At 37.9% G+C, this 127,869-nt stretch overlaps 2 protein-coding genes and 1 long non-coding RNA gene across 4 annotated transcripts; 1 reads left to right on the plus strand and 2 right to left on the minus strand.

Moving 5' to 3' along the window:
• Positions 1–28,477: 28,477 nt before the first annotated feature.
• Positions 28,478–32,302, plus strand: LOC127499519 (uncharacterized). The gene is made up of 3 exons (XR_007926142.1): positions 28,478–28,643; positions 30,065–30,180; positions 30,302–32,302. It is a non-coding gene; the product is annotated as an uncharacterized LOC127499519 (long non-coding RNA).
• Positions 32,303–35,000: 2,698 nt separating this feature from the next.
• On the minus strand, positions 35,001–85,357 carry atosa (atos homolog A). The gene is made up of 12 exons (XM_051869883.1): positions 84,538–85,357; positions 47,374–47,558; positions 46,840–47,042; positions 46,618–46,743; positions 44,583–46,170; positions 44,249–44,371; positions 42,091–42,179; positions 41,808–41,904; positions 41,111–41,269; positions 40,793–40,861; positions 39,972–40,171; positions 35,001–35,815 (listed from the first exon to the last, which is right to left on the minus strand). The coding sequence occupies exons 1-12, from the start codon at positions 84,647–84,649 to the stop codon at positions 35,662–35,664; spliced, it is 3,105 nt and encodes a 1,034-aa protein (XP_051725843.1). The 5' UTR covers positions 84,650–85,357; the 3' UTR covers positions 35,001–35,661.
• A 10,967-nt stretch (positions 85,358–96,324) lies between these two features.
• onecut1 (one cut homeobox 1) lies at positions 96,325–106,887 on the minus strand. Of its 2 annotated transcripts, none has more exons than XM_051871183.1 (2): positions 105,352–106,887; positions 96,325–101,759 (listed from the first exon to the last, which is right to left on the minus strand). In XM_051871183.1, exons 1-2 carry the CDS (start codon positions 106,445–106,447, stop codon positions 101,467–101,469), a joined length of 1,389 nt encoding a protein of 462 aa, XP_051727143.1. In that variant the 5' UTR covers positions 106,448–106,887; the 3' UTR covers positions 96,325–101,466. The 2 variants fall into 2 exon arrangements, with proteins under 2 accessions (XP_051727143.1, XP_051727144.1); XM_051871184.1 differs by having other exon boundaries at positions 105,367–106,886.
• Positions 106,888–127,869: the final 20,982 nt, after the last annotated feature.

Raw genomic sequence — 127,869 nt, forward strand, 5'->3', positions numbered from 1 at the left:
CACTTTCTTTAACACCGTAAATCCTTAGATCCCATCTTCTTTTGTAGTTCTGCACTCCCATACACATCTCCTTTAGCTGCTTATTTTCTTGCTGCAACGCGGCAACATTTTTTTCCAGATTCAAAATCTTCTCCTTGTGGGACGTGCTCTCAATTAATAACTTGCTAACGGTGGTAGAAAGAGCGGTGACTGAAGAGACCGTTTTTTCCATGATCTTTTCCATGGATTCAACTCTTTGAAATGTGCTATTACATTTCGATGTAAGTTCCGCAACAGCCTCAAGAAGTGAATCATTTTTTTCGTCAATGTTGGCTTTTAATTTACCCTTTTTCCCGGTGGGCTTTTGCACGGAGTGCATGGAAGAGGTGTCCCTTGTGAAAAAGAAGTGCACTTAATTGTATTGAAAGTGTACTTTTTGTGTACTTCAATCTTAAAAGTATACTTTTTAAAAAGTGCACTTGCATATAATATAATTAAAATTAAAGGCCACTTAATTGTACTTAAAAAGAATACACTTTAATGACAATATTTATTAACACACTTAAGTGCACTTTTTAAAAATGCACTTTGTAATAATGTCTAATTAAGTTGTACTTAAAGAAAGTACACTTTAATGACAATATTTATTAACACGCTTAAGTGCACTTTTTAAAAATGCACTTTGTAATAATGTCTAATTAAGCTTTACTTACAGAAAGTACACTTTAATGACAATATTTATTAACACGCTTAAGTGCACTTTTTAAAAATGCACTTTGTAATAATGTCTAATTAAGCTTTACTTACAGGAAGTACACTTTAATGACAATATTTCTAAACATGCTTAAGTGCACTTTTTAAAAATGCAGTTTTTTAATAATCTCTAATTAAGTTTTACTTAAAGTAAGTATACTTTCATGACAATATTTCTAAACATGCTTAAGAGCACTTTTTTAAAATGCACTTAATTTTTACTTAATTATGACTTTGTAGTGTTTTAAATAAGTACACTTATTTTGATGTATTGACTAATATACTAAAGCACATGAAAAATAATTTATTTTAATTTCAACTTAAGTGTGCTGTCCAAAATTACATTTGTTAATGTATTTTAAATGTGCTTAGTCTTTAACATATACTGTGTGCATTAATACAGCTGAAATGTATTTTTCTTTTGAATTTCAGTATACTTGCTTATACAGTATAATCCAGTACAACTTATTGTTGAAATTTTTATCACCAGCTCCTGCTCTAAACTCAATTAGTATCAGTTTTCTACATAATATTTGACACAAAAAGTCATTTATGGAGTGCTGTATTACTAATGCAATAGTGCTGTACTTTACATATGTGTATAATACTTTTAATATCATTATGTTGTTCTAAGTCGATTAAACATATTTAATTGCATTAATTGCAAGCAAAAGTTTAACAAATCTAAACAAAATTAATTTGAATTCATATTCAGTTAAAATTTTAATCAGACTAAACTGTAAAAATTATTGACTTAGTTAGGTGAATGAGTCAAGCTCTGTAAACTTACAGTCTAACTACAACAATGAATTAGAAAAACTTCAACTTGAACAGAAATTAAATCATGCACGTATTATAGATAGTATTATATTATAAACGTTTTGTTTAATGCGCATGCGCCAAAATTCTACGTCATGACGGCGCACTACTTCACCAGAGTTTGAAAAATGCACTTTCAGCCATCTTTCTGTAATCGCGATGCGTGAGGCAACTTTGCTGATCAAAGAAGAAGAAAACAAAGGAGCGCACGTTTGGATGATTACAGATGAGACGTTATGTACTACAAATAAAGAGGCAAGTAAGTATCTTTATATATGCTCTCTTTATTTTTATTTTTTCACCGTAACATAGCAGGTCTTGTTGCCATTATGAATGTAACTTAATTAGTTTAATCGCAATATGGAGGTGAATTAATCATGTTTCCTATAATTTATTTATGATTGCATTATAATAATTTATTATATATGAATGTGATCGCGTGTGTGGGCGTGTTCAAATAATTTGGCTGCTGAAAATATAATATTTTAATTGAACTCTGACTTTTTAAATCATTTTAAATGACTTAAAGTTAAATTTGCGGAACTAAATTCAAAGATCTGATCTTGTAACATTCAAAGACATTTAATCCATCTAATCGCTATTATTACCACCGTAATGTTCAATATATAACCCCCTCTAGAAATACTGCTTATAATCTATTTTCCTTATTGCATTTGAAAAGTGAGGTGTTCAATTACTGTTTGTGTTTGTAATATGTAATATTTTTGTGCTTATCTGGAGTTATATATTCATTTTGTAGGAATAGTAAAGATTTGTTATTGGAGATACAGTGCAAGCTGTGTGGAATCAAAGACCCGTATTGATGAGGTGATGTTACAAGTTTCGCCATTAATTCAGCCAGCACACCCTGATCACACACTGCAAGCTAAAACTCTGCCATCAACTATCCTTATAGCTTTTAAATGCTTTGAATCTTTTCTATTTGCAAGTAATAAATTCTCACCTGTGCACTTACAAATCCCCATCTAATCATTATATATTTATATATAATGATATGATATCATTATTTTCAAAGCAAAAATGCATTCTGTGTGAACGACCCCTCAATTTGCTTTGGTCTTGTGTTATTTATCTATATTTGTGTAATTGATAAAGTTATGTTTAATTCCCTGTAAAGTAGGAATAAAAACATTTATAAAAATGTTCTCGATGTTTAAAGGCCAGTGTCAGTGAAGATGGTGTGGTCACTGGAATCCTGGTGTTTGTGGGAAATGTGAAGGAACCTCTCCCAGGATTCTACTACAGTGTTGTCCTGATGACTGAGGTAATTCATCTTAGGTGATGCAGTTGCGGTCAAAAGTTTACTTACACCTTGCAGAATGAACTGCTTCATCAGGGAAGTACTAAATAAAAAGACAACATGCAAATTTTTATGATCCCTCTTATTGTTAAAATTATTAACACTTTGCAGATACTGCAAGGTGTTAGGGTGATTTGCCTACATTGGTTCAGGCTGCAGGATGGCCAAGTGACAAAAGAAACGTTATCAGACAAGAAACTTATAGTTTTCTACCATCTTGCTATTACCACCTACTGCCACTTATACCAACGACGGAAATAAGTGCAGTTACAATAGCAAAATATGTGGGAGAGCATTATGATAGTGAAACAATATTATATTGCAATACATCGCACATCAAAGTTAATACAGAATCAAAACTAGTTAGCACATAATTTATAATTGAAATAGTTTAATAATATTTGGTTTAGGGCTGCACGATATTGGAAAACAATGACACTGTGATATTTTTTTCTGCAATATATTGTGATATGAAAAAAATTCACAAGATGACTGTAATGATGGGTCAACAGTGTGTGGATCCATAAGCAGCTTTATTAAACACAGCAGTAGTACAGACAAGGGCAGAGCAGTACCGTAAACAGGGACAGGCAAGGATCGAGGCAGGCAGCAGAGAATCAGAGTCAGGTCACAGGCAAAGTTCGGGGCAGGCGGCAAGGGTTTACGAGAGATAAACAGTCCAGGTAACAACAAGATAACAGTCCACAGAATAACGCTCAGAAATGATCACCGTAGCAAATCAAGACTTCGCGAAGATGTGGTGTGTATGCGTGGCTTAAATAGTGTGCGTGTGATGCAGTTCAGGTGTGTGTGCAATCAGTCCCAGGAATGAGGGCCTATGGGAAATGTAGTCCGAATGGTGGGGAATCAGTATTCCGGTGATGGCTCCCTCCGGCGGTCCGGAGGATGAACCGTGGGAGCCATATTCATGACAGAGCCCCCACCCTGCGAGCGGCTCCTGACGCGAGGAGGCGGACGCCGGGGTCTACCACGTGGTCACGGGGGCCGGTCTCTCTGGGTGCGTCCGGTGGAATTCCTCCACGAGTGCAGGGTCCAGGATATCATCCGCATCGACCCAGGATCGCTCCTCCGGCCCGTACCCCTCCCAGTCGACCAGATATTGTAGTCTTCGACCCCGACGCCTGGAATCGAGCAGCTCTCGGACTTGGTAAGCCTCCTCGCCCTCAATCGTCAGTGGTGGGGGATGACGGCCCTCGGCTCCCTCCGGTTCCCCCCCTCGGACCCCCGGAGTGTTTCAGCAACGAAACATGGAATGTGGGAGAAACACGATAATTAGCAGGCAAATTTAAACGAAATGAGACAGGGGTGATTTGTTTGACAATTTGAAAAGGCCCTACAAACCTGGGACTGAGTTTCTTGCATGGAAGTCTTAGGTGAAGATCCCTGGTAGAGAGCCAGACCCACTGCCCAACGGTGTACTGGGGATTCGGTCGGCGGTGTCTGTTGGCTTGTATCTCTTGTCTTCTGATGGCGCGTTGTAGATGGTGATGAGCCATATCCCAAGTTTCCCCGCTTCTGCGCATCCAATCATTGACTGAAGGTAGCTCGGAAGATTCACCTGACCACGGGAACAGTGGAGGTTGATAGCCTAGGACGCACTGGAAGGAAGGGTGTGATTCCGGTGGCTGGTTTTCTTAGAGAGTTCTGGGCGTATTCAGCCCACATCAAATAGCGACTCCATTCCGACTGATCCTTCTGACAGTAGGTGCGGAGAAAGCGTGTGAGTTCCTGGTTCATTCGTTCTGTCTGACCATTGGATTCTGGGTGGTAGCCGGATGTGAGGCTGATGTTAACGTTTAAGTTCTTGAAGAAAGCAGACCAGACCCGTGAGGTAAACTGTGGACCTCTATCAGACACAATGTCCTCAGGTAACCCATAGAATCTGAAGACGAAGTTACAAAGCAGTTCAGCGGTCTCGAATGCAGTGGGTAGTTTGGGCAACGGAATGAGACGGCAAGCTTTAGAGAAACGATCGATCACAGTGAGAATTGTGGGGTTGCCATGGGATACGGGTAGGTCGGTTACAAAGTCGATGGCTATGTGCGACCAGGGGCGTTGTGGGATGGGTAACGGTTGGAGCAGACCAGCAGGAGCTTGATGAGGAGTTTTAGATGTTTGACAGGCTGCGCAGTTGTGGATAAATTGAGTCACGTCATGAAGCATGGAATCCCACCAGAATCGGTTTTGTAGGAAGTGATGAGTGGCGGTGATACCTGGGTGACCTGAGCTGGGAAGATCGTGGACGTGGTGCAAAAGTTTATCTCTCAGGGGAGCTGGCACGAAGGTACGGTCAGGCGGGCATGCAGCTGGTGGAGCGGACTGTTCGTTGGCCTGAGTAATTTCAGACATCACGTCCCACTGGACTGGTGCTAGGAGGAGGGTGTTAGGGATATTGTGCTCTTCTGTATTAGATCGCTCTACCCGTTCCGTTTGTCGAGATAATGCATCAGCCTTGGTATTCTTGGAACCCGGTCGGTAAGTCACTTTGAATTGGAAGCGGGTAAAGAACATAGCCCATCGAGCCTGACGAGGGTTTAGTCGTTTGGCAGAGCGGAGGTATTCTAGGTTCTTATGAATGGTGAGTAGAGTGAATGGATGTTGCGCTCCCTCCAACCAATGGCGCCATTCCTCTAGCGCCGCTTTCATTGCCAGTAGTTCTCGATCTCCCACGTCGTAATTTCGTTCTGCCGCCGATAGCTTTCTGGAATAGAAGGCGCAAGGAAACATTTTCTCAGGGGTGCCCTGGCGCTGAGACAGAATAGCTCCGATGCCTGTGCTGGAGGCGTCCACCTCCACGATGAAAGGCCGTTCAGGGTGACGGAGAATGGGTGCAGTCGTGAATCATTGCTTTAACCCCTCTAATGCCTCGACAGCCTCGGGGAACCAGTGTAAGTACGACGTCTGACGTTTGGTCATGGAGGTTAGGGGTGCTGCAATGCTGCTGAAATTGCGAGTGAACCGCCTGTAGAAGTTAGCAAAGCCCAGAAACCTCTAATTCTTTGAGTGTGCGTGGTTTAGGCCAATTGAGTACGGCTTGCACCTTGCTGTCATCCATGACGACCCCTTCTCTACTGATAACATACCCCAGGAAGGATGTGGAGGTCCGGTGAAACTCGCACTTCTCTGCTTTTGCATATAGCTGGTGCTGAATGAGTCTCTGTAGGACGGCTCGAACGTGCTGGATGTGCTCCTCCAAGGACCTGGAGTATATAAGAATGTCATCTATATATACAATTACCCAGCGGTTCAACATGTCCCTGAACACGTCGTTAATGTAGGACTGGAATACCGACGGACTATTGGACAGCCCGAACGGCATGACGAGGGTCTCGTAGTGGCCGGTGGTTGTAGAGAAGGCAGTCTTCCACTCATCCCCTTCTCTAATACGGATGAGATTATATGCACAGCGGAGATCAAGCTTGGTGAAATATTCGGCCTGTCGTAACTGTTCCAGAGCGGCCGGCACTAAGGGCAAGGATTATGGGGTTGTTTGGTGAGTGAATGACGTAGAAACAGAAGCGTTCGCGGTGCAGAATTCCGATTTGTAACGTGAGTTCGTTGGTGATGTAAGCCACCTTTCCTCCTCCGATGGGCTTTCCATCTAACGCCTCCACTGTCAACGGAGAATGGCAGTCGGTTAATGATATATTGTATTCTTTGATGAAAGTGTCAGACATGAAATTACCGGCAGCGCCAGAGTCCAGTAGAGCCTGGGTGACAATACTTTGATTGTTGACGGTGACTTGAACGGGAATTTTGAGGCAGTTGGTTGAGTAATCGGATTGCATGAGGGAACTCACCGCTTTTGAACTGACGGGCGTGGGTCGAACCGGGCAGTTGACTTTGAAATGACCAGCCTGGCCACAGTACAGACAGAGGTGCATTAGCCGTCTTCTTTCTCTCTCCTCCAGCTGGAGTGGGGTGTAACCCAGTTGCATGGGCTCAGGGTTTTGATGCGTTGAGCTGGAAACTCGTGTGAAGCGTCGTGAGCGAAGCAGGTTGTCAATGTGAATGGAGAGATCAGTAAATGAATTTAGCGAGCTACTCTAGTCCTGGCAGGCGAGTTCTGCTTGTAACTCCATGGATAAACCTCGACGGAACAGCAGCTTCAACGTGTCCTCCACCCAGTTGGTTTGGGCCGCCAGAGTGCGAAATTGCAGAACATATTCAGCTGCCGTTGTTTTGCCCTGTGTGAGTGAGAGCAGCTGATCACCCGGACTTTGACCCCCCGCGGGATGTTCAAATACCTCTCTGAATCGCTGCAGGAACCCAGAGAATGTGGGAAATACGGAATTATCATCTCTCCAGACAGCCGTGGCCCAGTCCAGCGCTTTGTCAGTTAGCAGAGAACACACAAAGGATATTCGGCTTGATTCAGTGGGATACAGAGAGGGCTGCTGATTGACATATAGCTAGCACTGTAGAAGAAACCCCTTACATTTCGCTGGAGAACCATCGAACTTCTCAGGTAAGGCCAGACGGGGGTTCATGGCTGGAGGATTTGGGAAAACTGGCGTGGCAGGTGCCGCGGGCGGCGGCGTGGCGGCCTCGGTGGGATTGAGGCGTAGGCCCTGTAGTGTCTTTACCAGCTCCTCCGTGAGCGAAGTTAAGCGATTCAGTTGGTGGTGGTGCATCGCTAACTGATTGGCCTGAGCTGATAGCTCGGTGGAGATCTGTAGCAAAGCTGCTGGATCGCTGGAAGGCGAAGTCTTCTGTAATGATGGGTCAACAGTGTGTGGATCCATAAGCAGCTTTATTAAACACAGCAGTAGTACAGACAAGGGCAGAGCAGTACCGTAAACAGGGACAGGCAAGGATCGAGGCAGGCAGCAGAGAATCAGAGTCAGGTCACAGGCAAGGATCGAGGCAGGCGGCAAACAAACACAGTCCAGGGTACAGGCAAAGTTCGGGGCAGGCGGCAAGGGTTCACGAGAGATAAACAGTCCAGGTAACAACAAGATAACAGTCCACAGAATAACGCTCAGAAATGATCACCGTAGCAAATCAAGACTTCGCGAAGATGTGGTGTGTATGCGTGGCTTAAATAGTGTGCGTGTGATGCAGTTCAGGTGTGTGTGCAATCAGTCCCAGGAATGAGGGCCTATGGGAAATGTAGTCCGAATGGTGGGGAATCAGTATTCCAGTGATGGCTCCCTCCGGCGGTCCGGAGGATGAACCGTGGGAGCCATATTCATGACAATGACTTAAATAGCTCTATTTGGAAAGAATTAATCATTCTAGGAGGTTTGGGTTGATTTTGTAGGTGAGTGAATGCACAATAATGAACAAATTATAAGCATCTAAACATAGAACAAAGATACAAATTAAATAAATAGTGTTTTATATTTTTCAGCTAACTCTAACAGTGTTCAGTAGGGCTGGGTATTGACACAATTTTCACGATTCGATTCGATTCGAAGCTGTTTTATTGACATCTTTCCGCGGTTGAAACACTGATTGAGCGATTAAATGTGACATGTTATGGATCAGTTGTACTGTACCTTGTAACATACCTTCAGATGTTCATTCATATTTATTTCACACTGTACACAGTACACATCTTGGCCGCAGGCTTCGATCACTATCAGCAACTCTTTGCCTTTAGGAATACCAAATGGGTCTAGGAGGGTGGTGGAAAAGGACGGCAAATGTCTTTGTTCATTTTTGATTATTTTCAAACCTACAAAGGTGTATATAAACTTTGGCGTGCAACTATATATCTATATCTATTGCTTTCATTCAATGGAGCCAAAAATAATAATGGACTGACTCTGTTTACAAACAATTGTTTTCCTTCTGTTTTTTTTTTCTCAAGGTATTTTTTTTTTACTTTCCTGCCTCCATGTCCATTTACACATACTGTGTAGAGATGGTGCGCAGCTTCATGGACATTTGAGGTTTTCTGCCGATGGAGATCTTCTGGGACATTGACATAAACAGCACTTTTTCCTACAACTTCAAAAAAAGTTGGTGACAGACAATTTTGGTTTTCTTGTTTTTGTTTTGCTTTGTTTTTTCTTTTCAAAATTACATTCACTGTAATGCTGGAGTAAGATTTTAAAATAAACCTTTTGGTCCTGTTTAATGTTTGTGCTAGTAAAGGTTTCAGAGTTTATAAGTAACAAGGTTCGGTAACACTTTACAATAAGGTCTCATTTGTTAACATCAATTAATATATTAGACAACATAATCTAACTATGTGCATTAACTTTTTTACAGTATTTATTAATCTTTGTTAACATTAGGTAATAAAAAATATATTTTTTTCAAGTTAGTTAATAAAATGTATAGTCATTGTTCATGTTAGTTTACAGTGCATTATCTATTAACATATGCAACTTTTGATTTACTAATGCATAAGTAAATGTTAAAATTAATATTAACTAGGATTTATAAATGCTTTAAAGTATTTTTCATTCATACTTCATGTTAACTAAAGTAGTTAACTAATAAAAAGTTATTGTAAAGTGTTACCCAAAGTTTTGAATCTTTTCTTTACATTTTGTTTGTATTAAGTCATGGGTGTTATCTTATTTATCATCTTATAGATCATACAGAATGATTTTTTTCTGAAAATGTAAAAATGCAGAAAGTATTGTGATGGGTAGGTTTAGGTTTAGGTACCTTTGTATGTGAGGGAGAAAATGATAAGCCTCACTGTCCTCCAGACTCTTTCTAAATGAGAGTTAAAGTGTTGTAATTGTTTGTGATTGTGTATAGTGTTTCTTGGGTTTTCTTGTGCATCAACAAAAAGGTTTTTATGTATTTGTTTTAGAGATTGTTTTGTCAATAAATGTAGAGGGTTTCAATTTGCATTTGTGTTGATTGTAATATTTTGAAATATACTAAATTGTAACTTCATTATTATATGTAATTACAAATAATGTAATAACAAATATATTAAATTAAATAATGTAATTACAAATGTATTAAATTATATAATAGTGTACATGTAAATGACATTAAAGTATATTTTAGTTCACATTAATTGCTTGTCAGTACATTCGGAAGTACACTTTTACCATATTTCAAAGTACATAAAAAAAAATTGTATTAAAGTCCCACTTAAGTGGTTCAAAAAAATCACTCAAAAGTTCAACTTATTGCATTTAATATGAACTTAATCTGTGATACATTTGAAACTAATTACAAATAGAATGCACTTAAGCGATGAAAACATTACATTTAATCCACACTTAAGTGTATTGATAACTGATATTAAAATATATTTTAGTTCACATTAATTGCTTGTCAGTACATTAAGAAGTTCACTTCAACTATATTTTAAAGATACTAGAAGCAATTACGAAGGTTATCATAAAGTTGTATTAAAGTCCCACTTAAGTGGTTCAAAAATATCACTCAAAAGTTCAACTTATTGCATTTAATATGAACTTAATCTGTGATACATTTGAAATTAATTACAAATAGAATGCACTTAAGAGATGAAAACATTACATTTAATTCACACTTAAGTGTGTTCTTTTAAAGTATATTATTTGTGCAATAAGTACACTTTATAAAAGTATACTAAAGTGCACTTTTTTTTCACAAGGGGTAGCAAGGCCAACTATTTCTGGGTAGATAGAAACTTTGTCAACTTCCTTGCCTTCATCAGTTGTCATGTCGTTTTCTTTAACTTGAGCCTTTTCTCTTTTTCTTTTCTTACCCATATGGGCATGCAAGCTTCACAACAGAAGAGGAACACATTAATCATCAAGAAAATTTTCGGGGTTTTCATGCATCGTTACATGTAAATCTCTGAATTGCCTGACGACACCAATCAAAATGTGTCTACACGGATGAACGCCCCCCCACGGATGAACGCCCCCCCACTCCCTAACCCTCCGGACTCATTCACGCTGCTGCAGTGACGTCATGTGCAAACAACCTTTTGCATTCAAAAGCTGAAAAAAATTGGTGTTTTAGGCCTTCATCCTACAAATGTAAATAATGTAGAAATATAAATAGGCTAACTTTGATACTGTTTTACCTTCACTGCAGTAATGTAAACATGTAAATATGCAGCGGTGAGTATTGAGCATGGACTGTAAAAAAAATACAGCGGTGGGTCTTGAGTGGCCTAATTTTGTAATGTTTGTCTAAAGTTGTTACTGCATCGTAAGGGAAACAGGTAAATTTTGTCCAGAGGGGAATAATAATTAGTTTATAGGGATTTTTGACAATCACTGTTTCATAATTTGTCAAATTAATTGACCAGTGATCAATTGAACTGGCCAAAACTAACAACTCTGAAGGGATATTGCTTTTGTTTTGTTACTTTGCATGTTTTTTTTTTTTTTTTTTTTTTTTTTTAGCAACTTAAGAAGTTAAATGTCAAGTGTAAATTTCAAGACATTTCTCATTAAAAACAGACAAGACTTTATTTAACTAATACACAGAAACTAATCTAATACATTGAGGAAAGCTAAGAAAAGAAAAGAAAAGAAAAGAAAAAGAAAATAAATTACATTACCTTTTGGTTCACTCAACCCTGCGTCAGTAGCTGCTGCTATGGGAACTCCCTCTAGGTGTGACGATTATCTAAAGCCTATTTAGAATCACATCGAAAAACTTCATCTAATTTTCTCCTCCAACTTCAAAACTGTCTGTTATCATTGATTTACCTTTTTTATGTAAAGGGCATTTGGCTTAATCTTTGCACGTTTGCTTTGTAGACACTGGATCGGTTCTTCCACCTACGTCATGCATGACCTTTGTAGCATGATTACGTCATGCGTGCAGATACGTGCATTTTAAGAAAATGACCGATCATTTCGCTAGATAGGGCCCTTATTCCTCGTCTGGGATCGTGTAGAGCCCTTTGAAGCAGCACTGAAACTGCAATTTGGACCTTCAACTCGGTGAACCCCACTGAAGTCCACTATATGGAGAAAAATCCTGGAATGTTTTCCTCAAAAACCTTAATTTCTTTTCTCCCGAAGAAAGAAAGACATGAACATCTTCGATGACATGGGGGTAAGTAAGTTATCAGGAAATTTTCATTCGGAAGTGAACTAATCCTTTAATATGAATCAAATAACAAAAGAAAAACAAAACATAACTCACTGCTTTTGACTGAATAACTTTAGTAGCTTTAATAAGAATATATTTATTGAATGCTGCTGTTAAATGCTCTAGCTAAGAGATAAGCATGGTGGACTGTGTACAGCCCACCCCAGGGAGGAGCTAAGCTAATAGGGCAGATTCCGTCATCACTCATGGGCAGGGCATGTCCCAATGTGATGTTACATTGGAGTACATTCAAAGGCACTTGAAAACAAGCCTGCAACCTTAGCCATAACGCCTGCTAACGTTGCAGTAGGGCTGCACGATTAATCGAAAAAAAAAAAAATCAAGATCTCGATTCATACATAAATGCGATCTTCTTTCTAGTGGCGATGGTGAAAGTGATAATGTAACAATATTAGTACCTAAAAAAAGGAGCACATTGCACCGTGTAGAACTTTTTCGGGTTTAAATCTGACGACGCAGCACCACAAGGTAACACCACCAACCTATACAACCATCTCAAACGTCACCACAAAATACAGTATGAGTTAGCCATAAAGGATAAGGGCACAACACCTAAAAATACCATCCGCCAGACCACACAAACTTCCATAACTCAGACGTTACACGGTGCATCGCCACACCCTCAAATTTCCCAGTGGCACAAACACATAACAAATGCCATCGCTTATCACTTAGCTAAAGACATGGCTCCAGTCAATACCGTTGAAAACGAGGGGTTTAAGGCAATGATAAAGACTATAGACAAGCGCTACTCTCTGCCCTCGTGCAAATATTTTTCATCCGTAGCACTGCCAGGCCTGTACACCCAGTGTCGAAGAACAGTCAAGAATGAACTGCAAAATGTGTAGAACTTCACGGCAACCGCAGGCCTATGGTCAAGCCAAACTATGGAGCCATTTTTAAGCCTAACAGTGCATTTCACAACAAGTGACTTCAGCATGAAAAGCCGCTGTCTACAGACGGCGTTTTCCCCCGCTGATCACACTGGCGAGGAACTGGCACAAGGACTAAAGGAGAGTCTCAACTCCTGGAGTTTGGAAGAGGAAAAAATGGTATGCATTACCACAGACAATGGATCAAACATCGTAAAAGCAGCCTCCTTGAACAACTGGACAAGGCTTCTGGCTATAGGTGAGCCATATATTACAATACACACAGTAAAATTTTCATATATTCACTAAAATCTGAATGAATTGTGTCATTATGTTTTTTTTTTTTTTTGGTAACACTTTACAATAAGGTTCAATAGTCAACATTAGTTAACTACATTAGTCAACATGAACTAATAATGAACTGCACTTAGGCAGCATTTATTAATCTTTTTTAATGTTAATTTCAGTATTTACTAATACATTATTAAAATCTTGTTAACATTAGTGTGAACTAACATGAACAATGAACAACTGTATTTTCATTAACTATTTAGATTAGTAAGATTAGTAAATACAGTAACAAATGTATTGCTTAGTTCATGTTAGTTAATACATTAATAACACATATGGTACTATACAAACGCATTAACCAGACATAAGCAGGATTAAAAAAAAAAAGCATAAATGGGTCCATTTTAACACTCAAGACTTAAATAAACATTAAGGAGTCTACTGTATGTTTTTACATTTTAATGTGCCTTTTAAACTAATTATTTTTAAATTTAGATAAAAAATTAAAACTTTTTTAAAAGTATGAGCACACACAATTAGGTTTATTCTGCTTTATGTTTGTCCTATTATATTAATTGACATTTTAATATTTTTAATGCAAGAAAATGTATGGAATGTTAAATTAATTTACTGCAGAGCTGATAACAAAGAATATTTTTATTTGTAGAGAATGCAATGAAGGATTCACGAATTGCAAAAAGCTTGTGGCCTACTTCAGTCATAGTTGGAGGCGGAGGAGGGAGCTTGCTATTGCCCAAAAGGAGCTCAAACTACCTGAACACCAACTTAGAACTGGGTGCACAACAAGATGGGGATCCCGACAAGCTATGGTCCAGAGGATCCTTGAACAGCAAACTGCTATTGGACATGTTCTCTCCTCTGACCGGAAGGCTAGACACCTGACACCTACCCAGCAGGACATTGAAGCCCTTGAAGTGATCAACAAGATACTCACCCCACTGGCAGACTTTACAGATGCTCTCTCAGGAGAGCAGTATGTTAGCATCTCCTCAGTCAATCCAGTCCTCCACCTCTTTGAGACAATGATGGCAGTGCAGGAAGATAATACAGATCTTACACGATCGATTAAGACAAAAATCCTGCATTACCTTAAAGAAAAGTATAGTGATCCAAACACTCAGAAGCTGCTCGACATAGCCACAGCTTTAGGTCCACGGTTTAAACTGGACAACATGTTCTCCAACCAATACGCCTATATAGGTCGTTTGTCACTTCCCTAAAATACAACTCATAAGAGCATTTACTAAAGTGGCGCCCCTATGGACAACAATTGACAGAGCATTGCAATATATAACAATATGCAATCATGTGATCATGCAATCGTGGGTTTGATCCCAGGGAATGCATGTGCTCATAAAGTGTATATGCACTATAAATCACTAAGGGTAGGTTTAGGGGTGGGGTGGATGTAGTCGTTAATAAAAAAATTAGTTTTGCTAAATGGAAATAGGACAAATGGTGTAAAAAGTCCACACATTGCATTTAAATGAACACACATTTTGATTGGTAACGACAGTCATACGTCATTTCATGACAGCAGACCAAGCGGCAACCTCCCCCAGTTCCCTTTCGAAAGGGAACTTCTACTCTGCGTTTGCAAACGCTATGGGTAACGTCACGTGACTCGGTGTCTGAAAGCGAACTGTCCAATAACTCCAATGCCTATTGGCTGGCGACAGCCTATGACGTCATACGGCACGACCCGGAAGTATAAAAGGCGCGCTTGGGGAAGCAGTCGTTATCTCATCGTCTTTCGGGACTGTCTGTGTCTTGCCACTGTCGTGTATAACTCTGCTATACTTGTGAGTACATCTCTGATTATGTCTGAGGACAAAGAGAAACATTTTAGGAAGTGTGCGGATCCATGCCCAAGATTTTTGACTCCGGAGGATCCGCACACCCTATGCGTACACTGTCTGGGAGAAGAACAAGCACGGACAGTGCTTAAGGGCGCTGTCTGTGAGAGTTGTGAGCGTTTTCCCATGAGAACGCTCCGTTCCCGCCTGGCCCTCTTCTCAAGGGAAGAGGCGTCAACATCTGCGCCTGGTGGGTCCGGCCCTGCTCGTGCTGAGGCAGAGCGGCGGCTGCACTCATGGGGCTCGCAGGTGGAGCTCGCCGCCAAGTTTGAGAGAGCTGTCACAGTCTCTCAACCTTTGGCGGCGGCTGGCGGGGATGAGCTCCTGGATGACGATGATGTCTTATCCCTGACATCATCGGATCCAGGAGCGAGTGTTCTTCTGGCTGCTAGCCCCCGTGAGCAGGAGATGGCAATGGAGGAGGAAGAAGTTGCAACTTCTTTCTCCAAGCCTCCTTGCCCAGCATATGCCGAGTTACTGGAGGTTGTGTAGCGCGCCGCCGGCAGGCTGCAGCTGCTGTGGGAACGCGTGAGGAAAGAGCCCTTTCGCGGCAGGTTAGACGAACGGTTTCTTTCTGACCACAACCCCGTAATGCCAGTGAGCCTTCCATTCCTTCCAGATCTTCACGTAGAGATCAAGAAGGCATGGAAGAACCCATACTCGGCCAGAATTCATCCACATCAGCGGGGGAATTTCGCTGATGTGGAGGGATTAGGCCAGCATGGGTATGTGTCGCTGCCGCCCATTGACGAGACGTTTGCCAACTATCTCGTCACGGGCAGGGCACCGACACTAAAAGCTCCGGTTCTGCCGTCCAGACCCCTTAAGCTGACATCTCATCTGAACGGCAGAGCATATGCTGCTGCAGGTCAGGCTGGCACGGCTTTGCACACTATGGCGGTGTTGCAAGCCTACCAGGCTGACCTGCTGAAGGACCTGGATCAGGGGCAGGGTTTGTCCCCTGATGTGGTGGCTGAGCTGCGCCGCACCACAGATCTCGCTCTCCGGGCCACCAAGCAGACGGCCGCCTCGATTGGGAGATCGATGGCGGTCATGGTGGCCACGGAGAGGCATCTGTGGCTGAACATGGCGGACATCGGGGAGAAAGAGAAGGGCTCTCTCCTCGATGCCCCGGTTTTGCCAACTGAACTTTTCGGCGGCTCCGTTGAAACGGTTGACGGAAAGTTCAGGGAGGCGAAGGCGCGCTCAGCAGCATACAAAAATTGCATACCGCTCAGGTCCGATCCTGGGCCCAGACAGCCGGGAGGCCCTGGCCCGTCTCGAGTCGAGGCTCAGAGGCAGGGCCAGAAGTCTAGTGTCGCCACTCGAGTGCCTCCTCCACCTCGGAGCAAGTCGCAGAAGCGGCGGGATATGAGGAAGAGGAAGATGGACTTAAGGGAGGTGACTGATCACCGGCGCCAGCAACGCTGCTGATCGATCCCCTCTCTTGGCAAAGGTAATTCTACATCTGCCTTCGCCCCTCTTCCTCGGCCTCCCGGGCATTTTTAATCACTGTGCATGTTCAGAACGACACCTTTGAACAGTCAGGCTGACGGCCGGGCCCATGATGAAATTTTTCTGAAGGCCCGCCTTCTGGCTTGATAGTGAAAAGGTTTTTTTGGGCTTCTAGAACCATAGATTTCATCCTTCCCATTTCAAATGAGTGAAGGAGGAGTCTTTGGTCTTCGAGCCACAGGAAGGTAAGACAAGGTCTGATTTAATTATTTAAATGTTTGACCTTGTGTTGTTCCTGTATAAATTTCCTGAACATGTAACAGTAAAATGTAAACTATTTAGGGTTTTTTTGGGGCAAAACTGGAGTGTTGAGACTGACTGAGCAGGCCACAAAATGGCTGCCACTTAGTTTTTTCTATATATATGAGTAGCCTCTCGGCTATTTTTCAGTATAGTTTGAGTTGGCACTCATTACTTCAGTTTATATGTCTACGGCGGCCCTAACCGGCTGCCTGACATTTTTGCTTTGAGCTTCACTTTATTTCTCTCATCATGAGATTTGGAAGTGAAGATCAGGCTTTGTTATGGGCCTGTTGTAGTATATAGGCCTATAGCTTAGCGGCCAGGCTAGAGCTAGGTGATGTGTGGTATATGAAGTAACCCTATATGTATTTACTATCCTTTCAGGATGTGTAGTTCCTAGTTCTGGCTTTCTCCCGAGGGAGTTGTTTAGGCCGTATGCCCAATTATCCCCTTGCTTGTGTAGGTGCAATTGTGAGTTTAACAGCTAGGTTGTAGACTGTTTTTGACTCCCTGATGCTGTTTCTCAGGTGGTAGGCCCTTATCTTCGCGTAGATACGTTATGCAGGTGTGTGCTAGGCCCCACTTTCTAGAACTTTCATGCTAAAGGAAATTATTTTCTTCTGAGCCACTTGATGTTTTGTATTTATCAATTTTGAGTTGACATTGCTAGTTTTTAGCTCCTGTCCTCTAGGGCTTAGATCAGATTTGAGAATCTGTACAGAGAGTGTTTTTCCTTTCAAAGACAGCATGTATATCAAAGTTTGTGTTACTTTGAGTTCTAGACTTTTGCCCTACATTTGTATGTGAGCTTATTTATGCTGCCACAGGTTAGCACCTGCTCTCATAATAGCAGGCCTTTTTGATGTAAAGTGGCCTCTATTTGAGTATACGGTGACTTATATTCCCCAGTTAAGAGGTTTATTTGTGTCACTGAGTGCATCACCTATTGGATTGCATACTCAGGGTAGTTAGAGCCACTTTTTTGAGGAAAGTTGGTATCTATTAGCTCCCTTTTTGGTGATCTTGTTAACAGCTATATTGCATATAACTCGGATTGTAGGCCTTATGATACTCGGCCTCCTTCTAGTTAGCAGTTGTTTTTACAATGCTGTTTAACTGATCATAATATGCTCACATATTCTCACAGATTTACGCTGTCACGGGCCTGCCACGTGTCTGTTTGAGGTAGTAGGCTTGTATTAGCCTCCCTTAGACCATGTTGACTTTGTTTGGTTCCCTTTAGTCACAAATATTTAGAGTACATTGCCTGTTGGAATGCCTAGCGCAGGTCGCAGTTAGCTTCCCATGGCTATTTGGGTTAGAGCTGGTTCCCTGTAGCTTGGTTCCCTTAAATTCACGAGCTGAAGCCACGTGTTATTGAATTGGCAGGCCCCTTCAGGCCTTCTTTTTAGTTTACATGATGGCACAGTTTGTGTTTTTTAATCTGTGAGCAGGCTGATCGCCACTTGATGCTGGAATGGAGGCCCCTTAAGGCCTCCTTTTCTAGTCGACTTGTTGGCAGGATACCTGGGAAACCATGCCACCATCGGCCACGCCCCATCGCTGATGGATAGGCCCTATCAGGCCTGTTCACGATGTTCGGCAGCGTTTTTCATGTATTAATCATCTTGGAAACTTCTAATACATGGCCTTTGGGTGGTATGGTTATGGTAGCCACTTGCTAATGCCACGTGTTTACTAAGGCAGGCCTACTTCGGCCTCCGGTGTAATATGTGGAGTTAAGTCATGTACTCCTCTCGCTGTTAGAGTAACAAGGTGCTTTTTACAGAGTATTCCGAGTGGCTAGCCCCCCAGGTTGATTATAGTAGCGAAACCTTACGAAAGGTTGGTATAACCTACATCTGCCTCCCTGAGTCTGATTCTAATCTAGTTGAGCTAAGAGCCACCTAGCGCCTAGGGTGGATCTTTTGTGCTCCTAGAAACGGCCACGAGACTTACGCCGTGTGTATTAGAGGTTGCTAGGCCTATGGGCCGCCTTTTTTGAACACACTGGAGTATGTTTGGGTGTATTTCTCTTTGAGAATTATCTGTATACACTTTCGTTGGCCAGAGGCCTAAGTGATCAATCCAACCTCCTTTTTGTCTGGTTGTTTATCGTCCTTGGCGCCTAAACACTGCCACGAGCTGATGCCACGTGTCTGTTGAGGTTATAGGCCCCTCCAGGCCTTCCTTAATACATGTTGGCGTACGCTGTACTTCTCTTGCTTTAAAGAGTAAAAGGTGCTTTTTACTGAGTACACTGCTCGTTGGATTGTGTTAGGTGGATTGTCATGCGGGCACTTTGCAGCCTCTTATGCTGCCATTAAAGTCGTCTGTGTACCCCAGAAAAACAAGACAGGTGTTCAGGGTGGCCCTTAAAACCAGGCCACTTTCTGTATAAGACTTCTGTTGTCACATAACTACTATCATGCTGTAGGCCCCTCCTTGGCCTCCATGAGTATGTGCCCATTGCATGGTCTACCTGTTAGGTGAGCTTTGTACTTCCCTTTTAGGGTTACGTTTGTAATAGTGCTTAGCTCCCTAAGCTGATCATAGTGGTAGGCTTTAATCAGGCCTCCTTCTAAGATTCAGCCTCAGGCTGGTTTGTGCTCCCCTGGATCAGGGTTCTCTAGCGCACAGCCTCCTCAGTGCATTAATTAAGCACTGAGTAGATCCTAGGATGAGTGGATTGTACTCCTCGCGTTGTCGCTGGCCAATAGGCATTGGAGTTATTGGATAGTTGGCTTTCAGACACAGAGTCACGTGACGTTCCCCATAGCGTTTGCAAATGCAGAGTCTCGTTCCCTGTTCTCAGGGAACCACGGTTACATACGTAACCTGAGACGTTTCTCTTGAAGCCAATATGGAAAGTGACTTAAACTGCGATTCCTCGACTGGACAAAAATTAAAATGGCCAACTTTACAGCAGAAAAAAACATGTTTACAGCCTGGATCAAATTGTGGTTTTGGTCTATAAAGCTAATTTTGCCCTTCATGACAACTCTGAGGGGGGTGAATTTTTTTATAACTCATCCGTTTAAATTATATTAAACCTTAAAGTTCTGCATAATTAAGGGCGTGGTCACATGAGTGACAGGTGGATTGCGCTGCTGTCTGTGAGCCGTCATGTTACCTCAGCTGCTGAATTTGGCATCTCTGCCGTGTTTGTGCTTTTTTCGGGATTATTTTATACAATTATAAAATAATAATATATACAATTATAAAATAATATGGCTTGCTGCGTTAATGGTCGAGACTCGAGACAGATGTGCATTGTGGATCGTGGCATTGGCTAAAAGTTTTGTTCCTGAGTCTGAGATTTACTACAGTGACAATGGCGGGAGGATATAAAACTCCAACAAAACAGCTTGGATATTTAACTGCTGCATTTTGAAAAATTATACTTTGGAAGCGGACTCATTTGTTTGTGAGATATATATGATCATATACAGTTTTACAACATAAACGCTGCTCAGGTTGCATAATTTCTTGAAGAACGATGATAGAGAGCAGATCATTCAGAAGAAATGTGATGCAAACAATGGATAATATATCAATATTTCATGGATTTACAAAAAAGTACTGTGGACAAAAAGTACTGTTTTTTGTTTTTCAATGGACACTCATGGACATTTTAAACAAGTGCAACGGATTGGATTCATCAAGCGATCTCTATTTCATTATAAAGGTATGAAGTCCCGTTTGATTTTTCATGTTGTTATTTGCACACCCAACACAAATTACAATTACTGGTGCTGGAGCATCTAAATAGTAAAAAAGACACTGTATATTCACAGTAAACATTTAGAACTTTCAAATGATATAACTTATCTTTATTAATATTTTAGATAGTATCTAAGATAGATAGATAGCTTTTTATCCTGATAACATGATCACGTCGAGCTAGGCGGGCGTGGTTTCAGTAACCAGGCACCTCAGTTCCAACCACGTCCCGCCTCTTTGCCATTTTCAGTTATCCGGGAGTGACGCGCTGCTAAGATGGCAGCGGCCTCATTTTCGCTTCAAAAATGCTCTTCAGAAATCTACGGGTGACGTCACGGACACTACGTCCATATTTTTTTACAGTCTATGCGGCAGACGTAACACGACACTGTCATTATTTTTACTCCAGCTAGAGGGCGCATGACTTTAAAACGTAAATATAGGTCGTAATAAGGTGCTTGAAAAACGACCTATAGGGTCGTTTTTTTTGGAGGACAGTCTCCAACTGGACTATGTCAGCAAGGACAGCAAAGTCAGTGTCAAGGCCAGACTGAAGAATGAGATGATTAGCATTGCTATGGTAAGTATATTTTAAATTGGATTAAGCTAAACCCACCTTAGTTTTTAACTGCTAAGATATTCATTTTGTTAGCAAGTGTAGAGTATTAAGATTTTTAAGTGATCTTTCCTCTTTTTCAGCAAAGTCCCCCCACAACTGCCCCAAGCGCCCAGCCTGCAGTGCCCCCCGGAGGAAAGAAGAGAAAGAACTTAGGCAGTTTTTTTAAAGCAGCAAAGGGCAATGAGGCAGAAGCACCATCTGCAATGATGCTGACATGGAGCTAGGCTCATATCTAGTCACAAGAAACATTGACAGCGAAGATGACCCCTTAGTCTGGTGGAAGGAACACAAGCGACAATATCCAAAACTGTCTGTGCTGGCAAGGAAATACCTCTGTATCACTGCCTCAAGTTCCCCATTAGAAAGGGTTTCCAGCACAGGGGGGAACATTGTAACATGCCTGTGTTCCTCCCTGAAGCCTCAAAATGTTGATAGGTTAGTGTTCTTGGCCAAGAACCTTTAAGGTTCAAAATGCACAGGTGCTATTTGTTAATTATTTTTATTTGTTGTTGTTAAGATTCTATTGTTTATGTTCAACAGTTTTTAAGTTATTCACTTTTTAGGGGTCTAAAATAAGAAGAAAGAGACTATTTTTTTTTTTTTAAAAACACTATTTAAGTTCAGCACTTTATTATAACTGAAAGTCCTGTGTAGACAGTGTTTTTTGTTTTTTACTTGAGTGCAATAAATGTTTTGGTTGAAAAAATGAGAATCGTGTGAGAGAATCGTGATCTCAATTCCCATGGAGAAAAATCATGATTCACATTTTAGCAAGAATTGTGCAGCCCTATGTTGCAGTATGCAGGGAAGGAGACAAGAGGCTGTTTTTTTTATTGGATGTCAATGGAGGAGGTGTTTCACTATGCTGAATAAACCGCTTTTGTGAGGAAATAGCTTATAATTTAATGAATCAACAGCCCGTCAGCTAATCTTCAACATGTTTGAATTAATTTTAACCAATAAGAACGTGGGACAATGATGACGATGCATAACAACAGAGCGTAGGTGCCAAAGTTGTTGTGGATGTAAGTGGCAGATTTAAAGAAAAAAGTCTCCTCCTCTGTGAGCAAAGGCAGTTGGCGGAATATTGGCGGAATGGTGGGTGCTCTGGCAAGGCGACTCCCTCTCACCGTCCGTGAGCCAGAGGAGAGGCCCGTCATACCCGGGTTAGTCTTGCATAGCCAGATCTTTAGTCTGATGGCAGAAGGTCTGTGTTAGCAAGGTTCAGACAGACAGATGATGAAGATCAAGGTAAGTTCCAATGCACCGTTTAATGACAATCCAAAAGGCAAGAATACAAACAAGTGCTAACGTAAGCGAGACCGGACAAACACTGAGTGATGGTGAGGAACTAATATACACATGGTGATTAACTAAAAGACGAACAGCTGTGATGACGACTAGTGTCCATGGAAACTTATGAGTGGCAGGAAACTCAAACAAAGGAACACAGTGACTGATGAAAACAAACTGAAAGTCTATGAAAATGAAACTAAGGATAAAAACAACTGTGTGGGTGTGCCAGTCTGGACTCTATTGCAGTTTTCATTGGCCAAGGACCGCCCAAGAGGACGTTTGACTGACATGTAGCGGAACCACATAACAGTTTGTTTTGTTCAACATCATGTTTAGGGGCGTGAAAATGTAAAGTTGGTGTTCCTATAATAACAGACCGGCGTGCATCTAATAAATTATTCATTCAAGAATGTTGTGCAAGTTTACTGCAACAATGAAAGTGTGAACTTCACATATTTTTGAAAGTCCAGCATTTAGTTAATTCTGGTAAGTGCTCATTGTCAGAGTTGTAAACACAATGCCGTTCTTCTTCCACCAGGGGGTTTGGCGTCATGGCATTTGTTTCCAGGCATTCCACTAAATATTTTCAATGAGATTTCAATCTGAAGACTGTACAGGCCACTCAAGAACATTCTATGACTGGTCCCTGAACCAAGATTAAGTATAGATTTGGATGTATACTTTGGGACGGCTGTCCTGCAGGAAAGTCCATTGATCATCAAGCTTCAGTCTCTGCACCGAACGCATCACCATCTTTGCCAAAATGGCTTGACACTTCAAAGAATTAATGATGTCCTTCATACAGTCAAGACTTCTACTTCCTGCAACAGCAAAGAACCCCATAACAAGACTGAACTACCTACAGTTGTGTTCAAAATTATTCATACCCTTTGTAAATATGACCAAAGAAGGCTGTAAAAAAAAATAAATCTGCATTGTTAATCCTTTTGATCCTTTATTCTCCAACCTTTCATTGGAGAATAAAAATTTTAAATGGGGAGGAAATCTCATTATGAAATAAATGTTTTTCTCTAATACACATTGCTGACAATTAATCATACCCTTTTATTTAATATTTTTTGCAACCTCCTTTTGCCAAGATAACAGCTCTGAGTTTTCTCCTATAATGCCTGGTGGGATTGGAGAACATGTGAGAAGAGATCAGAGATCATTCTTTCATACAGAATCTCTCCAGATCCTTCAGATTCCTTGCTCCATGTTGGTGCTTCTCGTCTTCAGTTCACTCCACTCATTTTCTATAGGGTTCAGGTCATGGAACTGGGATGGCCATTGCAGAAGCTTGGTTTTGTGCTCAGTGACCTATTTTTGTTTTGATTTTGATGTTTGTTTTTGTATTATTGCCCTGAAGGAAGATCCAACCATAGCCCATTATGAGTTCTAGCAGGGACAGTCAGGTTTTGATTTTTATCTGTTGATAGAATCCATGATGTCATGTATCTGAACAAAGATGTCCAAGACCTCCAGCAGAAAAGACAGGCCCACAGCATTAAAGATCCAGCAGCATATTTCATTGTACACATGGAGTACTTTTTATTCCTGTGTGCACCAAATCCATCTTGAGTGTTTGCTGCCAAAAAGCTCATTTTTTGTTGTTGTTTCATCTGACCATAGAATGTTTAAAAAGTAACACTACTGGAACTTCAAACAGCATGGGTTCTATGGTCAGATGAAAAAAAAAAAAGAACTTTTTAGCAGCAAACACATAAGATGGGTTTGGTGCACACAGGAGTGGAGTGAACTGAAGAGAAGCAGCACGAACATGGAACTGGGAATTTTGAAGGATCTGGAGAGATTGTGTATGAAGGAATGATCTCGGATCTCTTCTCAGGTGTTCTCCAAACTCATCTGGCATTATAGGAGAAAACTCAGAGCTGTTGTCTTGGCAAAAGGAGGTTGAAAAGGTATTGAATAAAAGGGTATGATTAATTGTGAGCAATGTGTATTAGAGAAAAAAAAAAATCATAATGAGATTTCCCATTTAAAATTCTTATTCTCCAATGAACAGTTGGATTTTTGTAAATTTTTTAAATAAAAGACCAAAAGGATTAACAATGCAGATTTATTTTCACAGGCTTCTTTGGTCATATTTACAAAGGGTATGAATAATTTTGAGCACAACTGTACATGTTTGACCATGTATAGTGCTGGCAATATCCCTATAGAGTTATGTTGAAGGGCTTCATTTTTGACAATGGGAGAGTCCATTTTTAATCTTTAAGATTGACCTCATACAGTAGGTCTTTTGTAAATTATGAGTATAGCAAAAACTATGGAGTTTATATAAAGCACTACTTTGATAAACTTACAGATTGTAGTTGTCCAATTCAACAGTCAAAATTTTATGAATGAGTCAAAGAAATGCTGTATTATTGATTGCTTATTGCTGACTGTTTTTGTTTGTTTGTTTGTTTGTTTCCCTTAAAATGGTTTTTGGACCTAGTAAAAAGTCTGGGCACCTCTGATTTATACCTGCCTGTATAGTTGATTATTATGAAAGTGAGGAAAATTAGCATACAAAAAAAGAAAAGAAAAAAAAGGTAATTATATATATATATATATATTTTCCACCTTGCTGCAGTTTCCTGTCATGTGATTTACTGAAAAGCATCAGCCTTCAGATCACATTTACTACAATTGGCTGGATTTAGAATTGTTGTAGAACTTTGTAATTTGGGTACATGTATTTAAGACCACAGCACAGTGTGCAGTGTTCTTTTATCGGTCAGGTTATTCAAGGATCCAAGAAACATTTGTTGTATGATATTTAATGCAGAATACAATACAATTAGAGATGCACCGATACTAAATTTCTCTGCTGATACCGATTATTCAGAATGATATCGACCAATCCCGATATCTCTCCCAAATAATGTTGCATACTATACAGGGAACCTTCTCATTTGGTACGCTACAATATTAGAGGTTACAGAGGGATAACATTCAGCTGCTGTTTATTTTCAGATATAATAATTACACTCAAATAAAAACTGAAATGTTTGTATAAAACTTAGTATCACATAAGGTAGTTTTCATAAGCACTAGTTGTCTTAATGGCAAATTTACACAAACATATAATTAACAGTAAATAAGCTCCTCTCTAGTGTTTTATATATATATATATATATATATATATATATATATATATGTAGATAGCTAAGAAACTGTGAACATTGGAAAACATTCCTGAGGTAAAAGTGACATGATGTGACATATTGTTCACATTCACAAACTGTTTTATTGACGTCTTTCCGTGGTGTAAATACAAATAATGTGATTACATGAGACATGATACATTCTGGTAAGTACATTAAACCATTTACTTCACTCCTGAATGAATCAACCGTTTGAATGATTCAAATGTACTAAGTGTACTATATCTTTCAACGTACCTTTGATGTTCATGCATGTTTTTCGAGATATAACTTGTATTGAAGAGGAAGAAAAGACTCACGCTCCGCGCTGCCGCCTGAACTGAGGCGTTACAGCGATTTGACACGTCAAAACGCCATTTATTGCTTGAATTTCATGATAAAATGGACATAATTTGATAACTGAAACTTTTATTCTTATCAGAAGTAACACAGCACAAAGCTTTTTGAGATTATTGGATAGGGCAGGAGGCGCTACAAATAATATTTGATGTAGGGGGAAAAAACGACGCAGACTTGGCATCCCTGGCTTGAACTATGGGTGGTTCATAGGGTCAAAAAGAGCCTGCTTTAATGTCCCTATTTGGTAACACTTTAGAATAACTCATGCTTCATGCTATGAAGCATTAGTTAAGCATTAGTAAATAGTTAGTTCATCATTTATAAAGCATTAATAGACATTAGTAAGCAGTTTATAAAAATATACCTATAAATGCTTTGTTCTTGATTTATAAACATATCTATAATGTGTTTAATAAATGTATTTTCATACTTTATTAATGATCAATTTATCATTTCTAAATTAAGTATTACATTATTTACAAACCAGTTCTTTAGTTGTCATCAGTGGTTCATAAGATCATTTATAAAGTGTAAGTACATTTTTAATAAACAATTTAAATGTACATTTATGCATCTTATTGTTTAGACATATAGTAATAGTTACTCCATGTGTTAATAAATGCTTTATTAACACATATTTCTACTGCAATTCATGATTAATTCAGGTAGTTATAAAACATTTAGTAGTTGTCAGTTAACTATTTTTGTGAGCTCATCTAAAGTGAGGACTATTCATGCCTCGTAAAGCTTTTATAAAGGAGATTTAAGAGATACAGAACATAATATTTTTTCAAGGAAAAAAATGAAACTTTACGATAGGTAACTTGATTAAAAGTAAACCTCTGCAATTTCAAAGAAAATAAAAATCCCTGTACTCCTCCAGAAAACATAACTGTGCAGTAAAATGAAACTAAGCTTTTGCAATCTGATATAAAAATACATTTCTGTAAAGTGTAAACATTGCTGAATAAAAAATTACCAGTGCCAACACTGGATTACAGGAGTGCCAAAATACAACAAATAATGTTTTTTATAAAACAATAATAATGTAATAAAATATTTCATAGTGTCAAAACTACCTCAGTACTAACTTTAAAACATTAGAGAACAGCAGTGCAGAAGATCACTGAGCCTTTAAATCTTCTTTGTAAAGCTTTACGAGGCATGAATAGTGCTCACTTTAGATGAGCTCACAACAATAGTTAACTGACCACTTCTAAATGTTTTATAACGACCCAAATTAATCATAAATTACAGTAGGAATATGTATTAATAAAGCATTTATTAACACAGTAACACATTAACATATTTAGTAACTATTACTATATGTCTAAATAATAAGATGTATAAATGAATGTTTAAATAGTTTATTAATCATTTACTTACATTTCCTAAATGATCTTATGAACCACTGACAACTCCTAAATAACTGGTTTGTAAATAATGTAATACTTAATTTAGAAATAATAAATTGATCATTAATAAAGTATGAAAATACAATTATTAAACACATTATAGATATGCTTATGAATCAAGAACAAAGCATTTATAGGTGTATTTATAAACTGCTTATTAATGTCTATTAATGCTTTATAAATGATGAATTGACTGTTTACTAATGCTTAACTAATGCTTCATAGTGTGCAGTTATTATAAAGTGTTACCCACTATTTTTAAACTGTTAATGCATTAAAATTCAACACAAGAGTGATTTTCTTCACACACAATATGTATGAGTTGCAGTCTGAACACGTTTTTCCGCACCCTTTTGATTGATCAGCGCTGATAATCAGCGCTGATCATCGGCAGTTTTTAAACAATCGGCTGATGGCTGATAGTGATAATAGCTTTTATCGGCCGATACCAATTGTTGGCCGATACATCGGTGCATCTCTAAATACAATTTATTGTTAGTTCATGTTAGGTCATTTTGCATTAACTAACTAATAACATTTACCATGTTAATTTAAATAATGTTTTAGTATTTGTTGAAATTAACATTCATCAGCCTTAATAAATGCTGTAATTTTAGTGTTTGTTAATGTTAACTGATGTACTGGGGGTTACTGAGATATTGCTGCACATTATTTTAAGATACTTATTTTTAAATATTTGTTTAAATGATTGTTTAAACGATCAGTCCTTGGTGCCCCCTTCAAACAGGGCCCAGGGAATTGTGCTGCTTATATTGCTTATAATATGAAACTTGAGCCATCAATATGCAGTTATTGGAGGGAGAGAATGCTACTGATTAGATGTGTGTGAATTAGGCTATTGAATTTATGTGCTTCTTAGCGGTGTTCTGGAAAAATAAACACACGTGGCAACATTTACAGTACTTTCAGCCCACAGCACTCAATTAGTCAAGTTTGGTTTTTGGCCCTAGTAAAAAGTTTGGGCACCTCTGATTTATACTTGCCTGTATAGTTAATTATTAGGAAAGTGAAAAAAAAAAAAAAAAAAAAAAAAATGCAATTCTCAATTTTTTTATTTTATTTTAAAATGAACTGTATTCACTTCAAGGCACTGTCAGTTTCACATGACAGGTTTTCACCTTGCTGCAGTTTCCTGTCATGTGATTTACTGAAAAGCATCAGCCTTCAGGTCACATTTAGATTGGCTGAATTGTAGAGCTTTGTAATCTGGGTAAATGTATTTAAGACCATAGCATAGTGTGCAGCATTCTTTTATCGGTCAGGTTAATCAAGGATCAAAAACACATTTGTTGTTCATTCATTTGCTGTTTGGAATTCTGATTCATTTCAGGTTTGTAAGATTTGATTTTATGAGAGGGGAGAGTGGAGAGTGTTGAAATGAATTAAGATCTCATGGGGGCTCCAGCTAAATAAGCACATGGAACCTTAAAATGCTAAAATCATGTTTCTTAATAGTTTTTGTTATCAGTTATCTACATTAGTGTTTTATGTTACATCTTCTGTTGTTTAATGAATGTTTGCATTATTTAAAAGTTGTGTTACCATGATGGTGTTTTGTGTTTGCGTGAATGACTCTGTGTACCTTCTGTGTATTAGTATATACTTCAGCTTGTGGAAAAGCTACTTGTGATGAACTTAGATTCTTCATGTGGCTTCCTCTCTTACCACCTGCATTATTTTGGCATTGTCATATACAAAACAGATTTTATTAACAGTGTGCTTTGTTAAATTTACTGGTTTACATTCAAATTTTCTTGTTTGCAAATTACAGTTTTATACTGTCAAATGTACAGTTTGTTCTGTAAATGTGTTTACAGTTTTCTGTATTCTTACAAAATGGTTCTGGCAACCACAGTTGCCAAATTATTTTGTAAAAACTGTGGGTTTTTTTTACAGTTTGTTTTTATGTTACCCAGAGATACAAAGTAATTATACAATGTATAGTGCACACTGTAAAAAAAATAGCTAGGAATTCACAGGATTAAAGAGTATTATTTTACAATAAATTTACTGTGAAATTAATGCATGCTACATCATTTTCTTACGAATTACTGTTAATCAACAGCAAAATTATCCTTACACCACAGTAATTTACTTTGAATTTACATTATAAAGTTGTCTTTAACCATGGCACTGTAAGAACTTATATTGTTTACCACTTTAATTGTTTTGACCACCATAATGTCACCATAATAGTAATCAGTGTTCCATTTGCTTAGGATCGTGGACCTAGTATATTCATATTCAAATTTCTGATCTAGCCAAGTCGGAAGTGTGACAAATGAAAACATTTGTTAACAAGCTAATTTTAAGTTAGTCAAACTATTCATAATTAGTCACACTATTTATAGCATAAATATATATATGTAATATGAGAATGATTATTGTTTAGATCTGTAATAGATTAATAATGCATTTTTTTTTTTTTTTTTTTTTTTTTTTTTTTTTTAATCCAGAAAAGATTTAAGGGTACAGCCCTTTACCCATATACTAACCACCCCTACATGGTGGTGTGCAAATCTTACCTTCTTATCCAAGCAGTTTGGTCAAAATAATTTCAAATTGGTTGGGTAAAATAAAACAAAATCTCATAAATATTCAGAAGAGAAAGAAACACTGAGAGAAATGTGTGTGGTAAAGATAAACAGATGTAAACGAGAAAGTTTTTCATAAATATTCTATTAATTATGCAGTGATTTCAGGAGCCTGAAAGTTTTAGATGGCATATTTTGTAACTTTGTCTCTTTAAAGGAGGATAATTGGCTTGAAAGAAGAAAGAAGAACCTTGAAAGAAGGGAGACAAATCTGAAAACCTGATCATTTTAGAAGACCTGAGTCATATCCTTGCAATTTAAAATTGAACATGGGTAAGAATTTAATTTTTCAATACAATAACATCAATATCCAATATATGCAAATATATTTCATTTTTATAATATGACATTTGATGATGAAAATGTTTTTGATTTTTTTTTTTTTTTATTGTAGCATTGGCAGGAAAAGCAGCAGCAGGGGAAGAACCGAGGGGAACTGTACTATCACCACTAACATTAACATTGACAGTTGTAACAGTTGTAGTAGTAGTAGTAGGTTATGCATTTATGTTAACAGTAGCTGAAGTAGTAGTAGGAGCAGCAGCAGGAGCAGCAGCTGGAGTATGCATTTTACAATTACTGTGGGAAGAAGAAGAAAGAAAAGGACCAGCAGCAGTAGTAGTAACAGCAGTAGCAGGAGGTGTAGCAGGAGCAGCAGCAGCAAAGTTGCGATCAATGGTAGGAGCATACTCGCTAACCGGATCAGCAATAGTTGGAGCGATAGCAGGAGCTGCAATAGTAGCAATAGCAAGAAAACTGTTACAATGTGTTATAAATAAAATACAGTGGTTAAAAGATAACTTGAAGCCATTGGTAGTACGCCTAAGAACCCAAGTGGAAAAATATATAAAAAAGTTGGTAACAGATATAATAAAGCGGGTACTAGCCAATGAAGTCGCCAAAATAATACTGAACAAATTAGCATCAATGGGAGGATCAGGATTAATAGCAGCAGCAACAGCATTAGGATTAGCAGCATCAGTAGCAGGATTAGGGTTATTTGGAGGATTACTGGGACTCGCGTTAGTACTTGCAGTAGGAACAGCAATTTTTAGATCACAAGGACAATCACAAGGACAATCACAATCAACAGATGTGGTGTTTCCAATTGCTCTTTTTTTGCTTTTTGTTTTAATTTGTTTTCTTGTTTCCTCAGTGGGTGTGTTGCGATTTTGCTGTTTGTTGTTTCTCTCTCTTTTCCTATGGTTTCTGCTGCGCTACTGCTCTGACAGGAACTGATCATATTCACCAAGAAGGCCAGCATAAAATCCAGCTGATGCCTCAGAAAAAAAAGAAAAAGAAAAAGATGACAGGGATGCTTTTCTCCATGTAATCTCAGTCTTTATGATACTTTACAGTCTTTAGCCACTGCCTACAATTCTCTGGATCCTTCTCTGTAAACCGAAAATAACTCAGTCCCACTATACTTTTACTCTTTGAATTCTTCTACCCGGGAACAATACAAGTTGACGCCATTGTGAATAAAAGTTTACTAAGAAGTATTTCCTTTCTTATTCTTCTTTTAAGGAATATTGGTGGTTGGCAGTGAACTGGTGCATTACCACCACCTTCTGGTATGAAGTGTGGACCAGAATGTCTGTAATCTACAATATATAAAACAACATCAACAAAAATTATGTCCTAACCCTAAATGAGACATTATTATCTTTTTGACTCCTTTCACAGAAGATCTGTTAAATCAAAGTGTACTTTTAGTTCTCCCAAGTTTTGGGTCAAATGTCTTTTTTCTCTTTCATATTTCCGACAATATAGCATAACATGTTCTATACCATGTCTTCCTGCCTACAGAAATCGCATTTCCCTGTGGTATGTTTACCTATTTTAAACAGTGATCCATTTAGTCCAGTGTGTCCAAACCTAAGTCTCAATATTACTATCTTGTCCTAACTATTCCTTCCTCATACCTCATTTCTTCCACTTTCCTTTGGATCCTGTGAAACCATTGCCCCTTTTTCGCTTCTTCCCTTTCCCACCTTTCCTTCGATCTCTTTTTGATAATGCTCTTGACTTCTGCCCTGCTGATGCTAACTATCAAATCATTGTTACTACTTTTAGTGACTTCCTTTGCTACCTTATCTGACATTTCATTTCCTTTGACCCCAATGTGTACTGGTACCCACAAAAATAATACTGTAAGCCCCATCATTTGTATTCTGTATGTTTCTTGCATCTCTATCAAAATGTTTGGTGTGTTTCTGAATGCACTGTAAACTGATTAATGAAGAGCTTGAGCCTGAACAATGATTGCTTTTAGTGGTCTTAGATCCTATAATATAATAGCAATATTGCAAACATTTCTCCTGTGAAAACTGTTCATCCCTCAGTGATTTCTGAAATATGAAATTCTGCAACAATAAACGCTGAATCACCTGAATTCTTTGATGCATCTCGAGTTACCAGTTCGGGTTATCAGATCCCTACAATTTAGTGTGCCTCCACTATTTTAAAACCCACCAGCCGCCCCTGCATCTCTGTACCAATAAAATGTGTAACACTTTACATTTTACTACCAAATTATGTGTAATAGCTAATGAATTTAAATTACACTGGAATGTTTTCCTCGATCTCGCAATTTCAGGGCTCGAGAGTTCCAGAACATGATGAATGAAGGGATACACTTAGCCTCAAATACTCAAAACTGTTTTGAAGCTATATTAGTGTTGGTATTGGGACAGGCAATGTGTTTTGTTATAGGGAAGTTAGAGGTCCAAAAATTAAATAAGCCAACTTCAATAAACCAATTTCAATTTATCACTATTAAAAAAGCGTTCTCCTAGTGCTGGGGCATGAGATGAGAAGTTGTCTAGTTTGTTACAAATTGTTATTTTGAAAAGTTTCTAAATTTTAAATGAATTTTGCTACCAAGTATTGTTCTTGCCGTGCTTGAGCATGTATTTCGCCTGCTGGGATGATAGCGTTACATATTAATGATATCATTACGTGATGTAAAATATATATATATATATATATATATATACACTAAATTGCCAAAAGTTTCGGGACACCTGCCTTTACGTGCACATGATCTTTAATGACATCCCATTCTTAATCCGTAGGGTTTAATATGGAGTTGGCCCACCCTTTGCAGCTATAACAGCCTCAACTCTTCTGGGAAGGCTTTCCACAAGGTTTAGGAGTGTGTTTATGGGAATTTTTGACAATTCTTCTAGAAGCGCATTTGTGAGGTCAGGCAGTGATGTTGGCGAGAAGGCCTGGCTTGCAGTCTCCGCTCTAATTCATCCCAAAGGTGTTCTATCGGGTTGAGGTCAGGACTCAACCAGTCAAGGCCAGTCAAGTTCCTCCACACCAAACTCGCTCATCCATGCCTTTATGGACCTTGCTTTGTGCACTGGTGTGCAGTCATGTTGGAACAGGAAGGAGCCATCCCCAAAGTTTTCCCCCAAAGTCGGGAGCATGAAATTGTCCAAAATGTCTTGGTATGCTGAAGCATTAGGTGTTCCTTTCACTGGAACTAAGGGGCCAAGCCCACACCCTGAAAAACAACCCCACACCATAATCCCCCCTCCACCAAACTTTACACTTGGCACAATGCAATCAGGCAAGTACCATTCTCCTGGCAACCGCCAAACTTAGACTTGTCCATCGGATTGCCAGACAGAGAAGCGTGATCCAGGACTTCCCTTGCTGTAGAGCATAGAAGCTTGGACATCTTTCCTAGTATATTGGCTTGTGGCGTAGCGCCACTATACGAGTCACATGGGATGGACCCATGGGGTTCTGACTCTGGATAGATAATCTGTAGAGTCAAGTTATGCTATGCCCACTCCGTTTGTGCATATTCACAGTCTAGTGAGGCAGGCATTCCCTCAGCATGGCATAGTGGGAATTGGTTCCCCATAGCGTCAATACCAAAATATAGTGTCGAAGTTCCACTTTGAAAGGGAATGTCTCAGGTTACGACTGTAACCCTGGTTCCCTGAGAAGGAGAATGAGACACTGGCCTACCGCTGGCCTCCCTGTGTGCCTGTCGTGGCCTAATATTTAGAGAGTCAGACTGGTAACCTGAAGTTTGTGGGTTTGATTCTCAATACCGCACTATCAGGGGAAAAAAAGGTACAGTGCTGTCAGGTAGTACTCTAAGGTACAAAAGTGAAAGAAACAAAAGTGAAAATCTTTCTACCTTACTTACCCCTAAATTGTATATATTAATACTATGAAGTGCATATTAGTACCTTAAAGGTACATATTAGTACTTTAAAAGTACATATTAATCACTTTTGTACCTTAGGGTACTGCCCCAGTGACAAGCGCTATACCTTTTTTTTTTCTGACAGTGCTACAGGAAATGACTAAGGTGCCCTTGAGTAAGGCACCTAACATCAATCGCTCCCCGGGTGCCATGGCAAAATGGCTGTTCACTGCTCAGGGTGTGTGTGTGTTCACTACTCACTGCTCCTAATGTGTGTGCACTAACTTGGATGGGTTAAATCCAGAGGACAAATTCTGAGTATGGGTTACCATACTTGGCCTTCACATGTCACTTTCGCTTTTATACTTATGGGTGCTCTGCATGTGACTGCCATCTGCCAATGATTAATCATGGCCTGCCATCTGCCAATGATTACTGGCTTTTACGCGTGCCTCAGAGACCAGTCACACTGATGACGTTTCCTATAGCGTAAATACCAAGACACAGTGTCTCATTCCCCTTCTCAGGGAACCGGGGTTACAGATACGTTTTAAGAGTTTTTGACAGGTTTAGCTCACTTCTGGGAACAGATTTGCACCCAAAATATGCTTAAGTCAGTACACACAAATGTTGGGTTTTCATGTTCGATGGGAACATTCCATAGACAATGATTTTTATACTGTACAAACGATATTTTCTATCCCCTAAACCTACCCATCACAGAAAACTTTCTGCATTTTTACATTTTCAAAAACACCATTCTGTATGATTTATAAGCTTGTTTCCTCATGAGGACCTCAACTTAGGTCCCTACTGGGATAGAAAACCATACACACACACACACACGCACGCACACACACACACACACACACACTCTTGTGTTTGTATTTTTAAGTAGTCTAAAACAGAGCACAAACATATGCATGCTTAAAGGTAATTTTATAGATACAATATATAATTCTTTTATTTAAGATCTGAATTTGAAAGACAAAAATACATGGTATGATTGAAACATATCTTGCACTACATCATAATGTTTTGCACAACAGGCATCACATGTGCAGTAAATGAAAGTTCAATTTAAATATTAAATAACTGATGACAAAAAAGTAAATATGTAAACACTATGCTAGTAAGATATTTGTTTTTCTATTGCAACACTTCCGATTAAAGTGGTTGGTAACAGTACAAAGAAAAAAGTAATTGAACAAAACTCATTTTCTTCCAGTTGTGGTGAAAAAACACAGTGCTCTTCAAACATCCTTGCAGTTATTCAGTTACTTGACTTTTGTTTAAAAAAAAAAAAAAAAAAAAAAATGGTCCATGGATTTAGTTTTTCTGCACCATGTCTGCTCACCCCATGCCAAACATCTGGTAATAAACCTAAATGAACTCCCACTGATCTGTTGTTTTAAACCAAAGCACTAATGATTCATTGGTGTGTATTTTTAGGAAAGGGGCATTAGTGTGCGTTAGTGGGCTTCTCTATTTTTAATTCCCATATTAGAAGATGACAGATTTTGATTTAGTATAGTAAGGCCCCTATGCTGGATTAAGATCAGAATAGACTAGACTAGATTAAATTAGCATCTGGGAGAGAAAGGGGGGTCGGCAGGTGACTCTGTGAATGACTTGAGCTCATAGGCAGCACCACTGTCCACTTCCATGGATTTACGGGAGAAAAGGAGCCGGATATCCCGATGGAGGTAGATCTTTCCAGATTTGGAGCTCTGGAACCTGAGAGACAGATGGATGATAGAAAGAAAGAAAGAGCAAACAGTTAATAAGACTAGTGTCATGCATACAACAACTGATCAGACATATTTTGTTTAAACCACTAGGTGGCAAATACAGCAAGCTACCAGTTTCTTTGTCTTCCTCAAGGGGGCGTTTGATGGCTCAGAATGTTGAATCCTTGGTGGAGTCTTATTTCAAAAGGGCCACTTTTTTTTTAATGGGAGACATTATTGATACTATACAAAACATTAAACTGAAAAAGTATCATTATTTGAATGTGTTTTTTAAAAAGGTTGGTGCCTGACATAAAATTAAAAATCTTGCACTAAGTGCAAATAGTGTTAAATGCCAAGTGCAAATAGCGATAGATGCTATTTACACTAAGTGAAAATAGCTGTATTTTTTAAGTATAAATATTTGTTAGATACCATTTGCACTTGTGTATTATAGTACATTATACAACAGTATGCAATAATAACAACATATTGAGTGTAAATGATTATATTTATTAAAATCATTAAATGGATGCGGCCTTATTAGGACAATAAAGCCATCCCCACACCTACTCCTGACCCTACACAATAAAACTTTATTCCTACTATTAAATATCTGTTAGGTACTTTCTTTCCACTTTTCGTGCATTTTCTTCATTTTTATTTAAAATTAAATCTTTTTGATCTGATATGCAATATAGACAGAGCGCATTTAGGCCACGCCCACACCGGGGGGGAAAACAATCCAACCGTCTCCATTGACTTTGTATTGCGTGAGGCTGCCTCCTCATCATTTCTGACTTATAACAAAAAACAGAACAATGCCTTAAAGCTGCTGTGTTACAAGGTGTACAGCAAACAAGCTAAAAAACACCCAGAACTAAGTTTTTATAAGCTACCGAACCGTAAAAGCCAGCCTTTAAGGAGACAAAAGTCGATACAGGCAATAAGACGTGAAGCATCAGCAGGAGGAATGGGTACATTTTGGGATCCTGACACTCAGTAAGCCTACGTGTGCAGTAAACATTTTGTCACTGTTAAGTCAAATATCCAAATGTCAGTTTTATATATTGTATTTCCTGTCGCTGATTACGTTACCCTGCAGTGGGCGTAGTTCTCATAGTAATATGACATGTCGTGCTCTGTCTCAATCGCCTGTATCCACTTTTTAGTCCTTAAACGCTCGTTTTTTGGGTCGACAGCTTATAAAAACTTCTGGGTTTTTGGATCTGGGTTTTTTTTAGCTTGTTTTCTGTACACCTTGTCACATAGCAGCTTTTAGACGTTGTTCTGTTTTTTGTTATAAGTCATAAATGACAAGGAGGCAGCCTCACGCAATACAAAGTCAATGGAGACGGTTGGATTGTTTTCCCCCCCGGTGGGCGTGGTTTTCAGATTATGACGCATGTAGCTCTGTCTCTATGGGAAAAGGGAGAAACGGCTCGACTGCATCAAAAGTTACCACCACCCGCCTTACTCTCCATGCCACTGAATCTGTTATTTGGCAGGTTTCTTTTATAATTTTGTCTGGCCTAACCAGACAGTGGTAGGCGGAGTTAGTGTAAATAGCCTCTGCAAACAATTTACACTTAGGCCGGTTTTACACCGCATGCGTCAGCAGAGCGTAAGCAGCGTGTATTTTTTTCAGCGCCCATATTAACAGATGAGAGCATTCACACCGCACGCAGAGGCTGCACGGCAGCGCGTAGCAGGAGCAGAGCAGAAGCAGCAGAGCCGCGATTGTTCCGGCGCTGGGTCTATTTTTGCTGCGCTGCTAATGCTCAATTAAAGTGAAAGAACACCTTTGATGGACAAAATAAATATGATTTCACACAAAAAGTGCTCAAGATGCACAGAATAAGCATATCTAGTGTGTTTTAACAAGAATTGGAGTATGTCAGGAAAGAAAATTAATATTAAAAAATATTTATATAGAAGATTTACTCATTTAAACTTGTTTTTAATTATTCAGTTTAGGTTAAAGTATGGTGTTTTTATAAAAAAACTAAAGTAAACTGGCCAGAAAATATGATACATAAACATTATTTTAGTTATTACACAGACAGCTGTAGGCTCTAGCATACCCGAATCAAACCCGAGTTTGCAGGCTTTTTTTTTTTCCCGCCGAGTTTGCTGTGTTGTAAACGTGCACGTGGCAGATGATGTAAAACACAAAGTTGTAAAAACTAATTTATAGCTGTCTTTGTAAAGAAATGCTCACTTTATATGCAGCTTGGAGCCGCTGCTGTGACGCTGTACAAACGCTTCCAGTGTGAATACTCGCGCGTCTCTGCAGCTGCAGTTCACGCTCACGCGCCGCTGATGCTTGTGGTGTGAAACCGGCCTTAGTGTGAATAGACACTCCGTTAAAAAATCTTTAAAAGATTCTTATCCAGTAAATTGAAAAGGACTGATAAGCACTGAAAAAAAGCATTTCATGCTATTTATGCAGCAGTGGTCTAAATAATAATTGAATTATTAATAATTAAAATTATTTTTAATTATACATTAAATTATAAAAAATAAATCAATGCCTAGGCTGCTCTTTCCAGGGACCTTTTCCTCACTAATTTCATGCTAATTCTACTCACTTATTCTATTTATATGGGTTGAACACATGAGAAATATCTACATGAGTGATGCACCGAAAATTCATGGGCCACTGGGCCTAAATCTGAAACCCAAAATGCTAATTTTTAATATGGAACAACTATGAATTACATTCATATATAGTTACATTATCGTTATTACTATATAAATATCAATCTAAGTTATATATTTTTTCCAAAAGTGATTGCACTTATTACCTTTAAAGGGTTAGTTCACCAAAAAATGAAAATTCTGTCATTAACTACTCACCCTCATGTCGTTCCACACCCGTAAGAACACAAATGAAGATATTTTTGATGAAATCCGAGAGGTATATGACTCATCTATAGACAGCAATTTAACCACCATTTTCAAGGCCCAGAAAAGTACTAAAGACATCGTTACGCTGTTTACGTTCAGCGCTTCCAGGTTCTACGTCAGAACGCAGGCTCAGTATCAGCAGAGGCTGTTCACGTGAGCAGCATGATGCATTCGTGTGATGTTGACGCAGGAGCCGGCCAATAATGACGGCGTTCTGACGTAGAACCTGGAAATGCTGGACGTAAATAGTGTATGAGAATGATGCAGAAGAGAATATATTTGTTGAATAAAGTCGTTTTTTTTTTTTGTTTGTTTGTTTTTGCGCACAAAAAGTATTCTCATCACGTCATAAAATTAAGGTTGAACCAGTGCAGTCACGTCGACTGTTTTAACTGTCTTTAGTACCTTTCTAGGCCTTGAAAGTGGTGGTTAAATTGCTGCCTATAGACGAGTCATATTCCTGTCGGATTTCATCAAAAATATCTTAATTTGTGTTCCGAAGATGAACGAAGGACTTACGGGTGTGGAACGACATGAAGGTGAGTACTAAATGACAGAATTTTCATTTTTGGTTGAACTAACCCTTTAAATGGTGTGTATGCAGGCTCCAATAATATTTTTATATTGTTTAAATTAAATGTATCTGTATGAATTTATTACTAGGAAAACCGGTATCACCTTCTAAAAACTAAAACTCAAAACCTTTCACATTTCACATGTACTGTAAATTCAAGCTCTTTTTGGCTAGATATCACCATCAGTCAACATTTACATTAAATATAATTATACCCATTTCACTTGTATGCTGTTTTTATACATGTAAAAGGTTTTTGGGTTTTGTACGTTGCAGTTTGTGTTCAGTTTTCAGTGGCCGAAAAATCAGTGCGTCGATTTTTTTTTTGTGAAAGGTAATCCTGACAAACAGCTTTGGAGATTTGAATCCTCATTCAAGATAAAAGCTGTACTTTCATGACTAGAAAATAGCTGCCTGGAGGTGTTTCCAAAATGGCTGCCAAATGAACAGACTTGCTCTAATAAGGACTGCATTTACACACACCTTATAATACAACTTCTGGGGGCTCCTAGTTAAAATAAGTATACATCATGAATAGGAATGTCGAGGCCACAAGGTACCTTTTGTGAAAGTGTGTTCTAGACCAAAAACTCTATGACGATTTGACAGTAAACACTGAGCATTTAAGCCCTGTATGCATGATTGAAAATAAGTGAGGACTTCACGCCATGATACTGACCTCAGATGGACGAGGTAGCGGAGGGTTCGTCCTTGCCCCAGTGGGGACGGCTTTTTGTTGTTATGTCCATTGAACTCGCGTTTGACTGGGACTGAGAAGGTTCTCTGCCGCAGGAATGTCTGATGGCTGGCGGGCATTTCTCTCAGATCATACATCACCACAAACATCTTCACCACTGTCTTATTGGGATTAAATAAGGTCTGACATACAGAGACAAGATAAAACATCCGCTGAGCATCAAAGCTACAGAATCCAAAGCAGAAAACATGCATGCAGATCCAGAAACATTTACAGTAACAGTCAGTGAGCATTTTATCATTAACACATGGGTAGGGAAACAATCAAAACCTCTAATAAAATAACTTTTATTTCACAATCCTCCAAAATCATTAATTAAAAACAGTGAATCGGAGTAATTTGTTCATGACTAATGAAAATCAAAGAATTTAAAGGAATCTTCCAAGCACAAGTATCGAAAACATTTGTGTCATAATGTCAGTTACCGTGGAAAAGTCTGTTCCTTTTATTATTGTTTTAAGATTTACACCAGATATGAAAGGTTAGTAAGTGATTCATTTTTTTTTTTTTTCTATTGCTCTGTTTACATGTAAATGTAATTCCTACACATTCACCAGTAGAGGGCGCATCTGTAAACAATTTTAATGGTTGACATTATCCTTTGTTCTCACAGGACTGTCTGATGATTATTACACACACTTGTGAGTGGTTATTACTCATTTGCAAAAGTGTGTCATTACCATGACACATAGTGTGTAAGCAGATAGTTAAGTATGTATTTAAAATAATCTGATGAATCTTACCACTTGAATGGTTCCTGAAGGAGGTACTCGATATCCCCTCTTACCAAGGGACTCCAAGTTTATGACACCCTGGAGAGAAGCCAGAGAATTCAATCAAGATATAGTATGAGCCTTTTAAATCATTAAAAAAATTATTATTGCCTCCTTAACAGATGTTTGTATTACATTTCTGTCTTTGCACAACTATACCAACCTCAAAAAAAAAAAAAAAAAGTGGGGTATTTTGGGCAGTATTCAAAATACTGCCTAAGAAATTTTACCTTAACATATTCAAAACAAGTACACAAAATATGTAAGAAACTCAGCTTGGGTCACTACCATGTAGGGGGAAGGTGCGTTATCATCAGAGACGCTGTAGAATGACACGTCCACAGGTAAGGTCATGTGACTGGGGCAGAAGGTTCCGCTGGCGCCCACCTCTGCTGTGAAACCCTCAACAGTGCCCAACGGCTCCAAGCGGTAATTCAGAACACACTCCTACACAAAAACACACAGATATACATATCAACACACACAAAGAAACATCTGTCATCTGGGTATGTGCTCATTTGGGAAAAAATGTATAAAAATAAACCAAATAATTTAATTAAATTATAAAAATGCTGGAAGTTTTCTGTTAGGGTTATAGTGTGGGTTAGGTAACAGTATTTTTTAACTAGCTGTATATAAAAATGACAGTAGTCCATGCAATGTCCCCATTTAGATAAGTAAGTATGTTTGTGTGTGTGTGTGTGTTCTGGCATATGTGGTTTTTGAGGACACAAATGAGTATAATGACATGGGTGTTACAACATATGAGGACACTTCCTGTGTCCTTGTAAACCAAATGGCTTTAACTGTGTTTTTTTGAAATTCAAAAAATGCATAAAGTTTTCTGTGATGGGTAGTTTTAGGAGTAGAGTTAGTGTAGGGGGATAGAATATACAGTTTGTACAGTAAAACCATTACGCCTATGCCACATATAACAACATGTGTGTGTGTGTGTGTCTGTGTGTGAAATAATTTGTTCATCTACCTCAAAGTTCCCCAAAAGGCTGAGGCTGGCGGGTGGAGCGCTGGCACTGAGGATCTGCTGCTGAGACTCATCACAGTCTTGTGATCTTTTCAAAACCCTGCAAACACACACACAAAATTCAGTCAGCCATTTTGGGTAGTCTGTAGCTTTAGGGATAACTCTAGTGTATGTGTGCACAGCAGATGGCAGTGTATGTAGAAAAGTCTCAGTAAAGGAAATGTCAGTGAAATTTGGAACAATGGCACTATAGCAGGAAATAAAGTGAGGAAAAAAAAAGTCATACCTCTTATTGGTTGCCCATGGCACACCTCTGCAATGAATCAGCGATGTGTCTAAATCAAAATATCCTGTCTGGCTTTTTCTTTGAGGAACCTGAGGGGAAAAAAGGAGGAAGCAGATGAACACATTTACATCTTTGTTTTGCAAGGTTGTGACCACTTGCTAAATGTACATTACATAAATATCTATTTGAACCCTTACAAAACAATGTACCCAATTTACACTTGTACATATGTTTATTTACTGTCTAGATTTTTATTTTTGTAATTTATTTTTTATATTTAATATACACAAGAGCTTGAAGCTTTTGTAAATCAGAAAATATTGTGTGTGCTACGATATAGTATCAGATGATAATACCGTGGTATATCATCAACAAGAACAACATTTATTTATAAAGCACGTTTAAACACAATATAAACTGATCCAATATAATTTACGAGTAGATTTAAAAATGCCAAATGAAGAAGCAAACCTCACATGAAATGGGGAGACTATTCCAAAGTTTGGAACCAGACAATGCCTTATATACAAACAAGAGAATTTTAAAAATTAATCCTGAATTTAACGGAAAGCCAGTGGAGGGACACTAGTATAGGGGAAATATGGTCCCATCAGCGAAGGTCCAATTATTGTATCTCACTATCCAATCTTTACTCTGTTTGGTTATTGCCATGTGTTAAAGTGTTAGTTCACCCAAACATGAAAATTATGCTCAACACCCGTAAGACTTCGTTCATCTTCGGAACACAAATTAAGATATTTTTGATAAAATCTGATGGCTCAGTGAGGCCTCCATTGCCAGCAAGATAATTTACACTTTCAGTGCCCAGAAAGGTACTAAAAACATCTTTAAAACAGTTCATGTGACTACAGTGGTTCTACCTTAATATTATAAAGCGACGAGAATACTTTTTGTGTGCCAAAAAATAACGATTTCTCAACAGTATCTAGTGATGGGCGATTTCAAAACACTTCTTTGAATCTTTTGATTCGAATCAGTGGTACGGAGCGCCAAAGTCACGTGATTTCAGCAGTCTGGCAGTTTGACACGCGATCCGAACCACTGATTCGAAACAAAAGCTTCAAAGCAGTGTTTTGAAATTGCCCATCACTAGATATTGCTGAAAAGTCATTATTTTTTTTTTTTTTGGCACACAAAAAGTATTCTCGTCGCTTTATAATATTAAGGTAGAACCACTTGAGTCACATGAACTGTTTTAAATATGTTTTTGGTACCTTTCTGGGCATTAAAAGTGTAAATTAACTTGCTGGCAATAGAGGCCTATCGGATTTCATCAAAAATATCTTAATCTGTGTTCCGAAGATGAACGAAGGTCTTACATGTGTAGAGTGTCATGAGGTTGAGTAATAAATAACATTATTTTCATTTTTGGGTGAACTAACCCTTACATTTTTGCCTATTCTTATCCCTAACCCTCAACATCAACTACCCATGAAATCCATGGGAAATTATTGGTAGATGAAAAGGTTGTTCATGCATCGATCCCAGATCAAACCTAACCTAATCTGACTGGTTGATAGGAATGTTGTTTCAGGACCAAAAAGGATGACAAAATCATAGTCATCATGGTATGTCAAAAAAGAGGAAAACATAGTTCTTTTTTCTGATCTTTTTTTAGTCTGTTTATGTCTTTGAGAAAATGCTGAACAAAACAGTTCAGTTGTTTGTAACATTTAATGAAAACCAATAGAAAGTATGAGAATTACATCTGAGTGGATCTCATCTGAGAGAACGAGAGCACCACTCATCTGGAGTAACAGCACCAAACTCCCACACACAGTGAAAGTGCTTGAGTCATATGGCACAAATCAGAACTCAGTCCACAGAGCAAAACTGATATCGGTATGATTTGAAAACACTCGTGGCTTAATTTACTAAGAGTATTAATGGGAAGTATTATTAAAAACTTGAGTTACAGGGAGGAAGTTATTATTATAAGTCTATTCTGGCCCATGTGACTTCATTAGCGTGTCATTTAGGAAGCACAGAAACTCTGTGGACAGCACTGAGACAAACAAGAAGTGCTTCAGATGTGAGGCTAGATGAGTCACAGGCACAAAGGGTTTGGGTCCCTTTCAATAAGATGCTGTGCTATACTCTATGTGTTGGAGGGAAACAGAGGGATCTGCGCTCTTACAGGGCTGGAGAGGAGAGGTAGGCCTGTGCAGGGGTGGAAGGCTTTTGTTGCAGTTCCGTCTATGGAGTGGCGATTCTGTATCTTCCAGTTACTGCATGGCTTCAGAGGGGAGGGAGGGTGTCTCTGTTATTAAAAAGACAAGGAGGAGAAATTCAGCAGAGGACATTAGGCAATGTAAGTGCTCTGATAGACTGGGTTTCAAAGGAATGGATTCAAAACTCTCCACATGAACTAAAAGCATATTAACATTGGTATGACATGACACGAAAAGGTTTTAAAACAAAACACTCTTGAACTTAAAAAATCGTAAGGTAGGAAAGACATATCAACTCACTGTATAATTGTTCTGGGCAGGGGAATGGGCAGGACTAGAGATGTTGAAGGTAAGGTTGGCTGGTGTGCTAGAGGGGGATGCCCAGGGCTCCTGGTTCTCATCCTTCTCAGGACAAGTAGACCCATCCCGGACATGCTTTTCTGCACCTTTCTCATGGATTGTCTCTTGGGTCTTGGAGGGCTGGAGGTATCCAGTCTGGGTCAGTCCATTCTCCTGAGGAGAGCTTGCATGGCTAGAGTTGTTTTTCAAGGAGGTCCAGGACTCTCTACTGGCATACTGTTGGTGATTACTTGCCGTTAAAGGCTGTGATTTTGTGACGCTGTGGTCTTCAAGTTTTGAGCTGGCCACGGCTAGTGGTCTAGGGGAACAGTCTCGCTTACTGCGACTAGATTCAGGAGATCTGCAACATTTTGTTGCTTGAGACATCCGAGGATCTGTGCTTGCCACACCATTGGGTGCACTTGAAAATTTCTTATGGCTTGGTGGTGATACAAAGCCATTTGTCTGGGCTCCGTGGTTTGCGCCAACCTGTTCGTTGTGAGAGGTCTTCACTTTATAGGTGCCATTCAGGAGACTGTAGGAATGTTGCAGGCGCTCCTGAATCAACCTCGAAATGTCCTGAACAGCATCTGCAATCAGCGAACCCTCTGCGGACTGGTCACTGAGTACCAGGCGCCTACATGTAGAGAGTTTTGGGGAAGTTTTTGATTCGCGGTCGACTCCATCCAGCCGTGTTCTACTTCTAGGGCTCAAGGGGGTGTCAAAGAGAGAAGACCGGCTCCTCTCAGGGATTTCTGGACTGGTTCCATGGTGGTTTTGAGGTTGGGGGACTGGGAAGAGGGGTTCTTTGGATTTCTTCAAGCGCTCCTTATCCTGTGATGAGTTCCAGGTTGTTTTGTGTCCTGGAGGTTCTTGAGAAGTAAAGAGAGCATCAGGGAGATGGGGAGCTGTAGGGTCGCAGAAATTCAGTCGCTGAGCAATGCGAGCAATGACTTCCTGTCTCTCCTGAAGCAGGGAGCCAATGAGGGGGTTGGTTTCACCTGAGATGGACCTGGGGCTCGGACTGCGGGTAACTAAAGGGTCGGTGATGGACAGGGATTTAAAACCACGAATTGGTGACTCCATGCTTGAGGTCTTTGGGCTCTCTGCCCCATTAGTACACAAGTTATACGCCTCCGTAGGGGGGGCGTCCACACCGCCATTCAGCCGAGAATACAGCCACTTGACTGCTTTGCCTGGTGGGAGAGGGGACTCAGGGCGAGAGGGGCATTTACGGGTGTTAAGAGGGCTGTGAGGAGGTGGAGAAGGGCGTAGTGGTCTGGAGAAGAGTGGAGATCCTGGCAGACGGAGGGAACCGTGGTTCTCTCCAGCATGGTTGCCACCCTCACTCCGCTCCAGGCCTCTCTTGCCCAAAAAAGCTAGACCTGAGTGGATGCTACATTTGAGTACAGGGTATTTGGGCTGGCGGGGCAAAGACTGAACCCGCACTTTGAGAGCGACACTATGGGACACGTTTGGGACAGGGAAGGCATGTTCAGAGGGTGTTTGTGAGAAGTTCCATATCAGTTCTTCATCAGCTGCACTTATTCTGCAAAATATAGCAAATAGAATTGTCAAAAAACAATGTAAGGTCTTTCTTCCTTTCTCTGTTGACTGTCCTGACTTCCTGTCTCTTTTGGATGGTTTTATGAACCATTTACACAGTATTATTTTTCTGCTTATGTTTCATGAACAAGCCCCATGGAATCACCAACATACACATAGGCCGTGCTCCAAAACCTACTGAGAATCCTAGAGAAATGCTAATTTTAAATATATATTTATATTTTATTCAATACCAATAATATTCATAAAGTCCTTCTGAAGCGAAGCGATGTGTTTGTGTAAGAAAAATATCCATATTTTAACAAGTTATAAAGTAAAATATCTAGCTTCCACCAGACCGCCTTCCGTCTTCAACTTAGGAAGAAAGCGTAACTGACAACTTGTAAGTTGAATACGGACGAAGAAATTGTTTATGTGTTGAGTATGTTACCTGTAAAGGATGTTTCTAGGTACAAGCCCGTGAGAGGCACTGAGCCACGCGCTGAGCTGCGAGAAAAACACGTAGGAACGCACGGCCAACAGCAAGGTTTTCTCCTCAATAAATCGATCTCCACTCCTGCAACAAATACCAAAACCATTTCATTAAATCTCTCTAGACCTGTGTGAAAGAATGTATATTAGAAGTACTGTAAGTGACGAGTATATGTCTTACTGTCTGGGCACTGGCTGTAAAGTCCATCTCTCTAGTAAGAGCGCATCTTGCTTTATTGCTGGGTCATTTAGGTCCGTGCAGTCTGTGGTCGGGCCTTCATCGCTATAGCAACAGTCAGGAAGCAGCATCACCTCGATCATGATGGGGATGTGATTGCGCCATAGTAACATGACCTCTGACCTTGTTCTCCTTGCCTGACGACACTGTATTGGGAAAAAAAGTTTTTTTTCTTTACTACATTACACAAGATGCGAAATAACCGAAACAGTATGCACAACAACCTAAAGGTGATGTGCAATTTCCTTGTCACTAATGGAAAAAAAAAATGGAATTGCAAACCTGATTGAAAACACAGTTTTCAATCAGGTTTCCAGACATGATTGTTTGTCTGTCCCTGTTAATAAAGACCAAGAGTTGAAAAAGTTGAATTGATGTCCAGCTGTTATACTGATGACAACAGAAATGCATAATAATTGGATGCATCTTAACATCTCATATTTTTTAACTGCATGCCCCACCTCGGGTGCAACCCACCTGTGGTATTTTGTCGCTGCATTCATGTTTGTTGATGACAGGCATAGCAGACTGGGCGGGTGGGCAGTGAACACCCTCGGTCCGCCCCTTTACGGAACATTCTGGAGTCCGTCCTTCTGTGATCAGGAGTGTCAGGAACACCAGGAACTCCTCAGCATCATACTCAAAGAACTCCTCCGCTGCTTCTAAAAAGATAGAGATGAAACATTGATCGAATTACTGACATGTTGCCATTTAATAATCAAAAAACCTAAAAAAAATAAATAAAAAAAAGAGAGAGAGCAAGATTACTCAGATAATTTGTGGCATATATCCTCTCAGAGTAACACACTCTCACATCTGGATTATCAAATGCCTTTTCTTTCCTTGGGGTGGGAAATACTCTTTTGAAATCAGGAGTTCACCTCAGTGTGGCAAAACCATTTACTTATTACTTGCTAATTCTAGTCAGTGTCAAATGATGGAGGGACCTACTGACTCTAAAGAGCATTTTATTGGATAAAAATGCCCCAGTGAACAAGATGATATATCTGCTATAAAGTTTATTTTGTCAAGTTTTAGGAGTGCACTAGCATATAGATCCTCAAAGCTATAGATTAGCCTCAAAGCCAATAGATATGGACTATAAATGCTTACTGAAACATTAGGAGTAGCTTTAACTTCTGTTTTCATAACACCAGACACACATAGCTAGTTACACAGCTCCAGAGAAGATAACACTGTTTATCCATAGCAAAACAATCTTTGCTCATCTGTGAAAACTGGTCTAAACAAACATGCATACACCATTTCTCCAGCAGCATAACATACCTGATAAACAGCTTAATAAGAAAGCAGCTGTCTATATTTACTTGGAATGTAGAAACACGTGTTAAATGCGACACTCCAGATTCTGAGTCAGAAATTCCAAACAGAGCTGGATTTGACCACAACCTGATGAACCTGTTGAATTACATGTTTTGTGTATACAGTATGTGTAAAAAAAAATAATTAAAATTCATTTCAATTGGTCTCATAATAGGTCAAACAATAGCTGTCATAATCATTCCAATTAAAACCTGAACTGCAGGTGAATCCACATAATTTGATAGTGCGCAAATGAAGCAGGCCCACGATGACAACTAAAGTTCAACACAGATTAGGTGTGCTGGTAATTATTCCATGTTTGCTGAGAAGCAAATAGAAGTGAGATTCACAAGAGCAGAGTAGGTTAACCCAAAGCTTTGAGCAGCAAACAAAGGCGTCTACATGGCAGTTGAGGTCCGTTACAGACGGCCAATGGGTCTATTGTTCTGACAGCGTCAGACTCCCAGGACAACAGGACCAACAAAGAGTATGCCATCCTGGACTGCGCAGCCTTATATCTCTCTCACTCTTTCTCTCTCTATCATCTAAAGGTGTGTGTTTTCAGAGTCAAATAAAGTTTGTGAACCAAAACAGTATTCCACAGAAATTATTCATTAATCACTTTTCTTTTGCTGAACAAACAAACAGTTTTAGTTTTTAAAATTCCATTTTCAATGCAGTTCTTTGTATATACAAAAAAAAAAAAAGAAAAAAAAGCTACATGTAACTTTTTAATTGGTTACTTCCACTCTGTTATGCCACATTCCATTATAATGCATCTCATTTCATATATGAGTTGATAAATTCCAGAACCCATCTACTACAGCTCAATCTGTGTTATTTAATGAAAAGTAAACACAAATTTCATAATGTCACGGAATACAGTTAATTTAGCCTTTAAATTTCAATTTTTTTTTTCATTTTAAAATCTCTAACAGAGGGAAATGTTTACTATTACAACGTTTTAAATATCAGTCATTCATTTTCAAGTATGTATGTACTAAATATTTTCTTAAAATGTATTTTTGAAGAAATGTTGGTGATTTTTCCACCCTGTTATGCCACATTCGAATATTATTTCTCAAACTATCTGATAAAATCTAGTGTTTTATAACCTTCTCATGATGCAGTGTTAAAAGTTCTGATCTTTGAAATTGAAAGTTCTGAACTTTGAGGTTGAAAAGGCACAGCATACACATAATGATCCATTGGGTGGAGTACACGCAACATAGTTGTAAAGAGAAAGAGCCTATTGATGTTCTTAGTGCTTGGTAGAGTTGTGTCAAAACAATCCTGATGCATTCAAGTCTATTTCAGAAATCTTTTCGTTACACCAATCTGTCAATGGCTTGGAAAAAACATTTTACAACAGGGCTCTTATGGTGGTTGAGCATGCATGAATGAACCTTTTTTTCCAGTTCCATACTGGCGATAATTTTAGCCAGAACATGTCAGGTGGTGTTCACAAAGTGAATACACACACTATGCTTGCCTTGTGGTAAAAATAATACTATGCAAACCAAACGCGATCCTGGAAAACCAATGGGTGGAGACACAGAATGGCTGTTCTAGACAACAACATACTGTGCAGAACTGTTCTATGACCCACTTGTGTGGAATTAATAAACTCTCTTTTTCTTACATCCGCAAAAAGAAAAAAAAATCTGAGTGTATTTTTGGTTTTTTACTACCGTTTGTTCATAATTTTGAAATTAAAAGCACAGTTTACCAAAAGCTACAGAAAAATTTCTTACCACTTGGGCACTATATTCTAATTCTTCTGAAAACATCAGAAGTTTTGTTTGAAAAACAGACCTATATTCAAGTCAGTATTGAAGGAAAATCTTCTCCAATTTAATTTCAAATGCGTTTTGACACCACATTTGAATTTACTTAAATTTTTAAGTTACAGTGGATGCTATAGGGTTGGACAATAAAACTTGGATTGCAATTTTACATTTTACATTCACATATTCATTTGTCATGTTCTATGTGCCAACGTGTGAGTGTGTTCTCAAGTATGTTTGATGCTCATGGCCGTCCCACTGCATGAGGACAGTCCCCATGAATTTCATCTCCAGAGCTGCTCTGTGAGTTCACGTCACACTGAAACTCAAAGGTCTTCACGACATACTGCCAAAATAAAAGTTCAGTTTAACTTGAAGAAATTATGACAGAAATATATTACTATTGTACAGTAAAACTGTATTTCTCTAAGTAATATTATTGTTATTTTTTGGAATATCATACAGGACAACCAATATATTCTTCATCCATGTTTTAATTTATACATAATAAAAGTTCTGTCGTGCTGCACTTTAAAAAAATAAAAATGCAATGTTTTGATGTAAATTAAATGTTAATTACATTTGACTACATTTTAAAAGGTTGATTAAATTGTTCATTTTGTGAATTAATTTCAATCCAGTAAGAATAAAACCAATTTTTTTTTTAAAAGTAGCTACGTGGAGTTAACTTGTAAACAAACAATTTATGTTACATTCATTCTTTATGTCTAACAAATATGTGGAATGTATTTCCTTCTTCATTTATCATATGAAATGAATATTGTGATAAATACCAATGCTTTATTTGTTTATGGCATAACTTTAGTGTCGTATATTAGTATTTTCCTTCTCACCTTGTGGAAAAGCTGCTTGTGTTGAGCTTTGATTCATCATGTGACTTTCTCATCACCACCTGTCTTTGGTGGTTGTCAGTGTATTACAAAGGTACAAAACAGATATTACTAGTATAGGTTGTTATATTAATATTAGGGAAATACTTTTTTTTTTGACTGTAAATTTAAGTTAAATCGGTAAAAATTAACATTTTGCTACCATAGTTTTTTTTTTTTTTTTTTGTATGGGCTTTAAAAGACTTTTGGGGGTGAACTATTCCTAAGATATACACAATATTTCAAATCTGCTATGAACAATCAATGTCAATTTGTTTAGAGCGCTGTGAAAAGCAAGATCTGTTGAAACATGACATAGGCCTGCTAAACTAATGAGGCTTTCAGAGATAAGTGGCATCATTGCACAACAACTCTGCCCTAATCTATGCCTCTGTTGTGCGGGTACAGTCACGCTTGGTGAGTGACTGTAGAGCCAGCAGTGATGTGTTGTCTTGGAGATGGGGCGAGTGCTCCATGGCACAAACATATAACCCAGAGTAAATCCATAGTCAGCTTCTGCTGGCAACAAGTTCCCTACAAAAAGTGATCTTTGGATGAATGTACCTAGGTAGTCTCAGCCTCAGACATCACGTTGGCTGAACATCTGATGCATAACACACACAAAATAGGAAACACTTCAGGAGTTTCGAAGTTCGCATTCTTTAACGGTTCTTTAACCTCTCATAGAAGAAGAAAGCCATTGTGTTTACAACTGGGACAATGAGCGCTCATCAGGATCAACCAAACATTGGATTTTCAAAACCATGTGAAGTTTGTGGCGCCATTGTTGCAAAAAACTTGCACAATATTCTTGAATTAACAATTTATTAGATTCATGCCGGTCTGTTATTGCAGGGACATCGACTTTAAATTTTCAAACATGACGCAGAACAAAACAAACTGTGATTGGTTGTCGGTCAGATGTCCTCTTGGGCAGTCCTTGGCCAATGAAAGCTGCAATGGATTCCAGACTGTCTGCTATCAGTATGAATGTCTGGCTATGTGAGACTACTAACTAGGTATTTGTTAGGAGGCTAAGGTTGCTCACACCAAAAATGATAACTGAATATAACTATAACAATATATATATTAGCATCCACAACAACGCATATTAACATTCTGTTTATTATAAGCACGCACTGCAGTTATGTTGTCTGCCACTTTAAATGCTCAAGTGTGTTGGATTCTGATTGGCTGTCAATGTTTTTATTGTTCATCAGCTGAACAAAGTTGTTATGTGGACTCTTATATTCTTTTAAAATTAGAACGATTTTTTAAAACAACATCTTTACCCTTATTATAGTTATTGTCCTTGGTGTCCCTGATGTTTTCTTTTTTATGAGATGAGTGCATGAACACCATTACAATGTCACATTTAGCACAAATTCTGGATTTCTTTGAACCCAAATTTCCAAGTTTTATTTGGTACGGACCATAAAAATGTGTTTAAAGGGTTAGTTCACCCCAAAATGAAAATTCTGTCATTAATTATTCACCCTCATGTTGTTCCAACCCGCAAGACTTTCGTTCTTCTTCGGAACCAAACCTACTACACGCGCAAGAACAAACCTCTTCCGGAAGCTCAAACGTGCTGTGTAACCAATGAGGTTCGACCCAAGACGACCCTTTCTTCGACGCCAGTAACCTCCACTTCATGTGAGCGCAGTTTCCTGCATTAGGGCCCTTTCACATGATGAGTTTTTTGCACGCTCAAGTGCGTTTTTCAAATGTAGATGAGCGGCAAGCGCGTTCATAACAGAAGTGACGCGCTTGTTTTTTTTCCAGGCGCAATGCTGCAAGCCTTTCCGTAACAAAACATCGAAAGCTCAGCCGAGATGGACGAACAGCTGATCATAGCTGTACAGGACAGGTTTTTATTCCTCATCTCCATAAATAAAGAATACGAACCTACGTCACGCCACGTTGCATGCTGGGGCGGCGCCGCCATTTTAGCAGGATCGCCCTCTGTTATTTACACTTAAATTAATACAGATACTTGCTTACCTTTTGTTTTGATTCTGCCATTAAGTGGAATATTCACATTCTTCATGGTATCGTTATCAGGGAATAGAAGCTATTTTATCGCGTCACACGATAATTTGATTTTTTCAATGTTTACAATGTTGATATGTTTACTGTGTCGCACGGTGGACGCTCGCTGCTGCTTCAGCCATCATATGGTAGAATATCCAAATAAATCCGTGTTCAACACGCTGAGAGAAGTCGATTCATTTATTTGTTGGAAACGTTTAAATGATGCTTAAACGAAGGAGGAGATTCAGAGATTATGGGTCAAATTCAGCGGACAGACAGACACGAACACTGTATTTTTATATTTATTACAATAAATGACAACCAAAACCCTAGGAGCTTGTGAACAGTTTAGTAGTGGCTCACTGCAAGGAGACATTTTAAAAATGCTGGCTTAATGTACTAAGACAGTGATATTAAAAGATGTGCAGATGAGCCCTGAATATGAACGCAGCATTTTCTTCCCTTTATAAAACCATTATGAAGAAAATGCTTAAAATGGCTTATGCATTAGTAAACTATGTACAGAGTTTGGTCTCTTTAATATCACAGTCTCAGTGCATTAAGCCACATTAAGCGTTTTCTTTACATGAGAGGAAACCGCTTAACATGTAAACGTGTTGCGTTCATATTTTGATATGCGTATCTCCACACAATAGATATGTACAGAATTTTGTCTTTGTCTCTGTGCATTAAGTCACATGAAGCGTTTTTCTTGTTAAGCATTTTAGAATGTCCCCGTTCAGGTTCTGCTAATTCACAAGCGGAGTGAGAGTCATACTCGCAAAGGTAATGTTAATTATTAAATTAAAAAAAATCTAAACTTTCAAAAACACTTAGCAATGTGATTATTTTATTGAGTGATAAGCAGTGGGTTTAATCAGTGACATTATTAATAGATTTGCCATCCGGCATCTTCTCGTCATCTCCTCGACCCGTTTCCCTTGGTGTTTTTACACGTAGAAAAGGCGAAAAAACGTTTTTCATGGTCCTGTTTTCTGATCTGAGTTACTATCGCCCTTATCGATGCAGGATTAATAACATACAATGGTGACATTTTTCACAATCTTGACAGAAAACAAATTACTGCACTAAACTCAATAACGGAAAAGCTGTGCGATCCTGTCAACATGGCGGATAAATAAAGAAGTTACCCAGAATTCAATGCGGCGTGACGTCAGATTCGCATTCTCTATATATCTAGTAGCACAGCTATTGCAAGGGACAGAAATTCATTTATCCTTTGCTGAAACTTCTTCGTATGGCTCGTATTGCTTAGCAACGGTAGACACCACAGAAGCGCAAGCTCCCGAGCACTTTTGAAAAGATGAGATAGTTGCGCGACCAGCGTTTTCCATACGTTTTTAGACGCGACGTGAACATTTAATCACTCTCCAGTGCTGAAGTCTTTCACCTTTGCGTATAAAAGTTTTTTGTTGTTGCCTTGTGGTCACTTGTATTAAGCTTATATCTATTTTTTTTTTTTTTAATATGCCTATTCTTATATAAATATAATTTAAAACTACACTTCTATCGAATGTTGTGTGTACCATAGCTGTTTTTATATAAAACAACAACAACAACAACAACAACAACAACAAAAAAAGACATTTTCTTAATGAAATAACTCTGACGGCATGAATATCGATTATTTTCTTAGCACCCCCACATATTGGTCTAGCCCCCCATAGCACCGGTAGAGAAAAAATTCTGGCACCGTGCATGCGGGTATAGCAGGTTTAGATGATCTTCTGCTTATGTTCGCTGATCAATGTTTACATGCGAGCAAAAGCCTAAATTAAATCTGTTCGTCATAACAAGTGATCGATTCTCTTCAGAAAATTTGGACTAAACCGCTAGATTCATATGGATTAGTTTTCCGATTTCTCTTTATGAAGTTTTTGAAGCGTCAAAGTGGACGGCAAAGGCCGTCTATGGAAGCAAATCTGACAGCATTCTGTCATCAAAAATATCTTAATTTGTCTTGCAGGTGTGGAACGACATGAGGGTGAGTAATTAATGACAGAATTTTCAGTTTGGGGTGAACTAACCCTTTAAGTGCCATAGAATTGTGGGCAGTGCTCTGACAAGTTGTAATAGTGAATGCTGACTGTACAACTTAGTTTTCTAAATCTGTTTTGGTCAGAAATTAAATGATAGATATAAAACAGAACTTCTCTTTTTCTCCATTAAAATACTAATCAACTTTAAAAAAAAAAAAAAAAAAATACTAATTTAAATGTATCAATGAAAAACAAAACAAGGTTCTTAGATCCGGAGCTCTAGCAAGAAAAGGGACATTGTGTTTTCCTTCATTAAGTTCCATTATGACATCATCCTTCTCTTGGTGTTCTACATTTCCAGCACAAACACAGCTCTTTGAGTCAATAGGCGAGGCCCAGAACACTTCTGCCCAATCAGCACGTTCCAAGCTCCTGCCAATCACAGGAGGCAGCACAGAGGGTGGAGAAAAGCCACGTGCAGGGCTAGTGTCACCCCAAGCGAACAGCTGATAGTCAATCTCGCGTGAGTTTGAGAAACAAAGAGCCAGATCTCTGTACAGAGTCTATGCTGGAAATGCCATGACAGCAGATAATGATGTTTGTTCCTGTTTATTCCTGCCATGTTTACATATAACCTCGTCTGTATTTCATAAACACAATCTTATAAGAGCCTGAAGAGTCTCAAGGCTTCTTCAGTTGTTTAGTGGGAGGTGTATTTGTCAAGCCTATTTTTTTACTGCACTGGCTGGCTGGCTGTTGCAGTATGCATTTCCATATGAGTGTGTGTACACACATTCTTACAGGTAACTCCTCCCACGTGCTAACTGTACATGGAGAAACCGCAGACAACAGAGTGAAAAAGAATGGGGTTCAAGCTGCCAGCTGAAAGGGAGGAGTAAAAAGGGGGAGAGAAAGACAGAGAAAGAGTATTTGCCTCATGTAGGTTAAAGGTAAAGTTTCAGCAGGGGAGGAGTGACAGAACATTGGGTTCAGACAGGGAGGAGGAGCAAACGAGAGGCAGAAAAATACAACACAAAGGAAGAATAAATTACCAGCACCCCATACATTTCTTCCATGTTATGAACTGCCTGAACTTACTCTCTCACATGTAATGATGAAAAAAAAAACAAACACAGTCTAACATCAGTCAAACTAATGTGGCAACAAAACAAAATAAAACAAACAAACAACAAAACAAAACAAAACAGCACAGCACAACACAACACAACACAACACAACACAACACAACACAACACAACACAAAACAAAACACAAAACAAAACAAAACAAAACAAAACAAAACACAAAACAAAACAAAACAAAACAGCACAACACAACACAACACAACACAACACAAAACAAAACACAAAACAAAACAAAACAGTACAACATAAAGCAAAACAAAAATATTATGACATAAAACAACAAACAAACAAAAAACTTGACTTGGGACTTGGGCATGAAGCATGTCAATCAGTAGTGATTTTTACTCTGTTTACTAGGCAATATTTGTGCATGAGTAGCATCACAAATGTTGTAATTTACCTAAAAGATTCTTTCTTTCTTTGAGAGTATAGGTCACCTCTGAGTAATTCAGTGATCCAGTCAGTTTCAGACCGCTCCTACCATCACACACACGTTTGTCACCTGGAGATGTTCTCACATGTGCTTTCTGCATTTGCATATTTTTACCCTCCACATGCCACAGATTTTGAGTGAGCAGCATTATGTTTACTGTACACGATTGTTGAATCTAGGACAGGACAGGACAGAACACACCAGTGTTTCTTATATAATATAGAGCTATTTCAGGCGCTTGAGTGCTAGGCTAGCATTATTAGAGTATGTGTATACTTGCAAATATAAGAAAATGCAACTGGACACACACACACATGCTGTGTTTCCATGTTTTATGGGGACTTTCCATAGACATAATGATTTTTATGCTGTATAAACTGTATATTCTAGTCCCTGACCCTAAACCTACCCCTAAAACTACCAATCACAGAAAACTTTCTGCATTTACATTTTTAAAAAACATAATTTAGTATGATTTATAAGCTGTTTTTTTTTTCTCATGGGGACCAGAAAATGTCCCCACAAGGTCAAAGATTTCTGGCATTGCCATAGGGAATATCTGAGCCACACACACGCACACCCACCCAACCACCAGATGAGCACAAGACAACATGTTCCTACTCTATATACAAATCCAACTAGAGACACAGTATTCTTATCCAAGTTCGACGTCAGCAAACACAGGGATGTTGTGTAAGGGGTAAAGTCATACTGTTACTTTTTAGACTTTTTTTTTTGCATTAAACAAATCCATAATTTAGTTATGACCATTTTCCACCCTGTCACTGAGCCTTAGAATTAAATGGCTGTTTTTGCTACTGTACCTTTAAGATACATATAGGTAAATGACATCTGTTATTACTGGATAACAGGATCTTTCTATGTTAAAAATGAGCACACTTCCACCAAGATCCTGAATACTGAATAGATTATAATCATTGACTGGCTCTTTGAAAAAAAAAAAAAAAAAAAAAAAAAAAAAAAAGCCTCTACATACATTTTTTTTTTTTTTTTTTGCAAAACTCCACAGCAGTTTCTAGCGGAAATAAACACTAGTGGCAGTTAAACAGCAACTTTTATTTCTTTCTAAATTGTGATTACAGATTATCGATTAATAAACACTTATTTTCATGACCTCAAAACACTTTTACTAGGGTTGGGTAAAAAAAAAAAAAAATCGATTCTCGATTTTAATCGATTCTCATTTTTACGAACCGATATCGATTCTTAAATCCCAAGAATAGATTAGTCTAGTCTGTTTTCAGTTGATGAATGAACAGAACATGTAGAGCGCCTCCTAACCAATAAATCGCAATAATCTTTGCGCTTTGTTACTTTTGATATGAAGCAAAGTCTCAGATTTCAAATGACGTCCATCTTATTATGAGATTAGAATAAATACCGTTTTGGCGCTGTTTAATGTGACGTGACAGATCGCGTTAGCGCCTCAGTTAAAGAGAAGCGGCAGCACGGAGCGCATGCAAACATCCTCTCCTCCGCTTTAATACCAGTTACAGCATGAAATAAACATGACTAAACATCTGAAGGTATGTTAAAATACACAGTACAACTTACCGAAATCCGTATTATGTCTCTTATAATCGCTCAATCAGTGTTTCAACCTCGGAAAGACGTCAATAAAACAGCTTGTAAACAATGTCACATAATGTCACATTTACCTCAGAAAAACATATTTAGTGATCATAAACTCATTAGTCAGCTAGAAAAGTGAACTCTAGAAAGCAGCATTCAGATATAGCTATGCACTGTTACATATTCATTATAATGTTCTTTAATAATTAATGCATGTTTGAATAAATCAGTTATGACAGCCACGATTTAAATGTTTAAAAAAAAAAAAAAAAAAAAACGATTCTGAGTAGAAATATGATTATGTAATCCTAAACTTTATTTATTATTATAAAAAAAATAAAAAAATAAATAAAATAAGTGTTTGTATATTTATCTGAGTGGAGCTCACAGACACCAGGATGGATTAACTCAATGGTTTTTAGTTCTCAGATTTGGCTCACTTGTTCTGGAAACCAAAGTGTTTCTGTTTAGATGCTGTATACACAGCATATCTTTAGGCATATTTGTACCTAGTAAGTTAATTTTAACCTTCAATATTATAGTAAAGTAGTACCAACTGACTCCCATGTGTAGTTTACAGCATTAGTTGAGAAATATACTGATATACTACATCCAAAATAATCAATATCGAATCTAATCGAAATCGTAATCGAATCGCAAGCATGTAAATAGAAATCGAATCGAATCGTGAAAATTGTGTCAATACCCAGCTCAGCCCAGCTTTTACCATAGCACAGGATTTAAAAAAAAACAAACAAACAACAACAACAACAACAACAACATATTTTGCATCACTTAAATGGCTCCATATGTATGGCTTTTTTACACGAGAGCTCACCCAGTGTTGCCAAGTTCGTGGTTTTCCCACGGAATTGGGCTACTTTAACACTGTTGCCGCGGGTTGTTTTTTATGTCCACGTGTTGAAGCGACCCCAAATATCATGATACTTGACCCCTGGAATGCAAATGTTACCAGTGGAACCCTGCCAAAAACATTGATTTTACCCCTTCCCCACAAACGCGATTAGGCTAATTTTGGGCTAGTTTTGAGTAGCAATTTGGCGGGTTTTGTTGTGAAAACCTGGCAAACCCTGGTACAAGTCACAATAAAAATGCTCAACGACTCAAAAAAGCAAGCTAAAATGGAAAATGTGTTTTAACTCATGTTTGCTTCTGTTAACACTATCGGTTGGGTTTAGGGTAGGGTTTACAATAAATCGTATGTTATTTTCAAACGTGATAGAGCATTCACTCACCAGACATTTAATTTCTGAAATTCCGAGATGCATATATGCATGGTGCCAGATTCACGTACATATATTTCGAATAAAACAAGCTTTTAGCTCCACTCTCTGGGCATTTCACTTTAAAAGTGTCATAAAAATGTGCAAAAACAACATAATATTGCAGAAATGTCACCACAGGCACATTTTCTTTTTAATCAGTCTGGGTTGCATTGATATGTAGACATGGGCGGTTATATGTTAATGAACTCATGGTGATGTCATAACACTGATGGTTACTAAGGGGCAGTTTAGTTTCAATAAATTGTATGAATAGACTGGGAATGAATCTTTGAGTTGTGATTGTTACAGTATTTAGTACATTAAACTCTTTTATTTCGATAGAGCAAGAGCAATCCTGTTTTTCCATGATATGCGATAAAAGAGGCAAACCGACAAAACTACAAACTGCATACCACTAAGTGAAAACAGAACATAGTACCACTGATATATTCAGCTCCTCATATCTTACAAAAACACTAGTCTTGACCCAAATTTACAGCAAACTCTCCTCGCCGTCTGCATAATCAGACGGCATTGTGGGTGCTTGCCTGGTTTCTCCTGCTGTAGATTAACCCAACACTGCTGGAGAGAGTTAAGCTGTACATTTATATAACCAGCGGCAGAGGAGAAAAAGATTTCTGGGAATTTGCTGCTGTACTGAAATTTCTCTCAACGGCAGCTGGGATCAGAGTGATCGGTGTTCTGTAATTATGAGGACTATTTCATGTTTCATCACCCCTCACAGCAATCCTGATGACTGACAGAGAGCGAGAGAGAGGGGGATTGTAATGAGATGATAATAAAGGTCTATCTTTCTGTCATAAAGAAATGATCGATGTAATGTGTTCATTAAAGGTGACAAAAATCTTTCCCATCTTTAATTTGTATTTGTAAACAGTCTATTCAGCAGAAGAAAATACCAGAGAATGGAGCTTTTCTGTGTAAAATTCCCTCCACAATGCTAGGGAATACTGGGTGTACAAGTCAAATGACCCCACTATCCATGTCGGTATTATATTCTGGTCTCCAAGGCTTTGTTTACACCTGGTTTTAAGATGCGTTTTGGTTGATCGGATCACAAGTAGATGAGGGAGACACATTCCCATTTACACCTGGTGTTTTAATCTCTCTTTTGTCTACTTTCAACCACTTCTGTCCTGATTTCTTCAAGGGGAGGGTCTATGGGCGGGTAAATGCATGGGCTTTTTCAGATCTTTCTAATGGACAAAATAAGCTCACGCAATTTACATATGAACACGACCGGAGATGACAGAAAAACACAACGAGAACAGCAGAGAACAACAGCTTTTGTGGCTGTTCGAACCAATCGACCACATGAGTGTTTCCACTATGAAAGTAATCCAGTCTAATGCGTTTCTGACTACCTCTGGAAGTGGTGGAAAGTGGACAAGCTCAAAACATTTTAGACCCTGTTTACACCTGTATTTGGTGTCGTCCACTTGTGATCCAATCGACCAAAACGCATCTTGATACCAGGTGTAAACAGGGCCTAAAATTGACTCTCTCCAGCTTCAGCGTGTTAGCATACTAGCATTAGTGTTAACAGATTCAAAGGTAACTTGGATGTCGGACATGTATTTGTGTATATGTTTGAATACTTGCGTCATGTTTCTGACTTAAATGTTAATGAGCTCATGGGTGTGACATAATCATGGTGATTTAATGATTTAGTGTATTAACCAGTACTACTGTACTTATTCATAAAATACATAAAAATGTAATCAACTTGAATACACCTCTTCTATGAATAACATATCTTAATCTCTAAATTCAAATGAATTTTAATCATTTTTGATGCATAAATTTAAAAAAAATGACAATATATAAAAATATTTAATGTATAGTATAATTTAGAATTATTTGAAAAACATGCATAAAATGCCATAAAGCAGGAAATGACGTCATAAAGAGGACTCCTGAAGACCATCAAAACTGTGTCAAGCTCAATAAGTCCCATAAATTTCAGATACCTTGGCCCTTTTTTGACAAGGTAAGGTTAGTTAGGGTTGTAAAATGTGGCTCTTAATCATATTTATAAAATTAAAAATATATAATATAAAACCAACATGAATACATTATTACAATAAGAACTTGGCACAATCAAGTAATTGTTTTGTTTTGTTTTGTTTTTTACATTTTAATTTTTTTTCCTTTGACCCATGATCTGAATGGACTGGGAAGGAAGCTTTGAGTTGTTAATGTTACAGTACGCCTACATAATACATCAAACTCCTCAAAATAGCAAGAAGAATCCTGTTCTCCATGATATGCGAATAACACACGGCCAGAAGATATCCATTTCTTCTACAGTCATAGTTTTGCACTGCCGGATGAAGGATTTGATTGTGACGGCTTGTACCTGCACAAGTGTGTATGCAAAAGAGGTTTTATCGGTCCACATGCAGCGCTGGCGCAATAGCAGATTACAGATGACTCCAGCATGGTAAATCTGCTTATGGCCTGCACCAGAGAGATCAGTCTAAACACAACAGTTCTAGACTGACACGTTTCTCTGCATGAGGCTATGTGCAATGATAACTCTGTGGTCAAAGGTAAAGAGCCGAAATCAACTTTATATAAAAACTAACCTTCCACTGCACAAAAAGCATCTGAGATACACTTGTAATAGCACCGGGTGACAAATCTGATCTTTACGATATAATAATTTTAAAGTATATTTAAATAATGTGATGTGTAAGTACTGTGGTTTTACTTGGCCCTCAGTGTCCTAAGGAGTGTGCCAAGAGATACAGTAATTCAAAATAATAGAGTATTACATAAATAAACAATATTATGAATCTTATGATGATGTTAATGCTCTTTTTATTTTATTATTAAGTTTTCTGTCAGTATACCAGTTCCAAGCCAACTCATTTCATAATTCGTGGGCATGAGAGCGGCTAAAATTTTGTGTGCAAAAAAAAGGCCCATTGTCTATAGATCAATGAAACGCTGCTCACACAAAAAATCACTTTCAAACCAAGCAGCTTTCTGTCAGCATGGCAATTTCGCATGACTAAATTGAACATAAGTGAAATCTGCTCAGGGAACTTATTGGAATGACAGAATTTCGCAGATGAAATTTCGCTGAGCAATGGTAAATGTCACTGAGCCTTAAAGGGATAGTTCACCCAAAAATGAAAATTCTGTCATCATTTACTCACCCTCAAGTTGTTCCAAACCTGTATGAATTTCTTTCTTCTGCTGAACACAAAATAAGATATTTTGAGTTGATGGGCCCCATTAACTTCTATAGTATTTTTTTTTTTCCATACTATGGAAGTCCATGGGGACAGTCAACTGTTTGGTTACCCATATTCTTCAAAATATCTTCTTTTGTGTTCAACAGAAGAAAGAAATTCATACAGGTTTGGAACAACTTGAGGGTGAGTAAATGATGAAAGAATTTTCACTTTTGGGTGAACTATCCCGTTAACAGAGTCTCTGATTTAAACCTCAGTAGTAAAAAAGCCAATAGAGTTGGGAAGTATTCATTTGAATGAATCGGTTCTTTCCATGTCTGTTTCAAAACACTAATTCAAAAATTCATTCGCACCATCACTTAAAAATATTACGTCACGTCTCGTATGTTCAGTAAAACATTTGTAGCTCCATTGCTTTTTATTGCTGTTGCTGAATATAATTGAAGAGTTTAATGTCATTATACTTTATTTTGTGAAAAAACATGCGTTGACTATTTTTAACTAGATTTTTACTGCATTTATTTCTTGCTTAAACCTAGTTCTTTGAATCTAGTTCACAACAGAGGCTTTACTTTGATTGAAAAAAAAAATGTTTAAAGCCCCCTTTTTCTTTTCTTTTTTTTTTTTTTTTAGAGAAAATACAAAATATTTGGCTCTATATTAGCCATATTGTCCAGCTCTAACACATTTCCTCTCATTCAACACCATCAGTCCACTGAGACAGATATAAAAACAAAAACAATGTGACTCAATCTAGGATCCACACACGGCCGACGCACATGTCCCAGTGACCTAAAAACACCACTCATGTTGTCTAATTAACAAAATCGCACCATTTATTGGTTTTATACAGTGCTGCCTGCAGCAAATTCCATCTCTCTGAGCTGTGAGAGGTTTTACTGTGCAAAAACTGTACTGTGGCACCCACAAACACACCACTACAAGTACACCACATATTTTGTCTTGCTAGAGACAGATTCACAGGCAGAAGGTCATGAAGATCACTGCAGGTCTCCGTGACATCCACACAGCCAAGGTCTCTCGCAACACAAGCAGATCGTTCTAAAATTGGGCTGACTTATTACTCATCAAAGGGCTGTCCTACTGGGGACACAAAGATCCTGACCCTTTGCTCTGTTCCTGTCCTGTGTTGATGGATAGAGTGTCACAAGGAACATGCTTATGTAATTACTATTTTTTTTTTTTATTTATTTATTTATTTTATTTTTTTAAATAACTCATTTATTTATTTTATTGGGAAGTAACAAAGTAATGTTACATGTTACCTAAACACTACTGGTCAAAAATTTGGAACAATTAAGATGTTTTAATGTTTCTGAAATATCTTATGCTCAAAAAGCTGCATTTATTTAATCAAAAATACAGTAAAAATGGCAATATTGTGAAATACTACAATTTCAAGTAACAACTAAAATGAATTTTCAGCATCATTACTCCAGTCTTCAGTGTCACATGCTCCTTCAGAAATCATTATAATATGCTGATTAATTCTCAAAAAAACTTTTCTCATTATTAATGTTGAAATCAGTTTTGCTGCTTAATATCCATGATTAGAAACCATGATACACTACCATTCAAAGTTTGGGGTAAGATTTATTTATTTATTTATTTTTATTGAATACTTTTATTGAGCAAGGACGCATTAAATTGTTTAAAAATAACAATTATGGCATTTATTTTTATCTATTTATATTTATTAATGCATTTGAACTTTCTATTCATCAAAGAACCCTAAAAAAATTATCATGTTTTTCACAAAAATATTAAGTAGCAACATGTTTTCAACATTGATAATGCCATTATTAATAATTAAGCACCAATAATAATTGATAATTAAACACCAAACCAGCATATAATGATTTCTGAAGAACTACGTATGTGACACTGACAACTGAATTTATGACTGCTGAAAGTTCAGTTTTGCCATCACAGGAATAAATTACATTTTAAAATATATTACAATAGAAAACAGTTATTTTAAATTGTGATTATATTTTACAATATTACTGTTTCTATTATATTTTTTATCAAATAAATGCAGCACATTAATATAGGACGGTGAATAAACTGATTGGAACTACCTGTGCATTCCACGGTTTGAAGGCACAGATTCCAATCAATCAGAATAGAGTATTTGAGTCAGAATATGGTATAAAAAGTTCCCCAGCACTTGTCCTTCCTAACATTATTTTTAATGCACACATATTAAACATATACACAAATGCACAAAGACACACAAACAACATCAACAAAAAACATGCACCCAAACATTGCCACATGAACACACAGAGAGTTGTGAGATCTGGTGTTGGCTTGTACAGCAGGGTTTTGGGGGGGTTAAGAGTCTATATTTGTCTTACAGGACACATTGGTGGGGGTGAAGAGGAGTTCACTGCCTGATTTGGTAACAAACTGCACACTCTAAAACCTACAGCTCTATATGGAGAGTCAGGAGTCAAACAACTACACACTGATTGAGTAGGGCTGAAATGGATCCCAGCTTTGGTCTAGAACACAGTAAGATCTGAGACTTCGGTGTCTGCATGGCATCTTCAGTCTATGAGGGATGTTATTCTTAAAAAGCAAAACAGACCGACATAGAGATTTGTCTTTCTAAATGTCTCAGTAATCCAAGTGACTTTAGTCAATACTTCATCTGTTGGCCAGAACAGAAGAACAGAGAGGAATCCATCATGTAGAGAGAAAAAAGGAGGGAGGGGACAGAAGAAGAGGATGATGTCAGTTTAGTGTGAGTGGAGAACAGACGAGCAGTACTGCAGTGTATGTGTGTGTGTCACCCATGGGAGACGTTAGAGGACGCTGGCACTGATCTGACTGGCATAAAGTGGCATTGCTTTAGACTTCACTGACCTTTAGACATTAAAGAACATTTTAAATGAAGTAATTTGTCTGAAGTCCATTTTATATGATCTAGATGTACTCAGACGAGTAGTCAGACAGTGGGGGCTTTTTAAGAGTCTGGATGTCAGGGTCCGAAAGGCAGTCAGGTTACACAGAAATCATTGCTTCAAAACCCACAGCTATGATGGAACACTATGGCTACCATCCAGCCTTACATAGCCATTTTACTGCAATAGTACCATGTACAATGATGGTATCAGATGGTAATATTGTATATAATGTGTAGTTTCATATATAAAATGGTACTATTCTGACAATGGTATTTACATGGTGGGTGAAAATTGTTTTGGATGTGGTGTTGGGGGCTGAATTGTCCAACCCAATTTTAAAGGAAAACGCAACTATTTTATAAGGTGCCAATTTCGTAGGAATTTGTATGATGTGAATTGTATGAAAATTTTTATGAAATGCTGTGAGATTGTGTTTGAAATGTCTTAAAGGGTTAGTTCACCCAAAAATGAAAATCATTAATTACTGTCATTAATTACTCACCCTCATGTCGTTCCACACCCGTAAGACCTTTGCTTATCTTCAGAACACAAATTAAGATATTTTTGATCAAATCCGATGGCTCAGTGAGGCCTCCATTGACAGCAAGATAATTAACACTTTCAAATGCCCAGAAAGGTACTAAAGACATATTTAAAACAGTTCATGTGACTACAGTGGTTCAATCTTAAGATCAAGAATACTTTTTGTGCGCCAAAAAAACGAAATAACGACTTCATTCAACAATATCTAGTGATGGGCGATTTCAAAACACTGCTTCATGAAGCTTTGAAGCTTTACGATTTTTTTTGTTTCGAATCAGTGGTTCGAAGCGTGTATCAAACTGCCAAAGTAAAGTGAACCATTGAAATTTCTAAACGTTTCTAAACCCTTATGACGTAACGAAGCCTTGTTTACTGAAATCATGTGACTTTGGCAGATTGATACACGCTCCTAACCCTTTAATGATACTTTATAACAAGCTTCAATGTCAAAACAAGCTTCTTTTGATTTTGGGTACCATGTTTTTGTGAGACACTGTGGTACATGTCCAAAACATGTGGTAGTATCATGGTACATTTTGGCTGATCCAGTAGGCAAATGACCAGACAGAAATGGAAAGAGACAGAGACACAAGACAGAAGACAGACAGGTCAGACAGACCTCACTGGCTGATCTAAATGCATCCCTATAATTACTTCCTATAACAGGCCATGAATAGAAGCCGACCACACCATGATGTACTTCACAGCAGTCTGAGAGACAGCAGCTCTTTTATAAACCCTAGTGAGCTGCCTTGCTGTCTACTGCCTACACACGCAACTATCTTCAAAGACAGCATGAACCTCATAAGTTACTGATTTGTAATTCTCTAGTCTACATGGGCAACAACTCTGGGTGCCAAACAAACAGCACTCCTCGTTGTGAAGAATGTGGAGAACCTGACTCACAACTGATTTCAAGTTTTATGTTAGCATCTTACTAAGCTAACGATACTGAGCACACACATATTACAGGGATAGTTCACCCCAAAATTCTGTCATCATTTACAAACCTCCAAACCTGTATGACCTTCTTTCTTCTGTAGAAAACAAAAGAAGATATTGTGAAGAATGTTGGTAACCAAACCATTTTGGTGACCACTTCCCTTGTATGAACAAACAACACTGATACATTTCTCAAAATATTATGTTCCAAAGAAGAAAGAAAGTAATACAGTTTTGAAAAAACATGAGGGTGAGTAAATGATGACCTGAATTTCCATTTTTGTACTATCCCTTTAATACTTGTGTGCTGTGCTCGATGTTTTTAAAGTAAGAGTCTTATGCTGTGAGTCAAGTCTCCTTTATTTATATAGTGCTTTATACAATGCAGATCTTTTCAAAGTAGCTTCACAGTAATAAACAGGAAAAAAGCAAATCAATGACGCAAACTTCATCAAAAATGAGACAAAATTAAATGTAAAGCAGCTCTACAGAAGACAAGTGTCATTGTTCAGCTCAAGTTAGTTCAGTATTTATTCAGTTCAGCTCAGTTCAATAACTGTGTTACGTTCATCAATTATAAAATAAGCAGCTTCTACAGAAGACAATAATGTTAGCTAAGCAACATGCTAACATTAAACTCCAACATAAAACTATCCTTTTAAGTTAAATGGTACATTTCTACTTAGATTGAACTATTTAATTAATACTTTTCTCGATTTAATTAAATATATTTATAATCAACATTTGTCCATCCACCATCTTGGATGGATTTTTTTCACTGCACTTTGCATTATGGGACTGCTGCTTTAGAATTTGCTCACAATCTTTGTTTGTTTGGCCGCTTTTCCACCATCTGGCCGAATGGTTCTCATTGCATAACCGTTCCATTCCGTGCCGATCTGGGCCAGCTAGTACGGTTTCATTTTCCACTGTGGGGCTGATAACGGCCGCTCTTTGGAACAGTGTTGCCAAGTCTGCGGTTTTCCCGCCGAATTGGGCTACTTTAACACTGTTGCCGCGGGTTGTTTTTCACAAATAACATGATATTTAGCCCCTGGAATGAGAATTTTACCAGGGGAACCCCGCCAAAAACACGGATTTTATCCCCCAGAACATGATTTTCATTCACGGGGACCCCTCCTGAAACGCGACTGGGCTAGTTTTGAGTAGCAATTGGGCGGGTTTTGTTGTGAAAACCTGGCAACCCTGCTTTGGAATGTAATACAAAAGCGTCAGTTGTTGCCTTGGTAACGCAACAGTTTACTGATGAAATGACATGTAAATAATGACCGCGTTATGGAGAATGATTGGATATTTCTTTTAATTTTATTATTAATTTGTGTTTCCGTCGCTCAAATAGAGCGCTTAGCCAGCTACGGAGAAACTGGTAGCCAGGCAACAGGCAAGTGACCAATCCTGTGTGCCGACGTCAGTTCATGCATTCTACCAGCACAATTCAGTTAGACGGTTAGACAACCGTGCCGAGAATTCCAGGCCGAGAACGGTTTGTAATCGTGCCTTGCCGCACTAGGCTCCAGTGGAAACACAACTGAAACCGTTCCTTACCATTCTAAGAACCGTTTGGCACGATGGTGGAAAAGTGGCTTTAGAAGCTAGAATAAATATGCTCTATTAATTATCCTAAATTGCTGCCTAGGTAGGCAGCTGAATAGGTTTTGGGACAAAGCTAGTGTGTGTGTAACGTGGATGTCAGTGTGTTGTAATTGTCAGGGCAGTTTTTCCCATGGACTGCCATGGTGTCTTTGTTCTCTGTTGTAAATACAAAGAGACTTTATCCATTCAGGATTCTGCACACTCTTCATGCCTTCTTTTCACCAATTCACCCTGTACACTCAATCCTACACAAATATCAGAAGACTGGCGATTATTTTCTTTGCCTTATTTCTCATGGGAGGTACAATGTTGTCGTTACTTCTGTTTTTGTCCGTGGAACGGTTGCAGTCTGCCACAAAGTACCCTGCCTTGTCCCACTTTTAATCTGCAGTTAAGTCTGTTTTCTTTCTAGCAAACAAACACTAAAAAAAAATTACCTTAACACACGCACGAGGAACCTTTACCCCTCAGATTTACCTTAGCAAACTTTCCTCTCAGAGTTCAGTGGGGGCAGACTCCAAACTCACATAGCAACAAGCACTGCTCTGTGATTGGACGATGGCTTCCTGCCAAGTCGTTAATACAGTTTCCTGTCTGTGGGCCAAAGAGTGTCTGTGTGTGAGAGAGCAAACACACATTCTGTTTTGGGAAGATGCAGAGGCAGATGACTGCAACCCAACGGCTTTTCAAAGTATACTTTGGGCACATATGTTAAACTCTTGGGTGTGGGCTAAATCGAACCATGGGGAAAGCTCCATAAACTCACACAAACACATCAAAACACATGACTACAAACACACTAAGATTTATTGTATACTTATAGTGAGCTGAAAACAATTTGTTCTCTATCATAGCTATTTAACCTGAGCTTTTAATCATGTTCGCAAACAGTCGATAGGGACGTTACGTAAAGGGTTCTGAGGGCAGCGCAATTTCATTTACATAATTGAACAATTCTGTGGATCAGGGAACAGCCATTACACAAAATAGAACCCAGAGACTTCCATTTCTGTCATCATTTACCCTTGGGTTATTCTAAACTCATATGATTTTCTTTCTTCTATGGAACACAAAAGAAGATGTTTAACAAAATGTTTTCGCTGCTCTCTTTCATATACCCTGAAAAAATAGGTGTACTTAGAAACAATTTTTCACTCAAGTGACGAGTAACACATTGAACTAAACTTTGAAGTAGACTGAAATAGTATTTTCTCATAAGACATACTCCAATAATCTTTGTTTTAAACTACCAAATGGGCAAAAAAGTACCAGAATACTATAGTCTAAAAGTAGTTGGTGCTTGACAGAATATGGAAGAAATCAGCGTAAACATTACTCAAACCATTTCGTTTTGTGTTCCACGGAAGAAAGAAAGTCATGCCATGAATGTAAGCAAATTATGACAATTTCTTTTTTTTTTTGTTGGGTCAACTATCCCTTTAAGGACATGTACACACAAAAATGTAAGCACATGTAATGGCCTATTGCCAGGGCTATAACTGTCTCCACAAAGGCAGGAATCAGAAAAACAACGCTAGACCACAACATGTGATGTGTAACACATGTAAAACACCATCTGACTACACCATCTATTAACTATTACACTGCTTTTATCTGTGTTCAGAGAGTGACCTTGAGGCAGTAAGGCCGACAGTGGTGTGCATAAATGCTTTCATGAGAACTTGTTCATTCATTTAGAGTTTGAGTGGATGCGTGACCATGAGCGTCATGTTAAAAAGAATGAGCGATCGAGTGAAAACGTGAGGTGAGAAAGAGACACTGGAGATGAGAGTTGCAGTCTGAGGGCTTGTGTGAGATACCACAATGAATCACGTCTTTCATGAGCTGGGTATGTAACAGGATCAACCGACAACACACTTACTGGCAACAACAAACCCCAGACAAAAGAAAACACACAAAAGATGTGGGTATGAGGCAAAGAGAAGTGCTTGGGGAGAATGACACAGACATCATTGTGTGACTGATAAATGCGCAGGGAGTGATGAAACGGTTGATTTCAGTTGAGTTGCTGGGCTTAAGTAATCCAAGAAAACACTAGATTTTGAAATTTTCTGAACAAATGTAGAGTAAGTGGTGGTGGCCTGTGCTCTTGGTGTTTGCTAGGGGCTGCATGAGTCAAAAGGAAAAAAAAAAAATCAATCATATTCTGCTCACTAAAATATGGTTTGGATCTATCCTTCACAGTTAAAGAGATAGTTCACCCAAAAATGAAAATTCTGTCATCATTTACTCACCCTCATGTCATTACAAAATTGTAAGACTTTCATTCATTTTCAGAACACAAATGAAGATATTTTTAATGAAACCTGAGAGATTTCTGTCCTCCATTGCAAGTCCATTCACTCAAAACTTTCACGACTCAGAAACCTTTGATTAATTCATTGTAGAATTAATCGATATAAAGTCTTTTGAAGAGACACGATAGCTTTATTTGATGAACAGATTTAAATTAGGTTTTATTTCACATACAAGCACTGATCAACGCACATCAAATATGGTAAACAGGATTCTTGCGTGTTACGCAAAAACAAACCTAACTGGTTTTCACATGTTAAGCAAGCACATTTGAGCTTCTGTTTACCATATTTGATGAGCTCTATGTATGTCCATTGATCAATGTTCATGTAAAAGCCTAAATTAAATCTGTTCACCATATAAAGTGATCATGTCTCTTCAGAAGACTTTTTAAACCACTTAATTCACATATGGATACTTTTACAATGTCTTTAGCCACGTTTCCACTGAAATTACCCAGAACAATTTGTCCCAGGAACTTTTTTTTTTTCCCAGGAACGTTTTTTCCCCCAGACCTATTGCTAGCTGCGTTTTCATAGCGGTCTAAAGTACCGTGAAGATAGTCCGGTGACATGGGACTGCGCACGACTTTAAAGTTACCGCTGGATTCCGTCCTCCGCATATAAGCTTAACAAAGCCTGAACCTCATTGTCAGTCCATCTGTCGTATTTTTTAAACTCCATTTTTTATTCAAATAGCAAACAACCCTTACTGCACGCCCCGCAACAGACTTTAAAAAAACGATGGCTGAAATAAAATGCTGTGTGGAGTCAACCAATCAAAATGCTGCGTGAACTCAACCAATCAGCACGTTCAGTCCCACCCCTGAAAGTTCTGGAACTTTGAAAAAGTACTACCTAGCGAGCAGATACTTTCAGAGGGGGAATATTTTTTTACCCAGAACTTCATTTAGACCCTGGTTCCTGCGGTGGAAACACACCGAGTACCACCCCAAAGTTCCTAGTTCCTGGGGAAAGTTCCTGCGGTGGAAACGCGGCTTTTATGAACTTTTTGAAGCTTGAAATAACATATATTTTATAATTCTATGGTTTAATTTTTACTATTACTTTAGTATTTACTAATTGCTGGATTACTTTACTAATTACTATCTACTAATTATACAATTATCATATAAATTTAACAGCATTTACAACACATTTAACTTCTGTAATGTGATGTATTTCAGATTGAAACAGAATATTCAGCGGAAAACAATATAGGGTGGGATTTTTATCCAAGAGGATTTAATTGGATTGTAGGTGATATCACTGGTTATTAATTAGACTTTTCCCCACCCTGGTAAACACATGAAACCTCTTCAGAGGGCTTGAAGATCCCGTTTAATGACCAGCAAATGCTGATCAGCACTAGAAAAGCTATAGCAGGGATCCTACAACACACATGAAACTAGGGCTGCATGATATTGAAGAAAAATGTGATATGCGATAACTTGTTATATAATGAAATATTCGATATGCAATAAGATAATGCTTTAAGTGTGTAAAATAATTTAAAATTATATTTAAATATATTCAAAAACTGAAAATGATGCAAGCAACATATATGTTTCACATTCTTTTTGTGAGAAGAAAGCATCCCTACAACTTCTGTAATTTTTATGTTTTGTCATTTTTACATCAGTGTAAACCAGGGAGTTTAAAGTTTCAGGTAGTCCTACATTAGGTTTATTTAACAACAGAAATTGAATAATCAAATGGAAAAAAAAATAAAACACTGCTTAGTCTTCACTGTATTAATTAAATATTGATTCTTATTAAAGCTACAAAAGTTATTCAATCAAGAGCAGTGAGTGATTTGTCCATTTTTGTTTGATTAACATTAAAGCTGCAGTCCGTAAGTTTTGCCTCTTTGTCGCCATCTCTGTTTGAAACCTGCAATCGCAGTTATTTGCGGAATTCATCTTTACGTAGGTTGTGCATCGGTATGGCTCTTCAGCGCGGATGAATTTAATGTTTGCTGTCAGTCACCACATCAGTGTGGATACTGTACTTAGGAATCACACATGACCAAAAATAAGTATGACCAAAATAAGAATTTTCACCAGAAAATGTCATCTGAACAAGTAAGTAACATGTCTGCCACTTTTGTTCTGACCAACTGAGGAAAAAAAAGCATTACAATAAATTGCGCTGCCAGTGGTGATTAAATCTAATGATCGCTTAGCTCGGATCACGTCAAACCATGCAAATTATTATTATTGTTATACTTTGTTCTCAAACTGTTAATGTTAACAACATCAGCATTGCATGACTATGTGTATTTAGTGTGTATTAGCGTTACCTGGAGATTTAAATTTCTGTAGCCGCTCCGCAGTCCAAAGTCTTTTGCTTTTGACTACGGGTGAATCTCCAGTTGTCACTGATGATTGTCATTTAGACCTTTCTGGATTACAATCCGCCATCAAAATGATCATTTTAATTATTCCAGCTGCTATGAGAAAAGGCTATAAATGATCTACCACCTGCAGCACCCTCACATGTGTCATAGCCTACTAGCCGGGATTCCTTCTTTATGTATACAGACATGACATAATGATGTAAAGACGAACGGCGGCCAGCTTGTATTTCCCGCGGAAACCTACCAGTACCACTCAAATTAGAACACATTATTACAAGCTTACCATTGTGAATCGGGCTAAGGTAAGGAGATAGCTTTGAACACTGGCTGGTTATGTAATTGCTCAAAAATTGATTTTGGATAATTTTTAACCAAAAAAATTTACGGACTGTAGCTTTAAGCACCCAGAAGGAAGCAGGTTTATTAGGCTGCTGTCACTTTAAGAGCTGCACGGATCCTATATTACCTATGTTAAGGTAATGTGTTAGGATCCTATGTTACACGCGTGCACACTTTCTCAACTGTTTAGTCCACTTTAAGACATAACTGTCTATGTTTACATGAATACTTACTCACCAAGACTGGCATTTCTATACGATTTTGTGTATTTGGCCATATAAGCCATCCGAGAGGTGGCTTCCTGTGTGTCTGAGTACTTCTCTTATTGGATGTAATAACATTAAGCATGTCACACAAACAGTCAAGTGTCCAGTCTATTCTCTGCTGTCTGTGTCGACCTAAACCTTGGAAAATGTTTTGTAATCTCTTGGAGTATTAAAATCATGCAGTTATTGCAAGAAATTGCGATATGTACATTTGCAGTATTTCAATATTGTGCAGCCCTACGTGAAACCCAGGAGTTTTGCAGGTCAAACATGCCCCAAATCAGCCTGAGCTCAAAAAAGCACCAACTGCCTGAACTCAAACAGCCTGCAGGACCATCAGCCACCTGTCTGCTTACATTGAGCTTTACAGCAGATCTCACACACACACACACCTGTCCCCAGACACATGCTATGAGGCCAGGTTGAGCAATCTTAGTGAAAAACAGAAGCCTGTTTCACCAACATAGTGTCACACAGTGAAAACTGAACTTTGACTTTGTGAAATCTGCCCTTAAATCAACATTAAAAGGAAATCAAAACAAAGTGGTGAAGATCAGTTTGGAAACTTGGTCAAAAATGGACTTTAATAGGTCTTGGCTTTAAAGTAAACATGAAACAGCGTTTGACCTATTTTATTAAGATAATTTGATAAAAACAGGATGTTCAAAGTGGAAATTTTTTTTTTTTTCCCTTTCCTATTATCGTAGCCAATACATTCATTTAACATTAACCAATATCTCACTTGGCCTAGGTGACATCAGCTAAAAAAAAAAAAAAAAAGTTGGTTTAGAGGTGGAGCATTTAGATGAAAGATTATATATTCTTTGGAAGAACATGCATAAATGAATCATTCACAAGACCAGGAACATTTATTAAGAAAGTAAATACGGCCAATTCTTGTTTCATGTTGACTTTATACAAAGCTGGGTAGTGATGGACTTCAGGTTAACTAGAACAGTGCATCAAATAATTAACAACCTATTTAATATTAAAGCCACGAAGCACTGGGTCAGACTACCATCTTGTACGTGCCAAAAACAGAAACTACAATTAAAACTATATCAACTAAGACACCAGTCCTCAGATCTGCTTCATGTTGAAACATCCTGCCATAACTTGGCTTGCTTAAAGTGACCCATTGTCACAAGGGAGCGTGTGTGTATATTTTCCACAACCCTTGATCAGCTGATTTCAGCTGAGTATTTGAGATGCAGACAAACCAGGCCACCGGTGCAACTGATCCCTGTTGTCAGTAGCAACAGAGGAAAATATAAACACTGTGACTTTGAAGAGAGCCGTGCAGATCTGCTTTTACAGTGGTTTGCAGTATTGACTACCAGAGAATGATAATTTGTAGGTAATTTGAGGCAGAGGGGACAGATATACCCTCAGGCCTGATCAAACATAACTGAACCAGCTAAGATCTACAGAAGCACTTGATAATTACAGACGGGAGCGTTGGATCAGAACTCTGCAGGTAGGTAGATTTCCAGGAACAGGATTGGGCACCCCTGATCTAAACAAACTAAAAACAGGATGTGATGTCACAAGATGCAACACTAAAAGACGACAGTTTTCAATGCTCAAGCATACCTGGTTCTTCTCATCATATGAGCTACGTTGCCCATTACAGTTTGGTACAGGTGTCGGAAATGCTTCTCCTTGCAGTAGATCTTTAGGTTCTGTCTTAAAAATGAAAATATGTATGCTAAGAAAACCAGGACTGAACATATACTTTTTTGATCCAGACCAAATGAATGAAGAGAACCAAACTACAAGTGTGAACACACCCTTAAAGATTCTTTGGGGAACCCAAAATGGTTCTTCTATATGGCACTGCTGTGAAACCCCCCTGTAGTGTAGAGTCTGACAGACCATACAAAACAAATTTTAAAAGTTCATTTTAATATGAAAACATACTGTAGGCCTAACTTTCAGACACCAAAACTCCTAAGGAAAAAACAGCCAAAAACTTTTTACATAAGATGCAGATTATTGCTTTTGGCCTAGGTAGAGACTGCTGTCGGACAAAAATCCATGCTTATATTATGATGATACAATGTCCAAACATCATGGCGATAATATGCTACTTTTTTGTTAGTAAATTCTGAAGAGGAATTCAGATTTCTACTGTCTACAACAAGAAAAAAGAATCCAATAATTGAATAATCATATCAAAACTTTTAACTATGTTCTCTCCTAAAAGATACAAGTCGTTCTCTGAGATAAAAGCTTATTGATTTTAAAATCATATATTAAATGTTACCACAAAGGAATAGACTACTGCAGCAGAGTACGAGCAAATTAATTACAACAGCACTTGTTTAATGTATTCCGATATGGGTCACCAATTAACCAAGAAATCGAGTGTGAAAAAGTGATATGTTACAGGTTGTTACACAACTTGCCTTCTCATACACTTGTCCTTGCCTGTTTACAAAGATAACACATAATTCCACTTTTGCATGTGTCCCAGAATTCCCAGCCTATGAGAAAGAAAGACCTTTCCCTTCTACTTCTATCTTGGAGACATCATATTTAATAGTAGTAAATCATAAGTGTTATCTAATCTAGCAAATCTAAAGCAATATTTTAAATTCACAGAAGCTCATCACAGACGAATTTCAGGATGCTTCAGAGACAACCTCACACTTTCTCCTCATATGCTCCCCCCGGCTGCTTCACGCTAGCTTATTTTAAATGAGAGCAACAGAGGCGCAGCAGACGGTGGAAAATCTCATCGTAAACCAAAGATGTTAACCAAAAAGAGCTCACTGAGCTGAAAAATGAACATTAAACTGATTCTCAGCACAGCTTTTGAAAACACTACTTTATTTAAATGCAGATATGTTCAGAACATAGTGAGGGGTTTTGTTATGTTTTTCATATAAAAATGTCAGTCAGCTTTAACATCATGTATATATGCTTGTGTACTTCTAAAAGTTATGCATGCAAAACGTGCAGTCTTCATCTTGTGACAAAATGGACCAACAATATTGATTATCTTGTTTGTAGGGGAGTTAAAAAGGTTAGTTCACCCAAAAATGAAAATTCTGTTATTAATTACTCACCCTCATGTCATTCCACACCCGTAAGACCTTCATTTATCTTTGGAACACAAATTAAGATATTTTTGATAAAATCCAATGGCTCAGTGAGGCCTCCATTGTCAGCAAGATAATTAACACTTTCAGATGCCCAGAAAGCTACTAAAGACATATTTAAAACAGTTCATGTGACTACAGTGGTTCTACCTTAATGCTTCGAAGTGACAAGAATACTTTTTGTGCGGCAAAAAAAATAAATAAATAACGACTTTATTCAACAATATCTAGTGATGGGCGAATTCAAAACACTGCTTCATGAAGCTTCGAAGCTTTACGAATCTTTTGTTTTGAATCAGTGGTTCGGAGCGTATATCAAACTGCCAAAGTCACGCTCCCCAGTGGTGAACCATTGAAATTTCGAAACACTTATGACTTAACAAAGCCTCGTTTACTGAAATCACATGACTTTGGCAGTTTGATACACGCTCCCAAACACTGATTCGAAACAAAAGATTTGTAAAGCTTCGAAGCTTCATGAAGCTGTGTTTTGAAATCAGCCATCACTAGATATTGTTAAATAAAGTCGTTATTTTGTTTTTTTGCCGCACAAAAAGTATTCTCGTTGCTTCATAACAATAAGGTTGAGCCACTGCTCTCTAGAATGAGAATGTCCTTCAATACATCCTGCCTTTAAATAGAAATAGTAAGTATAAACCATAGTTCCTGACAATGTAAGCTAAAACTATAAAAATAAAAAAGACGATTGTCACAGCCCAACATCCTTTTTATTTGTAAATACATAACCACAGGAAAGAAAACTGTGCTCGTAAAACATTTCATGGGGTCTTTAAGGAGAAAAAAGTAGTCATGCATTCATGTTAAAATTTTGCTAATACCGATAAGTTAATAATTATAGTAATGTCAGATAACGATAAATGGCTGATAATAAAATTCTATGCCATTCTATACCATTAAAATGCTAAAAACTAAATTTTTAAATTAAAATTATTTAGTTTTTAAAACTAAATTTGACTAAATTTTAATTTTTTATTTTTTCAGTCAAAAAACAACAACAAAAAAAACTTTCCATTTGAAATAGCCCATCTAATCTGTTGAATCAAACAGTCAATTCATTGTACATTAAACTTTAGCATTTGCTTAAGGTCGGCATGAAACAAAAGTTGCACTAGTCATTTCTTCACTATTGTAAAGTATGAAATGGCTTCACGAACAAGAAAAAATGTAGGGTGGGAACACAGAGAGAAAGGCATACAAGGTCTGAGGTAAAATTAACATTAACATGACAATAATTTGAATCTAGCTTTTGTAAAAACTATAAAGCAAAACATAAATGTGCCAAAAAAGTAAACGACTAGTATTTCCAATGTTGACTAGCAGCAGCAGTATCATTTAGTTGACTAGTCGACCAGACTCACACATCCCTAGTTATTAAATTATTGGTGCCTTTAAAAATTAACTGTAAGTGAGCATTAGATGATGGCAAAGGTAATCTAAATGTAAAAACAGAAGAAATAAGCATGCTTAATTTTATATCCCCAACACTGGCCAATAACCAATAATGTCTCATGCATATTTAAAAAAAAAAAAGGTGAATGACAAAGACTAGGCTGGGTTTTGCCAACTACCTTACAGTATAATAATCATGACACGTTATGATTCATACTGTGATGCATCATGATATCATAGTAGGACTGCACTTGAAACTGCAGCAAATACACAAAAGTCACCCAGCATGTCTGACAGAAAGTCAATCTGTGGAATCAGTCACTGTTTGTTTCACTCACTGTACAATGTGGCGACAGTGAGAAATGCAGATGTCAGATTGTGTGTTTCTGCTTCTTCATTACGAACACTGCATGAATGTAGAAGACATGAATAAAAAACATGTTAATTCTTGGATCTAAAAGATTGGTGCAATATTGTGAGAAAAAGAATCACGTTACATGATCGTATCTGCACTGCACTAGCTATATGTCAGCCAGCTAAATGGCATTCATGTTCTCAAAAAGGGCAAAATCTTGATGAATATAATTATTGATGATGGAACACAAATGCAAACAAGATGACACTGCAAATGCAAATGAGATGCCATTCATTTTGTTTGCATAGCTGCTTTTCTGTCCATACAGGTCCTACTAGCTGAGGTATTAGCACAGTCGAGGTGCTCAGGTGTGGTCGGGTTGTGTTTACGTATACAGCTTGTACATATTCCAATAATAGAAACGCCCACAGTGAGTGTTTACACCAACAGAGAGATGAGCTACAGGTCCAGATGGCCCCCTCGCTTCACGCTGGCTCTTCTGTGTGTGCAGCTATTTAGGTGAGAGTGCTGGTCTAGAAACAGTTTCGCCTTTCCTGAACCTTCCCTTCATCATGCTGAACCAAGCCACGGTGGTCGTCACTAAAGATCACAGCCACACAGGAACTGATGTCATCACGCTTGCCTGCCCCCCAGCTGAAAGAGCAAATGATCATGTGAGAGAGAGAGGTTACGTAAGTCTTCTGACTGTTTCCACACTCCAAAGACAGAGACTGTGGAGAACAGTAGAAATACGCCTCACTTGGGTGAATCTCATAAAACCTGTTAAGGTCATGTTCGAGTTACATTTCACCCAAAATTTAAAAAAAGATATAAGAATGTATATTTTTCTAAAAGATTACACAATTTCTATTACACAATTCATTTACTGCAGTGTGAAAAAAAGGTTACATTTAAATTGTAAAATATTTATACATCACAGAAGCATTTGTTGCACTGCCTTTAATTTACGATCATTTAGATTTCTTAACTATAGTATTACTATTGTATTAGTCCCGCCCCAAACTCACACCATTGGTTGAGGCAATGTTGCTATGTTGTGCTGCTCAAATAAAAAGATTACAATTTTATTTGGTGCAACTTTTTTTTTTTAAATAATGTCAAAATTTATTCAAAATATATATCTTTTTTATTATTATTACTGGTTGGAATAAAAATTGATTGCTGCAATTAGTTATCACAACTTGAAATTCAACATTAGAACAAATAATGTGTTGTTTCAACTTAAAAAAAAAAGTGTTCGTGTTTGACTTAAAATTATAAGTTTAGTTAACTTTAGTTTTAGTCATAGAGGTATGTCATTTCCTTGGCAAGCAAGGTTTTATGGGGTCGCGTTGCCAGTCCGACGCCCAACCCTCCTCCTTTATTCGGGCTTGGGACCGGCACTGTCAGAGTCATGGCCGAATGGCGAACTGTCACGGGTCATGGCCGAACTATCACGAGTCATGGCCGAACTGTCACGAGTCATGGCCGAACAGCTGCTCAGTATTGGCCAGCTCTGGTCATGTGAGCAGCATGACGCATGCTGCTCTGCAACGAAAATAGCGTAGCAGTATGACAGGGTACATACAAATTTGTTATAAAAAAGGTTTTTTTAGCAAGGGTGCAATGTTGTTGCTGCCTATGTGTGGATCAGATAACCTCAGATTTCATCAAAAATATCTTAATTTGTGTTCCAAAGACAAACGAAAGTTTTACGGGTTTGGGACGACATGATGGTGAGTACTTAATGACAGAAATTAACCCTTTAAACTCATCGATACGTTGTGGGATGAAGCCGCAGCCACTACAATGGATAGACGTTGATAGAGAAAACTTGTCGCCCTATGTGCTCGTGAGTATGGGAGGAACTAAGTCTAAGTAAGTAAGTAACTTTAGTTAAGTTGGATTTTTAAGTTATATCAACAAATTTTAATTGCAGCAAAAAAAATAATAATAATAATTATAGTGAGGGGCCTCATTTATAAAGACATGCATAGAATGAATGTGAACATACAATAATTTCTGAAATTACTCTGTGAACGATTTATAAAATGTCCACTTGTGCTGGGCGGTATACCAGTTCATATGGTATACCGGTTTCAATTTCGAGACCGATATGAATTTTTCAAAAACCGCCATACCGGTGAGTAGCTGAAACAGCTGCTTTATCTATTCAATGGCCATGAAGCGCAATGTAGAGCGTATAGAGAGCGGACTTCTATTAACTGCATACCATTCTTAAACTAATGGAAACAACTTTATAACACAACAATAAATAACTCATAAAACTAACTCTCTTTAATACTGCAAATACCATGTATAGCCATATGATTTCCGCGATGCAGAAAACACGGATGAAATCACAGAATCCAGTCACAAATAGAACTTACTGTACAAAGCGGGACATCACAGAATTTGGCAATTTTTGGATGAATAAATCAAAAGTCGGGCTGTACAATGAATCAGATATCGATACGGACTAGTGTTATTACTATTAGTTATTAGTTATTACTATTGTACAATAGAATGTACTTCGATTAATAGATATTATTATTATTATTATTATTATTATTATAATAACAACTGTTTATTAAAACACAAACTCAAAGGTCTTCGTTGAAATGACAGAAATTGCACAATAAAATGTAGCCTACTTATTAATATTAATTTAATTAAATAATTAAATTAATTTGGTTACATTTCAACTAAATTGTTAGCTTTATGAACTGATTTGATTAAATTTTTATTTGTCCTCACAATGTTTATAAAATATATTCCCTGTACTGCTGACCGTAAAATATGCCAAAATAAAGGTCCTGGAAAAAAAAAACATGACATACCATGAAACCGCCAGAATCTTAAAAAAAAAAAAAAAAAACATGATACAGATTTTCGGTCAAACCGCCCAGCACTAATGTCCATATATACAAACTATTTGTTTTAATTATTAATTTCAGTGAAACTTATCACAAAGCAGATCAATGCATATCTACTTATCTTTCTTTACATTTTAATAAACAACATTGGATTTTTTTTTTAATTACTGGTATATATGAGCCCATAAAGTGTGTATGCATGCTCTTCAGTTGGCTTATACATAAGAACATTTTCATGTCAATATTTGCCTTTTTGAAATCCCAATTTGTTCCTCAATTTTAAAACAGGATGATATTCATGGAATTTAGGATCAAACCTGTATGTGTGTTTTATAATTGAGGCCCCTGGATATGTTTTCTAGATTTAAATTTATTGTATAAACTGCCTATAAGCTTTTTTAACAATGTCTGATTCTCCTACAAAGGATTTAAACATGGTTGATGATGAGCTCTTCTTTGGTGACAATCTATCCCTGGTAAAGCAAAACAAAAAAGCAAACAATGTGCAAACTAGCAACCATTAACACACCTAAATTCCCACTGCATTGAGTACACACATGCTCGCACCACCCAGCTCAAGGGAAACTGTGTCAAAACCAACAGCTGTTCGACTTCAAGGCGAGACACTCCGAAATCTCCCAGCTGACTGCAGTAGGCCTGCTCCAACTGGTTATTCCAGAACTCTGACAAAAATATGACATCATTTCTCCACGGTACATGTTTCCACATGGCCTTCACAACTCAAAGTTCCTGGATCTACTAGTAGCTTTCCACCTCATGATATCATGGACAAAGACTGTTTTATATCACACAAACAAAAAGAAATCTAAATGCTGAACTGAATAATTTTTAATGGGTGTCATTTTAATCATGGTCAAGAACCTGTGTTATCTCTTTAAAAAGTGCTTACAGTTTTAAAATAACTCACCTAAGAATGACAATTCTGTCATGTTTTACTAAGAGAAAATCCACTTTCATAGTAGCAGAATGAACAATGTTCAAAACCTCTGTTTTTCACAAAAGAAAAGGAATGACATGGTTGTGTGTCAGCGATAACAGAATTTTTTTGGGGTCAGCTACCCCTTTAACAATCTATTCCGATCAAATGGTAACAAGCGCTGGACCAATAATGCTGAGCAAAGATAAAAAAGAAAACGTGTTTGTTTACATGCCAAACAAGAGATGTTTATTGGTGTCAGCTCCAGACGAATTGATTTTCAGCCGTGATAGAGTCCAAAGGAAGCCACATGATCCTGTTACATGTCTGAGTTTATTGCGAGTGTCACCCTAGTGCCAGAAACAAGAAAGAACCACAGAATCCCTGCTCAAAAACAGAAGTCTTAAAAAAGGAAGCTACTTAATGAGATATTCCAAAAAATGTGCAAAGAGTTTGGTGTATTGTTTTGAAGTTCTAGTGTAAAAAGGAAAGAAAGCAACTAAGCAAGAGAGAGTGCTGGTGGAACTGAACAACCTGCTATTTTCATCACTGGAACAGTATGTTCCAAATAACAATAGCACAGAAGGGATGTCATATCTACTCCAAAACAGTCTTTTGACGGTAATCAACTCTCATTCGAAGAGCCAAACAGACCCAAGAGGTCTCTAATCCACTGAGAGAAATCCAATAGAGGGAAATGACTCTGAAGACACCAAAGGAATGCAGCCAGCTCATTCCATTTTTAAGTATATTTTTGTAACAAAATTGTGATCCAACAAAAACATATCTGGATAGTCAAGCCTGTTTGTTGGCTTTTGTAAATTGCCAGCTTTGGCTGCGGCAGTAGGGGCAAACCACATTCACGGGGGCCAAATTACATCCAAACATGACTCCAGCCTGTCCAAACATGGAAGCTTAGAAGCAAGAGTACAGCAGTTAAATAGACCATCATCTACATATAGTAGCTATCAAACAATGTGCTGTCACATTTCAAAAAATTAATTGCTTAGTGAACCCTTTGAGTGCAGTATACATTTCTTGCAGTTTTCTCTGGAAGAAGAGGGACAAAGCATTGACAAACATATTGGGGGAAGGAGTGAGGACAGGTAATGTCATGCAAATCTAGGCTAGTGTAATGCTAGTCACTTTTTCAGCTGTTATTCATCTGACTTATTAATTTCTCAGAAAGAAATAACTCACATAATGTTTATGTTTTAAACCCATACCCAACAGAAAACAAACCTACCCCCCCCCCCCCCCCCCCCCCCCCCTAAAGCAACCCCATATCCAACTAAAACAAATCTTATATAGACAACCAAAACATATGTAGGCCTACCCAGCAAAAGCCTACCTGACCAAAACAAACCCATACCCAACAAAGATACATACCCATACTCAACAAAACCAACCTGTACCCAACCAAAACAAACCCATACTCAACAAAACCAACCTGTACCCAACCAAAACATACCCATATCCAACAAAAACAAATCTTTGCCCTCTCAAAAATAAAATATCTACACCTAACATAGATATTTTAACATGTATGTACAAATTAACGACATGGTCAGTTGCGTTACAGTGACTGTAGAGAATATGGATCACGCTCTTATATAACAGAGTGGACATTTCTGAAGAGTGTGAAGGGTAGAGTGTATGTCAGCGGAAAAAAACACAAACACAACATACAGCACAGTGAGCACACACAGCTGATCTAGGACGCTTTGTTCCATTCAGAAAGCGACGTCTATAGCATTTACAGCGACAAAAAATACAGAATGATACATCTGAACATTATCAAAGCACATGCATGAAACAATGAAACAAACACACTGCAGCGCCGTGACGTCACGACCCACAGACCGATGACATTCAAACACTGTAATCACGCAAGCATTTTCTTTCTTTTTTTTTTTTTTTTTTTTAATCTTACCTCTGTCAGGTTTCATGTTGGTCACAGACACCGTGATCCCCTCCAGGATGCCTTCAGTCCGTCTTCCGTCTTCAGATCTTTGTTTAGACTTTAAAACTCGTCCTTTAGACATCGGTTAGCTATCGATCTGTCACACAGCCATTCGGATATCAATAATTTGAGCTGTACGATCAAACGTAGATCTATACGCCACTGTATGTTAGAGTCCAGTGGTCTGATGAACTAGTTCACCAAAACACCAGCGTTCTACTTAAATAAGCATGCAATTATCATCTCTCGTCTCTATCTTGCTAAATATCCCAAACCTCCGCTGCCAGTCGCCTCATTGCCGATGCCAAACGAGCTCCAGTACCAACAGTCTCCTGTGCCACTGATCTGCTCAAATTAAAGCCATATGAGACGCATCGGGATCGCCTGGATCATCATCCCCAAGCCTACGGACAGCTAGATCAGACCCAGGACAGGTAGATGAGATACTAAAAAGGAACCACCAACATCATCTCCTCCAGACTGGAGAAACGTTACGTGGCGGTGATGACTCTGACTAAAGCCAACAAGAAGTGGCTCATAGCTCTAAACCCCCTTCTCGACCACTTAATCATAAACCCTCCCTATAAAAACAGAACAATACTGTTGACGGAAGGACTTGATTAAGTGAGACAACTAGTTCAACAAACTGTCTATATAAAGCCCAGCGATGACGAACCCTAAACAGAAGTTTACGAGCTGTCTAAACGATATCTCGGAGATTAAATGATCAGCAGGGACAAAGCTCATGTTCTCTCTCTCCCCCCTCTCTCTCTGCTTGTCAAAACAAATGCAGGAGGACAGCCTCTAAGTCATGTGTCCCAACAACAGCTCGTCCCGCCCCTAGACTGTACGTCACTTCCGCCCCGCGGCACTGGCTTGAACTCGTTGCTGCGGCAACGCGTGAACATAACCCACTTAACACTTTTAGCTTTAAGGAGGCCCACTTTTGTTCACGTCTGAAATGTGTGTGAACGCTTGACAGCAAAATGTGGCTCGACATTAACACTATAAAACCTGACAGAGCCTAAATAATAGTCAGATTTTTTTAATGAACCTTCAGTAAACACATAAAAGAAAAACTAAAAAAAGGTTGCATGTATTTTATGTTTTGTATCATGATACATTATATGGCCCATATAGTAGGCCTGTAATAAAGGTAGTGAGAATACCTTACAAAAAAAGAATTATAGGCTACTCAAGACCTCAAGTATTGGCTATTTTCCCAATATAGCTACTTCATGTAATAAGTATACTAATATCAATGTAGCCTATAGAGACAGAGCGACACGCGTCATAATCTGAAAACCACGCCCACCGGGGGGGAAAACAATCCAACCGTCTCCATTGACTTTGCATTGCGTGAGGCTGCCTCCTTGTCATTTCTGACTTATAACAAAAAACAGAACAATGTCTAAAAGCTGCTATGTGACAAGGTGTACAGAAAACAAGCTAAAAAAAAAAAAAAAAAAAACAGAACCAAAAACCCAGAAGTTTTTATAAGCTGTCGACCCAAAAAACGAGCGTTTAAGGACTAAAAAGTGGATACAGGTGATTGAGACAGAGAGCGACATGTCATATTACTATGAGAACTACGCCCACTGGAGGGTAACATAATCAGCGACAGGAAAAATAATATATAAAACCGACATTTGGATATTTGACTTAACAGTGACAAAAAAGTTTACTGCACACGTAGGCTTACTGAGGTATACTTGGCTTCTATGGTTCGGTAGCTTATAAAAACTTAGCTCTGGGTTTTTTAGCTTGTTTGCTGTACACCTTGTCACACAGCAGTTTTAAGGCATTGTTCTGTTTTTTGTTATAAGTCAGAAATGAGAAGGAGGCAGACTCACGCAATACAAAGTCAATGGAGACGGTTGGATTGTCCCTCAAGCTCTCCCCCCCCCCCCCCCCCCCCCCCCCCCGGTGTGGGCGTGGCCTAAATGCGCTCTGTCTCTATTTGTAGCCTACCATTTCAATACTTATTTGGGACTTAATTGTCCCATTTTTTATTTAGAAAATATACTTTTAAGTGTACTTTAAAGTCAGCATGGAACAGTTGCAATATAGTCTTATCTTCCCTGTTGTGACTGAAATTTGAGTGAAATGGCTTCTTGGACAAGAAAAAAAGTAGGACGAGATTTGATTTTGTCCATCAGAATTAATAGAATTGTTGGGTGGTTGCAGTTTGCTATTGGTCGATCTCATGTGATTGACAGGTTGTCCCGCCCTCGCACCAGTAAACATGTCATCAGAGAAGACATGTTGCTACAAGAGGGAGGGAAAGTTATTTTGATTAAAAATTAGAGGACACATGAATTTGAAAATACTAATAATAAGATTAATAATAATGTGCTAAATCATTTATACTAAATACTGCAATATTCCATTAAAAATAGTCAATTTTTATTTCATATGATGACTAAGTGTAACTGTAGTCATTTTGAGTAAGGTATAGAACTACATAGGCTAGTTCTTTAGTATTGCAGCTATACTATTTAGTATACTCATAGGTGTAATTTGCGGGTGGGACATGTCCCCACCACTTTTTGCCAAGGTCGATATTGTCCCCACCACTTTTTGAAACATCTCACTGCACGAATGTATACTGATAAAAAAGAAACATCTCTAGTTGATTAGCAATTCATTCGTTTGTGTTAAATAATAGGCGATCTGGCGCTTGGATGTGTTGTTTTTGAAATCATGTTGAGTGCTCGTTGCCGCTGTTATCAGTGGCCCAACAGTTTTCTCTTTGCGCTCTTGCAGTGCGCATTCTTCACACGGACAAGCGCTTCAATCTATCACTTAATGCTGTTGCGGCCAGAGACTCTATTCGTTCCGATGAAATCACAAACAAAATGCACATAAACGTGTCCCTGCTCTTGATACACAATCACTGACAGAACATCTTTGGATGTTCATTAGAACCCAGAACCTCTGGCATGCTGAACAAAAGGTTTACCCCTCGTCCATCAGGACAATCTAATGTTAAATTTTGGATCAAAGTATTTATTGACTAATATAAATGTAAATACTTTCGAGACTCACAATATATTGTATTAGATGTAAGGACGAAACTATCATAATAAACATGAGGTCTATGTCAATAAATTACTACATACATTTTTAGTTTTGCCAATAAGTAAAAATTAGTTATAAATACCGTTGCAGCGATCTACTGTTCAGGAACATCCTGAGAGCGATGTTTAGATGTGCCGCGAGCTTTCCTCAACAACAAAATTGACAGCGGTGAGAGCAGCAGTTAGAAAGCATCTGATCATAGCAATGTGGATATGTTTGCACAAGATCTGCAATTCACTGCCATCATGTCGACAGATGAGGTAATTAATTAATTATAAACTGTTATGATAGTTTGATTATAAAGTGTATAGACTATGTAAATCTGGCTATGTGAGACTTTTTTATTTGCATGACACATTGACATTACAGAATAGCTCTTTCGGCATTATCTTGAACATTGTATAAACATTAGCTTCATCATGTGTCATGGAACGGAAAGAGGCTCTCGGGAGGGCGCATAAACGTCACATTCTTTTCATTTTCCCGGCAAAAATGGCCCGAGTTCACATAAAAATCAGTCTACATGCTTTCATGGACAACTTAGGAAATCGGGGAAGTCTCGTTTTTCAGGGGTTAACACATTGGAGAAAAAAAAAAAAAAACTACTTTTCTTCAGTCCAGTATATACTCATCTTAAATATTAATATTAATACTATTATATTCATATTTAATATTTAAAAATATTAATATGTAATATTACCAACAATTAACAAGTTATTGTTACGTTTTAAGCTTTAATAAAAATTATGGTAACACTTTACAAGGTTCAGTTGTTAACATTAGTTAATGAACTAACATAGTTAATCATGAGCAATACATTTGTTACTGTATTTGTTAATCTTTGTTAACGTTAGTTAATAAAAATACAGCAGTTCACTGTTCATGTTAATTCACAGTGCATTAACTAATGTTAACAAATAACTCTTGATTTTAATCATGTATTAGTAAATGTTGAAATTAACATTAACAAAGATTAATAAATGCTGTAGAAGTGCAGTTCATTATTAGTTCATGTTAACTAATGTAGTTAACTAATGTTAACTAATGAACCTTATTGTAAAGTGTTACCAAAAGTATTAGATATTAATATACAGCATATACAGTATCTCACAGAAGTGAGTACACCCCTCACATTTTTGTAAATATTTTATTATATCTTTTCATGTGACAACACTGAAGAAATGACACTTTGCTACAATGTAAAGTAGTGAGTGTACAGCTTGTGTAACAGTGTAAATTTGCTGTCCCCTCAAAATAACTCAACACACAGCCATTAATGTCTAAACTGCTGGCTACAAAAGTGAGTACACCCCTAAGTGAAAATGTCCAAATTGGGCCCAGTTAGTCATTTTCTCTCCCCGGTGTCATGTGACTCATTAGTGTTACAAGGTCTCAGGTGTGAATGGGGAGCAGGTGTGTTAAATGTGGTGTTAGCGCTCTCACTCTCTCATACTGGTCACTGGAAGTTCAACATGGCACCTCATGGCAAAGAACTCTCTAAGGATCTGAAAAAAAGAATTGTTGCTCTATAAAAATGGCGTAGGCTATAAGAAGATTGCCAAGACCCTGAAACTGAGCTGCAGCACGGTGGCCAAGACCGGCGGTACAGCGGTTTAACAGGACAGGTTCCACTCAGAACAGGCCTCGCCATGGTCAACCAAAGAAGTTGAGTGCACTTGCTTAGCGTCATATCCAGAGGTTGTGTTTGGGAAATAGACGTATGAGTGCTGCCAGCATTGCTGCAGAGGTTGAAGGGGTGGGGGGTCAGCCTGTCAGTGCTCAGGCCATACGCCAGACACTGCATCAAATTGGTCTGCATGGCTGTCGTCCCAGAAGGAAGCCTCTTCTAAAGATGATGCACAAGAAAGCCCGCAAACAGTTTGCTGAAGACAAGCAGACTAAGGACATGGATTACTGGAACCATGTCCTGTGGTCTGATGAGACCAAAATAAACTTATTTGGTTCAGATGGTGTCAAGCGTGTGTGGCTGCAACCAGGTGAGGAGTACAAAGACAAGTGTGTCTTGCCTACAGTCAAGCATAGTGGTGGGAGTGTCATGGTCTGGGGCTGCATGCTACAGTTCATTGAGGGAACCATGAATGAGCAGAGCATGATCCCCTCCCTTCAGAGACTGGGCCACAGGGCAGTATTCCAACATGATAACGACCCCGAACACACCTCCAAGATGACCACTGCCTTGCTAAAGAAGCTGAGGGTACCTAAACCCTATTGAGCATCTGTGGGGCATCCTCAAACGGAAGGTGGAGGAGCGCAAGGTCTGTAACATCCACCAGCTCCGTGATGTCGTCATGGAGGAGTGGAAGAGGACTCCAGTGGCAACCTGCGAAGCTCTGGTGAACTCCATGCCCAAGAGGGTTAAGGCAGTGCTGCAAAATAATGGTGGCCACACAAAATATTGACACTTTGGGCCCAATTTGGACATTTTCACTTAGGGGTGTACTCACTTTTTTGGCCAGCAGTTTAGACATTAATGGCTGTGTGTTGAGTTATTTTGAAGGGACAGCAAATTTACACTGTTATACAAGCTGTACACTCACTACTTTACATTGTAGAAAAGTGTCATTTCTTCAGTGTTGTCACATGAAAAGATATAATGAAATATTTACAAAAATGTGAGGGGTGTACTCACTTCTGTGAGATAAGTGGGGTCCGAACGTCAGACACCACTTTGAGAATCTGGGATTCAAAATCTATTTTATACAAAAAGATGTCAAATTATGAAATATTTAAGATTCTGCACTATTTCTAATCACACAAGCAAATAGGCTATGTGAACTCCCCAGATTTTCTTGCTTCCATTTAAACACAAGACGCTCTTTGGAATCATATCATGGTGAACAACATGATTTTCAGATTTTGGACATAAACACACCAAATTCTTGGATACTCTTTTTTCAACAATTTGGTCACATAATTCTTTCCACACTACTATTTAGTAAGGAATATAGTACAAGTGCTTTTTGATACAAGTGAATGTCAGCTGAATGTTATCATGTGTAATCTATTAAATTTAATCTGTCCCAGGGGTTCAGGCCTCATTAAAATCTCTCGACTGTCTTTTCCTGTTATTAGATAATAGCACACAGGTCATGGGTGATTGATGGAATAGAGATTCCATGCATAAAAGAACAAAAGAATACTCAGAGGATCAAACTGACCTTCATTTTTCATTTTTTTTTCACTGACAGATATCAAGCACAAATCACATAATGATATATAAGGCTTTTGATTTATACACTAGTTTTAACACACTCTCTCGTGATAAAAATATTACCATAGTAAGAGCCCACCAATCAAATGATGGTATGTAACATAGGCTAATATGACTTTGGATTCCTATTGACAAATAATGGTGTAGGACTACAAACAGGAAGAAGACCAAGTAGTTGAGATCCAAAATGTTTAGCCAAATAAGGTCAGAATTGCATAACCTCTTGTGATTGAAGTTTCTTTGTTTGACACAAGGGACACAGGTTTAATAATAACAGTTGTGTTATGCCATCTAGTGGTCTTTATGTAGAATTACAGCTTAGAGAGGTTGAATAAATATATTGCATTCCACTTGACAGTTTACAGCTTTCTATATAATGCAGAAAATCCATATAATTGTTTCAGAGAACATAAAACCTTATAAAATGTTCAGTGTTAGGTTCTTCTTAATGGATCAAATAACATAAGTTAGTTGCAAATATAATTTATTATGAATGTTGCAACAAATAAACCCAATGGGACCAAAACGACAAAGCAGTAGACAGAATATATATATATATATATTTTTTTTTTTTTTTTTTTTTATGTCACTTTTTACATTTTGGCTGTTAAATGAATTGTTTTATGTTTTTTTGTTACCCAAAAGCCATAAAAACATTCCCTCTCCATTTGGCTACAGTTATCATTATCATGAATCCTCAATAAAGTTATAGCATATAAAACACACCACAAATAATTTTTGTGTTGTTTTCCAGTACAATATTTAAACATCTTAAAAAGATGAATTTACTTGAGAAGCAAAGACAACAATTAGGTTTCTAGGCCAAAAACCAGAACTATTATCAGAGCAATATAAAGAATTTTCTTTTCAAATTGTTGGCCAAATATGTGGACATTTCAAAATTGGAATAAAAATGCAAAATAAATGTATATTTCTTTTTAAGGTTGTGTGATAACAGTATCATTTTACTGTTTGAAACATGTATGAAATATTGTATTACTGTATTAAATATTACTGCACAGTTTATAAATTACGTGCTGTGCAGTATAGTAAGATGCATAGTGTCAAGTCAGGTGCACTGCATTGTGGTGAACAGTTTTATTGTGCACAGTGTGATGTATACTGAATATTATGTCAAATGTAAAAAGTCATTTTGCGCATTTCAACAGCTCTCAATGAGCAGCAGTTTATTCATATAACACATTTGAAGAGGCCATATTATGCTTGATTTTGTTTTTGGGGAGTACTAGAATAGGTTTTCATGCTTGAATGTAAAAAAAAACAATATTTTTCACATATTTTACATTATTGTAGCACCTCTCTTCCCAGTCTGTCAGTAACTCTCTGGTCTGTGTTTCTCGAAAGTTAATCATAGAGACCATTGGTGGCAATGCTTTTGGGAAACTCCTGTTTAGTTCCTGTCTCTATGAAGCCCCACCTTCCGAAAAGCGAAGTTTCAAAATGTCACGCCCTTTACCATAACCGCGAGTTTCAACACACTTTTAACTTTTAAACTTTTAACTCAACCAGGCCTTGCTCCCCTTTTTTTTTCTTTTCTTTTTTTGCGTATGCCTTGAGTGGGAATTATTTAAATCAGGCATATTGTGACGTGTACGTTCCCGAAAGAAAACTTAAAACTACAATCAAGGCGTTTCAGAGAGAGGTGTTTCAGAAACAGCACGCACTGAAATAACTCTCTTTGGAGTGAACTTTGTGTTTGTAAATTTGCAGACCATTTTCATGCTCAAACAGCAACATTACCAGGGTTGTGGAGTAACGAAATACATGTAACTGAGTTACATATTTAAAATACAAAATTTGAGTAACTGTATTTTATTATAGTTACATTTTAAATGGGTGGTAATCAAATTACAGTTAGGGGAGAGTGGGGTAAGATGAGCCAGTTAGTAAGTTGACCCACCCCCTGTATCTTGCAACCGTACTATTTTATTGTCATGTGACCATATATTTTTAGAATCACCCATCATTTCTGCCAGACTGTGAAAAGGAGAAGCACATGGGAGGAGTGGAAGTCGCTTATTTGCTTTAAAAACTGTTTTTGGCTTGTCAAAGTAAAATTTTAACATAACAGATGTAATGGCTGCTTCATCAAAGCAAATTTGTCCAGGTCTAAAACTATTTATGATGCATATTGGTGATTTAGCAACGTATAAAACCATGCTACTCATTTAGCTAAATATTATTCTGAATTGGTAAGCTATCTAGCTTTTCGTAAAATGGCAGCTGTGGGGCAAAGTGAGCCAAATGCTGTGGGGCAAATTGAGCCAGCGTTTTAACTTACCCCAACATAAGGCAATGAATTTAAGTTAAATCTGAAGTATAAACTGGTATCATTTCAATGTAATATTATGCAACTGGTTTAGTTTATCTTTATTTTTGAGTTTATGTGATAGGAACAGTGTACAAGTACACCAAATCCTTCTCTGATACGAACCAGAGGATGTTTAGTCATATACATCTTTCCACCTGTAGTCTCTAATGGTCGACATTGCAGAAAAACTACCATGTCAAGAACATTTTGACTAAAATGTTTATTAGTTTCAGTGACATTTATTCATTCTTATTTAGTTTTTATTTAATTTTACTCAACAAACTCTCTGTTTAGTCTGTTTATAAGAAGGTTACAACTTTGGTGTTTCAGAAATGCAAACAATTAAACATACTGTAATATCAACTTCAGTTGGTTGGTTTTATGTTGTTTAAGTTAGCTTTAAAAAAAAAGAAATATGAATATTTGTAAAAGGAAATATGATTATTAAATTAGTTTTTAAAATAGGTACATTATCTTTAAAATTTCACATGGGTTTGATTCAGATTCAGTTAGATGATCAGTTTACACCCACCTACTGACTCGGCTCAACTTACCCCTAACCTGGGGTAAATTGAGCCAGAGGAACACTTTTTTTATAAGAAGCCATATTTTTAGAACCCTTTGTCATAGATGTATTCTGATCATTTAAAATGATAGGAAACATCCTGAAATTACTTTAAATACTTTCATTGTACTTCTGCCTCATTTTTCCTTATCTTGAAGACCACATAAGTAAAAAATGGCTCATCTTACCCCACTCTCCCCTACATCTGAAAAGTAGTGATTACTTTGAATTTTTAATGTAATTTATTTCATTTAAACATTAATGTAAACTGTGACTGGCAATTCAAGTAAACAGCAATTGGTGATTCTCTGATTCTGACAGTCTTCAAAAGCATCCTAAGCTACAATTCTGCTCATAAGTGTCATACCCCTTGCAGAATATGCAACATTTGAATAATTTTACCAAATAAGAGGGATCATAAAAATTGCATGTTATTTTTATTTAGTACTGTCCATTTACTCCACAAGACTTCCTGATCCACTCTGTCGACTGTAGTAAACACATCACAATGGCAAGTGGAAATATTGGTTTAATTCAGCCATATACTGTATGTTTGAACCGGAAACTGATTTAGAAGAGGAAGAGCAAGTTACACAGGGTCGTCTACAAGTCGATATATCAGAATTATAATGCATTTTATGTATCGCTCTTTACAATGTCAGACACATAACAATATTTAATAGCCTAGCTTGACTACGTGATTGAACAGCTAATAATGTGTTGCTAATATTACACAAACCTTTTTCCTGTTCACCATCTCAGACTCAGACAGCTGCCTTCTGAAAATCAGCATCCTTAGAAATAATGAAAAGCCCCATCTCGCACGTCGACAGGATTGGTTACATGTTTGTGACGGTATGAGAAACGGGCGGTTTCAAATGCGTTTTTGAGACTGTCTTTTGACTGAATTTCTTTTTAAAGGATTAGTTCACTTCAGAATTAAAATTTCCTGATAATTTACTCACCCCTATGTCATCTAAGATGTTTGAATAGTACACAATGCCATGACGTTCTACACTATGCCATGACTTACAACACATAATAGATAGAAGAAGATAGTCATATACACCTAGGATGGCTTGAGGGTGAGTAAATCATGGGATAATTTTCATTTTTGGGTGAACTATCCCTTTAAGGAGAAAATACTCAGCAATGGTGCTGGCTGATAAATTTGCACATGGTTTGTCTTAAAGCATATTAAAAATACCACATAGACATATAAACAAAATTAAAAACTTGATTTTCACCACAGGGGATCTTTAAAAACACACAGTATACACTACAGTCTCCGGACTCCGGGCATCCTTGACACCAGTATTTTAAAGATTCAGAAAAGATGAATCACTGTCTGACCATCTGAGATGTCAGTATGGAGATTGTAATGATGGTAGAAAAAAAATGTAATCTCAATTTATTTTATATATTTTTAATTTGTTTGTTCGGGCGCCAGACAGGCCTTAAATCCTGTCAATAAGTTAACTCCGGATAGCTCATTAAAAACCACCAGTACATATGAAGGACTTGAAAGGGGCAAAATCAAATTAAACTCATAGGGAAAAATCAATTCATTTGCAAATTTATTTTAGAAAACCCATCAGGAATCACATACCCCAAAACAGCAAACATAACGCTCAGCTTCAATTATCACGGTTAAGACAGTCTTACATTTTATGTAAACACACCCACCTCCACAAGATAAAGGTTGGGCTCATGATATTTCAGTAGTTTTACAGTACAATGTGAGTGTTTTAGCATTGTTTGCTCTCTGATAGAGCGTTTGGACCTGGAAAACTGTGACACATATGATGTCAGATTTTACAAGCAGATACCTAGGAAAATCTATCCATTAGAATTCCTTTTCATCTGAAGGGCAGCTTTTCGGCTGGCACAGGATCCACTAGAATCCAGCTTTCCTCATGGTCACTCATTCAGGAATATTTAAACTGAAGAAATGGAATGTTGAATCAAACAATGTAGCATAGTGTAGCACAGTGTAGCATATGCATAATGCAGTTTCACATACTATATATTTTTTACATACTATATAAAAATAGTAGGTCTATGCAAAAAAAAAAAAAATGTATTCAAAACATATCCTTTGTTGCAACAGAGCATTTTGGGGTTAAATACAGTAATAACCAAAAGTTTGCAAGCAATCTGAGCTTTGTGCTTCTTGATACCATTGAACAGTTTTAAACTAGCAAACAGCAACTTAATATGGGCCATTCAGCAAAGAAAATCTAGTTTAAAACCTGTCAATATTCTGTCTGAGGTTATGTTGAAGGCTTGTAACAAAATAAAAATATTGAACTAGAAAAAAAAAAATGTAGGGCAGAACTTGAATTTATCTTTCAGGTTGCATAGTGAAAAGTTGCGTAGGCTGTTATGTACACCAGATTGGAGCCAAAATGAACGCAAATTATTATTATTTTTAACAATGTGCACTAATGAATCATTACCAAGAACATGAATTTATAAGGTAAAAAGATTCAACCTTAGTGTTTAATATCATAGATATGTTAAATGAAAGACAAGAAAGTCAAGAAGTCTGGTTGTGATGCGCTGGAAAACCCAACCTTTTTATTTTCTACATTTTTGTGACTACAGAAATGCTGAAACATTTTAACACTGAAAAAAGCATGGTGACATCATTACTTGCATCTTTTTTTTTCTTTTTTTTTTCTTGCTTAGCAAACACAGAAGATGATATTGCACGGCATATAGAGAACAGTAGCTAACAGGAAAGAAGAAAGGAAAAAAACAAACAAACAATTTGATATAGATCAGAATTTAAAATTAAAAGCATGACGCATTACAACCTGAGAGTAATACCTACTGCATTCCTCCACTGAAACAGACACAACATACAGAGAAAACAGGCCGAGAGAAAGAGAGAAGAAAAAGAAAAGTGTAAAAAACAGAACCAGCTTGATACAAGATGCACTGTTCGAAATGGAAACAAGCACTACTTTTGCGAAAGAAAATGTCAGCAAGTTTATTTTTCAGTTTATCAAAACCTTCCTCTTTCTTTATAATAATCATCGCTGGAAGTAGTCCCTCTTGGACCTACAAAAAATAAATATTAAAAAATGAAAAACATGATTTTGTTTTCCAGCTGATTGTCTTAGGCGCTCTCAGTATTATACGGCACACAGAGCCAAGCCTTCTATCAAATAGGAACTCCTTTTCCACGACAACCAACTGGGATAGGAATTAATGATTAGAGCAATCCCAACATTCACATACATCGAGCTATCTAAGCTAGACACTACATTAGAGGAGTGGGTCGGGACGGAGCGTAAGGTTTGGGAAGAGAAGGGGTGAGTATTCTGATGCAGACAGCTGCTGTGATGCTGTTGGCGAACACTTCTGGGTCTTTGACTGTGTTGTGGGCAGAGAGGATCTTAACTCACAGTAGGGCTTGATTTATGCCACTCTTTGCTATTGTACAAAAACAAATCTTAAACGCTGCACCTGGATCATCTATCCGATATCCCTTATGCGACACAGGAAACCCATGGCCAGCAAACCTAATGATACAATTCTGATTGTACAGCATAGTGAGACGAAAAGTGCTGCTATCATGGGCTTTCTCTTCAGTCTTGCTAATATAAGGGACATTGTTATGCCTCATTCTTTTCACGATGTTTTCAAGTGGTGTCCTCCATCCTAAGCAGACACACACAATGCACCCAATTGTTAAGGTGAACTGTACAAAACCATGTCCGAACCACTAGCAGAATCAAACAGAAATGGAAACTGCTGAAATAACAATACAGGCTCAACCAATGCTGTGATTTTGAGGGGGGGACAATCTGATACTGGGGGTCGCATTTCAGCTTGTTAGCTTTTGCAGTTTGCCATTACGCAGGCGCAAAGCATTTGTCTATTTAAAGGTAGCCATGTATTCTGACCAAACAAACGTTTTGCAAACATAATGGCACATGTTTTGCCAGTAACCAATTTTTGGGGGTATCATAACAATCACCCAGCTGCCGCTAAGTTGAACGGTAATGCAGACCTTTCTCTTCCGGTAATTTAGAATTATAAACTATAGAAGATGGGAAAAGTGTTTGAAACTTGTTTTTTGCAGATCTGTTTGGTGCCACTAGTGGAGCAGAAATTACATCACCTTCAACATACAACATTAGACACACACTTTCGCCCTCCCCATACATGCACACATCAATTCCTGTTTGCTTTGCAGATTTATTAGACTTTGCTCATTGTCAGTACACACGTTCGAACCAAAATTGACATATCAGATGGATCTAGGCAGAAGTGCCACGTCAATTAAAAATCAACCCAGCGACGTGACCCCGCCCCCGGCAGACCTGCTGCCCCGCCCACGCTCCACCCTCTCAGTGTCCAACACAGCAAAGTGAGCAGGACTTGTAGCCCTCCTTCCCAAAAGCCACAGATTGTACTGTTTAGCAGTATATGCCCCCCAACTAAGCTTGTCTACATTATGCCCTCTACTGGTTCATACCCGTGCAGACAGCAGATAACCTCACAAATGCCAGTGCTTATGCAAAAATTACACTACTTTCTTTCTTTCGTCCCCCCCCTCCCCCCTCCCACTTTTTGGTTTGGTTAGAAAATCTTTGGATGTGCAGCAATACCCATAAAACAATGATTTGAAGTACAAAGGACAAAATCATTCTGGACATTTAAATAACATAAAAAAAAAAATCAACTAAAAAACATCATACACTGCTTTTTTTCGCCGCAATGAGGTCGGGTCTCTGTGGGCGGACCGTTCGGATCTCTGGCAGTGTATTAGTACAAGGGCCAAAGTGCCATCTAACATACAAACACAGAGGAATGGAAATTCATCAATATATCTACACTTCAGACATAAGGCTGTAAAATAAAATAAATGTCCATTTTTTTTTGTTTGTTTTTTGTTTGTTTTGTTTTTTTCAAAAAACCTACTATGTACAAATCTATATTTTCTACAAATACATAAATTAAACAGAGGTTAAGCGATACAAAAATGCAATTAAATTAACGGAAATCACAACACCGTAGTAGAAGAAAGTGAACGAATATAGACACAGAATCACAGCAGTTGGTTTTACCCTGTAAAAAAGAATAGTCAAACATCCTTAAGAGTATCGGAATAACACAAGGCTTTAAAAAAAATAAGCTTCTTTTTCTTTCTGCAAGTTTCAGGCTTCTATCACGGAAACTCGCCTTTGGTGACCAAAACTGAGCACTTTAGCCAAAACCGTCAAAATAAATACTCATAAAGCTTTTTCCCGAAGTAACATCAATGATTACCAAACTAGTTAGTTCTGCCTTAATCACATAAACTCTCTATACAACAGAACTGTGAAAATTTATTACTATGAGGTATTCAGATATTGGTAAAGACGTGCACGGCCTAATCGGTGGACACACCCACTGGTGACGTGGCGAGGGGGGGGGCGGGGCAAGCGGCAGATTTGGCTGGGCGTTTAAAAGGGAGGTGGCAGGAGCTTTGGTTTGTCAGCGAGAGTTGGAGAAAGCAAGAGAAATTCCTTTGGTATGTTTTCATTGCATGGTTGCACTGGCAAAAGCACCACGGTGAGAGAGAAGAAATATTCCATTTTTTCTTCGTCAGTGGCCCTTCCACAGGCTGAGGTATTCCGAGAGTTAAAAGGTGGGTGTCGAGAGGTCAACGGCGGTTTAACACTTTGGTTCAAGCAAGGCACTCGTCCTGTGAGTTTAAAACATGTCTGCCGAGGGCGCTGTTATGAGCACGGATGAGTGATAGAGAGCATTAGAGCGAAGGAGAGGAGGAGACAGGGGGAAAAGGAGTGGAAACACACCATCTATTCATCCACCTTATCATTCATTTAGGCCGTGCAAAGAGAACAAATCTTTGGTATTCTTTGGTATCATTACTTTGATAGAAATCACAAATGGAAACGGACTGAGGTAGCATCTTTGGTTCACACTATAAATATCAGCAGGTCTTAACATGTTTTTTTGTTTTTTTGTCATTTTTCTGCTTTTCTACATGAGGAAGCAGCGCTCTTTTATATATGCTTCGATGTTGTAATAGTCGTAAATACCAAATATATTTTAAAGCTAAAACACACCACAAGAGACAACAAGGCCAGATATCTTGTGAGTTTGAGTGAGTCTATTATATGAAGCGAACGCATCACCCTGCTTCAGTCTCAATAATGCTTTCTTCCTAGTTGTGAAATGCATAGAATGCTCCCTCTCTCTCTCTTTCCGGGCGGGGTATTGGGTTCGGGCCCGGATGGTGACACTGCAGTGGCGTTGATGGTCGATGGCGTGAAAATGATGCATTAGACAATGAAATAGCATTCTATCAAAAAATAAAAACAGCATCTAAGTGAGCTGAAAGGGGAAATGAAACCATATGACAGCACATGGCTTATGGGTTTGTGAAAGCATGCTGACAGCCACCAGTCATTTAAACGTTACATTAAAATTCTAAGGATGAGAAAGTTGGTTGTATGCAATGAAATAAGTCTGTGAAATGAAATGTAACACAAAACAAACTGAATTTCCTCCTGCTTCCTCTAATGACAATTAACATGTGCATGCAGACAAAGCTAATTATGATAAATGACAAAAACCCTGTGTTATTTCACCCAGACATCATTATACGAGAGTCTGCGAAACTCAATACCTCCTTATAAGCTATGTTTGACTGATGGATGTGGGTATGAAACGGTGACAGATGCTAGTTAGTGTAACTTTATCTTTGGTTTTTAGCAACTGGCATTGAAACATTTAAAATACAGGTAAAAAAGGCAGGTTAAAGCTAGCAAAAATCTCCCTGAAATAATCACAAGAAAGGACCGAGGCAGGAATGGGGTGCGGGCACAGATGTGTCCTCACAGAGACATGCTTGACTACTACTAGTTTGTTCGTTTGGATAAATACGAAACTTAATTATATGTTAAATGGCTACAGGACCCGCAGTCCATATTACATTTACGGAGTCACCTGAATGGACCTGTCACAGGGTGTCTTGATAAGAGGAATCAATATAGTTTTGCCTGATTTTAAAATAATAATACTAATAAAATACACATGTTTCTTTGGTTCTACCATCTGTGATTGATAAGAAGTGAAGATGGCAAGTTCACATGTATTTTTTAGGTTCCTATGTAACTTTTCCAACAATTAGGAAGAAAGCACTATCCTGAGGGTGACATTCAGGCAACCTTTGTCAAGATTCTACACCACCTGATTATATTTGGCATCCCTGGCTAGATCTGGGATGCCTAAAAACACAGAGGTGAGGCATTACACCTGCAGGTCAAGCCCCTCGATGATGGAATCTGACATCAGAGTGAATAACAATCACTGCATGTTTGAGATAATGACCAATCATTGATGAGAAAAAGTCCTTGAATGCAACCGATCACGTGAAAAAAGAAAGACTAGGGGAGTGTGTTGAGATGGGGAACGACCAGTGATTGGAGTGTAACTTTTTTCTTTTCTTTTTTTGCAGAATGTCAGACATAAACGAACAAAGTCCTAAATGGGGGTCAAAGCAGTCTTTGGTGTTTTTCTTTGGATATTATAAATATCGGTACTGTACAAGTTTTAAGGGCAAACGCTGTCTAAAATTGTCTCTTGTTAAGTTTTCTTTGTTTAAAGCTTTTCCACCGAAGTTTTTTTTTTTTTTTTTTTTTTTTTCATAATGCAGCCATTACTCCATCATGCTTTGGTACAAGTGCTGGAGGAGGAGGAGTTGGCCGAGTTGGAGCTGCCGTCGTCCAGCCACTTATCAAGGCTCCGTCGACGCGCGTTCATGAAGAAGTTGCTGACGGTGGCGAGCTCCAGGCCCAGCTGCTGAGAGATGGTGATTTGTAACTCTTTGGACGGGCGCTTGTTCTCTTTGAATATTGCATGTAAAGTCCGACGCTGGACATCAGTGAAAACCAGCCGGGGCTTCTTGGAGATGCTCCCCCGCTCCCCTTTACCGTGCTCCTGCTCCTTTCTCTTGCACGCTGAAAGAACAAAAGGTTGACATGCAAAAGTCAGACATAATTGCCTAAGGTGTAAAAGAAACTGGACATTATGAAGTAGCGGGTGATTTGTCATGACAGTATGAGTTTTTCTAAAATGGTTCTTAACGCAAATCAGTCAAAAACATGGAATAACATGCTGCTTTTTGGAGGGTTTTGTATTGTCATTTCATGTACACTATGAATAAAGTCGCTGGAACTGTCCGTGGTGCTTAAATCTAGCCACATGCATGGCAGATACACTATTACAACCAACATGATCACTTCCAATAATTAAAAAAAAAAAGCTTATTAAACCACAATAAGCAGTCTTTTTGAATAAAGAAGACTACTGATGTTTTCTGTCTTTGTGCGTGTGCATTCACAGTGGCGGAATAAACGGTTTAGCTTCAAAAAGCCACAAGGGGGCGCTAAAAGACGGTGCGAAACCGCTTAAAGCAGGTATTTACTTGAACGTCACACACATAGGCTACACTTGATTCGTCAACGGTAGTCTGTTTTCTTAAACAAATAAACCGTCTCAACTCATTAATATGTAAAACACAAATTTGCATCTTAGTTCTATATGCATTCTAAAGCGCATTTCCTATTTACATGCAAAAGTTTAGACAAGCGTAGCTACTCATTTGAATATTTAATATTCAAATTTAGCCTATTAACAGTAAATATTTTGAATAGTATTTATGTATTCATAATATTTAAACCAATTATTAAATATTTAATAAAACTACGTATCCTAAGAGTTTATATAAGTCTATTTTGCTGTATTGCTATACAAAGAGGTAAAAATTGATAGTCGTGTAAAAAATTCTAGTCGTGTAAAAAAAAAAGAACGAAACTATGCACAAGGAAACCAGTTTGAAACTGGGTAAATATTAACAAAAAGCAAATGAGCTCGCTATCATGTGTCATAAATCAAAACTGTGTCCATGCACAAGGCCACTGTGACGAGACCCAAGCAGATTCCCAGGGAAATAACTGCGAACATCTTTATCCTTCAGCACATTTGATCATCACATATAGGTACTGTTTGTCTGCAAATCATTAGACAGGCGCCAGATAAGCGCGCACACGAGGGCGAGGGCGCGCCCACGGTCACTCATTTCACAGTGGCCCCATGCAACAAAACAAAACTCCAGTCTAATCTTACGCTCAGGCCTAATGAGTCGATATTATATCATATAATTATATCACATCGTTATATTTAGCCTGTGTAATATTATAATATAAAATAACACAGCAGAAAATCAGATATGCGCTACATATCAACTACTGGTCTTTTACGCATTTTATGATTTAATAATACTTAGGAATTATTATTATAGATGTTGATTTAAAGTTAGTTATGAAGTTTTAGCCGCATATGCACATTTGGGTTCAGACATTCATAGTTTAAATACTTAAAATGGCTCACGGCTTTTTAGATAGCAGTTGTTTTCGTGAAATTTTTAGATGCAAATTTGTATAATCTGTAGCCTAATACATTATTTGATATATTTTAATATGCACTATGTGGCCAACTTTTTATAATATTATAATTTCTTTCATGGAGTAGTTTGCAATTGTTTTTATACAGTTTTTCATTTTCTTCATATTTATTCAATTAATATCAAAGAAAAATGATTAACGATTATCAGTAAATAAATAAAAAATAAAAATACTGTTATAATTTATTATCATTTTTTACATTTTAAACAAAATTACGCAAATACAAACTATAATGAGAATACTAAATTATTTTTCTAACCAAATTAGACCAGGATGATCTTTTAAAAAATAATAAACTGATAATCCCTCCTAATAAACAACCATATGCTAAAATAAAATGCAGTTGAATATAGAAGCGTGAACGACAAATTCACAGCATAAAAATCTCGCGTGTGAAAAAGGTGTAAAAGCAGTGATGTGAAAGACTGCTGAGTGGTCTACTGTCTTAAATTACTAAGGAAAAGGAGAAGGGAACTGAATTTGAATAATCAATATACCAATTCTATATTTACCTCTCTGTAGGCCGATCACATACCCTCAACCATGTGTACTCGATCAATAATATACATAACTGTATCTGGAACCTTTACTAATTTCAATATCATTTAACGGAATATGAAAATAATCTCGCTAAACCAAAAGAAACGAAATCTAACTGACATGTAATTAGAACGTTCAGTAGTTTATTATTATTTTTATTTAATAATAATAATCATGAAAAATAAGATCCAAACAATTTATGTATTTTAAGCTTATATCGACTAAAGGAAAACCAAAATACACAGCCTATGAAAATCATTACGTGAATATAAACACATTCTCTATAATCCTGTTCTTTATAGAAACGTGTGTAAATAAAATTGTATGATGCAAATTCATGTGTACTTTTATTACGGATGTGGGGCAAAAATCCATTACAGAGCAAGGCCGAATTTGAATCAGACAAAACCAAACAAACATCAGCCCAACCTCAGTTTGACACTGATATTTATAATAAAAGCAAAACTTCGATATAGAGAAAGGAAATCGAGCGCGACTAATAATGTAAAATAAAGAGCAGACTGATGGTGTGTACGCACAAGACTAAGATAATGACACAAAGAGAGAGCGTAAATTTAAAATCGACATAAACCTCTCCTCATACTTTAATTTTTTGCGATGAAATTTTCATTTTTTAAAAGTAGCCTTTTCTCAGATGCATAAATGAATTACTCTAATAACTGTAATGACAGTTATGATGGAGTGGTGTAAAACAGAGGGACACTAGTATTTGAGATGCTCTCTCTCTCTCTTTTTTTTCTTTTTTTTTTTTTTCTCACTGGCTTTGAACGGATCAGTGGCCCCCAAAGCCGCCAGCCAATTGATTCTAATTCTCGTGAGGCAAATTAATGGAGCCCCAATCAGTTAATTAAGAAAACCTACACAGAGAACACGTCACTGGAGCTGGACAATAGATGAAGAGATCCAACCAGAAGAAGAAAAACATGTCCCTTTTCTTGCAAACACAAACACACACTGCGACACGCATTTGGAGCCCATTTCAGTAGTGCGCACAGCGAACATACTAACATATTTACGCACAAGCATTCAAAAACTAAATAGGCCTATATTCACTATACGATTCATGTTGTTTCACCACAACATGCAGTGGTTATTAACGTGTTGCAAAGACAAGTGGACATCTATTTTCACACAGACAATGGCACTGTGGCCACAGAGGCTTCCAGACGCACATTTCTGATCAAACTCTTTCTGTTGACCCGTCCATGATCTGCATGTAACTCAGTCTGAGAACGTCAAATTGCACAAAACAAACAAGCAAACCAAAACAAACCTATTGCACGGGATCACTTTACCAATATGCGGTCAATTTTCTACATCGAGAACAAACCTCAAGTTTGAAGGTATCAGTACAAATCAAAGTGGCACAACAAGCACATAATAACATCGCAAAACCTAAAGCTTAGTAGGAAACCTCCAAAAAGCGTCGCAAAAACGATGAATGCTGGTCAGTCATTAAATGCATTTAAAGGAAATGAAATGAGAGTGATATACCGAGGATGAGAAGAGAAGAAGTGTGTATTACCTATTGTTCTCTCACCTGCGAGCCTGAGCGCTGACATTCTCTGGAACTCAGGCTCCTGCAACCATTTCCACATCCTGCGGAAGGTTTCCCGACCAGACTTGAGCTTGCTCCAGGGCTTAGGGTTCCGGAGCAGGTCCGAAAGCGTCCCTTGCGAGCGGCACAGCACTCTCTGGGCGAAGATGGCTTGCGGAATGCTGTATCTTTTCAGTTCCGTGGTGATCCTTTGGGCCACTTCTTTGGTATTGACCTCTTCCATCTGTCCCGAACTGCTGCCGTTGTTAAGCTGCGATCCGGGCGCGGAGGAGTGGTTCTGCTCCCGAGTGGAGCCCAGCACCTGCCCGTGGCCCTGGGCGTTGAGATGGGCGTGCGGGTGATGGTGGATGCCGTTGATCGGCACCATGCTCGCCGAAGACGCGCTCATGTGCTGCTCCCCGTGTCGAGCCAACATCGCGGGGTGGTGTGCCTCGAATCCGTTGGGTGTAAGCATCTTCTCGGCGGGCATGGTGGCCCCGGGGTGCGCGTAGGGCGGCAGCCCCTGCTGGGAGTTGTGAATGCCGCTCAGTCCAGATCCGGACAGGGGCGACAAGCTCTGTCCCATGCTGGCGACGTCCTTGTGGTAGGGAGAGTAGAGGTTGTTCATCGGGGCTAGACCCCTATCGTCCCTCATCAAGGTGAAGCTCCCGCTGACGTTCCCCGGGATCCTTTGGTGCGGGTGATGATGGTGGTGGTGGTGGTGGTGATGATGGTGGTGCGGGAATTTGTCGGATACGGTGGAGATGGGCGGTAAGGGCTGCAGCGGGGTGAGGGTGGTGTAGGTGCTGCTCATGCTCATCCCGGGGGGAGCCTCGCACGCCATGCTCATGGCCGGGTGCAGGTGCGTTGCGAGCCCGGGGTGCTCCGGGGGCCGGTGGTGATGATAGTCGCCGCTGTCCAGGATTGATGCCATGCCCATGGAGCGCGCATGGGCTGACAGGCTGCTCCGATGGCTCCTGTGATGAGCGCTGTCTCCGGTCATGAGATCCGCCGCGCTGGGGACCGGTTCATGGCTCACTCCGTGCAGATCGCCAATGTTCTCCATCGACAGCTGGGCGTTCATTATACGTGCAAGCGTGTGGACAAATCATCTATCTGATATAGCGGAGCAGTGTCCACAGAAGTGCTCTCATTGGAAAAGTTCTGTTTTTATCTTGAATATTTTTTCTTTGCTTTCTTTTCTGTTTTTTTTTTCTTCCCTTTTTCTATGTTTTATAAAGTTTTGTAATTTTGTTTTAATATTAAGGCCCCCGTCCCTTCAGCAGTGCATGGTGTCGGTGTGCTCGCGTCCCTCGCCATCTCTTGCCATGTCTGCTGTTGTTTCGCGCACTGCTCCGTGCTGCGGCTGCCGCTCCGCTTTCCCGCGCATGCGCGCTGATCCAGGCTCCTTTGACGTCACTTATTAAGGAAGATGCACCCCATTGCTATTAAATAGGAAAGCCTCCTGCTGGATATATAGCATGATCAACCTCACACTGTTATATCATATAATAATAATTAAAATAAAAAAGTAAGTGGAATGGAATGAAGTGTTATGACAATTATGCTTTATATGAAAAATCAGATAACCCTAGGAAATTGCAGTATGCGCGTTAATAATACATGAATAAAGGTAATTTGTTTGGCAGAACCTCCTTAATGCAATGGGCGCAGAAAACATACTTCCGGGTTCACCTGGGGGCCTCTGCTTGCATTCATATGCATATACATTAGTTCCTGCTCCAAACTTCAGGGAAACCTTTACATAGATGCACATATCACTGCGTATATTACCAATATTATATATAAATCGTCATGACATTCATTTGAAATAAGAAAGGACCCACACTTACGCACACAATATATAAATATATATATTTTTTAATTGCAGAAAATTGTGCAAATATACAGATTGCTGAATGTAAGTCATCCTGTACCATGCAGAGTTGGAGTGTTTTTTGGGATCAAGGACAGACGGATTGGTAATAGGCAGAGAAAGGCTGGACAGATGTTTCTATTGTTGTGCTATTAAGAGTAACGAACCAAGCCATCAGGAGTGTGTCCCGCTTCCGTGGCCTGGCAGTATAATGACACAGCACATTACGTTTCATGGGTGAACTTCATTCTGCACACAAATGAATAGGCAAAACGCACTTCTATTTCAAATCAACGTTACAAACATACGTGTGTTTATCTTGCATATTGGTTTTACTGAATACACAACTCACGAGTTGAAAAAGCGTCAATTCGACTTTGCAAAATATATACAGTTAACAAATTTATCATAAATAGGCTATCCATATGAAGTCAATTAATGTAGATTGTGTAAAAGTAAAAGACAGATCACAATTTAATACCATAAATCCGACATGCTGATCTTGTAGAAGTTTTTGAAAGTTGGCGGAACAAAAATTAACAAGGCAGTTACAAGCCCCCCTAATCCCCCCCCATACACACCCCCACACACATATTACAAAGATATCACTTTGCACGACTTCACATTGTTTATAGTTAAAATCGACTCCAAAAAGTCAGTTTCATAACCAGTCAAGCGAGAGAACGGGATAACTGGACAGTTGGAGCCCGGCGAAAGCGTCCAAGCCCGGGTGGGGTGACAGCTTGCAGTGGTCAGTCCTGGGGCCCCCAGCCCTCGGCCCCGCTCGTGCGCATAGGGGACATGTCAAAGGTGACGCTTCAAGACTCCTGAAGCTAACAGCTGCGGGGGAGGGAGAGAGATTAACTTTTTCAGACTTTTCCTTGTTTCTTAGGGACCTGCTTAGTGACAAAACACATACATCTGTCAGGGTCAAGAACAATGCCATCCGGATTAACGAGTTAAGAAGAACAGGGGGAAAAAAATGTAAATTACGACAAATTAGAAGTCAACTCGGATCATTTGTGAGGATTTGACAAGAGGTTAACTTAACAAGAGATTAATAATAATAATAATAACAATAATAATAATTTGTTTATTATTATTATTAACTAGCCTAATGAAGGCAATTACAATTAAAGTTCTCAGAAATGAAACAACATTGTCAGCTGAAATATAACAACAAATAAGTAAATACATGCAATTTTTTTAACCGCTTATTAGGAGGCATTTACAGTGGTAACGAACTCTCTGGCTCCACGATATCATTTATTTTCACATAAACAAAAAATGGAAAGCCGTACAGTACAGGTCGCAGACTTTGCATTATCACCATCGACCATTAATTTGATGAAAAAGATCGTATTCAAGCACGAAATTTAGCAGCCAGCCACATCTGCGCACATTCTCATAGTGGTCGATATTTTTCATTCGCACTCGTGTCTCCGTGACGTGCGCAGCGGTGTGTGTGTCTGTGTGGGGGTGATGGAGGCTTTTTTTTCTGTTGAGGCCTACCTAGGCGTCTCTCCTTGCCTCTAAAACCAGAGTTTGTAAATCTTTTAACTGTATGCAGCAGTGCTGGAAAGATCAGTTTGGATATATAATATTAGAAGATAACGCGTAAATGCGTCTTAAAATTAATGTCACAAAAAAGGCGCAGGCCAAAAAATTGTAATATCAAATTATGTTTTATTATTATTGCTTTATCTAGAATTATATGTGATTAAACTGATAATATTTAATAAATAGGCTATACAATTATAAACCGAGTCTTTAAAATAAAAAAATAAAATTCAGTAATTAAAATTCTCAAGTTTTATTTTCACAGCGATTTACTCTCATAAAAAAGAATAAGAAAAAAAGACCAATGAAACAAATATTGATTATAAAAAAAGATTGTCCGCTTAACATTTCTTAATGGGGTAGGTGCATTCGCTCACAAAGAATATTCAATTATTTAAAGACTTTTGCCCCTGAACTTTCCCTCAAATCGTTATTCTGTTTTTATACGTGGAGAGCATTTACAGCCCCTTTACTTTAAATGTGAATTAAAGCCAAACCTGAGCACTTATGCCACTATATGAAACAAACAGAAGCACAGATCAATACAGAGTCAAATATTAACACGACAGGTTGATGGTAATTTATAAACAAACATAATTGCAGTTTGTTTTTCAACACATTTCAGCAATAATCCGGCAATTTAAATGTTTACCCAAATAACGTGGTTCGAAAAAAAATCAGGGGATCAGGTGTAAGGATTTAAATTATCCAATACTATAAACTGTGAAGAATATAATTCACACGTATATACTCTCTTATTTCCTGTTAAAATATCTCCTAAATTGTGTTATTCAATTTTTAATTATGCAGACATTCGTTGCTTTTAAAATGCAACTGTTTAAAAAAAATCGTTAAATATTATTTTATAGGGAGTTTATTATTATTATTATTATTATTATTAGATATATTATTATTATTAGTCTATCTCAGTAGGCTATAGTAATATTCAAATTCCAGAGTTCTCAAACTGGATCTTTAAGGTTAATGATAGCGTAGCCTATTACAATACAGATAGCATAACATTGTTTTATGCTATAATGTGTTTAGTAATATATGGCCCTTCATTACATTAAAAGTCAAATTAATTGTTAAACGAATTGATGTATTTTAGGATCTCAGAGGCAAACCTCAGAAAAAAAGGGCCTCTGATATGGTCTAAGAAATACAGATTATTGTTATTTTTTAAAGACTCACGATCTCACAGCGTTCTGGACAGGGGATGATTGAAATATGCAACAATCGATTGTGGATTACATTAGCGGATCAGTTTCTTCCAATTGAAAGTAGAGTGAAAAGATACAATTACAGCAACACTCAGGATGGAATAAGTAACAGAAAGTGTTAATTGATTGTTTTAAGAGGATCAGTTGGAGATCATTTGAAATTAGTGTGTCCACCAACGCAGGAACAAATTCAGCATGCCGATTTTAATTTAAGATTTTTTTATATGTGCGGAATCAATAAATCGATTAAAAATGTTTATCCCATTTACAATTGTTTCGTCCAGTACAACAGGAAGTGGAGATGCTGCATAGGCTATAACTCATTTTAGCACTATTTATAGAACGCGATAAATAATAATAAATAACATGTTTAATTTATAATTATAAATAGCCTAATGAAAGTCAGTTTTTTTTTTTTTTTTTCAAAATCCAAATAGTCCTATAAAATGTAAAGTTATTGCATTTTCGTTGCACTGTCTTAAGGATTAACTATGGGCAATTTTAGATTAAAGTATTGTAAAGGTGACTGACATCTGTAATCCTGTTCAAAACCGATTAATTCAAAACAGCCAACAATAAAATAAATTAATAATTCCTTTTAACCACCAGAGAGTATAGTTCATGATTATATAAGAAGTCAATTTAAATCAACTTCCCAGCTGATTCAACAAGTTTCTATTATCTCTGTTTATGCATCATTTCGGGTTCAATTTGAGAGAAAATGGGAAAATAAAACTTTGTTTTGGAGATGTCTTGAAGGTAAACAAAATATTCATAAATAATGTTTTTAAATTCCAAAACTATTCTAAAATTATCGTTTTATTATAGGATTATGCTTAGTGTAATTATCTTTAATTTAAAATAATACAATTCTGATTAATGCGCGTGAGTATGTGTTTTAGAGAGCGTGATAACAAGAACACACACACACACACACACATTATGTTAATTTATATTAGAGTATAGGTTGTACAAATATCTGTATAATATAATATATTTGGATGGACAATATGTGGCAATGACTCTTTTAAATCAGCCTATTTGGGAAGCATAACCTGGAATGAAGATCAGTAGGCTAACACAAGTCATGGTAAAGCAAACAATCAAAAAACATTTCAAAATTACAGCTATATCTTTACATTCCCCATCATTTTTCTCTTGTTTTACCAATAGTTTCCAATATACTACATTTTGAAACTTACAGTAAGGTCAAAAGTGCCATGATTTCAGTGTGTAGTGTAAAATGGGCGGGCAAAGACATCCCTGAATCCAATCAGATACATAAACACACGAGCCTTCACTTGATAAATAATTATCATAATTAATGAGTATAACAGGTGACCTTCAGTGCATCAGATATTTTGAGGGCACCATCATGCTGTTTAATCTAGTTATAATGAGGCAGTGAAACATAAACCTCTTAAAGTGGCCCATATTAAAGCTCAGATATATGTATGTGCCACAGTGCAGACACACCCTATTCCTAAGTAACACGATTCAACGCATGAATGCAGTGCTGAATGGATGATTATACTGTGATTATTTTGAATTAGGTTTATGGGAATCATGGCATGGCATATGATTTACAGCACTGGAGCAATTTGACTGCATAAAAGTGACCCCTGACTTTAACCTTGTTTTCAAGTTCAGCAAACTCCGCAGGACGCCAAATGTCGCTGCATCCAGTAAAACAACATATACACTCATCATGCACCGATTCTTTCCTTTCTCTCTCTCTCTATCTATCTCTCTCTCACTCTCCCCACACACATACACACACCTTCTCATGCTTACCGACACGACGCGCTCTTTATATTATGATACCAGTCCCATCGCCATAGATATTATCATTGCCAAACCATGCACAGACATGTACCTGTACGTTCTGTATATTATCCAAAGTTTGTCATGGAAAGCAGTCATTTGTTTAAGAGAATAATATGTTCAGTGTGCTCCGTAGTTACGGCGCTTTCTGCATCCATCCGGCGGCTCTTCTCCGGCAGGATAATCGCTTTTCCACCATTTCCATGATCGAATCACAGCATCCACGGGCAAAAACTCCGTTTCAGTCGGTGTTGTTTGCTTGTCTCTTGGCTCTTGATTCTGCCTTATCCGTGCATTTAAAGATGCGCGTGCATTTGAATAGCCGCGCGAGCGGTTATGGATCCGGCGCGGGCTGAAAGGGAATCAGTATGCAAATTATTTCAGTAACAATCGAAATGTTCGATCTGTGATCTGCGCACTCGCCTCTCACTCGCTCTCTCTCTCTTTCACATTCATAGCCCTCTTAAAGCCCATTTCTCTAAACATAACAGTGTTTTTTGTTTTTTGTTTTTATAAATAAACATTTAAAATAGTAGATGTATAGGCTACTGTAAATAATAATAAAAAAAATCTGTCAGCACACTGATTATTTCAAAGAAATGCTGGTTAAAAGTACTTTAGAATTTAAACAAAACAGAACGTGTTTAAAACAGGCCATTTGAAAACACTATTACATCATATATATTATATTATATCATATTATTTAAAATATTTTTAAATCAGGAGCCTTGTATAACTAAGATCCTATAAGAATATGCAAATAGATTACTGTAAAACAGTGAACACAAAACAATAAACTTAACCTTGTTTAGAATTACACAATATCATGTATTCCCAATATCATATATTATTTTTGTTAAAATCTCTTTATTTAGTAAGAAAGCCATAAAACAAACAAGCTCAAAAAATGCATTTTGAACCACACAACACATAATATTTTTAGTATAACCCATATTAAATTTAAAATGACAGGTTTTGCTGATTATTTTTGACATCTTTTTTAAAAACATTTTCAAAATTTGATTAGAATTATATATAACCTCTATATTCCTGAAGCAGTCATCTGCCCCATATAATCAATACTGTGTGAGTCATGTCTATCTGCTTATCCAGTTTCTTTATTAACAGGTAAATGTGATTGTAATGCATGCATTTGATGCATTTTAACATATAAATATAATATATATTTACAATCTAAAATTCCTTAAGCTGAATGAAAAATAAATAAAATAAAAACCGATCTGATTCTTTCAGTGCTTCTGGCCATGATCCATAATGTGACTCATACATTTATACTTCTGTAATAAATTATTGGCAGTACTTTTACCTTTTTATCTTTTTATATACAGTATGTTCATTTTTGGGTTTATTTCAGGACTGATATGGCAACAGTAGACCCAGAATAACAATCACAGAAAGAGACAATCCTAACATTGAACTGTTACATGCATTTGAGCTTCATCTTGAAATTGCAGGCCATCTGCCATTGAGATGGGTTTGAGGATGAAGGGTCAAGGGTCACTAACTCAGGGTTCAAATGGCAACCAATGGTCACTCCATTGAACCCGAGTCCTCCATTCTGCTTCATTTAATGCTGATGATCATCTTGAAAAATATGATTGTTTTACCAAATCATTTAAATGAATATACTGTATATTACCTACTAACACATTTTCCAAATCACACCACATGTAAGGATGGAGAATTGCAATGGTAGCATATAAATTTGGCTTTAGGGTAAATATACAGCACACACACACTGAGGAATATCTGAATTATTCAGATTTGGTCACGGAGCTGATACCAGTGCTGTTTCTGAACCACAGTGCGGTTTCTGAGCAGACCAGAGCTTGTTGATAAATCAGGCTTTGGCCATGATAATCTTTCATCATTAATATTTAATTAACAGGAGGCAGCTTGGTGCCTGAGCTGTACAGAGACTTAATTTAGCAGCTCCGTCCAGCCTTACAGGCACTGGCCCTGTTCAAGAACATTTACATAAATGTCTGAAATGTATTAATAATTCAATTAACTGATATAGATAGATAGATAGACCCAACTGAGGGTCACTATGGTGTGGACAATATTTTCAGTAACATTGGGTGGGTTATTTTGAAAAGCATGGCCTCAGGAGAATGAATATGGTGCTGAGAAGCTCACAGTCTCTGTTGGAAAGAGATTAAAGAGGTTTCAAAGCCATCTGACTGCCATTTATAGACATATTGACACACAGAGTATAGATCTCTATTTAGTATAACCTTCATTAGTGAAGACACTATCTCAGCCACTGCTGTGAGCTATATGTAATGTGCCAGAGGTATAAGCACACATTACTCATGCACACATATATGGACGAATGTGAGTTATTTTCTGCATTAATTACAACAGTTAATTTTGCAATAATAATCTGACATAAAAATCAAACAGTGTAGGGACAGCAGTCCACTGGTAAAAAAAATCCCCAGTGAGATTTAAGATGAAGACCTTTGCTTCTAGTTCTTAATTTTTTTTTTCCCAATAAAAAAAAGACCCCAATAATCTAACACACTGTAAAACCAAACAGTGAAATTAATTAAATGAAATGAGTTTGTTTTACTCAAATAATAATGAAAGTTCATTGTACTTAATAGAAGAAAGTTGTGTGAACTCAAAATTTCATTGTAGTAAGCTGAACTTAATATGATTGAGTTGAGTTGCAGCAGATTTCTAATTCCAAATAAATGTTGAAATTAAGTGTTATTTTGTGTGTTTTTGCACGAGATTAACATAGGGAGACATAAGTTAGTGTTTAATGTTGTGTTATGTTGGGATTTTCTGTTATGTTAGTTTTATAGGGTTACCATTGTGGTGAAGAGTAGAGCCTGTGGTTAGGTTGAGGATGGGCTGCGAAACTTTTAAGGCCATATACTGTAAGTTGTTTGATTATATACATGCAAGTTTATAATGACAGTCTCTTTGATAGTTATAATAGCATGTGTTATTTATTTATTCTAACATTTATGTTAATTAACTGTGATTATGTAATAAACTGTGAAAAGTAATTAACATTATAATGAGTGGGGCGAGGCTGAGAACTGTGGGAGCGAAGGGATGCCGGTGATGTGATTGTTAATGAGAGACAAGTTCTACTAACTTAAAAAAATGAGTTAGTTTACTTAAATGTTTTGAGGTAATATGTTTCCTCAAATATTTTGAGTATTCTGAACTTATTGAGTTTTACAGTGCATGTCACCTTTAGAAATCTCATCAATTTCTCAAGCTGTGCTCAGATTTGCCAGTATTCCAAAGTCTGTGATTAAAAGTCACAATATGAGCTCACAGAAAGGGCAAGAGGAAGAATTAATTATTTTTGGAAAAAGTGAACAAGGGCATTTTTATTTTTTCATTCCCACTCACAGCAGAGCTGAGCACTCTGAAACCACAGAGCATTCCTGTGTGCCGAGAGTGTTTAGAAAATCAGCTTTCCAAACAATTACCTACAAAGCCCTGGAGATAAATTATCACTCAGTCGCTCGCCTGCATGCAGAAACTTTACTGCCGAGAAAACGAGACGCTGATGGATCTGTCATCGGCAGCACACATCCTCAAATTTATGTGAGTGTTCTGCTCTGCCCACAGGTGTCTCTGAGCAAACCTTGTTATATGCTGCTATCACAGCACTCATTGTTCTCATTGTTCAACTAATCTGTGTGGTGGTTAAAACATTACTAAAACAACTAGTGGCAGGTAAACACACTGAAGATTGCAAGAAGTAAAAGTTTCCCGCTCTCATGAGGGCAACTGCTATTGTGAGCTGCCAAGTCTGAGAAAGACTTCATAGTTTATATCAGAGTAAAAAAAAACAATAAAGAAATGTATAGGATTGAAACAGGAAGTTAAATCAAAATGCACACATTCCTACAAATGACAACTTAAAATATATATTTTTAAATCTTGCTGTATTTATTATTTTGTGGAACACAAAAGGAGATACTTTGAAGAATCTTCTTGTAGCTTTATACATACATCAACAAGATCAAAAAAATTATAATATTTATTAAAACGTATTATGCTATAATATTCGTGTGCATTATATGATTATATGACAGCTTTGCATGATGAATGGACAGAAATTTAAGTCATTATTCACTGAAAATCCTCATCCCAGCCAAAGTTCTCAAATCAAATATGGCATTTATGGAGCAAGTTAAATATCGATTACATCAAACAACACTGGTTCTTGCGTGACCAAAAAGTCACCATTGTCAAACTTTATGTCTAACTGCACCATGCTTTACCTGAGAGTTGCATTGAAGAGAATGACATTTAGTAAATAACAACTGAAATCAGTATTGGGCCAGTGTTGCCACCTTGTGGACCAACTAATTAGTGTAAGAAAAATAATCTTGCGTGCAAGCTGAGTAAGCTGAGTACGCGAGGTTAGAAAAATCATGCTAAACCGAAGAATTACAAAGACTCATAGTACTGTGAATGGGGAAATGCAAAGCAAAATAAGTTCCTCTATCTAAATAAAAAAAGAACCAAGTCACTGTAAAGTCAATTGTGTCACCGCAACTGCTGTTAGAAGCTCCGGTAAACCACATTTAGAGCCAGTTCACACAGAACACGTTTTTGCTGTTAAAAACGCAAAACGCAGGTCAGTGGAATGTAAAAAGCGCAAAGTCTAGAAATACATTTTTAAAAGTTTAACTTATTTCAACTTGAGCGCCGCTTTTTTAGAATGCTGTGTCATGCGCAAGACGCTGCAAAAGACGTCCATCTAGTACGTGTTTACATTGAAAAACAATAGAAAAGTAGCGCAGTGGAATGGAAAAACGCCTTCTGTATGAACGGCCTCTATGGGTCAGATTTTGTTGCTGATTTGAAATGTGTTATTTAAATGTGAGTGTGGCAAGCAGTGAGATTTCAGGTTTTCCCCATTCAAGTAGATAGGACTTTCCCTGTGCCCAGAAACGCCTACTTCCATACTATGTAGCAGGCGAAAAGCAGTATGTGAGCCAAGTAGTATTCATAGTAGTATATCATAGTATTCAATAAACAGTAGGCGAAAAGTACTAAGACAAAACCAACTACTTCTGGTGAGATTCTGAGGTATGCATCCATTGGACACTTTACTATCCCATGTCCCATGAGGCCACCGGAGAGGATTTAGGTGAGTTCGACAATTGTCACCGACCCCTTTTTTGCATCACATATTTTAGTAATCATCATAAATTAGGAATCATTCAAAAGCTTAAAAACTCAGAATTCATCCTGTAAAATCGTTTTGAAATTGGACATTGCTTTACCATGGAAACGGTACTTTAAATCCTTTTAGATGGCCCCTTTCCCCCAGTGGGCGTTGTCATGTTTCATATTACAAAATTTACAAAAAACTACTTTATAGTGAACACTTTTCTAATCTTGACAAAACACATATCCGAATCTCAAGCTTCCATATTTGGCATTTCTTTTGCGATAGAAGTGATATTTGGACAGAAATGTATTAATTTGATACAAGAGAATGCATCAAAAATATTTCAACGGAATGTGGGTGTCACCCGGTGGCTATTTTTGGTACAACGCCTTAACAAAATCTCATGGGAACTTCAATTTTTGTGACATCAACTTCAAATTCAGAACAAAACTTGGTTAGACATATGGCTTTGGTCTTATATAAATTTTAGATGAAAAATTTTAGATGATGAATTCATCCTGTAAAATCGTTTTGAAATTGGACATTGCTTTACCATGGAAACGGTACTTTAAATCCTTTTAGATGGCTCCTCCCCCTAGTGGGCATTGTCATGTTTCATATTACAAAATTGACAAAAAAACTATTTATAGTGAACACTTTTCTAATCTTGACAAAACACATATCGTCGGAAAGGTCCGAATCTCAAGCTTCCATATTTGGCATCTGTTTTGCAATAGAAGTGATATTTGGACAGAAATGTATTTATTTGATGCAGGAGAATGCATCAAAAAAATTTCAACGGAATGTGGGTGTCACCTGGTGGCTATTTTTGGTACAACGCCTAAACAAAATCTCATGGGAACTTCAATTTTTGTGACATCAACTTCAAATTTGGAACAAAACTTAGACATATGGCTTTGATTTTATATAAATTTTAGATGAAAAATTATTTCGTAAAATATACATTTTATATAAAATAAAACAATTATATAGTACATTTGATTTATAGTAAATGTAAAGTTCTATAACTTATTCAGACTTTCATTTTCATGTCTATGATCAAAAAGGGGGGTGACAGTTAAAGGATTAATGCGTCGCCGTGCAGACTGATTGGTGCCTGACAAACGCAATGCATTCTGGTTAGAAAGTTTGTCCAACTTTGATCGGCGCCGCTGCCGGGTCATGATCACCTTTGCCATCAAAGTAACACAAAAGCAAGATGAGACCAGCCGCCTGGGCCAGGTGCTGCAGTTGTTCCAAATAGGCTACACAAGCTCTGATGACGACACAGCTGTTTTACGATTGGCCATATTCACAAAAGACAATGATCATGTGTGTTTTGTGTTTATTCTGACACATTCAGCTCAGCTAATGCGTACAAATTAGCTTTTCATGTAACTTTAATGTTTTATCATGTCATGTATATCAAAATAAAACATAAAAAATAGACCCACTATATTGGCATTTAAATAGTATAGGCTAATGTTGAACTTTAAGTATGTGGCTCTGTATTAAGCAGTACATAAAGTATTGAATGAAAAATGTTTCTGTTTCTTCATGAAAACATCTGAAACCTCTGTGTATTTGACTAACATTGACATATGATAAAGTACGCAAACACCTTACGAGCGTCACTAGAGGAAGCAGAAAATGTCTGACTTCACTTCTCCGTTTTAACTCCTCCCCGACTGCAACCAGCAGATCTCGCCTGACAGTGGAAGCCTAGTATAGTTCAACTAGAACACACCTTTTGTGAATGGCAGTGAGGCGACGCAACTGATGCCTTAGGTCACATGATAGTGACAACATGTTGGATGTAGTACGTCCGAAATTTCAAACATACTACACACATGCATCCTCACTATACAGAACATACTTTTTAAACAGTCTTGGTTCAAGTTCCAAACTAAATATAGTACCTAGTATACGATTTCAGACAGAACTCATCTTGGATGCCCAAAACAGCTGCCGAGAGGTGTTATAGGCTAAATATTGCCGCTAAATGAACTGACTTTACTTAAAAAGGGACTAGTATACTACTCTTACTATTTCTGAAAGATGTAAAATTATGCTGCCTTCAAGAGTTATCAGTAATTTCCTATTTCCAACTTCTGAAGTTGTTATTACGAGCTCTCCATGTTCAAGTGCTTTTTGTTGGAAAGAACAGGAATTATGGAGGACACCAGGTTTATTCTTGCCTATTTCTTGGGAAAAACTTATTAAAGCCAAAATGTATTGAAGATATTAATTTTTTAATAAAATGTGAGCAATCATTGACAACCATATAAGCATTCACCACACTAATTCTGCCGATTCTGGAATTTCAGTCAATACATGCTATTTTTGCTAATTATAAAACATACAATATGATTCAAATGGATATTCATATATGCAAGTATGCATTACTTTCACAACAAGACAAGGCGATGTAGCTGTTGACGAAAAAAAAAAAAAAAAAAAAAAGAATACCAGTCGGCAGCATTTCATTTTCTCCCCTGCCATGTTTAAAGTTTATGGCACGCCCAACTCTGAAACTCGGATTTCAAAATTACCTCCAAGTTTTCCAGTAGTAAATATGACTTGAGAGGGCGTTCATGTCCATTTCCCAACTAGGAAACTCACGTATAATACAGACGTACTATATGCTGATGACGAATTTACGTCACGCATGCAAAATTATTTTAAATTTACGCTATGCATACCCAAGCATACCCATAAAATCTGAAGTATACTTTTTAGAATTAGAATGTTTAGATTTAAAATGTTGTATTTAAATGTTGACTTAAGTGTTGTGGAGAAATTCGGATAGAAAAAGAATGCCATGTTGATTCTCAGAATAAATATAAAACAAACACATTTTTAACCCTGTTAAAGGTGAACAGATGTGCTCACAACCTGACTAACTAGTTGCTGAACTGATGCAGACTGATATGCACACGGAAGGTTTAAATAAGGTAACAAAGTTACCTGAGTTAAGTCTTGAAGACAAAGAGTTGCGTGAATGTTCTTCAGAATCTTTCCACACTAAAAAAAAAAAAAAAACATCATACAGATCTGGATTGACATGAGTAAATAAAGACAGTATATAAATTTTGGGGTGAACTGTTTCTTTAGGACTGTTCATACTGTTGCTCTTTGTTCATTTTAGCCTCTGTATATGTTTAACAAAGGATTATGATATAATCATATCTCAGATCTTAAGTCACTATAATAAATGAAATGTTACATCTCATTTTAGAATAAATGACAGAGTAGCATGTAGAGAGTTAAATGCATACTGCAGGTTCTGCATTCCTGTGAGACAGAGAGATGTATGTCGCTCTCTGAGACTGAGGCACACATGCACAGCTTGTGTATCTTTGTGCCACAGAGATGTTATTTTTCCCAGAAGGGATGATAAAGTCGATCAATACACACATACCAGCCTGCAGGCATTCAGTCTAGAGTCCACTGAAATATAGAGGTGGACCATCACATCTGGATCAGCACTGTAAAAGAAGCAGCTCTGTAAAACCTTCCAATGAAGAAAAATCACTGAACCTTTACATTCTATAAACAAACAAACAATAGCATAAATCAGAAATCATTTATTAACCTATAGTTATAATGTCAAAGTCCAATAAGCAACAACATGCAAGATTTTTGTTGACTTAGAATTATGATTGAATTAAGGTGACTGTTGCAGATCTGTGTTGTTTTGTATGTTGCAGGATTCTGGTTCAAGGCCACCTGACTTAATCTTTGATATGGTTGGACTGCAATATTTCAGTTCAGGTAATTTAATTTTTTTTTAGAAATAAGCCTCGTTTCTCAGAAGCTGAGTAGCCTGGCAAGTGAAACAGCGTAGTTGGCTGTATATGTGTGAACGTGTTCAGGCTGTAATTTTGAAGATGGGCATTACTCTGATTTAAGCAAATATGTAATCAGAAATATTCAGTTGGAAATATATTTTCAGTGTAACTGTGCATTCAAGCTATTTTCATTAAGAGGTTTGGTATCATTTTGGATAGCTTTGGTTTTTGGATAGTTTTAAGACATGTTTGAGATGAGTTTGGGATAAGTAATATACATTGCAGCATCACCTCTTTTCTCACAGTGTCTGAAACAGCTCGATCAAGGATCCAGTCTCTCTAAATCCCTCCTTTCCGAGAGCTTACTCTGCTCTGATGGGTCAGATGGCCCAGTCTGTTGTGATTGGTGTACCGCTTACAGCACGTGTCAGAAACAAAACGCCTATTATCATATGTGAATTTCAACTCTGGAGGCTTCCTCAGCACGATCAGGCATAACATTATGACCACTGACAGCTGAAGTGAATAACACTGATTATCTCTTCATCACAGCAACTGTTAGTAGTCAGGATATATTAGGCAGCAAGTGAACATTTTGTTCTCAAAGTTGATGTGTTAGAAGCAGAAAAAAAATGGGCAAGCACATCACAAGCCAGGCTTGAACTTGGGTCTCTGGTGTGGTGGTTTGAGACATCTACCACTTGGCCACAGAGGAAGCAATGTTTGACCCAAACAAAACACTCAGTACCCTAGGCAATATAGATTTATTTAAAAAAAAAAAAAAAAATCCAACAAAAGTTCTTCTCGGACAGAGGTATTAATAACAGTAGAGATAATGGAAAAAACACATGGGAAAATAAAAACTCCACGAGGGTAGTGATGGCCAATTTCGAAACACTGCTTCATGAAGCTCCGAAGTTTTATGAATCTTTTGTTTCGAATCAGTGATTCGGAGCATGTATCAAACTGCCAAAGTCACGTGATTTCAACGAGGCTTCATTACGTCATCACTGTTTCGAAACGTTTCGAAACAGTTCGAAATTTCAATGGTTCACCTGTAGAGGGCGATGATAAAGTGAACCTATGAATCATGCAGATTCACTGAGAACTATTGAACAAGTGTCAATGGGCTTTACCCTATGGTTTTACCAGATCTCTGATCAGTTTTATACATTTGTAGATGTTTTAATTAGACATTAGAATAATTAAAATGAATAATTAGTAGTTATTAATCTCTTTTTTGCCTGTTTAGCTTGAGCCATCGAACAAAGAAAACAAGCCATGAAAATTAATAAAAGAACACATATTATACAGACACTCTATATTTAATCTTATTAGATGATTAGTTAATTGCATTTGATAGATTTTACTTTCAATAAAACATTTGTAATAGATTTGTAAAAGGTGTTTTTATGCATGTTTGGCCTGAGATTTGTTGCATTTACACTGTTCTGACCACTAGAGTTCAACGTAGAGACGGATGTCAGATTGTTTCGAAGCCTCTACACATTACGGCACATTTGCTTCAACTGCTTCAGTGTTTCGCGAAGCCTCGATCTGCCCATCACTACACGGGGGGAGAAAACAAAGCCAGAGAACATTAACAATCAAATAACTAAGAACACCTTACCTGAGGTAGCTTGGAAGGACTTGGTGAAACAAAGCAAGAAGCACGTAGCCAAGACTCAAAAACCGAGTGAGAAACAAGGGGAAAGAACACAACTAAAATACTCTAGGAGAAACAAGGCACAGGTGACCTGGATAATGCTAAAAAGGACACAAGAGGAAGAACTAAGACAGAGGGGAACACAGGGGGCCTCTAGAGGCACGGAGACAAACCAAAGGAGGTAGGATGCTGACAAAGCATAAGGATTTGAGCGAGTTTGACAAGGGCCAAATTGTGATGGCTAGATGACTGGGTCAGAGCATCTCCAAAACTACAGCTCTTGTGTGGTGTTCCCGGTCTGCAATGGTCAGTATCTATTAAAGTGGTCCAAGGAAGGAACAGTGGTGAACCGGCGACAGGGTCATGGGCGGCCAAGGCTTATTGATGCACGTGAGGAGTGAAAGCTGGCCCGTGTGGTCCGATCCAACAGATGAGCTACTGTAGCTCAAATTGCTCAAGCAGTTATTGTGGTTCTGATAGAAAGGTGTCAGAATACACAGTGCATCGCAGTTTGTTGCGTATGGGGCTGCATAGCTGCAGACCAGTCAGGGTGCCCATGCTGACCCCGTCCACCGCCGAAAGCGTCATCAGTGGGCATGTGAACATCAGAACTGGACCACGGAGCAATGGAAGAAGGTGGCCTGGTCTGATGATCATGTTTTCTTTTACATCACATAGATGGCCTGGAGCAGGTGTGTCGCTTACCTGGGGAACACATGGCACCAGGATGCACTATGGAAAGAAGGCAAGCCGGCCGAGGCAGTGTGATGCTTTGGCCAATGTTCTGCTGGGAAACCTTGGGTCCTGCCATCCATGTGGATGTTACTTTGACACATACCACCTACCTAAAAATTGTTGCAGACACCCTTTAATGGAAACGGTATTCCCTGGTGGCTGTGGCCTCTTTCAGCAGGATAATGCACCCTGCTACAAAGCAAAAATGGTTCAGGAATGGTTTGAGGAGCACAACAACAAGTTTGAGGTGTTGACTTGGCCTCCAAATTCCCCAGATATGAGTTCAGGTTGGGGTTGAAATAAGTTATTTATTTGGATTTGTTCAGAATTAGTTTGGGTTGGGTTTGGCATTATACTTTAACAATATTGTTTGTAAAGGAAGTTGAGAAAGAATGAGAAAAGATATCCATCTGCAGAGAAACAGTATTCATCACCAGAACGACGAACCTGTGGCATTTCTTTACCAACCCATTTGTTTGTTTGTTAGTGCAGCATCATTTATTGTGGCCCTGATGCAACTACACAAGGAACAACAAATAAATCTCTAACAAAAAGTCCATGTAACTCCCCTTGTGATTATCTATCATGATGCCATGGCCAATAAAAAGGCAAAACACACACTGAAATGCTGAGCGGGTGGAAGTGGCCCATCTATTTCCTGCTGTCCCTGTGGTGCTCTGTCTTACTGCCAGCGGAGCGCTACCTTCCGATTACACAATTACACGTCTAACAGCACTCAAGAACCACATTTCCAGAAATGCTAATATCTGAAAGTTCTAGAGCAATTCAGTCAAGTCTTCACTTCTAAAATCAAGTCTTGGTATGGCCTGCTGTGTGCATTAGAGGAAAATGTTGTAGTTGCATATGGTCATGTTTAAACACTACACAAACCCAAGAGCTAATGTTACATCATTTTCTTGTCCTAAATCACAAATATGTATCTGTAATACGTTTCCATTTCTTCCAATACGTTTCAATTTCTTCCAAATTACCCAAAACAACAAATACTTTATTTCTTATATTCAATATTTAGATTATAAAATCTAAATTTAATTCAAATAGTCTCTTATTTACTTTTTAATACACAATAGAGAAAAAAAGAATATCAAAAGAATATCACTGAAATAAAGTGTTATGACTAGGCAAGCGCTTTAGGACTGTGTTTATATTAGAAAAGCTTTCCAGCGCTGGAGAGAGCAAAGTGGGAAGGCCTGAAAACAGATGAGGAGGCTGCTTTGATTCCTTCTCATGTAAGTAACACTGGGTTTTGATTGTCTGGAGCTGCTGTGCTGTTGGTGACTAACAACGAACACTTTGTATTTACGCTTGTGTACTGTACATTCATTTTTTGTGCTTCCTTGCCGTTCGTTCATCAACTGCGCTTTATTTTTTGTGAAGCATTTTGTTGTGTGTCAGCTGTGATAAACAGACATCCACTCGCATTGCGTGTGTAACAGTGGCCAGATAGTGAGAGTTTTGCAGTTAAACTATGGCACACTGATGACCGCTAGAGAATGTGGTGTTTAGCGTCATTGGTAGTGCATTCACCTCACATGCCAGCAGTGACTGGGCCGGGTTTCGAGACCGACTTGGAGCAGGGTGGTTAGGATTGGAGTGTGAGTTTTGGAGGCGGAGCAATGAAGAGAGGGGTGGGTGTGTTTGGGTTGATTTCAAATATCAACAGTGTCCAACAGCGTTTTTCAAAATCTACTTACTGCACCTTTAAGTGTTAAATGTTCAAATATTTCAGTTTTTATAATTAATTAACAGTTTATCAAAGGAATTACATTCAATTTGTTTTATTATGCACTATATAGTAAGCTATACATATTTTAAATCAATAAAGTTAGTTTGTACTTAGTATAATCATTAACTGATAGTTGATAGAGACCCGATTTCGAGGTAGGACCCAATTTGTCATGACACTGATTTAAATTGTGTTCCGGCGGTGGGGGGTTCATTGCAGGGTGGGCTTGAGATCATCATAGCCCCTTCTTGGCGCTGGGTCAGCCTGCAGGAAAGGTAAAACCGCCCACTTTCGCGAGATTTGTGTTGGGATCCTTTGGGATCCTAATCCCAATGCAGCCCTCTAATACACATTCACAGTTTAACATCCTGTTTCTGAAATATGTCACATTAAGTAAAATGGGTTGCAAAGGCATTTCATGTTAAGTTTAAAGAATGCTATTTCATGGCATTAGCATCACCAAAACAAATTTTGAAAACTATTTACTGTTTCCAAATAGGTTTCCCGAACATTTTCCCCTACTTCTACTGTTTGCGAACAGGTAGTCTCACCCCAAACTCATGCACAGAATGAGGTGAGATTAATATGTTAGACTGCTTAAACATACAGAGCAATGTTTTACAATGCCACAGAATCAGACTGATTCTTCTGGAAGAAGTGTATATATGTCTTACCAAAGGCAAGCAAACATTACACCACTGAAGATCGCCACCCTGCACACACTGATCGACTTGTTTTGCAGTCGTGTTGGTGCACACACTACACAACTGCAGAATGGGTGCATCAGTCCTGGTCATACTAATCACAGCTCAAAACAACAAAAGGTGACATGCTGGAGTCACATAGTGTGCACTTGGCTTTATTTGTCTTCACATTAAAGGTTCTGTAAGTAGAATTCGAACTACGCTGTTGGACATTGTTGATATTTGAAATCAACCCAAACAAACCCACCCCTCTCTTCATTGTTCCACCTCCAAAACTCACACTCCAATCCTAACCACCCTGCTCTGAGTCAGTCTCGAATCACGGCCTGATTGCTGCTGGCATGCGAGGCAAGTGCACTAACAATGACGCTAAACACCGCATTCTCTAGCGGTCGTCAGTGCGCAGTGGTTTACCTGCACAACTCTCACTATCTGGCCACTGTTACACATGCAATGCGAGAGTGGATGTCTGTTTATCACAGCTGACACACAACAAAATACGAAAAAAAAAGCGCAGTTGATGAATGAATGACAAGGAAGCACAAAAATTAACATACAGTACACAAGAGTAAATACAAAGTGTTCGTTGTTAGTCGCAAACAGCACAGCAGCTCCAGACAATCAAAACCCAGTGTTACTCACATGAGCTGGATCAAAGCAGCCTCTGTGTCTGTTTTCAGGCCTTCCGCTTAGCTCTCTCCAGCCCTGGAAAGTTTTTCTACTATTAACGCGGGTCCTAAAGCGTCTTGCCCAGGCATAAACCTTCATTCCAGTGATATTCTTTTGAGCCCTTTTGTATTATGTCCCATTTCTTTTTCTGCAGGTTTTTTTTTTCTTATTTTTAAATGTCCCTCTTGCTCGTTCTCTCTCTTCGACTGTCATACGCCCCCTAACGCTGATTGGTTAGACGTTTGTTGTTGGTATCGGCCCGACTAACTTCCAAACAATGTATTTGAAATACTACTGAGCCCCCCTTTAAATGGAGAAATTAGAAACCATGGGCTGTATTCACAAAACATCTTAAGGCTAAAAGTATCTCCTAACTTGCCGATTTAGGAGAAACTCTTAAAAATAATGGGCGTGTCAGTCCTTATTTTAGGACTCCTAAATTTTTGCTCTAAGAGTATTTCACAAAGCATTTTAGCGCTAAAACTAGCTCCTAAATCTGTGAAATGCTAGGAGTAGTCAAGAGGACACCTAAGTCACTAAGACAAAATCAAAAACAGTCCTAAAATTATTGTTGGTGCCAATCCGCCTTAGCAATCCACCCAAAGACACTGTACACCATTGAGGCAATAGCGATAGAGCCTTGGGTATTGAGCCTTTTCTTCATAAATGCAATACATATTACATATAGATTTGAATCTACGATAAAACGGCAAAAATAAATCTTTAATAAATAAATAAATAAATAATAATGCCTGATTACCTGTGGCAGTTGTTTTCACTAGTTCACACTTACAAATGATCAAATAGAGTAAAAAAAAAATACATAAGCCTATTTGCTGTGCTGTCCAAGGGGATCGAGGGCTCCGAGCTTGGAATTTTGCCCAAATCCAGAGTTCTCCTCGTATCCCCAGCCAGCCAAGAGTGAGGAATGGATTGGCGGAGGGATGCAGAAAACTGTCGAGGTAACTATGTGAGTCGGCTCTCGTCTCTGTGTATATATACCTCCACTCAAGCTGATTAGATAGACCATTTGAATGTGCTCCTCCAAAACATTTTTCCAAAAGTTTATAAAACATAATTTGTCACTTGAATTCTGCAATCTCTCGAGATGCAAACATGTAAGAGGCGGACAATTAGCTGAACATATACTAATTTAATTAGTGACACTTAGCCTACATTTTAAAACCTTTAATTGAATATGGCAACATTTTTATTTTAAAATCTTTATTTGAATATGGCAACATTTTTATTTTAAAACCTTTATTTGTATATGGCAACATGATACCTCATTCTACAATATTTCTATGATTAAATCGCTGACAGAGACTCCTCCCCATCAGCCAATCACTGTGGGCATAGTCCATAGCAACGAGGTCAACCCCGCCCTTTCTCTTAGCTTAAGACTTCTCTCTATTCCTTAGAAAAGTTGGTCTCAGCAGCTTTGTGAATAGGTTTTAAGAGAAAACTCTTAGCTAAGAACTTTTACTGCCATTTAGGAGAACTCTTAGTGGTAAGATAAAATGTTTTGTGAATAC

The sequence above is a fragment of the Ctenopharyngodon idella genome, chromosome 18 (assembly GCF_019924925.1).
Source record: "Ctenopharyngodon idella isolate HZGC_01 chromosome 18, HZGC01, whole genome shotgun sequence".
Lineage (NCBI taxonomy): Eukaryota > Metazoa > Chordata > Actinopteri > Cypriniformes > Xenocyprididae > Ctenopharyngodon > Ctenopharyngodon idella.

Bases quoted from the DNA above. Each gene is read 5' to 3' on its own strand.
- atosa (XM_051869883.1), bottom strand. From the start codon at position 84,649: ATGTCTAAAGGACGAGTTTTAAAGTCTAAACAAAGATCTGAAGACGGA. The intron at 46,171-46,617 runs GTAACATACTCA...TATATTTTGCAG, and splicing joins CCTAGAAACATCCTTTACAG to AATAAGTGCAGCTGATGAAG. The intron at 35,816-39,971 runs GTCAGTATCATG...TCTGTCTCTCAG, and splicing joins CGCTACCTCGTCCATCTGAG to GTTCCAGAGCTCCAAATCTG.
- onecut1 (XM_051871183.1), bottom strand. From the start codon at position 106,447: ATGAACGCCCAGCTGTCGATGGAGAACATTGGCGATCTGCACGGAGTG. The intron at 101,760-105,351 runs GTAATACACACT...TTGTTCTTTCAG, and splicing joins CGCAGGTGAGAGAACAATAG to CGTGCAAGAGAAAGGAGCAG.